The sequence below is a fragment of the Rhipicephalus sanguineus genome, chromosome 2 (genome assembly GCF_013339695.2).
Source record: "Rhipicephalus sanguineus isolate Rsan-2018 chromosome 2, BIME_Rsan_1.4, whole genome shotgun sequence".
Taxonomy (NCBI): domain Eukaryota; kingdom Metazoa; phylum Arthropoda; class Arachnida; order Ixodida; family Ixodidae; genus Rhipicephalus; species Rhipicephalus sanguineus.
The window spans coordinates 78,335,725-78,479,903 of record NC_051177.1 but is presented as its reverse complement, the minus strand read 5'-3'; the positions used below and the strand labels follow the sequence as shown (position 1 = coordinate 78,479,903).

Sequence of the window (144,179 nt, the reverse complement as noted above, 5' to 3'; positions counted from 1 at the left end):
CGATTCTGAAGTCTGATCCGGTTGCTTCTATAGGTTGTTGATAGGCGTTAGCTAGGTTTGTCACGACACGGATGTCAAAGCTCCCGGGCACGTCGTGGGCGCAGATCTACGGGCACGTCGTGGTCACGTCGTGGCTTCCATCGCTTCAGGCTCTTCTCGCAGCCGCCGTTGTCTTTCCCGTTCCCTAGTATGGCAGCCTCGCACTAGTCGTGCCAAGTCTATGTTTTTATCCCTTTATTCCTATTATTAGATGCGAAGTATCTCAAGGCGGAGCTCAATCCGGTGGTGGTGTGCGGTGTGACCACCCTTACTGCGCATGCGCATATCCTCTGCACACACCTCCTCTCCCCTTCCCCCTCTCCACTCACCATCTCCCCTTCTCCTCTTCTCTACCCCTCTCCCATACCCACTCCACTTCCCCTCTCCCCTACACCTTTCCACTCTTCCTCTGAAACGCGGGCTAGACATGCCGAAATCCTCTCCTGCGCAACGCCGCGATGAGCTCGAGCGCATGAGCGTCCCCTCCCCTTCTCTCTCCTTTCCTACGCTGCCCCCCTCTCGCCCGCCTGTCGACCGCGTTCCCCGCTCGCCCTGTGAGAATTAACGGCCAGGCTAGATGGAAGATGCGACGCGCGTAGCGTCCCTCTTCGCGTTCCACGACGCGAGGTCGGTAGCATGCCCAACGAACGCCAACGGAACGCGATCGTGCAAGTGCTTCGCATCGCCTCATGGTCCCCTTTAGCGGGAGATGGTGTAATTTTTTTTCTCTCTGTTTATCTCTCTCTTTCTATATTTTTCTTTCTCTCTCTCTCTTTTAGTGAACCAGTGGTGAGTAGTGGAATTTCCTCCTCCTCACCATCACATCTCTCTTCCTCACACTTCTCTTTTTCACCCCCTTGCTACACTACACAAGGTTATGCTATGCTCTTCTAGCGTGCCCGGATAGCCGATTTGTTAGGACGCTCGCCTTCTTATTGAGGGCACGAGGGTTCGAATCCCATCTCGTGAAGAATATTCTTTTCAGAAAGAAGCTTTCTTTCTCTTTCTTTCATTTCTTTCTTTCTTTCTTTCTTTCTTTCTTTCTTTCTTTCTTTCTTTCTTTCTTTCTTTCTTTCTCTACTCTTTCTGAAGGTTATTACAGGCCACGCCGTAGCGGTGAGTAATGGGATCTACCCAAATTCTGTGGCACATACCCGTTCATGATGATGAGAATTTTCTGATAGGCCGCACAATACGGCTAGCTTAAACAGTTTCGCCGTTAAAACGCAAAGTTTCTATAATGTATACATTCCTCCCCTTTGTCATGTTTTCTTGCAGAGTACTGACAATAACGTTCACTTTGCTTCGCAACCAGCTAAACAATCATCGTACGAACTTAGACTTGCTGCTCATAAAATATAAGTTATCGGTCCCTTACCCTGTACTGCAAATTTCTAGAGACATCGTTTCTTTGAAAATATGCTGAAGCATGCTACAGTAGAACAGCGCGACTACATAGGGGCATCGTTTCCATTTTCTCGATGACTACCTCCGCAGCCAATAAACCAATATGGACTAATCCCCACAGAAAAGAACCTGCCGATGATTTCACTATAAAGTGTCCATAGTTAACTGCGCAAAATAAACACGGACAAAATGCACGCAGGACTAGCGTTGCATCTTCTCCGTGTGTGTGTTTTTTTTGCGTTGTTTTTGACTATATATGAATACTTACGAACTAGCTCGCATTCACACGCTTTTAAGTATAAACCATTCTCAACGTGTTATGCATGCTTCCTGTGAGTCTTCGTGTCTATCCCACTTAGAGACATGTCATGCAACGTTCCCCAGAAAACCCGTTAGTACGGAGTTTGAGAATAAGTCGCGAAATATAAAACAATTACATTCAAGTTTACTTTATCAGCAGGCAATAAAAACTCCCAGAATACCAACATTACGCCTTAATATGTTTACGGACCGTTGTACATACTGCCAAAGCTACCAAAGTGAACTTGGATTATCCTGTATTTTTTTCTCGCGATTAACTCTAGCAATTCTGCCCCTGATAACGTTCCACGAATAAAAACATATTTGTTTCCAAGGTATTCTTGTTCAAATATTTTTAGACGGGCCAAATTATTGCACATCTCTCTGAACGTTATCTATAGGCGGGTGAATTACAATTCACCCGTCCTGCAAATAAGATGCATTGTCGGCTAGCACGCTCATAATTATGTCGTTATCAAAACACGAAGTTTCAGTGTTGATTGTCGAAGTGTTGAATTTTCGTTTGCATTCTAATTCAGAAGTTAATCAAGTGCAGTGCGGTCATGTACCCAAAACGAGTAGTTACAACTAACTATCGGTTCTTAGATCCGTAGCTCAGCGACATTATTATTTCAGCTATTAGCGCCACAAGCACCAATCACCCTATTAAGTCGCATCACCCTATTAAGTCGGAATCACCTATATTAAGTCGGAATCACCAATCACCCTATATTAAGCATCACCCTATTAAGTCGGAAGTTAGCTACATTTCTAATATATGTGCTTTTTATGTTACATTTTCAGCCGCGCGCACTATTTTTGCGTATAAACACGCTCTTTTAGCGTGAAATAAAGCCTCTCGCGAGTGAGCGCCCGTGTCGTGCGATTATTCTTCGTTCGTCGAACTTCTTTTATTCTGCGTTTCAGCATCTGTGAATAAAAGTTCATTACCAACTATACCTGGCGACAACTTTCTGTGGTAGCACAGCTAAAGCTACGTGGGCGGAGCTTCTGCAGATGTGCTACTACGCCAAGTAGTCCGTTCGCGGGCGATTTCGGTTTTGGTTTCGCGAGCGCATAAAACATGTGCGTTTCCACACGAGTATTCATGGCTCATGATGTTATTTGGAAATTTATGCAGATAGTTTATTCACAGATGTAGTCGAAATCTACCACATGACTTGATATACTTAAGCATGCAGCACAAATACCTGGAATCGTTGCTGAGCTCTTCTGCAAATCAAATTATATAACGCTAATGTGCTAGCGGTTCAAGTCCACGTGCAAAGCGAGCACCATTTAGTGTTGTTTACATTTCTTTTTTGGGAAAGCGATAGAATATTTTGCATTGCGAAGGAACGCAGGAATCAGCTTTATTAAAGCGGTCGGTTTTACTTTTCAAAGAAAAAAGAAAGCCACGGCCCAGCAGTAACTGCGCAATCGGAAATCTTACGCAAAGGTAACAAGCCATTTTCTGAATTTCGGTGCACACAGGGTCAACATCGTCATTTTCCTACATTTGGAGACGCTGTAACTTTCTGGAGACGCTCACGGCATTTTGTCAGGGGACGCGAAGGCATCGAAAGGAAGCAGATATCTTGGCCACGACCAGTCAGGAGCGGGCGCCTCACGTGTGTGATTATACAAACGGGTGAAACGCGTTCCTTACTCCCGTGGTCAAGAATGTATTTTTTTGCAAATTGGAAATCACGCTGTCAGTCGCATAATAGACATGAACGCGCCTGTTGCCGAGGCAAAGCTGTGCATGGGTGATTTTGTCACCGTAAATCGCTCTAATTCAAAACGCCAAAACACCTCCCGCCGTAGACACCGACGGGCACGGTGTTAGACGCAATCTTCGGTGCGACTGTATCAGTTATAGTAGGCAACCGAAATACCGACCATGTATGCAACGCATTTTATGAAATGGGCCACTTATTTTACGTACTGTTTCCAATCGCAGTTTTGCTTTCAAGCGGCTCTTCTTGCTGAAGACTTGAAGGTCACCGTCGTCACTGTCAATGAAGCTATCGCGATGAGAGACCTTGCACACTTCTTTCTCGGTGATAGTATGGGCAAATCAACAAAATAATTCACAACGCACCGCTGTCTTCGTTTGTTTCTGGTCGATGAACACAGATCACCTAACGAACACGCGCCTATGCTCACTTGCAAGCTTCGATGTGCACCTGTTGCAGCCGAGCGACGCCATCGTTGTTGAGTGGGGACGGAAAACGTGAAACGAACATCAGAAAACCTGAAAACTCGAAAGAGCGAAAATTGCTAATCCTTTACTGGATTATCATTCTTACTTCCAACGCAAGCAATCTTGAACGTAATACCTATTTGTTTTCTTTTATGCTACGTATTCTACAAAACCTAGCGTTCGCGGACTAGATACAGAAGCGGAGTAAAAAAGTGCGTGGTTCGGTTGCGTAGCCTTTGCTGTGCTGCCACAGAAAGTTGTCGCCAGGTATAGTCCACCTATTTGTCCTGCTCTATTCTATTAGTCTATTGAAGTTTGGTTAAATAAAGTTCCTACGACCTCTTTCTTACCCCTAGAACTCGTAACGCCTCTTCACATTTAAACTGCATGCAATCGATATTGCCGTCTTACTACCGCTTACAGTTGCATACATCAAGTTACCTTTTTTATTGCTCGTTTTTTTTGTTCAATGGGCAGCTACACAGAGGCCTAATTAGTTTCCTTTGTTGTCAACAGAGTGGCCTATGTTCAGGTCTATTAGGTCACTGTCCCAACGAAGACTATAGACCGAAACTGCATGCAGCAAACACAGTTAGTGATAAGAGAGCGTTCATGCGTCTCTACAAGAAACTAATCGTCCTCTCCACGCGCCGACTCATTGATCGGAACCTCAAATGGTCAGCATAGACTCTGAAAGCATGGAAAACGCGAAACACGCGGTAAAATACCAATAATGAACGTATCGATCACTGTGTACTGTAGACCAAGACATATGATAGTCCTTGTTTGCAAACACGGCAAGAATAATTACGGTTTCAAAATAATGGTTTCGCACACAGAACGCTCGATGAAGAGGTGTGTACACGACGAGTGGAATTAATCCTGTAATGACTCTCTTTTTTCGTGCCTTGTGTCTTTTTCCTCGTAGGTAGGCACAACACTCCGCGGTCCAACCACATTTAGAAAGCGCTGCTAAGTCCCTCGTCGTTTTCAAGTGTTACTCGCGTGTTCTAGGAATCTACGTTTGAGATGCACGTGTTAATGACACATCACGCACTCCATCAAAGGGACAGACACCTGTTGTATTCCCTGTATAGTGGTAGCTATTGGCCTGTTCTTTTTCTCATATTTAGCAGCTCTAGAAATTAGAAAAAAATCAGTTAATGCGGGTTTTTAGAAAAGAACTGCCGCCTACCAACGGAGCAAATTATTTCTCAGACTGGTGTGCTTGTATAAAGCCTCAGCGTAAATCTGCCTCGTTACCTATTACCTGTGTTCTTGATTGCTTTTCGTTATGTTAACCCATTTCAAGTTAATCCAGCTACCAATCTCGTTTATAATAAGTATCCCGCGTGCTGTGCAAACACATGGTGCACGAGCAGGAGTGAAAGCCTCATTTCTTTTGGGAAAATTGCATTACTATCGATAATGAGCGGCAACCATACTGTTCCTTTATTTACTCACTTAAGTGTCTCAACACCAGGGTCTCCTGTCGTTCAGCCTGAATGTTTACACTGGAACGCCGGTTACCCGGCGTCGCGGAGATTTTTCGAAATGTTGCTATAGGATAGCCCAAACGCGTATTCGCTCTTGTTTGTCCTAACTCTCGCCGATAATGAGAATACTGTAATTAACTCGTCGCCAGAACTGCGTGGGAACGTTGGGATCCTCTACCCACGCTCACTGACGGTTTTCCCGTGAAGAATTGCCACACTATAAGTTTGATTACTGCTAGCACACAAAACAGAAAAGCCCCAACTGTCTTGTCTGCTGAAACTACCGCATATGCACGATTCTAAGGCGCACTTTCTTTTTTTCGCTAAATGTAGCCCTCAAATATGGGTGCGCGTTACAATTCGGGATGAAAAGAACAATCGGTACAAGTTATTTCTTTCAATTTCCACGATGCAAAATGACCTGCACGTTACACTCGCGGGAGCGCTAGAATTCTACAAATACGCTTTATCTCGTTAAACACAATGGTTAGAATGAGTTCTGTTTTTTTTTTCTTCTTTTGAGTAAACATGCGAGAATAGACGACCCGCTCTGACATACAAGTGCAGCTCGAACACTGATTGCAGTTTAATCTGATGCCGAACAAAATGCGAGACAACGGTTTGGCTGCGCCAGTCAACTTTGTATTGTGCGAAAGCACATTCGACTGCAACTATCTAATGAATTCCATGACGAGAGCTTAGGTATAATATCGTTATATCCAGTGTTAGAATATGCAGACATATCAAGACATGTATTTCAAGTAGTTCAACAATGCACGTTGTTGGGCTAGTCGGTCGTACATAATTGGCCAAGCGACTTGCGCAGAATAAACATGGACGAGAAGAGGTTCTGGGGCCGTCCTTATTTTTTCATCACGTCCATGTTTGTTTCGTGCAGCATCTTGCTTAACACAAACGCTCAGTGAACTGATGAGATGGACACTGACTCTAGCTGCTGTATGCTAATGCTCCTTACTTCAGGTATCTCAGCACAGAAATAAGCGTTACACGATAGATGATACGAAGAGCTCCCAATCTACAAGTGGGTCAGATAAGCGCAGTGTCGGAGATAAAATTTCTTATTTCCTGCATTAGGGATGTCCATGCATATTTATTTTGAATAAATATGCATGTCGCTAGGCGGTGTTTGCGAGAAAACACAGAACGTACTTCACACGGGACGGTAAATGTGCGCTGAACGGTAACGCAACCTGATTTAACCAAGACTGTTAAGTTTCTTTAATGCCCGTACCTCACGACAGCAAAACAACAGATTAATCGACGAAAACACACAAACGCTAGACGCATTTGCAGTGAATTTGCATCTTTCGCCGTTTAACCTTTTGAGCTGTGCTTCCTATGTCACCGGAACGTATAGTCTCAGAGAGTGGCAATTACCGGCTGCTTTCTCAAGCCTATGCTTGCCGCAGGGTATGCACCTGTTCCCGCTCAAACGGAACGGGCTCTTCCATTTACTACTATCCGGGAAAAAGTTTTCCCCGGCAGCTCATTTTGAATGTGTTCTGTACTGGCTGTACACTATTCAATGTGGAACAGAAAGTACATAGTCAGCAGCGCATCACAAAGTGTACGCGAACTTCCGTTTTCAATTTGCAAACAAACCAATCAGGTGGCAGAACTATCTCGAGTGCCCAAGCGAATTTAACTAGTTCGAAGAGTAGTAGCAGCTATGTTCACGTTGACATGTGTTTGCCACAGCACTCGCACTAACGGCACAAATACTTTGAAGAAATGTACTGCGCACAGAAATGCAAAAATGCGGCAGAAAACGTATGTGTTGCATTCCTGCGTTGTATTTGCGTGTGAACAAATAAAGAAGAATGCTCTTCTCCATCCCTCTTCTTTTCTTTTCTTTATCTGGTTTACTTTCTGTGAAGTCAGCACCATATAATCCCGTTAGCACTAAGCTACCGACCATTGCTTAAAGTTGTTCTAAATTCACATCAGCAGGACATACCTCTTCCTTCGATTCTAATTCAACATAGAACATCCTTATCTCACCGGAGATACATACAGTCATAGTGTGAAGATAGCGGCATTTAAATAAAATGCAGCAAAGAATGGCATGTTGTTAAATTTTAGAAATTTCTCGGGACAGTGTGCTAGAAGCACTTAGTAAGTGTAGCAATGTTTTTCTATATGCGAAAACATAACATATCTTAGCTAAAATGTAGGCTAATGTTGACTAACTTGTTGCCAATAATGGTTAGTGTCGACTAAATTTTGGATAACGTCGCTGACGTTGCCTAGTATTGTCTAAATCATGGTAAGCGTTGGCTAATACCGGTTAGTTTTGGCTATCTGCTTCTATAAGGGCATCGGTGTCTTCATTCATTCTCAGTACAATGCTGTTCCAGCATATACACAGACAACATACTGAGTTTGTTTTGTCTGAAATTGTTTTAGTTTGACTTGCATTTTTTAAATTCTTAAGTGCATAAAGCTTTTCGCAGAGGAGGCTCGAATTTAGGCGGTATAAAAACAACAGACGCGGTGCCTTTTTAAAGAAGCTGCAAAACTTGCCGAAAGATGCACAAACTCTACAGCATACAAGATAGTTTTAAAAGCACAACAAGATTATAAAGGAGCAGTTATTGTGAGTGCATGAAATTATGGTACATCACAGTTATCGGATTTCCGTCACTCGAAAGTTCTCACTTTGTGTCGCTTACGTAATACACACTAAAACAAGCACTCGGAACGCAGTCTCCCGGTTCATTGCTCACATGTCGCGGGGCTCAGAATACTTCTTAAATTTTGAACTTCAAGATGAGAGGACTCGTAGCGCGACAAAAATCCGGTGCAATTTCGATCACGCGGTTTTAAGACTTCACTGAGAGCATGCGAACATGTGGCTCCGGCAACGCTCTCTCAAGCCACATTGTCGAGAGGCCACCAGGTCGCTGCAAAGTGGGTCGAAGCGCTGTAAGATTAAGTTACATGCACCACTGGTAAAAAGCAACGGAGGCGTTAAACCTCTTCCGATCGCCTCCCACAGGAACTGCTCCTCGGCGCTTCGTGTAGAAGCCTTTAGTTCATCGCCAACTTCCTTCGCAGAAAAAAAAATGCGTTGCGCGCAAGTCCGAAAACACGCGAGGGCCAGAATGAAGTTTTAATGCAGAGGATGGTATAGCTGAGAAGATTGATAGGCAGAAGAACACACTCCGTTGCTGAGAGTTTGCCGTTCACGCTTCAGCACCCTTTTCAAGCTTGGCATTAGCCGCCGTCGTAGCGCTTCTCCAGAAGTTTGCGACCTGCGTTAGACTGCGCCTGGCGTGTCTGCGAGGGTGTGAAAAAAAGAAAGAAGGCGGGGGGGGGGGGGGGGGGGGCAAGGCAAAAGTAACTTCTTGTAGAGAGCCATTCATGCGTGCCTAACGTGACCAGCACATTCACCACCTCCGCCGCCTCTTTAACCCGTCTCCGTTTTTCACCCATTCAAGTAAATTTAAAACTTGTATCACCTAGCTTCTTAGTTTCCGCTCTTTCTCACTCTCTTTCTTTCACATATGTACTATACATGCACGCGAGCACGCATGGATATGCACCCTGTGTAGAGTTTACTGGTGTCGGGCAAAGCTGAGCTTTCATCGGTCGTCAGGCATACATATATACGGCCTTACCGTATCAGCCGGCGAGTAACACAACAGAATTTTTACGATGCGCTCATTGTCCTTTCTTTTTGTGGTCACAAAGACAAAGAGGATAAAATTATAAATAACTTGACTCCTGTAGATAGAGCTCTTTTAGATAAATTGCAGTTTTTTTTTGTGGAAAAGTATTTTGGCATCTATTTATTTATTCTCTGGCTATACATGCAAGGCCACATATATTAAAGAAGGAAATGGCTATGAATAATCAACGAAGAATAAGGAAATGTGTGGTGGGCTTAAGGAGGAGAAGGAGAAAAAAAGAGGGAAAGGCAGGAATATTAACCAGACGTGCGTCCAGTTTGCTATCCTACGCTGGGGGAAGGGAATTAAGGGAGAGAAGGAAGGGAGATAGAAAGAAGGGAGCATATAAAAAAGAAACAATACACGCGAGCTTAAAGAACACAGCTGCGTTCCATAGTACTGGACTCGGGATCTCAGGCATATACGTTCCACTGTAGAGAGTCGTGTAAGGTTTAAGTTCCTACAAGACATCTAGGTGCCGATACAATGTTATCCAAATACTTATTGGTGTATACCACAGGGTGACCTGAGGGAGGCCTGATACACCTCAGGCTCAAGTAATACCTAAGGGTAATAACCGGCTCAGGTAATACCTCAGGGCGACTCTCAGGGGGAGACAGAAAATTAGGTGGGTATATCGTTCTCATAAAGAAAACGTGAAAAATAGAAGAAAAATGACGTTGTGGCAGTTGTTACTGCATTCAAGTTATGATTCATACACCGGCGAATAAATGAAGTGAAGATAGCGCCGATGACTACATTAAAATTTCAACAGAAACTGCAACACAAGCTCAATAAGAAACTGACCGAAATACGTATTAGCCATAATTACATCTGACTAAAACGTGCAGGTAATTTGTATCCGAATTTTAACCATGCGTGATGTTTAAAATTATGTCTACGTCAAAATTTTGTCTACGAAATTATGTCGCAGCGTCACGCAACATACGGCGGTGACGCTGAGTTGGGCCACCATTACAAACGCAGGTGGAGCCGCAAGCACCGTGACGCGTTACAGTCGGTTTAGGCTTGCTGTTCGCATGTGAGTCTATGCTCATGGTGCAAACTGTATACTATTTTACTATCTAAGTTTCCACTAAGCAAGTACACTAAACACTTCAAGTACACTAAACTACACCACCTCACCCCCCCCCTCCCTTCCTCGGCTGTAGTCAATTTCTTCAGTGTAGTTCCAATGTTCTTAGGGATACCTTAATATTCAGAATAATGTAACCCTAAGAGACAGAAAGAGAGCAGAGTGGGTCAGGGAACAAACGGGGGTTAAGGACATCATAGTTGAAATCAAGAAGAAGAAATGGATATGGGCCGGGCACGTAGCACGTCGGCAGGATAACCGGTGGTCATTAAGGGTAACTGACTGGATTCCAAGAGATGGCAAACGAGTGAGGGGGAGACAGAAAATTAGGTGGGTAGATGAGATTAAGAAGTTTGCAGGTATAACGTGGCAGCAGAAAGCACAGGACCGGGTTGATTGGCGGAACATGGGAGAGGCCTTTGCCCTGCAGTGGGCGTAGACAGGCTGATGATGAATCTTCAGAATGTTCGTCACTCAACTCCTTCTTCTCCTCTTCGTGTCAAATAAATGTTGGGTAGAAAATGACGCCTCTAATGTCAATCATTACTGACTTGTTATACAATCTACAGTGCACTCTTCGTGTGTACATCACTTTGGGTGTTTCTCGTGCGTCGTGAACAGTGCCTGTTCAGTTGCTGCTTCATGGATTTTTAAAAGAAGGGGGACCCAAGGATCCCAGAAGGCCGTTGAGTGACGGCTCTTGTATATATACTTTCTCTCTGACTATCACTTCGTTTAGTGAAGAACCCCTTAGTTAATGATATAAGGAATTTCTTTAGTTACTAATCGTCAGTATGGCCTCAGCACAGCAAATTTTACTTGTTCGTCTTCGAAACTTCCCTTACCCAACATTTCCATTTTATCAGAGCAGCTATCGCGATTTATCACTATACTCCTACCCATTTCACTTTGCCGTACTTGAACCTTGTGAATTTTGCCCGCCAAATAATATTCTTGTTGAAAATTAATTTCCTTCCTTGCCATGCCTCGTTTGCTAAGTGCCTCATTACCATACTTGCAAACATACTTTCTGCTCGTGAACATAGCTACGTAGCGCTGGTGATATTTTGTCTCTACTTAACATTAGCAATTCGCTTAGAAATCACTCAGGACAAACTTTAGTCAGTGATATATTGCGTTTGGTATTCTATTTTACCACTGCTACTGCTTTTACTTTCCTTTTCCTTTTTTTTTTCAAGCAGAGGAATTGGAAAGCGACGTGTTTGCATAATCGGTATTATACTCATGGTAGTAGCGCATCATAGCCAAGATACCAACACAGTCCCTTGTCTGTTTACCCCGACAACAAAGCCAAATCTCTATCATTCGGTGTTTATATAATATGAATAGCAATATCTTATTTTGTTTTTCTTGCTCCGCCTCAGTGCAATCACTACATGAAAATCTGAGCGCACGCAGGCTGATTTTGCAATTTTAGTAGGAATGACCATCTTCTTTCGTCGTATTGTTATACAAATAATTTCCGAACTTTAGATGCATGCAGGAGCTTACATGTAAAGAGATGCTTCGCAAATATTCAGCATTCGATAAATGTTTCATTTTCTTTCGATGTGTCTGGACGCGGGACAGACATATTATACCCCTCAATTCGTGGGAATGCGGGCGCTGGTCTCATTCGAGCGTTTGCTTGTCTCGTATATTTAACGTACTTGCTGTATTCTTCCTTTTATTTATAAATGAAGTCCCGCTATGTGTCTCATAACTAATCGCCCAGTGTGCCTTGAAGCATAGTGTTTCTTGTCGTGGTTAGTATAACGATAACCACAGCCGGCAGAATGCAGGTACCGCCTAAAATTGCGAGATGCGCGCGCAGAACCGGCCGTGGCGCAGACAACACGAGACAAAACAGGAGCGGAAATGACAACACAAAGAGCAACTAGTCACCAACAAGGCGCAAAGTGGTTAGAAAAATGGCAGATACAATAACTGTAATCACACGTTGAGGTTACGTGCAGTGCCTACCTGCGAGATAGTGACGTACCGTACGCCCTCTCGAAAGCCAGCGTTTCAGGGATACCTATTATTAAGGCGGAGCTTCTTTAACGAACCTTTCCGCGTTTTACTGAATATGTCTGTCGCTGCTGCTCCCTTGCCGAATAGCTCAAAATGTGCTGTGGGACGGCGGCGCCACGTATATAGGAACGATGACTCATTCTACTCGCGCACAGCGAGGAGAGATAGAGAGGAAAGGGGGAGATGCACATGCGCAAGCAAAACGCTGCATGTGCGCTGTGCCAAATAGATCACGCGTAAACAGCGCAGTAGACGAGACTAAAGGCCTGACCCCACGTACGCGTTGCAGCGCGTCAGCGCTTGGCGTGTAGATTCGGTGCCACGCCCTCTTCCTATGAAGAGAGGGGGCGCGCAGCTTCGTGTTGTTGCACGCCCTCTCTCTTCATAGGGAGAGCGCGCGGCGCCGGGTCTAGACGCCACGCGCTGACACGCTGCAACGCGTACGTCGGGTCAGGCCTTAAGAGGAAAGACTGCGCAAGATGAGCCCTGTTCCAGGATTAGCAATATCTGAGTTAACGTACACAAAACAGCCTGTCGAACGACTAATTACCATTATAAAAAAAATAAGAATTGGGCCAATTAGTTAGTATTCACGTTTAAATAGCAGAGAACACAAGAAGAGAAGTACAGACTGCATAGAACAAGGAGTAGCCGACGTTATACAATAGCGCTAACATCTCCTAAACACCACAGAATAAAAAAAATGCTTGTCTTATGCAGTGCCTTTTTGTTTTGTCTGTGTGAGGTAGAACTCTATAAGTCTGCGACATTTCTCCTTAAAGGCGTATGCACACAAGCCTGCACCAATGGGCACTCACTCCAGACTGACGTCATGTGCTGGACGGCCGTTGTGCCCGCCTTCGGAGAAAATTGACGAGTGCATGAGCGGGACTATTTCTTCAGTCGCGGAGGCGATCGGCTGCCCCGCGAATCCCAACAAACTGAACCATATTTTCCTTTTGCTACAGTGAATAGATCACAAAGAACAGAAAGCACGACTTTGGCGCTCAATCGACGATCGAACCTCACTCTTGCACGTCGGCCCACGAACATAGCAGCCCAGTGTTCCGATCATTAGGCCACCACTGCACGCATTTCTCGCGGATACTTGTATCGTATCAACGTCTTTCCTTAACGCATTGCACATGGCGACGAAGGGTGGCGAGCAGCTCTATCAGAGCGATTGCGTGAACCTCGTTGGTGATAGCTTAGCTGTATTTAGATTCCAATAAAGCACGTTGAGCCTGCTGCTCTCTTTTTTTTTTGTCTGACATTACACATGATTGCAATATGAGACCTGCAGATCCGCTTGTACGCTGCTCATCACGCAAGCACTCTGGGGCGCTTTTAGTGCAACGTTACATCATTATTCCCGACATTTCGGCGTCTTTCTCGCAAACTTGAATTTTCTTTTACAAATTATAATTGCTTCTGCTCATCGCGCGCTTGAATATATCTTGTGTCAGAAATAATTTAATGGTGTTTAATCCAATCTCCTAATGTTCATTGGAGTAACTCAATCAGCGCGTATGAATTTCGGACGCATGTTTGCTTACGCACACTCTTCGCAAGAACATAAAAAAGGTGATTTGATACCATGAGTTAGCCAGCAAGAGCGGTTTTAATTATGTGCCCGGAAATTTGCTTTAAGCCTTGTTTATTTCTCGGCCCATATAAAGAAATATGCTTGTTAGAGACCAAGGGCTCGTATCGCGGCGCGCATGGCGTGTACCTGTTTGTCACAAACACAAAAGTTCGTTAAGGAAAAGATGGCTCCTGCTTTAATCGTCACTTACGCAGAACGAAACCTAGCTGCCAGTGACTAGCTCTTAAAGCGCAATCCCTTAAGATCAAAACTTATACGTCACATTCTCCTTTGTTCATTCATTACGCTGGCTATGTTTTCTCTGTAAAGCGTGCACAGCCGCATATGTACCGTTAGGACGGGAAAGACGACTTTACAAAAGTGCCAAAGACGGTGAGGAAGTTCAACGATTCTGAGATCGCTTTCGGGGACGGTGTCACTTTGAGCGACATGAATCTCGCGTGTCTAATGAGCGAATCGTCTACTTGGTCACCTTTTCTCGACCGGCCAATCAGCGCGCACTGAAAGCAATACTACGCCGACACCACTGCAACATGATCGTCTGAAGATGCTACTCTTGTAAATATTGAAATCTCCAAATTGATCTACATTTATTTTTGAGCTACTCAGAGCATTCCACAATAGCTTTCGTACGGCCAAGACTAAACTGCATGTCAACGCCGTTTTCCGCTGACGGATGCTGGCCAATCATACGCACCGTAAATATAAATACACCACCACGTCTGTGAGAGACTCGAGTTTCTTTTTAGATGCTATGACCAATGATTATAATATAAAAGTTGTCTTGCGTAAATTTTGTTTTACTTGAGAAACACTTACAATCTCTTTTTTTCTTAAAGCAGTAAATCGTAATATTTATTTTAAATGCGAGGATTTCTTAGCGAACCTTTGGCACTTTGAGCGTTTCTATCTATCTATCTATCTATCTATCTATCTATCTATCTATCTATCTATCTATCTATCTATCTATCTATCTATCTATCTATCTATCTATCTATCTATCTATCTATCTATCTATCTATCTATCTATCTATCTATCTATCTATCTATCTATCTATCTATCTATCTATCTATCTATCTATCTATCTATCCGCCTACGTCTGGGTGCTCTCATCATCTCCTTTACTTGGTGTAGACCAAAATTGGCATAGAAGGGTACGAGTACTCGACGAATATGACTGTCTGGTCATAACATGAATAACGTCAAAATACTGTCGCGTTCGTCGTCAAACCCTTTCCTCCAGACAGGTACTCTCCAGACTGAAATATTCTCGTGCTGGCTGCGAAGTGTAATGCTCACTACCTTAGCCCGCTGAGCATGCTGTGATCGAGCCCGTCCAAACGTGCTAACCACTAAATCCATATCGCGGATGGGAGATAAATTGTTTCTTGTATACATCTTCCCTCAAAAATGTTCGTTCGCTGCCATTGTCCAAAACACCGCGGACGTAACAGCAATGAGTAGGAATCGTCAGCCAGGCACGGAACGTCTGGAGGAGAACCTCTGTGGCAAGTCGATGCTGGGTACTGTTCGTTGCAACGTGCATGGCGACGTTCGGCGCCTTTCTCGATCCTGCATAAGCTGAGCTCTTGGAGTTGCACATAGTGGAAGCATGACGACGCTTGCATGTTATACACTGGATCCTGCGACGACAGTCCCGCACAAGATGTCCCTTCATGGTGCATTTAAAGCATATACCTTCCTTCCTGAGCATACTGCGCTTGTCTTCGAGGCTAACATCACTGGTGCATCTCTCAGTCTTATGGTCCTTAGCAGAACAAAAGAAGCATGGTTCTGTTAAGACTTCTGCCTTATTGTGAAGAACCCTTGCCGCAGGAATCGATGCCATATTTAAGCTTGAGATTTGTTTAGGGCGTGGTTCGTTTAGCCTTGGTGTCCTAGTCTGAGCACACTTCTCTCTACACTCGATTTCTACCTGAAGAAATTTCAGCAGGCGCTCTAACTCCTGTTCAGCTGAGTCCGCACCGCTTCGTGTGGCTACCGAGGAGGAATTGGACTCGATGCTTTCGCTCTTGTAATAGTCTACTACCATATCTTGGGGTATAGCTTTCTGGAGTATTTCGCATAGCATTGAAGCGTAAGATGAAGCGCTCACCCCAAGGTTGGCGAGTCCTCTTCAGTTGAGCTGAATGTCGTCGAATAATTTCCGTAAAGCTGTAACGTTGTTCGATGATGTCACCGACCCAAGCATGCGTAGGTTTTGCAAGAGTTTCTGCTCGATCAACTTGGGGTTGCCGTAGCGCTGCTTCAATATTCCAAGGGCGTCGTTGTAACTTGATTCCGTCACTTGGATTCTGGCGACAGCTTTAGCAGCAGCTCCGTCAAGTAGAGAAACCAGGTAATGGAAGCGATCCGTGTCAGACAGCCTCGGGTTCTCGTGGACAGAATGCAGAAACATGTCCCAAAACGGCTGCCATTGGGTGATCGTTCCGTCGAAACGCAGAAGTTCTAACTTCGGCAACCTGGCTCCAAATTCACGTTGTGAGTGTGTCGTGATCGTTGAGGGTTCAGTCGGTCGGTTCCCGTCAGCTGCGGTCGGTGGCTCCGTTGTCGGAAGCGAAGAGGAAGTCTTGAGCATGTCATTATTGTGCTCGAGCAATGCCAACGCGCAGACAGCAGCTTCGTCGTATTCCATGACGCAATCATAATCTTCTATTACTTGCTCGTCGGTCATGACTGCTTCCAATTCGGCGTTGAGCACGTTTAACTCCGACCTCGTCGCCTTCTACCGGCTTTGCAGGACACGAAGCGCAGAAAGTTCAATCTGTCCGGATTGAAGGATCTCTTTCACCTCGTTCACGATCTTCGTGCTTTGCGCTCGGCGAGCGGCCCGCTTGTTCTTGACCCGCTCCATGACGGCTCGATGCAGAGGTCTCTCCCAAAGGAAGTCGCACGTTGCAAAGGCACTGGCTGGCCTGGCTTCCCGGGTTTCGGCACCAAAAGATACGATGTGGGAAAAGACACTTCTGTCGGGTTTATTGACGCAGAGCGCTGAACCGTCCCAACATGGTGATAACAGATTGGTCACAAGCCACCGTCAACGTTCTTCCAGTCGCGCGCAACTTCTTTCCCCTCTTCCTCTACAGGCGCCGCGTGAGCATGATTTCCAACATGGCACGCACCCGTTTACCACGGGCCGTGATGTACGGGTATGCGCTACAGGTGATTGACAGTTTATATCTACCAAAGAACGGCGACAACAGACATTGGTAAAAACCGACACCTGCAGCGCCGACCCGACGAATGCAAATAATAAAATGCGGCAGATCCCACGCACTGTAGGAATCGATGTAATGCGAAGCAGCCGCCGGAGAGCTGCTACATCGCCTTGTTTGTCTTTGAGACGAGTGAAGTCATTCATGCCATGGCATCTAGTTCACTATATATCGCACGTTTGACATGCATGCATGCATACACAATCCGGTATATGCCATGCTATTGAAACGTAGATTCTGGAATATACAATGCATAACCTGTCATTTATGCTCATGACGCACTATTGGCATACCATACCAGTTTTGGTATATATCCAGTTAACAAAACGGCCGGATGCACACTATGGCAGTGTCATGTAAATCATGTCGTACATGACATGCATGTCATGATATTCATGTCACCACCTCTCATTTATGTTGGCCATACTGTCCCGTCGCGACATACAAATTTTGGTGTATATCAAGGGGCGAAATGGCCCCCGAGGGCACCATGAGCGTATCATGTAAATCATGTCGTACATGACTTGCATTCATGATTTTCAAGTTTCCACCTCTCATTCACGTTCATCATGCAGTCGCGTTGCGCAATACCAATTTTGGTGTATATCAAGCGGGCGAAATGGCCCCCGAGGGCACCATGAGCGTATCATGTAAATCATGTCGTACATGATTTGCATTCATGATTTTCAAGTTTCCACCTCTCATTCACGTTCATCATGCAGTCGCGTTGCGCAATACCAATTTTGGTGTATATCAAGCGGGCGAAATGGCCCCCGAGGGCACCATGAGCGTATCATGTAAATCATGTCGTACATGACTTGCATGCCACGATGTTCACGTTACCACCTCTGATTAACGTTCATCATACAGTCTCATCACGCAATAGCAGTTTTGTGGTATATCAGGCGAGCGAAATGGCCGCGAGAGCACCATGAGCGTGGCATGTAAATCATGTCGCACATGACTTGCATGTGATGATTTTCACGTTACCACCTCTGATTTACGTTCATCATACAGTCTCGTCACGCAATACCAATTTTTGTGCATATCAAGCGAGCGAAATGGCCGCCAGGGCACTATGAGCGTGGTATGTAAATCATGTCGCATATGACCTGCATGTCATGATTTTCTTGTTACAATGTATCAGTTATGTTCGCCATACAGAAATGTGTCATCATACCAGTTTTGGTAGGTATCCATTCATTTAAACGGTCACGAGCGCCCCGAGACCATGTAATGTAAATCATGCTGTACATGGCAGGGTTGTCATGATTTGCACATTAGGACCTGTCAGTTGTGTGCGTCATACACTATTGTCACGCCATACCAATTTTGGTATATATAAAATTAACGAAATGGCCGCAAGAGCCCCAAGGCCGTGTCAAGTAAATCATGCTGCTCATGACATGCATATCATGATATTCATGTTGTGACCTGTCATTTATGTTCGTAATACGGTCATGTTATGTCATACCAATTTTGGTATACATCCCATTAACGAAACGGCCAGGAGAGCTCAAAGTCGTCGGCGGCTTGATAGATAGATAGACAGATAGATAGATACGCTCAAAGTCGCAGAAGTTCGCTAAGAAATGCTTCGCATTTAAAAAGAGAGTTTTAGTTTAGCGCGCGCAAACCTGTACGTACGCAACGGCCTGCGCGCTGCGTACGTTGGAGTTGAGGCTGTCTCCTACATTTTTAGTTTACCGTACGCAACAACCGAAACGTGGACTGCATCTAGGCGTCAGCACCTTCGTTTCGGCGTGTTTTTCTGCGTCATCTAGTGGCTAAGAAATAAACTACAATAGCCGATCATAGTTGACACAAGTCAAAGCACGAGACAAGGCAAGATTTTACGATGGCGCAAATGTTGTTGAGGTGATCTGTGGTGAACGGTGACGGTTGGTACGCCTTCTACGAGGCGAGCAGCAGCGAGGGAGGAAAAATGCCTTCCAGCATCCTTTCGAATCAGCGCCTTTGGCCACTCTTTCATGGGAAGAAATAGACGATTTGATGCTCACAAACCGAGAGCGGTGGCTTTTGAAGGGCGACTGCAGTCTCGACGACATCGAATATCTCCTGCATCTTTGCAGCGATTACTGTCCACTGCACTGGGTCCGCGAACGAATTCAAGCTACTCACGTAGGCAAGGAGCTCCAAATCAAGGGCAATTCCGAAATGGGCGCGGGATTTATTCGCTGCCATGACCGCCGTGCCGCGCGTGCTGCTGTCTGACGCAGCCATTTTGCTTGTCTCGACCGGTCGAGATCTCGCGAGAGAAGCGCCCGTAAGGTACGCAACGGCCGTAGCAGGCGCAACGTAAGCGCCGAGATCTAGCGTGCGCATCTCTTGCGCGCGCAAACGCACGCATCTCTCTTAGGTTCGGCGCATGCGCAGTCTTGCTCTCTCTCACCCGTTGCGTGCGCAAGGCCGTTGCGCGCGCTAAACTACAACTCTAGAGCCCCAAGACCGTGTCAAGTAAACCATGCTGCTCATGACATGCATATCTTGATTTTCATATTGTGACCTGTCATTTATGTTCGTAATACGGTCATGTTATGTCATACCAATTTTGGTATACATCCCATTAACGAAACGGCCAAGAGAGCTCAAAGTCGTCGGCGGCTAGATAGATAGATAGACAGATAGATAGATGCGCTCAAAGTCGCAGAAGTTCGCTAAGAAATGCTTCGCATTTAAAAATCAGGATCAAAGCAGGAATCCATCCCAAGCCTTCAGCGTGGCAGTCAGGTATTCTACCACAGAGCCACGCCAGGTTTGGAAAATGCTTTGGAAAGATGCCCTATGCATGCGTAATGACGGTGCAACGTTCATTGTGGTTGTGGTGCTGGCTATCTAATTTTATAACAAAGCAATAAGTGCTACATACGTACTCCTACGACGGAGGCGTCATGTCAGTTTAACGTCTGTGGTTCCAGTGTTGGCTCCGCTTTTATAGCGGTATCATAAACATTACATTTGTATTCCTATGATTCAGCAAGGTATATTCAAGCATCGCCCGACCCCGGATGAATACGCTAACGAAAATTACGTATAATATTCAGATCATCACGTCATAAAGTGCATTTAGGGAGATATCGGAGATCTCTGTTCGTTCCGCGTTCGTTCTGGCGGTGTTACGTCACAAAAGTGGGCGGTCCGCAGCTCTCTGCCGCCGAGAGGAAGAGGACAGCCAATCGTTAAGCGGTGAGCGGCGAGCTTTCCGTAAATAGACGCGCATCGTTTGTCCTCAGCAAGGGAACCGTATATTTCAAAACGAAGTGTTTCTCGCCTTCTAATAAATACAGTTGTTATACGAAAAGATATTGTTTTTCTTTTCAAGCTCAAAGAGTTTCTGAAACAGCAATGGGTTTGAGCGCTTATATTTATTGGTGTTAGTTTTTCTAACGTGCTCGCTATGTGAAGTCGCGCACGCGAAAAAAAAAAAGAGCAAAGTAGCGGTTGGCGCAGTTTTTCAAGATGTCGTCCCACCGGAATGTCTGGCTTGGCTCCCGGGTGTCGAATCGTCAAAAGGAGCTTCTGCTGGCTTTTATAAAAGAGCACCCACAGATACCTACACCGTCGTGCCCACTGGGGCCGTCGTTCACGAGTGAGGACCGGGACGACACGTGGCGGTAGCTGGTAGCGCTTTTGAACTAAGAAGTCCCTGCGCGTAAGCCCGTTCATTTTGTTAGCACTGTTCGTTTCGTGAACAGAAAGCTACGCCGCACTCGCTCATGTCTTCAAACGCATCTCGCACCTCCAACAGCAAGAGAAGCACACGTCGCAAGCGCCATTTTCTCAAAATCAGCTGTTGCGGCAGCCGCAACCGCTGCATCATGCCGTGCGAAGCCGTTTGTTCGCTCGAGAGAACGCGTGCGAACGGTCTCGCGCTCCGTTCGTTTTGTAGCAGACGACATGCTCGTTATGATGCGGTATGACGTCACCAAAAAATAAAAAAATCAAGCAAAAAGAAAAATGGCCACGCCCCTCAGAGACGTGGTTTTTTCCGGCTTCGGCCAATCGCGTACGCCGCCAGAATGGGTAGAGAACGAACGGCGCAGAACAGAGATCTCTGATCACCCCGCTCATTATGCCGCGATATGGCGTCACCAAAAATGAAAAGATCAAGAGAAAAAAAAGAAATGGCGACACCCCCCGGCCTTGAGTGGCATCTCCCGCTTCAGCCAATCAGCGCGCTTGTTCTTCTACAGGAGAACGAACAAGCGGAACGAACAGATCTCCGATCGCCCCCCAAGTTTTGATAATACTAACGTATGTGCTCTAACTTGAGTAGTGACGTTACGTCAGACCATAGGTTACCCTTTAAACGCCAGTGTTGTCGACGTGCCTGGTAAGCATACGATGTGCACACAACTACTACACTGACAAAAACACGCCGATCCACTTCGTAACGCTTTACTCAAAGTAAAAAAGTGCATAGAACTCGATGACTGCTTCGCATGAAACCGATTGCCACAAGGTGTGGGATGTGCCGAATTTTTTTGTCCTCCACGTCGTACATTTGGTTCGTTATGGTAACAGACAGCTATGAGTTCAGAAAAAAAGAAGCTTTGAAATGTTTGTAGTGTAATAATACCCTCAGTCCAAGGTTATGCTTGGTTGCTTTTGCTAGTGCCGATTCTATGAACACGACAAGAAACTGTGAGATTTCCGTGCTGATGCACAGAGCTGCGTTCGAGTGCATTTGTAAGGCAGCAAACAGATCCCTTGTGCGTTTTTTTTTTCTTGTGAAGTTGCGGAACACTGAAGACCTCGGAAGTTCTATGAATGACCTTATAAATATTTACCGCCCATATCACCTCATTCTAGAATGAGTTGCATAATCAAACTAACCGCCACCATTGGGACCACTGCTGCTTCCGTTAAGCAGATACTTAGTATATAATCATTTCGTGCCAACGCTACTTCGGTGCGTGCATAGAAGAATTAAGAATTGTAGTCTGAATTGGCACATTATGTTTGTTCATTTCCCGCATCAAATACGAACATCAAAGCCGTTTTCTGACGAAGAAGTCAGGCGATAAATAAAAGGTTCCCCTTGCATTGTGGTCCCGAGAACAAGAGTTCGACCACGACCCCCTTATAAGCTTCTTTTGCTCCATGAATGTGTTCCGCTGCGTCAGATGAAAAGGACTGCCGTGGAGCACCCTTTTGTCGAGCGCCACTAAATGGGCCCGCTTCTCTGCTCTCTACTTCTCCATTCGCGACACAGCAGCTCATTGTTGCGTTCGTGGCAGTCAATAGAGCGTAGTCCTTGGCAGTCGACAAGGCGCGACCCCTCAGTTGAGATGCTTTTTTTTCTATCTTTACTTTTGGTGAGGGCGGGACTCGCTTTTTTTCCCTTATCTCCGACATTCGCCTTCTGTATGTTACTTCTGACCGATATGGCGCGAGCAATCAGTCAAGCTATTCACTCGTAGGCGAGAATACGGTAGCGTGCCCACATTGTAAGCGCCTCAGTTCCTACTGAAACGTGCCGCGCCATTCCGGTTTTCGTTGTGCTTTTCTGTATAATTCTTATATATAAATGCTTTCTGTCTGTTAACCTAGAGGAATCGCGTAAAGAGTATATGATTGTTGGATTGCTACGCACACGCGCTTTATGTCTGTCTCTTCTTTGTACTCGTGTGCCGTTTTGTCGCCCTTCTGTCCATCATAATAAGCGATTAAATTATAGCCAAACTTTTTTTTCTTTTTTTATATTTGTCGAGCTCCTTCACGCCGCTCATTGTAATTTCATCTTTCTTTACGCTTGCACTGCCACAAGCGACCGGGAAAGAGAAAAGTAACGGAAAGTCAACGAGGTTAACCGTACGAAATCTCCAGACGACTACCCCGTACTTTGAAGGAGTAGAGGAGCATGAAACAATAAATGATGAGAAGAGTCTTTTAGTACAATACAATGTAATCCTGACGTAGTGCAAGTGCCACAAAACAACACTGTGAGCGAACAATCGCAATGGGTAGTTCAGTCCGGCATCTCTCAGGAAGCGCAGTATGTTCTAGTAGCGACTCGCGTTGAAGTCTGTGTAGGCCAGTGTGGTAGAATTCCCACAGAATGCAAACGAGAGAACCTAAAATACATTTGAGCGAGTACATTACTGTCATTATTAGATTTCTGGCTATCTTTACTTCGACCTACTGATGTCGAATAACACTTGTTCTCCTCATCCTTGTTGTACTTGCAGTATCAACCTCCAGTCCCCACCTAAGTGGTGGCCGTGGTCCAGCCGTCGTCGTGGAACCCCCCACAGTGGTGGAGTTTTCGAACGAGATGGGCGCCGTGCTTGCCTGCTCGGCCCAGGGACAGCCGCATCCCAGCATTCGGTGGGAGAAAGAGGACGGAAGCCCAGCAACATCGGTAAAGAAAAGGCTCGCAAGCGTCGTCCCCAAGCTTCGTTTTCGCTCGCGATCTGTCACCTGCTCACGCGCCTGTTCCCCGTGAATCTGCCGTTCGTGTACGCGCAGGGACAGCAGCGTCGCTGCTTCGCAAGCTTGTATCATGGCTTCAGAGAATGCCGCGCGAGAATAACAGGCTCGGTGGACAAACCGCACGCTGACCCATTACAGAAATAAAATTTGGTGGACGCTTAAGCTTCGCCTTTAAGAGTTGAACGCGATAGCGATATCCTGCCCCTAGTGCGCACTTCGAACATTACGAGTGTTTAAGAGAATGCGCGTACTAAGGTGTGTGCCTTCTGTAATGGGTAGCATGCTTTAAACCAGGAGCAATTATGCGCGAGAAACTTTTTCGAAGTTGCGATGCACCCACTACGTCGTCCTAAGGGAATACGCGCAGTAATGTGTGTGCCTTTTGTAATGGGTGGCTGTCTTTAAACCACCAAGTCGTTATGATATTGACATGGTGTGACGCCCGATGGCAATGTACGCTTGTACCACGCAATATTACTGCGAGATTGCATCTGGTACTGTGACACCTGTATACAGGACGCGTATTTTTGGGAAGCATGAAAGTTACTTTCACTGCAGCTCCAAGCAGAGGCGTGGCTGTGTAGTAGAACTCCTGCTTGCAACGCAGACGGCCTGGGTTCAATTCTCACTCGGACTTAACATTTTTATTATTTGTTTTATTTGCAGCTTTTTCGATTTTTTCGGTCACGGACAAGATGATGATTTTTCGCTCACAACCAACGGCGCCGGCGGAATTTCTGCGATACGAGCTCTTCAACGCTATCGTGTTAAAAACCGAAATTATGCCACAGAAGCCACATCTTTTCTGTGCGCACATAGAGCTATTTCACTCTGACAAAATATCTCCCTGAGGCTCATTAGAAAAGAGAGAGTGATGTATCTTTAAAAAAAGAAACAGAGATTGGTAGGAACAAATATTCGGTTAGCTACCCTACACCAGGAAGTTGGGGGAAGAAATTAGAAATATGACAAAGCTCCTTGAAATCATATGTAACCTTACAGGTAATGCTGTTGGACATGAGCGCTGACTTGCAACAGTCATTGGAAACGAATTCGCCCAATGCATGGTCGTGCTTGAACTGTCTCATTTCATTATGCGTGTGTGTGCGGGGGCGTGACTGAGAACTCAATCGTTAGCAGGTACACAGAAAAGAGAGCGAGAAGATTTTTTACTGGCGGACGTATTTCGCCTGCGCGTGTACAGCTGCTGGCGCGGTACTCTTCATGGGAAAGAGGAAGCCAATCATGAAGATTGGCGGAGTTAGCAAATGAAATAAAACTACAATGAACCATAATAACTATAATGATGTAATGATGTTTGCAAGTTTAACGTTAAATTCCCAGAAATACAAGCTGTGCCTACAAAAGTTTACGCCGAAGTGTTCACATTATATGAAAAATAAACGCCAGCGCTTTACTTGGGTTTCTTCTTTGTTCAGTGGTTGTTTTTTGACAAAAGCACTGTCGCGACAGGGTGACGTAATCCGTGTTCTAAAATTATTCATTAGTCATTCTTCTGTTTACTGCGAAGTGTTGTATTCTCTTTTTCCCCGTTTTGTTTCAATGGAGTAGACTCACTCCAAAGGTAATCTTGTATGCCTTTTTCTTTTATCTCTTTTTTTAACAAGAAAGTGTTTTATGCCGGGGTCCACCAAGTACATCCGTTACGGATAGGACGTTGATAAAACGGACGCCAATGGGTGAGAAAGAAAAAAGCAAGAAAAACATCCGCTGCTGAGAATCGAACCCACGGCGTTACGACCGCGACGGTAAGCGCCCGACGCTAAACCAACCGAGCTACCTTGGCAGCTCCTGGACACTTCACGAACGCGCCTTGCAACTTTCACACATTCTCTCTCGCACAGTGCTCTCTGATGGCAGTGTAGGTAGGCGGGACGGAGCGGGGCGGTGCCGCCGTCTGTTACAGGTGAAAAATTACACCATCTCCCGCTAAAGGGAACGATGTGTGGATGCGAAGCAGCGGGGAGATGGTTGGCTTGAGCGGGAGATGGTGCAATTTTTTTTTTCATGCTTTCTCGAGCATGTGGCTTCCTCTGGCGTAGAATCGGCACTGTCTTCCAGACTCCATCCAGCTTCCGCTGCGTGGAACTGCCGGCGTCCGAGGTATTCGACTGCCGCACAGTCGCAAGATCATGTGCGTCTGCCTCTCTGCACTCCATGCCATTGGTGTCGTCGTGGGATTCTTCAGCGAGGGAAGGAGAGCACGAGCGTCTAGAGCCACAGAAGCAGAGGCGACCATCGGCCGCTCGTGCCACGTCAAGACGCCGGAGGCGTCGCTGCTGCCTACTCGTCGCAGGAGAGAATGAGGCGTGCGAGAGGGGGAGTTGAGAGGGGGAAGGAGAGTGGAGAGGAGGCGTGTGAAGAGTGTTTGCGCATGTGCAGTAAGGGTGATCAAGCTGCACACCACCACCGGATTGAACTCCGCCATAAGATACTTCGCATCTAAAGAAGTAATGCGTCACGATCGACACTTACTAGCGCTTACTCCGAGATTGCGCGCGATATCGGAGGTCATGGTTAGAGCGTCCCGATACGAGCGAGGGACACTGGCCGCGCTGACGTCGCCGAGGCACCCTCGACGCAGTTACGTTCTTTGCCTTTCGCTTTGTGTTAGCGCACGCCGGCTCATCGGAGTGGTACAGCTTCCACGTGCACCAACGGGATTTCTCCGCCGCCTGCTGATTCGACTGCGAGAGCACCAACTAACAAAACTGCTGCAATACGCGTTGCAGAAAGGACACGATTTCGACGGGCGAATGTCGTGCCTTCGTGGAGCGAGACAGATGCTATCGGGACGCACGCGTTTGCGGCTCAAGCTACGAACCTCTACGAACTAGGCGTCAACATGGGTGCATCCACGCCAAACGGTGCTATAGCTGCCAAACACGAATAGACATTGTACGAGCTCTCATACATCACTACACAATAAGCACTACTTCTGTGAAGACACGTTTCACTTTCGTCTTATACCGATGTTTATGACGGAGGGATCAGCCATGTTTTTCTAGCTGTTATCACTTATTTTTCGCTCGTGTAATTGCCTGACTTGCATTTTCATATAACAGTTTCTCATAGGTACGTTTTTTAAACGGGCCCCGTACTAACCAATGGCTATGGGACCGAACACTTTGTGCGTAGAAGAACTGATAGCTGGGCCAGTTGGAGATAATACTTGAACATGTTTAACACAGCGCAACGACGACGAGGACACAAGAGAAGAGGAGACAAACCACAGCGCTGACTCGCAACTGAATATTTTATTAGAAGACAAGAACGAAAAAAGGGGGGCACTTCAACCCTACACCCATGTGACACACAAAACCAATGAAACGGCAAGTCAGCTGACATCCTGAAAAATAAAGAGCCTCACGCAGACCACGTGTACTCTCCAGCACCAGAGAATTTAAGATATCGTGCTATCTAGAAACCTAACCTCGCTATCATGTAGGGCAATAGAAGGCACACTAATGCACTGTTCTCCCCTTTTTCTGATATTATAAGCTTCAATTATTTCTCGTGTAGTTTGATCTCGGTGTGTCGATAGCACTTCAGCCTCATGAAAGATGGGTGCGCAATGGCACTGCGCAACATGCTGGGACACATGTGAGTATACATTCCCTTGCAACGAACGCCTGTGTTCCATCAATCTAACGTTAATGCATCTACTCGTTTGGCCTATGTATACACGACCACATGAAAACGGCAAAAGATACACGATACCCTTCCTACACTGTACAAAAGGAGTCACGTGTTTGACCCCACAGCCATCTTTAACGACTCCTGACACGCGGTTCTTAAGTTGTCGTTCAACAATCCCACAAACCTTATTCAACTTATTAGGCGACGAAAAAACTACACTTACTCCAAAACGGCTGGCCACATTCTTCAAGTTGTGGGATAGTTTGTGTATGTACGGAATTACTGCTGAAGATTTCTTTTGCTCTGGACCTAAATTAGCTGTGATATTGTCTACGGTTTTCTTAACTCGCTTGGTCAATTTGTGAACAGTTTGCCGGATGATAGTGTCCGGAAAACCGGCGTCTGTTAGCCTCGTCACCTGTTCCGAGAAGCTGGCGCCCATCTGGTGAAAACAAGACCTAAACAGTTCAGAGCGCAAACGTGAAAAAGCAATACCATTCTTAATAACTTTCGAATGGCCTGAATTAAAATTTAGGAGCGGTTTTGCTGAACGAGGGCTATACTTCCAACACACATGGTCACTGTGTACTTCTAATTGGATGTCTAAAAACTGTAGGCGGTTGTTTTGAGGTAACTCATGGGTGAAATCCAAGCCAAGACCACATTTTTGGAAAACATGGATGACGTCAGGTACTATTTGTTCAAAATTGGATGCCTGAACAAAGACAAGAAAATCGTCAACATATCTAATTATTTTGAACGCTAGGCCGTTGAGACACTCCTGAACAGAACTATCTACCCTTCCTAGAAAAATGTTACTTAACACAGGAGCAACTTGTGAGCCTATGCACACACCAGAACGTTGTAAGTAAAGGCTACGTCCCCATTCAACAAATGTTGAATTCAAGTAGAAAGAAAGAATCTCCAGAAAACTGTTAACAGAAATACCTGCAGTGTTACAGAAACTCGCTTCGTCATTACCTTCCGTTATACATAGTCTGACACTTTTCATCAGCTCATCATGCGGGATATTATAATACAGGTCACAAACATCAATACTAAAAACATTACAGGAGCCAGGGTTGGATCTATCCAAAAATTCCACAAGTTCATCAGAATTACGTACTGCGAAGGGATCATTAATTTGTAGCGCCTGTAAATTCTTTTTCAGGTAGGCCGATACACTACTTTGCCACGTATCTCTTTCCGTAATAATTGCTCGGAACGGAATCCCTGGTTTGTGCGTCTTTGCAGCAAAAAATAAATCTAAATGCAACGCCTTCGCTTTCTTCACCGATGCAACTGTAAGTTCCAGATTATGTTTCTGAAGAATAGCAATAGCCCTTTCCTTCACTTTGGAAGCCTTCTTGTCCGTTTGTTTAAAATTCTTATTTACAGCTGCCCATGCTTTTTCCTGGAAGATATCCCCTGGAGCATCCCAGTGTCCTCGCATGCCTGACGGCCATCAGCGTTTGCAACGCAAGGACCTTCTCGTGGTACTCCAGGCACTCTGTTTGCCCAAAAGAACTTCAAGCGCTGTGTGGATTCTTGGAACCGTCGACCGGCCACCAAAGGAAATTTTGCAAGTTTCTCCGAGCAGAGTGCTATAGCCAGAGCCGGTACTTCAAAGACTGCCTACGTCTGGCGTGTTCTACTGGACAGGATAAGAGAAGACATCGTAGCGTCTACTTGGAGTGGTGTAAGACTACGGACCAACTTACGGAATGGGTCTGGAACACAACCCGACCTACGCTACCTACGGTCAAGAAAACCCGGCCGGCGCAAGCGGGTGTTATGCTTCTCGGCGAGGGTTCCCTCCCTGAGAGACACAGGCGGACTCTTGGTCTTGGCCCGAAGTTCGCATGTGAACCTTGCTTGACACCTCCGGAAAAGGTTGCCCTGGCAAGATCTGTCACGCGACGTGGAGCCGAAGAGGTACGCCCCCGGTTCATCGCCGAATGCATGGATGTATTAGGCAGGACTGCCGCTAACAGTGTATTGAAAAACCCAGTTAAACCATTAGTCAATTATACTGTGAATAAGGGTCTTCATATTTTAACTTCTGATAAGGAAGGTTTCTTTGTTGCTGCTCCTGGGGATATCTTCCAGGAAAAAGCATGGGCAGCTGTAAATAAGAATTTTAAACAAACGGACAAAAAGGCTTCCAAAGTGAAGGAAAGGGCTATTGCTATTCTTCAGAAACATAATCTGGAACTTACAGTTGCATCGGTGAAGAAAGCGAAGGCGTTGCATTTAGATTTATTTTTTGCTGCAAAGACGCACAAACCAGGGATTCCGTTCCGAGCAATTATTACGGAAAAAGATACGTGGCAAATTAGTGTATCGGCCTACCTGAAAAAGAATTTACAGGCGCTACAAATTAATGATCCCTTCGCAGTACGTAATTCTGATGAACTTGTGGAATTTTTGGATAGATCCAACCCTGGCTCCTGTAATGTTTTTAGTATTGATGTTTGTGACCTGTATTATAATATCCCGCATGATGAGCTGATGAAAAGTGTCAGACTATGTATAACGGAAGGTAATGACGAAGCGAGTTTCTGTAACACTGCAGGTATTTCTGTTAACAGTTTTCTGGAGATTCTTTCTTTCTACTTGAATTCAACATTTGTTGAATGGGGACGTAGCCTTTACTTACAACGTTCTGGTGTGTGCATAGGCTCACAAGTTGCTCCTGTGTTAAGTAACATTTTTCTAGGAAGGGTAGATAGTTCTGTTCAGGAGTGTCTCAACGGCCTAGCGTTCAAAATAATTAGATATGTTGACGATTTTCTTGTCTTTGTTCAGGCATCCAATTTTGAACAAATAGTACCTGACGTCATTCATGTTTTCCAAAAATGTGGTCTTGGCTTGGATTTCACCCATGAGTTACCTCAAAACAACCGCCTACAGTTTTTAGACATCCAATTAGAAGTACACAGTGACCATGTGTGTTGGAAGTATAGCCCTCGTTCAGCAAAACCGCTCCTAAATTTTAATTCAGGCCATTCGAAAGTTATTAACAATGGTATTGCTTTTTCATGTTTGCGCTCTGCACTGTTTAGGTCTTGTTTTCACCAGATGGGCGCCAGCTTCTCGGAACAGGTGACGAGGCTAACAGACGCCGGTTTTCCGGACACTATCATCCGGCAAACTGTTCACGAATTGACCAAGCGAGTTAAGAAAACCGTAGACAATATCACAGCTAATTTAGGTCCAGAGCAAAAGAAATCTTCAGCAGTAATTCCGTACATACACAAACTATCCCACAACTTGAAGAATGTGGCCAGCCGTTTTGGAGTAAGTGTAGTTTTTTCGTCGCCTAATAAGTTGAATAAGGTTTGTGGGATTGTTGAACGACAACTTAAGAACCGCGTGTCAGGAGTCGTTAAAGATGGCTGTGGGGTCAAACACGTGACTCCTTTTGTACAGTGTAGGAAGGGTATCGTGTATCTTTTGCCGTTTTCATGTGGTCGTGTATACATAGGCCAAACGAGTAGATGCATTAACGTTAGATTGATGGAACACAGGCGTTCGTTGCAAGGGAATGTATACTCACATGTGTCCCAGCATGTTGCGCAGTGCCATTGCGCACCCATCTTTCATGAGGCTGAAGTGCTATCGACACACCGAGATCAAACTACACGAGAAATAATTGAAGCTTATAATATCAGAAAAAGGGGAGAACAGTGCATTAGTGTGCCTTCTATTGCCCTACATGATAGCGAGGTTAGGTTTCTAGATAGCACGATATCTTAAATTCTCTGGTGCTGGAGAGTACACGTGGTCTGCGTGAGGCTCTTTATTGTTCAGGATGTCAGCTGACTTGCCGTTTCATTGGTTTTGTGTGTCACATGGGTGTAGGGTTGAAGTGCCCCCCTTTTTTCGTTCTTGTCTTCTAATAAAATATTCAGTTGCGAGTCAGCGCTGTGGTTTGTCTCCTCTTCTCTTGTGTCCTCGTCGTCGTTGCGCTGTGTTAAACATGTTCACTTTGTGCGTAACATGTAATATGAAATGTATCTAATAATAAAGAATTGTGAATTCCGTAGCGATCACGTGAAAACTAAGAAGGCCTTAGTGAGAACGTGTATGGTTAATGCGGTGACATCGACAATCCGACAACGGTGGCGCTTTCTCACGCAGGTTCCCGGTCTACGAGAGATCCGGTCGGACGGCTCCCTCGCGCTTCCGGCGTTCGGGGCGTCACAGTTCCGGCCGGAAGTGCACCTGACCACCTACCGGTGTGTTGCGTCGAACACGTTAGGTCTGGTCAAGAGCCGACTCACGCACGTTCGAGGAGGTGAGTGTGTGCGACAACCAGCAGGAGGTCAGTCAGTGTGCATGAGAGCAAATATGGACGAAGACCTTCCACGATTACCCAGGTCCAAGACAGGGGCCGGGAGATGTATTGTAGAGCGAGGCGTGCTAAATATTCTTGGTGGCTCGTATTATAGAAAACAAATGAAGAAAACAAGTTGCAATGTCCTTTTTTTTCTGTATTTCTCGAGTTCTTTTTAGAGCTGCTAGTATTGAGTGACCCTCATAATTCTTTTCCGAGAACTTCCGGTCGAGCAGTTACTTTCGGTTTTCCGAATATTCAGAAAAAGTCTCCTAAACAGTAAAATGTGTACGAAATCGATGCTTCTGGTTCAAGTAAATTGTTATATTAGATATATATGATATCGTAGCATAACTTTAGTTAAATTAAGAGCCAAGTAACTGTCAGGATAATTAATGAAAATAATCAATTTAATTCATTGAAACACCGTGAGAAGCTGGTATTGTTGCAGCATCTGACGGAGCAGATATTAACCGTGCGCTTCTTTTTGACTTGGTCTCTGAGATCTGGTTCGGAAGCGCGCGGAACACAATAATAACCCAAGGACTACACCAGGCTACACGTACTCCGACGTATCAGTGCCACTCGTAGACACCTAAGTCAACGATCAGGGTCATCTCCACATTTTTGCTCATTTTCTTAATTCCTTCAGTTATTAGGGGCGAAGCTCCTTAAGGCGGCACCCGTTCGTCCCTCGTAGTAGTAGTAGTAGTCGTAGTCCGTAACAAGTCTTACGCTTTGACCTCCAAGGTGGTGCCGGTTGGAGATTTTTCCTGTGCGTTGTTGAACAATAAAAAATTCGCAGCGTGCGCGTTAACTAAAAGCCGAATTCTTCTGTCTCTCGTTCCCCATTAGCAGCCATTGGCATGTTCCAGTAGGAAACGTTAGTAGAAGTAGAAGTGTAAGTGTTAGCTAAAAGCCGACTTCTTCTGTATCTCATTCCCATTAGCAGCCATTGTTTACCTCCAAGGTAGTGCCTGGTGAGATTTCTCCTGTGCGTGATTAAACAATAAAAATTTTGTTCAAAACGCCGTTGATTTATGAAATAAACCAACGAAAGACGCCAGATGTTTTGTAAAAGCAGAACGAAAGAACGCCAGATGTTTCTAAAGCAAAACGAAAAGACGCCAGCTGCTTAACGAAAGACGCCAGATTTTTCTAAAGCAATGGTTTTCTAAACAATGAAAATTCACAGCGTACATGTAAAATAAAGTGAGCTGCAAGTCGTCATAACTCATCGAACCTTTAGTATAAACGCGCCCGATCTCACGTCGGTGATGATGTACTGGGCAGAATTCACGGAAGATTCACGGTTTACCGATGAACCTCCGCAGCTTCGCCCACTCATCATCATTCACTCCGTGGATATGCTGTGATTTTTTTTTTTGCTTCCAGTGAGTTCTGGCTCCATTAATAGTATGAAGTGAACAATAGGAGCAAGACTTTCACGTTCACGGAATGAAACTCTCGCACAGTCGTCGTTGTTGCGAGTGTTCTTCCATGTGTTTCAATATAGTCTGCCACCTGCGGATGATTACGCTGCTAGGAGAATATAATGCGGAGATGCACAGTGTTATTGACCCCCAAAATTTGCTTCGTCACGTCAGCCCATAAAAATTGAACTAAAAAAAGAATTCTGGGCCTTAGCCACTATGCTACAGGTGCGATGATCTGATAAAAATCAACTACGCACGACATCGTCGAAACCGGTCCGAATAAAAAACAGGAGCAGTGACGAAGATGCTGAAGGGCGCACCTAAAATTTTGGAAAGTAGCACAATACGAGCACTTGACAGTTTCCTACCGTGTACCTTTTTTTTTTTCACTCTCCGGTTACGTCACGAATCATATGCATGAACTTCAAGGCAGGTGATCGGGAAACTGTCATATTATATTCAAACGGACGAGGGTTAGAAAAAAACTGAATTAAAAAAATCATAATAAACGAAGGTTTTAATTTTGTTCAGTCTGCTGAGCCTATGTTTTCTGATTGGTAAAGTGTACGAATAACCAAACGTAGTGACATGTACAACGACATTTAGGGATTACAAGTGCATTGCTGTACCACGATATTTGACTGAGATATTAGTGGTGTACATAGCGAGAAAATTTTGAAAATGCCCAGCAGTTAAAGTGACTAACACCTTTTGTAGAACTCCTAGTGCAAAATTCATGTTCATAAAAACATCGCCTGTGTCTCATTCGGTTCACATAAAATGCTTCCGGCATTTTGCCTAGACCAGCGCACCACCAATTCGCATCTGCACGCTTTATCACAGCGGTAGCCGAAACAGCACTTTTGCTGAGCTCATGGCTCTTACTGTCGTTATAGCACAACACATGGTAAAAAAAAAGATCTGACACAGTTGACGTCTTATTACAATTCCTCCAAGGACCAAGCGCAGCAAAGTGCTACATCTAGATCGACTAGAAATATGCAGTTATACGATCGCAGTTGAAAGGAGGCTCGACCGAGGAAAGATTTGCCGGTTATTGCGCTGACTGCACATCCGCTTTGCGGCGGATAAGCACTCTTCGTGAATGCAACAGCGTCCATAAACGATGACGTATATACGACGATGAACCAATGAAGACGAAGATTGCGCGGAGGCGAGAAAAACGACCCGCAACTCCACAAACGACGCGACTCAGCCGAGGGATATCAAGTGACTATTCAAGGACGTAAATCAGAGTGCCGGCGCCAGCATTTTCGGAAATACCCGATGCGCGGTGACATTTACTGATGATAGTAGCACGACTATATCCATTCGCTAAGCGACGAGCATCCCTCAGGCTGGCGCGTTTTTGCTAACTGGATAACCTATATCATGTTTGCTGTTGGACGTGATAAGTGTGATTGCATGCATTTGAGCACTCGGCTATTCTCGCTCAATGAATGCTCACTATGAGGCGCCAGAGTGTGATCGGTGTGCAATAGACGATCCGAAAGGCAATATTAATGGCTTTGAACTTGAATAAAAGCATAAACAAGATTAGGAGCCCCATGTAAGTAGATATTGAGCATAAAGGGACACTAAAGGCAAATAACAATTTATGTCAGAGTGAAAACTCAATATATGCCAACGTCTAAAACGGCAATATTATCAAGAGCAGTGTCCTACTTACTGAGAAATTAAGCTAAATGTATCACACGATGAGCGCCGCGAGCGGGACATTTTGGAAATGATCTCAATGACGTGAGAGAGTCCGACTACAATTAATCACTCGTAATCAAACTAGCTGCAATAAAAAAAGAACCTTCCGGGCATCAAAAGACGTAATAAAATGCTACTTGTTCGTTCCTGTTTGATTCCTGGAAAAAGAACCTCTTTGCTGTTGCCATGGGGAACGGCGCGCGTGGTTCAAAGGTACTGTTTTCGCCGAACTGCGCTTCGCCCGGCGCCCTGCTTCGCTCACGCGGTCGCGTCTCAGTGGTAGTTTCGGTATCGCGTACTGCCGCGTATGTTGTGCGCGCTCGTGAAAGTCGCTCTGACAGACAGTTCGACAAAATGCCGCATGCATGTGATGTTGCCGGATGCCTGAATGGTGCACGCTAGAGTTACTACATATGCTACCTTTAGGTAGCAGAGTTGCGCATCCGTCTTTCAAAAACACCGCTAGCAACCATGCGTTGCGGAGAAGCTGAAGCTGGGGCCAAGTTTTGTATTTGTCGATCGCGCCGCTGCAGCGAACTGGATCGTCACTAGTCATTCACAGTAAAGTTAATCAGCTGTCTTCGACACGCCAAACTTGCCGATCGGTGACCCGGTAGGCATGTCGCCTGCAAAAACGGAGCGCGTCTTCGCCGCATAGCTGTGGTTGCTAGCCAGACCTATGCGCAACTCTGATACCTAAAGGTAGCATATACAGTAACACTAGTGCACGCCGCCGCGCAGTAAAGGCGGGGGGCACGGCAACAGTGAAGTGAGTAAGACCGCTTTCAGGCGGGTGACTTGAAGTGCGCTAACGCGATGCGGACCACTAAAACGTGATTTTATTTCAAAATAAGCACTTCCTTGGCACAAAAGTAGCACTACGAGGTTTCTGGACCGCTATTTCGACAATCAACGTCGACTTAATATTGGCCTTTAGTGTCCCTTTAAGGCAAAGCGTAGACAAACGTTCCGTTTAGTGTACTCTTTGCTTAATACTATGAGCATAAAATAAATTGAGCCAACGTTTTCATCTGCACAAAGTTATTTCCACAGTCCTAGCCATCATATCATGTCAATTATAGCAACAAAAAAAGAAATCTCTCACCTACAGAAACCGCCGCAAATCAACACCGCAAATCAATTCTTCTTCGTAAATTTCAATGAGTGGCTTATAAAATCAACAAATACAGTCGTGCTGTCGTACTTCGGTGACCTCGGGGACCTCACCCAGAGCTTCGGGTTATCACGAGTAGGCTGTCGGCATCTGTAGTGACTTGGTAACTTCAACCGAAGAGGCGATTCCAAGTAATGGCTGCAATCAGTACAGTACCGCAACGAATGTCAGTATAACAGATAGCGGCATCTATAGTCACTATTAGCGCAACACAAATACAAAAGAAAGACGACAGGACGCAGCGCTGGCGCTGTGTCTTTCGTGCGTCGTTGTGTTGCGCTATTAGTTACCGTGGACAAGCACCAACTAGCCCGTCAACGCATTGTATTAATCGCTGAGGTAAACAGACAACCATCAGCGCTGACATCCAAGATGCTCGTTTATATGTCATGCGGTGGTAAGTAATGGTTAACGACCAGGTCGCTCGGTCGTTTTTTAGACCTTAGTTCGCTCTTCTTCTTCTATAATTGCCTTCGCAAGAGACTCTATCTGTCTGTAGAAAGAGTAACGGCAGAGAAAAAGAAAGCGAGGTGACACACCCAAATCTTACTCATTTTCTTCGTGCAGGTGCGCGAGTTCTCTTCGCAAGAAAAGGAATATTCGAAAGGTCTGAAGCCGGGGATAACGATAGCGCAAGCGAGCTGTCGGCGAGCCGTGCGTTCATTCTGCGTTGCGCATTTTGAAGGATTGATACGGAAGCGATCAAGCTCGCGCCGACGAACCTGAACGAATTTCAGATGGAGCAAACAAAGCGAAAACTTAATTTACGTGCCTTTCGTATTGCCTGGAGAAAAAAATGAGCCCCGTGGGAAAAACTTCATTCAGCTGGGGCTAAACTACAAGCCATCACTTTCAATTCAATCTCAGTGCGCACTGCACCGGCTAGCGGGACCTAACCTTTCTATTTATTTATTTGTTTATTAGAAATTTCACATCGTGTCATTTTGAGCACAATCTCGGTACTGATCATCGATAGCGCCACGGCTGGATGAGCAGAGGCACGCACGCAAGTTTTTCGGCGTTTAAACGAATGCTTGTTTTTTTTTTTTTCTTTATCGCAATCGCTTGAGGCATCCGTTCGGATTTCAGTACGTCATCGCAGCTGCAGCGTATAGATACATTTGCACTCCTCGCTCCGACGTTTTTCACGAAGATCCGCGAACAGCTGGCGCGAATCTCACGGTCGCCAGAGCTCTGCGAGTTGTTGGGATGCCGGCGCGATCCACGTGTCATTGAAACAGAGGCCCGAGAAGATTTGTGGCATGTGCAGAGAGGGGCAAGGATTTAGTTGTGTCTGTACCGTGATCATTTGTCTCCGTACGTTCTCACGAGAGAAAGTTCGCGAAAGGCCTGATGTGTTGCTTCTGTCTTTGTACGTTTGCTGTATTCCGGCATTTAATCACTTGTGTGAAGGTTTATGTTTCTAGATATCTCGTCTGTATTGTTTTTTGTTGTACAGTTCCCGCCGGCATGTTCCTGCGACCTAAATCGTTGGAGTTACTTACCTTTTCTCAATTTCATTCTCTGTAATTCAGATTCCGCACTAACAGTGGTAATTTCTCTTCAACTTGCAATGTGAAAGATCGCATGCACCTATCTTGCTGCGTTTCTATGTTTCCTTGGGTCTCGTTTCCCCCTGTTCAATGGAGCGCTCCTTTCTTTTTTCTCTCTTAAAACTGGCGTGTTTCTAAGAATTTTCCTGTCGCCTTCTTTTTTTGTTTTTATGCTGGGTTGTACGTGCTCGCCACCGCGGTGATGAATGAAGCCATGCGACCTTTGAAGGAGTAGCAGTATTGCGGTACTATGTTAAGCTGTCGGAATTTCGCAACTCTTCGCAAATTTGGCACGTCCTTGAGCATGCTTGTGAGAATACATAATCGCACTCATTTCGATGCACTTTAAAGTTCTAATAGATTCACTTGATATTCAAACGAATTTTCTCGCTTAGCATGACGTGAAAAGTAAGCACCAGGAGTCGTTCCATCTCTACACAAAGATAAAAGGTATGTTTTATAGAAACAGTGTAAGCGAAAAGAAAAAGAAATGTTCGCTATATTTCCAAACTATGTGATAGGCAGTCTCAAATGCCTACGGCTCCGTGGGCATTACATTGCGCAAAGTTGCATAAATCATAATAACATCTCGGGCTTCATGTGTCAGAACTACTACATGATCATGAGATGCGCCACAGTGGAGGGCTACGGAAATTTCGCCCACGTGGGGTTCCATACTGTGCAACCAAATATATGTACATTGGTCTCTAGCATTTCGTCACCATCGCAATGGGACCGTCGCAGCCGGATTCGAACCCGCGCCATTCAGGTCAGTAGCCGAGCACCGTAACCACTGTACCGCCGTAGCAGCTGGTTGCAAGCAGGCGATAACAAATATTACGCATGCAAGAACGTTTCAATTTTCGCGTCTTTTTTTCTTCGGATGTCTCCATAGAGACATCCGAAACACCCTATTTGACCGCTTCCTGCATTATTATACTTTACAAAAACAAATTTGTGTGCTGTATTTTGGTTTTCTGTACAGTGCCAAATTTGAGCCTGAACTCCACTAATCATTGTAACAAAAGACCATCACTGCTTCGAACACGAAATTGCAAGCTGTTCAAGAAGCTACGGACTGTCCAGCAATGAGCTCTTCGAACAGAGCATGGGGGAAAGCTCCCGCCCAATCCTACTCTGCCTGTCGTTGTTGCGTTAATCCCTATCATCAAAGAGCGGCACACGGAAAATCGCTTTGCGGATCCTTCTAACGGTGCGCTATAATCGCTAGCTGTCCCAGGAATGAAAGTATACCGGCGGGTGTTCGTCGATGCGCGCACGAGTACAAGCGAGCGGCGCAAATCGCAACGAACAAACGGCTCGATGAGCTTTTTGTGAGAACCCGCGCTGGTGTAGGCCTCCTCTCCGCCAGCCTCGACACGTCTAACGGCTGTCAGAATAGCTGTCCGTGGCAGGGAACGGGCGAGATGCACCTTCGAATAATGTGTCCCCCTTTCAGTCGTACAACGGACGAATATACACGGGAGACCCACTGCAGCGACACAGTCGTTGTAGATCTCCCTTGGGTATTTAGCGCAACGTCAGCGGTTCAGTACGCGCCTGCAGATGAGGAATCCGTCATAACGCCAGAAATTAAAGTTTCTGCGAGTAAACATACCTTGATACAGCAGCTGGGAACAAGTTATGCCTCGTCGACAATGTATGTAGTTGCTGGTGATAATTCGCATGGAGGAAAGGGGCACGGGTGTATTGTACATACACATAGTTATACCTTTCGTAATGAGTTCTCGAAGAATTAACACGTTATGTTGGTGTGTTTTAATAATGAGCATGGTGTTCCTGTGCTCGTATTGTTCATGTTGGAATTCAGTCTGTAAACTGAGTAGTTGAACACTTTGAGTGTTTAAGGTCTTTGCACTGTTTTATAAATTGGCCCCGAGGCTCTTCAGCACCTTCAACTACAAGACAATACCATATCCTCAATATTCTACTGTGTACTTCTCGCACAGGCGAGTTTAGGTTTAGTTGTCTTTTTTTTTGTTGTTGCCGTACCATACAGGCCTGCCATTTTTTTTTCACTGGATATGTAGGAAAAATCGAACAATGAATTTTTAACTGTCATTAAAGTATTGTAAGAGTGTGTACATTTAATGTTATTTCTACCTCACCCCTGCTACAGTAAAGTATTTGGCTGAAGTATGTATGTAAAAATAAATAAATAAATAAATAAATAAATAAATAAATAAATAAATAAATAAATAAATAAATAAATAAATAAATTACACTCGCCCTGACCTTTTCAAGCACAAGAACAACAAAGATTCTACGAAGAGAAAAACTATAAAGCTTCTTGCTAGCGGAGAACTTCTTCTTGGTCTAGTTGGTATTGCTTACTGTATGACAATCTGCCGCTAGCGAAAGCAACACACAAGAAAGACACGAACACGACAACATGGGCGGAAAGCATGGGCAGCCGCCCATGTTGTCGTGCAGCCGCCCATGTTGTCGTGTTCGTGTCTTTCTTGTGTGTGTTGTTTTCACTAGCGGCAGACTGTCATACTTCTTGCCAGCCGAGGCCAACGGATGGTACAGAACACAGCCTGAACCTATTCGGCGTTACAGGCAGAGGGTAGAAGTTTATCTCGCGAGCTGTTTACATTTGCGAAGCATTGCGCGCTGATATTTAACGCTTACAGTAACATGAGCAGAAGTGTAAGCATCATGCTTGTCCTTCGACTACGTGTTCTAGAGGACGAGTTTAAAACTTTCACAGTGCTCATGACTTGCGGTGGTCCGGTAAATGAGATCAAACGAAAGTATTCAGCGACTCATGTAAAAAGCTTCGGTTTTAAATTTGATGATATACATTCTCAAACTCTGCAGCTCAAGATAGCATGGAATCAAAGAAAACGTGCGTAAAACTAAGCGGAGTATTGAATTAGATCAATAAATCCACTCACAAATGATGGTACAAAACGCCAAGGTATCCGCACCTAACAAAAACAAGACAAAATGGTTAAGTCTTGGTCCTACGTCTACTCGTCTAAAATGTATTTTGAATGGATGGATGAATAAACTTTATTTCGGTCCCTCGGAACGCGCCCTAGCACGTTGCGGGCCGCTCCCACGTCGGAACAGAAATGTGTAGTTCAATATACTGGCGCTCGACAGGGAATAAGACAAGTAACAATAGAATCACTTTCGGACCGGCATTTCGGGAATTGCCTCTATCTGGAAGCCTTAGTAAATGTAGCGCGTCATCGCTGCGGTGATTGCTGCAAACATGGTTCGCCGTTAGGAAAAAAATTTGCAGCTCTTCCTCGCGAGGCAGGCCTCAAACATGGCTTTGTCAGTGAGTTTTCTCGAAGCCTGTCACCGACGCCTAAGCGGGAGTGACAGATTATCGGTGGCAGCCCGAAATTTCCTGGCTGTTTTCTCTCTACTAAAATCAGGCAGGCAAGCGGAGCGGGGCACGGAAAAATAATCTGTCAACGTTGGCAGGAATTAGAGAGGACCGCGAAGAGTGTCGTCAACTCAGTTTGTTTGGTCATATTTGTATCTTTTACGTCTTATAAAGGCAATAACAAGAAACAGTGCATGAGGCTTATGATTACAGCTGAATGCCAGGCTAGTGGCTGCGCTATTATGCTGTTTCGTTTTTTGTAATTGTTGCGGAGAGGAACGCTAGTGGGTCAAAATCTCCAAAGTTTGGCTCGGGAGCACCACTCGAGCTCAGAGTGCCCTGTTCTGATGGTTGGCCCTGGCGCTGTTAAGCAACAGACATCGTTATATAAGATAAAATAAGACAGCACTCGGTGATATGGGATTGACCGTAAAAAAACTCAACATCCATCGTATACCTTAGTGTTTCTTTTTAAATGCGCATAGCATTTTACAGCGAAGCAGTATATGACTATGGGGCATTCCGTCTGATAGCGGGCAAGAACGTGTACGCCACAGACATTGACCAGACCCCACTATACTCCCCACTGGCCCACTAAAAATTACGGAGTCGTCCGCGGGCACAAACGTATGCACCACAGAAATTGGCTAAACACCATTACCTACTTACCACTGGTCCACTAAAAAATGAACACTGTGCGAGATATGCTAAGCGCATGTCGCGCCACACAAGACGACGCGTGTCACGAAGCGGAGAATGCGGCAAAAAGACGCATGCTGCTCAAATTGCAAAAAAAAAGAAAGGTAAAGTAGCAGACACTAAATTCAAAAGGAACGTTCTGGACCGACATTTCAGATCTGGTTGTAGGGTGTTTGACGGCTACGGTTAGAAATCACCATGCGTAAAGAAATTCTGCTATGGTTCGCAAAACTCCACTTAGACTCACGAATTTATGATATCATCATTGATAGTGACGCCTGGCAAAAATTTTTCAGGTGTTGAACTTTCCAAGCGAAAAAAAGAGACGTCAAATTCTGTGTGCATGGGCAGTTGCGAATTGCCCAAGTCGACTTTTAACATTTTCAAGATACACCTCCGCGTAATACAAGTTGTTTAACTAAAGGTTTTCAGTCACGGCTCACCAGGAGCGCATCACCAGTGCCGACTTCTGCAATCGCCCAGGATTAGCCCCACAAAAATACGTTGCCATGAGTGCTGAGAGAGTCCACATTAGGCACGTGCCGGGGACCATTACATATTATGTTACCTCATTACCTCCAAAGAGGCAGCAGTCACCATTTTGTAACACGATCTCTGCTTATTTCGCCAGGCTATCACCAAGCTACACTCCAACAAACAAGCCATCGATTCCTCCCTGGCCTTTAGTTCGGCCCAGGATACTTCAAGAGAAGATACCTCAGGGAAAAAAAAGCATTTTAACAACCACATCTTGCTCTCAAACGGCTAACCGTAGTTATTCTTCATGAAAGGCTCAATGACCATGCCCGTAGTTATACAGATGACTCAGCTGTGTGCAATAGCTCCACCGGCGCCATTGTTTTTCAGGAGAAAAGCACCACACTCGGTCTCCAGAAATGTCATCCAACAATATTGATGGTTGCAAGACCTCCATTTATTTATTCGCGCTTCGCTCTGTTTCGTCATTCAGGAACAACGTCAAAGATACAAGAAATTTACCTTGTTCGACAATTTAAAAGTGGCGCTGCAGTTTTTTCGCTAGCACTGCGTCGCGGACGACACAAATAATTGGGGTTCGAAATCGGAGACCTCATTCGTAATTTGATCGAGAAAAATGTCCGCATAACATTCCAATGGATTCCGAGTCACCATGATATCATCGGTAAACAGCATATCGACAACGCTGCTCGGGCTATTGAAGATGTAGCCCACCAGATTCGGCACTGCTGCCATGGTAACGGGCAGCTGAGGAACTTCTTATGCTGCATCCACAGCTAGTTACAGAGGTTTAGTGCGCTAGCGCTCACACATATACTGCGCCGTCGTGCCATTCCACACTTTTCAAACTCCTTTGAAAGCCCCGCTGTATGCACCATACAGCTTTCCAGACAGGAATTGTTGGAGCTATCCTACATCAGTCTATAAGGCGTCAGCGAACGCTCGCCTGATACAAGCTTTGTATCAATAACACGAGGTGGAAGGTCGGCGAAAATGGTAAGATGAACCATGCGGAAGTGCATGGTTTGGGTTGATGAATTAATGCTTCTGAACATCGCAAACACCGTTTTTTTACAGGTGTCATGAATAAAATTACTATACATATGTCATAGCTACCGGCAGATAAACCATTGCCCTTAGGAGTATGTGACTAGCTCAAGTGTTTTTTCTTTCACGTTTCTTCTTCTTTGATTGTCTGCCTCGGTGGTACAATGGTTATGGTGCTCGGCTGCTGATGCGTTGGTCACGGGTTTGATCCCGGCCATGGTGGCGGAATTCATAAATTGGCGTAATGCTAGATGCTCGTGTACTGTAGGATGTCAGCGCACGTCTAAGAACACCACGTGGTCGAAATTCCCAGAGCCTTCCACTACGGCGAGCTTCATAATCATATAGCAGTTCGAGCACGTTAAACCCCACGAATTACTATTTCTTCGTTTGCCCATCGTTCAAGGCTCTTTTCTTTTTGAATACTGCTTCTTTACGGTATTGTTAAGAATAGAAACTTGACTTTCGAAATCCCCACGCAGACAGGAGGACAGTTTTTTTATTTGTTTGATCCGCAAGCAGTGATTTTCTGTAAATAGCGCGCTTTATATCGTTAGATTGCGCGATGAAGGCCTAAGAGAAAATTTCTCTGAAAAAAAAAGGAAACGTGTAATGAAAGTAGACAGTTTAGTAATAAGGGATCAAGGCGGACCGTCAGCTGTCGCTTCTATGCGTGCCAGAAGCTCATACATGGGGACATTCTGGTGCTTCGTTTTCCTTTTCGTTTTTTTTTTAACTTGCCACAACGGATGCTGCATTCTTGTCAAGCGGAGTTAAGTCATAAAGTCTGATATGCTGCTCGATGGCTACTTTTTTCTGTTGTGATACTTTCACATTTTGTAATTTGTTCTAAGGGCATGTCCGTCGATACTTGAAGCATGACAGAACGTAATTAATTTAACAGCGTTAATACCGCGTTATACGCTTCTGGAACAGAGTCCGTTAGCCGGCTGTCAATGATTCGACGATTTTACATCGGCCTCCATTGTGGAAGCAAACCGATACACCTCCTTTTTTTCTCTTTTTTTTTCTCCAAACATCCGTTCCTTCAACGACACTTCATTTCCTGTAGTTCGCATCTGCATGCTAGAAAAGTTTCCGATGACGTTTTCCGCACGTCCGCCTAGCGAGACAGTTTGCATACGTCCATCATGGCCGGCTTTTCCGGCACATCGACGCGAGTAGCCAGGTTTTGAACGATTGCGGAAACGCGGACCGCAACGCAGTTAGGCGATTTGCATGCGGTCCCGCAGTGCCACGTCGTCTACGCAACGAAAAATAATAATGCGCGAAGCGCTCAGGCCGCAAAGCGTTTCCTTGTCTTCCTCCTGACATTCGCTTCTGCGGGAATGTCGACTCGCCGATGCCGCTTTAATGGCCTAAACACTGCAGGCTGCTCGCACATTCCGCACGCAGTACGGTTTCTGCAGCATGCACGGCCGCGTTTCCTGTCTGTATAGCGTTCGCCGAGTTTGCGGCGTTGCGTACTACTACTACTACAAGCGGCTAAACGAGGATGTGAGTGGTGGACGCCGGTGTGGGAGACGGTTGCGCGGCCATGCGGGTTCTGTAGGGAAATTGAATTGCGCCTGGACTACCCACGCCGTGCGTTCTGCGCCACGGAAGAATGCTTCATTATCAATGCAGGCGACGCGTTCACTTACCGGCATGCCAGTTCCTGAGGGGCCCCACGCGGCACGGAATGATTTGCTTCCCGCTGCTGTGTTCCTACTTTGATGGTGAGATTAGTCGCCCTACGGGAGCGTACTCCCACTGCGAAGTCGTCGTCCAACGGGGATGCTTTTCTCGCGCGTAGGTAAGTTAAATCGAGCTTAGGGAACGTGTTCACGGGATACGTTTGTAATATGTTGTGTCAGCAATATGATAAGCTACAAAGGCAGGTACGTAACCACAGTAAAAATGTGTTAGTATGGGATTTTATTCCATGATGGTAGTCTCCCTGCGCTTCGCTATGAAATGAATACTCACGCCGGCTTAACATAGTTTACCAATTCCAAGCTCACCTTTCATATGCAATAAGTTCATTATTTTTAAAATAAAAAAGTAAGCTCGATCTGTCTGTATTCACGTCTTTTTCTTGCACATCCTTAACGAATTAAAAAAAAACCTGTCAGTTTAGCCACAAGGACAGATTGACACAATATCATGTTACTATTTTTTCGTGCAACCGCCACGTATGCCTTGTAACGGACCATCGGCCCAGTCAAGCTGTTATTAAACAGCTTTTAGCCAATGGTATCCCCCAGAATGTATGTATTTCTGGAAATAAAGAAAGATATATATCATAAATATTAAAAAAACAGGCGCCACAACGACAACAATAAAATTATTCTTCTATCGACGGTGGCGTAGCTAAAGTGGCTATACGTTTCACAACAAAACCACCCAGCGTTCACATTATCGTCCGCAAAACATACACTGTAGGGAGAAAATTAAGGCATCCCGCTTAATTTATATATTTAATCACTGCAGAGATATAAGCACATCTAAGTTATATATAAATGATCGAGTGATCTCACGTTACCCTACACCTAGCTCACTGCGTCCTACATGAAATTTTGTGAATAGTACTGTATTAAATTACTGAGTTATATTGGACCGGGTAATGGCGTTATTAGTGCTACAGAATGACGGTGGGGTACAAGGAGTGGGTATCTATATTAAGCAAAAGAAACTTCTGCCTGAAGTTAGCTTGGCCTTCTTCCCTGGTTGTGATACGAATGCTTGCCTACTTAAAATACGAAAGGAAATGTTGCTTGCAACAGAGGGAGAGAGAGAAAGAACTGCACCCTTGCCAGTTACACTTGCGATTCCTTTCATTGAAAAGCAGGATAAAATAGCACTTTTCCTTTGCAACGTGGTATGTGCAATACTTCGAATGAGTGAAAATAAGTTACATATCTACACCCGCGGCGCCACATGTCATCGGTAGTATATAGAAAACGACGACGGGCATTTCCTGTTTCCGGTCGGCTTCCTTTTTTTTACGACAAGCGGTGAAAAATGATAGTGGAGAAACACGACGCGTTTTCCGTCGTCCCTTTTAGAGCCCTTTTTCGCTACGCATCCACATATTCGATTACACGCCAAGGAGCACCAGGGACTTTGCTTTTTTTTCTTATACGTTCACACGACATCCCGAAAGCTTCTACACGCGGCGCTTACGAATCATGCCCATTCACGCAACGCTACGAGATTCCGAGAAAGAAGCACTATTTCGGCGACCGACGCTGTAATGCCGCCACAAACGACGCGGATGACAGAAAAAGAAATTGGGTGATGGAAATGAGAGTGGGGCAAAAGAATGAATGCGCCGCGTCTTGGTAGAGCGCCGTGATGGAGAGCGCCCGGCCTATCGCTTGCATACATCGGCGATTACGGCACCGACCATCCGTGGGCGGCCGCTGTCGCCGTATTTCGACGGAATTTCTTTTTCTTTTTTCGTTTGTCATGGTAAGTGTTTCCTTACAGCAATCGTGCTATTCTTACTACTGCTCGAACTTGTCGGGACAAATATCTTTCCCGTCCAGCGTAATACGTAGCATCGCCAGGCGCGCCGAGTTTTGTTCATCGCTGGCAGCACTGTCGCGCAGTGTCCTTCCTACCCGGGTGCAATCGCTTGAAGGACGAACGTAATTGCTGCCGCAACAAAATAACGCCAACTTAAGCGCGATTTCTAAACACGAAGACCAGTAGTACACCCAGAATCCAGCGAAGCAAAGTTGCAAACGAGAAGATCAATCGGTGCCGCATCGGCTCGATCGCTTTCTATCAAGTTTCGTTTCAACGCAAGCATGGCTGCTGTGTGTCAGGCGATGGGGATGGGCCCTCATGCTTGCAGATCTGGAACTACGCAACTAAGCAAATCTGGAACTACGCAACGGGAAACTTAAGCCCGCCTCTACAATGACGGAAGGGGGACCAATGCAGCAACAACAACGCGGTGCCACGGTGACTACCGTGCTCTTCCCTGGCCCGTTACCTCAACGCGACCCACCAATCTTCAGCGGTGCAGAAGAGCAAGGTGTGGAAGACTGGCTCGCTGAATACGAACGAGTGAGCGTGATAAACCGCTGGGACCCGACGCAGGAAAGCTCAACTACCTGTCATTTTACTTGAGCGGTGTCGCCAGCGTGTGACATCGAAACCACCAACGTGACCTCTCGACATGGGCTGCCTTCAAAACTCACGTGACGGAGGTATTCGGGCGACCCGCCGTTCGCAAGCTTCGAGCTGAGCAACGTTTGCGTGCTCGTGCGCAGCAGAGCGGTGAGAATTTCACGAGTTACATAGAAGACGTTCTTGACCTATGTAACCGCGTTGATGTAGCGATGACCGATGCCGATAAGATTAGGCATATCTTGAAAGGAATCGAAGACGATGCTTTTCAGATGCTGCTGGCGATGAACCCATCAACAGTCTCTGACCTAGTCAGCCTTTGCCAAAGCTTCGATGAACTGCGCAAACAACGTGCAGCCACCCGCCAATCTCTACCACCCGCGACTTCAATGTCCGGCTTGGCTGTTGCTCCCGATGACACGTCCCTGCTGCAACAGATTAAGGATTTCGTTCGAGAAGAAGTCGCTCGTCAGCTTTCGCTGATGCCGTTTATTCACGGCCAGTCGAGTTCTCCATTGGCACCCGCTCTCCAGGAAGGAAGGAAGGAAGGAAGGAAGGAAGAAACAAGCGGAAAGACAGGGAGGTTAGCCAGTTCTTAGACCGGCTGGCTACCCTGTGCTGGGGGAAGGGGTAAGGGGGATAAAAGATGATAGAAGAGAGATGTTACAAAAAAAAAAGGAGAGCAAGAAAAGGAAAAAGAAAAAGAGAGGGGCAAAAAGGAAACGAGAATATGGCACTACTTAGAGTCTGTCTCTAATACCAGTTGTCCGCAAGAAGCGCAATAATGCTTTTAAAGCCTTATGTGCTGACGATGGACTCGGCCAGGGTTCCAAAACCCAGAACATTATCAGGGATCAGGTAGCCGATCAAGTTCCACCTTCTCTCCTTCAGGCTCCAACTGCTGCTCCTCCGACGTACGCTGAAGTCGCTTCGAGGCCTGTGCTACAAAGTTACGGCCCACGTCGCCCACATATGCGCCCGCCAGTATCTCCACCCGCCCGACCAGCAGTACAGTACGCACGAGCTGAAGATCCTTGGCGCACAGAAGACAACCGTCCTATCTGTATTCATTGTAGTCTCCCTGGGCATGTGGCACGTTACTGTCGCTTTCGTGTACCGAACGTCTCCAACAATATGCGTCCACCATGGGTCACGTATGCGCCACGTCAGCCCCGCCGTAGTTATTCCGACGACCAGGAATCTGCTCCTGTCGCTGAGGCACCATTCTCCTTTCGCCGTTCGCCTTGGCCTCACCGCCGTTCCCTTTCACCCGTGCAACGACGGCGGAGCCCTCTACGCCAGGAAAACTAACTAGCGCAGTTCAGAAGGCAAGAACTGCGGTGCCAGCGAAATGTCTAAGGCCTCAAATTTCCCCGAAGAACGTTATTGATGTCGCCATAGAAGGAATACGGACGCTAGCCCTCGTCGACACTGGAGTTGCTCTTTCAGAAATTGATGCCCGCATTTGCCGCCGAATCGGAAAAGTGACGACACCACTTTCCGGACTATCTCTTCGTACCGGCAACGCACAGCACGCCGAGCCATCCGGCGCCTGCACAGCCCGTGTCGTCATTCAGAATGTCGTCTATGTCATCGAATTCATCGTGTTGTCATCATGTTCTCACGACGTGATATTAGGCTGGGATTTTCTCTCTACGCATCATGCGATCATCAATTGCGCCCGCGCCGAAATCGAGTTGTTTCCGTTTTCACCAGATATTATCAATGACCACACAGACTCTTGTTGTAAAATCGCAGTTTCCGAAGACACCGTTATACCGGCCTGGTATGCTGCTCTTGTCAGCATCTCTTGTACTTCTATCAATGACGGCACCTTGCTTTTCGCACCCTCTGACTTTCTACTTCGCCGCCGATCACTACCACTACCGTTTGCCGTCCTTCAGTTCAATTCTGGCACCTCTGTGATGTACGTGTCAAACCCAACGGCCACACCAGTCACCCTGCGCCACCGTGAAAGCCTAGGGAGAGCCGAACCACTGCCATCTTCTTCAATTTTCGACATCATGGAAGACTCCGCTGACCTGGCCGCCCTTGAGACCTCGCCTTCTCAGTCACTGCCGCGGTCTTTCACACCAACTATTGCAAGCGACCTTACGACGACTCAGCGCGACCAGCTTCTTCGCTTGCTCGAAGGTTTCTCATCCTCGTTTGACTCCCACGCAACGTAGCTTGGCCGCACGACGGTTGTGTCGCATACCATCGATACTGGAAGCCATGCGCCCATTCGACAGCGTCCTTACCGATTATCGGTGAGCGAAAGGCACGTTATCGATGAGCAGGTGAAAGACATGCTCCAACGTGGTGTCATACAACCTTCCAACAGTCCCTGGGCCTCGCCAGTCATCCTGGTTCGGAAAAAAGACGGTACCATACGATTTTGCGTCGATTATCGACGGCTCAACAAAATTACCCGAAAGGATGTGTATCCGTTACCCCGTATTGATGACGCCCTGGACTGTTTGCAGGGTGCGGAGTTCTTTTCTTCCTTGGATCTCCGCTCTGGCTACTGGCAAGTGCCAATGGCTGACGCTGACTGTTCGAAAACGGTGTTCGTAACACCAGACGAATTGTACGAATTCACTGTAATGCCGTTCGGTCTCTGCAACGCGCCCGCGACCTTTGAATGCATGATGGACGCCATCCTGCGCGGCCTGAAGTGGCGCACTTGGCTCTGCTATCTTGATGACATTGTCGTCTTGTCCCCAGATTTTTCTACTCATCTGCACCATTTACATCAAGTTTTGACCTGTCTCCAGAATGCCGGCCTCCAACTTAACTTGAAAAAGTGCCAGTTTGCGGCTCAAAAACTGACTATATTAGGCCACGTTGTCTCCAAAGAAGGCATTCTCCCCGATCCTCCTAAACTCCGGGCCGTATCCGATTTCCCAAAGCCGACTACCCTGAAAGCACTACGCAGCTTTATTGGCCTATGCTCATATTTTCGACGCTTCGTTCGCAATTTCGCTAATGTCATCGCACCCCTGAATGTACTTCTCTACGGCGACAATGAACTGTCTACCTGGTCGGAAGCCTGTGATCACGCGTTAGCGACTCTTCGCCAGCTGCTTACATCTCCGCCAATCTTGCGCCACTTCGGTCCCAGCGCACGAACAGAAATTCACACTGATGCCAGTGGTGTTGGCCTTGGTGCTGTGCTCGCACAACGTAAGGACGCCAACACCGAATACGTGGTCGCCTATGCCAGTCGTGCGCTCACGAAACTCGAGACCAATTACTCCGTCACAGAAAAAGAGTGCTTGGCTATCATATGGGCTCTTCAGAAGTTTCGCCCCTATCTTTACGGTCGTCCTTTTCACGTCGTAACGAACCACAACGCTCTTTGCTGGTTGTCGAACCTGAAGGACCCGTCAGGCCGCCTCGCTCGTTGGGCTCTCCGAATCCAGGACTACGACATCTGCGTCGTCTATCGCTCTGGCCGCCGACACTCTGATGCTGACGCCCTTTCTCGTTTTCCCCTCATCTCAGACGACAGCACTTCTACTCGCGATGAAGATATGTCGCCGCTTGACATCCTGGACATGGCCTCAGAACAACGAAACGACCCATGGATCGCCACCGTTTTGAACTTTTTGGTAAGCCCTCCGACAGCGTCGGCACCTCGCGCACTGCGACGCCAGGCACAGCATTTCGCTATCCTCGACGGACTTTTATACCGCCGCAACTACCACAACGACGGCCACACATGGTTACTAGTCGTACCCCGTAATCTTTGTCAAGAATTGTGCTCCGCTTTCCACAATGACCCCCAGTGTGGTCACGGTGGAGTGTATAAGACGTACATGTGGCTCAGTCGATGATATTATTGGCGGGGCATGTACAACTTCGTCTGCAAGTACGTCCGCTCTTGTATCCCCTGACAACGACGCAAACCAGTCTCGCACCTCTCCACAGCACCTCTCCAGCCACTCCCATGCCCACTCCTCCCGTTTGACCGCGTGGGCATTGATTTATACGGGCCCCTTCCATGCACTGGTGCTGGAAACCGATGGATTGTCGTTGCCATAGATCATTTGACAAGGTATGCAGAAACCGCCGTCTTGCCTTCTTCAACAGCAAAAGACGTTGCCTCGTTTATTCTACACAACTTCATTCTTCGCCATGGCGCACCTCCTGAACTCCTGAGTGATCGGCGACGTGTATTCCTCTCGGACGTGCTGCTATCCCTCCTATCTGAATGCCAAATTATTCACCGCACTACTAGCGCTTATCACCCACAGACCAATGGCTTAACTGAATGATTTAACAGGGCCCTTGGTGACATATTGTTTATGTACGTTGCCTCAGACCACTGCAATTGGGATGTTGTACTTCCGTTTGTCACATACGCGTACAACACCGCCTGCCAAGCCACTACCGGATTCTCACCATTCTTTTTCCTTTATGGCCGCGAGCCCTCCAGCACGATTGATACAATTCTCCCGTATCACCCAGACCCTGCCGACTGTCAATCTGTGTCTGAACTCGCCCAGCACGCTGAGAGATGCCGACAACTTCCCCGATCTTTCACCTGTGATGAACAGTGTCGCCAAAAACTGCGCCATGACTCCAAGCCACCTCCGGACCCTTTTCCTATCGACTCCCTCGTGTGGCTTTGGGTGCCCCCAGTTGCTGCTGCCGGCCTTTCATCTAAGCTCCTTCCTAAGTACCACGGACCCTACCGCGTGGTTGCGCAAACCTCCCATGTCAATTATGTGGTCGAACCCGTTACGCCATCTTCCGATCTCTGTCGTCGCGGGCGAGAGACAGTCCACATTGACCGCCTCAAGGCATATTATGATCCTCTGACCTCTATCTAGGTCACCAGGATGGCTACCTCTCCATACCGGGGGTGATTGTGAGGAAGAAGATCGGCAAGCATGAGGGCCCATCGCCATCGGCTGATAAACACCGACAATTCGCTCTCTGGCTACGCCCTGCGCACTGCTGCTACGATCGTCGCTCTCGTGGAATCCTCAATAACCCCCCCCCCCCCCCCCCCAGTAACACTGCTAAGGTTTGCCGATTCAGTAAGGCGGTTGCATTTGGTGCATGGTTGGGAAACTTTTCACCGAATATGCGATACAAAGCACTCGCTGAAGGCAGGAAGATTAAACGTGAACGGGTGGACGCAAACTATAAACTGTTTGTCCTATCGTGATGCGCCTCCTGAGGCTGCTCTAAAAAAAAGAAGGGGCAACACGCGAAGGGGCGAAAGTACGAACAGGAAAAACAATGTAACAAAATGGAACAATAAAACTGCGTATCGAGAAGGCTGCGCTTAACAATGTTGTGCAGCATTCCTCAACGCACACGCTTGCACAAAGGGCCCGCAATGTGTCTTTCAAAAACTTCAGTTTCAATTTTTTTCTAACGATAAAGTTGGGGTGCTTACGCATGCGCCGAATAGACTTGATAGCATGCTGTAGGCCTCCACTATCTCTCCCTTTAGGTATTTTGGCGACCAAAACAAAACATTGGTCTGCTCCAGGGAGGTTTTAAAAGCGTTCTTTTTAAACCTCCTAGGTCGGCTCAAATAGAGCCGGACATTTGCACTGCGTGGTCAAATTCGCGGGCCCGCGCGCAGCGTAGCTGTGTCGCCGCTGCATTATGCTTCGTTAACAAGAACTTGTTGTTGGCCGAGTTGGTTAGTACATAACATCTTGATTTTGCGCTAAGCATTCCCACGTTAAACCTTCGACTGCCATCAAGACTTCGCCGAGGTGACGCTACCGTTCTATGTAGATTATGGCTGGGCGTCGCGTTTACCCATGCGTATGCATTCCGCATAGGGATTGCCGACACCACCGCCTGTGAACACTGCGGTGACGAAGAAACGACTCGAAATGTTCTGTGTGACTGTTCGGAGTATAGCACACAGAGACAATCTCTTTGCCAGGCTTTCAATAAGTTCGACGACCAGCCTCTATCAGAAGAAAGACTACTACGCCATCGTCCGGACATAATGTCACAGAAGAAGGCTTTACAAGCACTACTAGCCTCCTTGCGATCCACTGGCCTGTCAGAGCGCCTCTGAGCGGAATGCTCTCATTTGTGTGTGTAATTGTGATTGTTTTCTTTCCTCGTTATTTATTTTCTCTCTCTCGCTTTCAACCCCCTATTCCCCAAGCCCAGTGCAGGGTAGCATAACGGATACAAACTTCTGGTTAACCTCCCTGCCTTCTTCTGCTCTTTCTCTCTCTCTCTTGCGCTAAGAAAGACGAATACATGAGAGAAGGCAGGACAGGTCTTCTCTCATGTGTTCGTCTTCCTTAGCGCAAATTCAAGACGCTATGTTTCCTAATTATCGGCTGAAGTACGAACTTGCTGTTTTAACAAATTCCAGCCATCGCTGACAGTTCTGAGAATGGTCGACTGAAGAAACTGTTCGTAAAATGGTTCTAGTTCCGAGTTAATGGCCGAAAAGTCCGCCTTATTGTGTCTGATACGCTTTTTGAATGATTGTCTATTGTGCATAGGTACTGATAGGCGGAATCTAACGACTTTATGATCGCTCAGTTCGAATGGAAGTGAAACCGCCTAAATCAGTGCACGGTTTGAGACAGAAAAAAGGTCATGTATGTTAGAACCTCGAGTGGGCAAGGGAACAGTGTGAGTCAAATTGAGAAGATTGGTAATTAGGAGAAAATATTTGGAAGTTCTTCAGGCCGCTGATAATTTAATACAGTCAATGTCAGGAAAGTTAAAATCTCTGCATAATAGGCAATTGGCACTAAGGAACCGTTGAAGTGAGACCGAGAAGCAGGAATTTTGAGCAACAATGCTGTTCTGTGAAACAATATAATGCGAACAATTTTATGACTGCAGTTGATCGCAACGTGACGCGACATTAGATTGAATCGAATAAGTCTACCACCGTTCCGGCGCCCCTACACTGTAGTCCTATCGCAACTATAATTAATGTATGGGTTTATTAAGTTGAAAAAGTCATTAACTAGACGAGTAACAAGAGGACGGTTGCACAGGACATGCACAGGTCACCGCATGTCCTGTGCACTCCTTTTCTTGTTCCTCGTCCAGTTAAGCGGGGTCTAAACGGAATGAACTTAACCTACTCGCCCAACTTACTGTCTCCACAATTAAATTGAAGGTGTCATGCAGTAGCTCGAAGGTTTCGACGTCTGATGCTAAAGGGGCCCTGCAACACTTTTTGAGCAGGGTCAAAAAGCGCTGCCAATCGGTAGTCGAGGCTCCCGAGAACACGCGAGCCAAATATTATAGCGAAGCGAGCGGCCTGGAATTTACAATAAATTCTAAAAGTCAGCTGAAAATCGCTCCCTCTTCTCTCGACAAATGATGTATTAGTCCGCAAAATATGACGCGATTGTCGGCAGTTCCACCATTGGCTGATGTTATAATCACGATAACACCCTCATTATTACCTTCGTTGTTGATTTTGAGTTCAATAAGTAGATAATATGTATGTTTATATTGTGTTATGCCGTTAAAACACCAAACAAACATTAATATTAGCACTTCCGGTCTCACCGACAGCTCGTCTGCTCGTAGTTGCGTGGTTGCGTTTTCTTCACCATGCGCAGTGCCGAAATCGTGAATATTTCTGTGCTTTTGACCAACGCCGGTTGCCGTTGAGAGTGGCAGCCGTTCGAGTATTGCCTCGTCAGCTGGAAACGGCATCATCGGCACGTTCTCACGGCCGACCGAGGCAGCGGTGCAGCATTTCTACGATAACAATGCTGGCGCCGGCTAGTTTAGGATACCTGTGTTCGCTGTAAGACGAGAGTCCCGTTCGCTGTCTCTTCAGTATGTCATCGAGCCGTACCTCGGCGTATCCTCCCCGTAGTGTCACGTTCCCGAGAAACCGCGACACAGCAACCAAGGAGACTCGCATTTTCACGGTAGCTGCAGACAGCCGGGGGATGGGTCCGCGCCGGCCCGATGCCCCACGATCCTTTCTTCTAGTCTTTAGTTCTTTGTTGTCAGCCCGCACTCGCTGTGCGCCCGCATTCGAAGAGCAAACAGCATCGAAGTACCGCCACTGGGAGAAGGGTGCACGCAGCTTTGCCGTGTTGAATACGATTCAAGCGCGAGCAGCGCGACGAGGCAGTGTATCGGAGTGTGGGTCGAAACCCATCTCAGCTGTCATTTGTTCCAAACGCGCACGCAGGTTTGCGTCTATGGTTGGCAGAGCGATGAAAACACTACGGCAGTTCGAGGTGCACACCCAACATTACCAAACTGACTCGCAGTTTTCAAGCACGCGCGATACACGGTGCGATGAGCTTCGCTCGACGACGGCCACGCAAGCCGACCGGAAGTGGCGCCACAGACCACGTGGTTACGCCGAGACACCAGAGAGAAAAAAATGAAAAAAAAAAATGCCGCCGGCGCTGACGTAACTCTTCGGCGCCTCCTCGCGAATCCTCGCACCTCCGACCTCCCTCCCTTCACGCCCCGCGCAGCTTTCCGCGCGCTCGCGGCGTTGAGTTGAGGGAGAAAGCTGCGGAACGTAATCTCTATAATTTGGTAACACCGCTTAGACTTCAGGGATTCGAAAAATTTTTGCAGCATATGACTCGTGAAGAGTCATACGTCAATAATGAGACTACTCCAATATAACTAAGAAAGGTGTTGCAGGGCCCCTTTAACCACGATTCAGTAAAGACTACAATGTCGTTCTTGCTACCATGTAAAATTGCTTCCATGACGTCAATTTTTGGGTAAAGAAAAAAAAACTACGAACGTTAGAAAGCAAAACGAACACATAGTGATAATGGGACGCAGTTTTTATGCTAAGAGACTGGCCGTGCAAACACGGAACAACGACACTTGTCTCTTGTGTTCGTGTTTGCACGTCCAGTCTTTTAATATGAATATGTACGTCCCCGCGGTGGATCAGGGGCTACAGTGCTCGGCTGCTGACCCCAAGGTCGAGGGTTCGATCCCTGCCGTGGCGGTCGCATTCAGGTGCAGGCGAAAAGGTAGAAGCCCGTGTACGTGCGATGTTAGTGCACGTTAAAGAACACCAGATGGTCGAAATTACCGGAGCCCTCCACTACGGCGTGCCTCATAATGATATGGTGGTTTTAGCATGTAAAACTCCAGCTGTTGTTAGCACCGAAATGTGTACCAACCAGCTCAGCTTCCTGTGATTCTAAATATGTCATAGTAGGCGCGGAGAATGCATCGTAAGTGTGAAGGAAAGGAGGGCCTGTGGAGGGACGCGGTGATAGCTATCAATCAAGTTCGGTAAAAATAACATGTTCCCCAGCTCGTAATGGTACACCTTTTTCCTGGTATGCGCACGCGCGACGAATAATCTTCGCATACGGCAAAGAAATGTGTTGTGAAGTTTTCCGCTGCAAAAGAAAAGCGTAGAGTTGTCTTAAAAATACATCCGATATGCTCACGCCGCAATTAAAAAAATTGGTGCAGCACCCTCTGTGTTCCCCATTCTTTAAAATATATTCAGTTCGTTACTCCCGCTGCGCGCTTTATTCCTATGCAGGTTTATTAAAGCACCAAAATCTTTGTCCTACACCGAGAATGCCCGCTAGCAGAGTAATAATCTTTCACGACATCCACATGATTACGACGACTTCAAAATTATTTAACCCTTTTTTTAACTAATGCCGCTTTCTAAGCTAAGTGGTTACCACGAACAAAAACTAAAAAAAGAACCTGATCTCCAACGCTTGCACAGGTCTGCTCTTGTAGAGTGTGCATTCTATGATGCGAAACATTTCACTCTATCTAGTTGGTACAGTAAAGTCAATTTCATCACCGAATACCTTTGACTAACTGATCTTGACTGTGGCTCTACCGGTGAGTTCTAGCTAAACGTACCACGACTTTTCGTCTCAACTCTCGCGTGTTCACAGAATATAAAATCGCTGAGGAGTTCCGGTTCAACATATGCTCTCAGTTCTTTTTGCACACCCGCTCCATACATTCTCGCTTCCATGTTTTTTTTTTCTTTCTGTTCGGAAACAGTGGTGCTGGAGAAGTTCGAGGCCAGCGTCTACGACGCTTACGTTGTTCGTGGAAACTCGGCTGTGCTCCGTTGCCACCTGCCGCCGGTCGTCAAGGATTACGTCACGGTGACGTCCTGGGTACTGGATGATGGCGTCACTATCGGCACACTCGCCGAATCTGGTAAGTGAACGGTCTGCAAACTTTTACAAGTCACAATATTCAACGTGGCAAAAAAAAAATGGTACATTTGCTATTAAAACGTTAACTAAGCCTCGCTTAACGCATGTGGAACGTTCCTTTCTTTGGGTAGGATAGTTTCTGAGGACAATTGTTAAGTCGTCAACGAGAGTTGCGCAACACACGTGAGCGTGTCCTCCGGGTATCTTGTAGTCTCGTGAAAAAGGAGGTCGAGCTCCAATCGATCGCTCGCAGAGTGCATTAGAAACAAGGGGCGCAGGACACATGTTCTACTCCTGAATGAGGGTCATCGATCAACCCTCCTTCTCCCTCCTTTCCACTCCCTCTTATCTTCGCGACGTTTGTGTTCAGTCGATAACGACCAAGACCCTCCACGTGCGTGCCGCAGCGAGTTCACCATCGTACTCACGTGCTGCCCTTACCAAATCACCTCGAGTAGCGCCCTTTCAAAGCTGAATCGACACTGTAATTTCGAGGCTGTTGTTTCCTTTACGTGAAGTAGCCTATTACTACTTAATCAAAGCGTTTCTAAATACGTTTATAGCTACGGGTACTTGTGAGATATGTGCCTCGGCGCATGCCAGTAAATTTAATACGACCACGGTCAGTTTAGGACTGATCACTTTGTTTCGGTGGCTTCTCCTTCGTGTCACATTGGATTAAGTTTTTGCTTATCCTCGCAAGTCCTAGTAAGCGTCGTCATTACGCAGTAGATTAGTTCAAACATGTCATCGCACACACGGGTAATCAAATATGCAAGGCGTTCTACTTTAGACCTTGCGGGTTGTGTTTCTTTTTTTAAGTATGTTAAGTTGCGATTTGTGTGATTGTCTGATCACTGTATAAATCGAACATTCTACATACCAAATGAACTACCTAGGCTGGCCGTCAGTCATGCAACAAGCTCGTACTTCCCATAAAAGTGACAGGGTAAAAGAAAAGATCGATCCCCTTTCTCCCTCAATTGCTTTACTTGATAGACTTAGGGTGGCGAGTGTACGATGTTGAAAACGTCGGATCAAGCTCAAAAATACATTAGAATACAGACAACATAAAGAGCAAGGGCTCGAAGAACCTTTTAACTAATCATATCACACCCTCACGTCAGAAACTTGGCGTGTTCAATACGCTGCATCCTTGCATCAGCTCGATGGGGCCAAACGCATGTGAGGGCTGGTTTTCTGGTGATTACTATACATTTGACCTTGGGGCATATGTGCGCAGTCAACTGCTACAGAACCTCAGATGTAGTCACAGGCCACCCGGCGAGTTCACGTAGGGACGCCTTTAGTCACGGGTAGTTTAAGCCGGCCCCTCAATTTCAGTGAGCTTGTGCAATGCAAGCGAAGGAGCTTCTCAATTCCTGCAGCTCGGTTTGGTTCAACTGTCACTACAAACAGTTAATTAATTGAAAGTAGGATGATACACATTTTCGTGTCAATCCTACACAGTATTGCTTTCGTTTATTGTCACAACGCAGTCTCTAGAGTTCGACGTGTTTTGTTCTATTTTCCTTTATCTCCGTTACCGACCACCTCGGAGTTCGCAAAGTGTCACTTTAGGGTCTTCTTTCTTTCTAACTTACTTGCCGAGACGAGAAGTAAAATGCCGCACTTCCTGCCGATCTCCAGAACCAAGTCGGCTAAAAGAGTTGTCTCGACGCGAGCACTCTCGGATCACCTACCTTTTTTGTGTGTACTTTGTGCGTCCCACTCGCCGAAGAAAATCGGCCGTTCAACCTCGACTGGCGAGCACTTTCGCTCCTTCGGCGTCTCCTGGGCTAAACAACATTAGTGAATCGGCGAAGCGGTTGACTTCGTCGAGCCCGCACTCGTAGACGAACTGCGTTGTCTTCCGGGTCTGGAACTTGCGAGTGAGCGCGCTGTGGGACGCCGCTATTTCCTCTCATGTCGATCCCTTTGCTTCCGCTATCATTCTTTCTTTATTTCTTAATCTTCATTTCCCTTACTGCTAGGTTCACTTTTGAACTGCGCTGATTAAATTTTCCTCTGAACGAGCCCTAACACCGGTATCTGTGAGAAGGCACACTTGCCTAAGATTTAGTGAAGTTTTGAAGATTTCAACACGTGAGCTAATTCGCTAGTGATGACACGCAACCGGGGACACACTACTAAGAGAATGTGTGTGTGGGGGGGGGGGGGGGGGGTCGAATGTGTGTATACGGGCGTGCGGGCGTGCGTGCGAGCGCCCGGTAAATAAATTCATTGCTTCGCTTGTAGGGAAATATGAGGGACATGTATCATGCTGGGTAAAATTTTGTTCACTCTAAGGAGTAGAAATCACAGTTACAAAGGAACATTAGGAATCACTTTTCCCGTCGTGACTACCATCCCAAAAGCTGTTGGTGGGGAGATCACTGGGGATTTTGAAAAGAAGCTAGCCCTGTTTGCTTCTTTTTCGTCCGTCGTTTCCCGTGCGCGCTGCACTTTACGCGTGATTGTGAAAAGTTATGGAATAAGAAATATTTCAAAAGTTACAAAAGTTAAAGTGCGTCAAAAAATATTCAGGTCTTATTCTTCAAACTGTAATGCTCGTAGAAACCATCGTCACACGCAACTGGCAGAATCATGTCACGACAGTCCTTGAAGTGTCATTAATGAAAGATGCACGGTATACACTGCGCGTTTTGGAGGATAAGTTCTGCGTGAGCGAAGGATATGTTCATGTAATATTTCTAGTCGCACTGCCTCAACGCCTTCATCTCCAGACTGATGGCTCCACTATAATATTAACGAAAGATTTTCCCGGTGTTATTTTACAAAAGAACAGGAGATAACGTTCGTGTATCTCATTAAATCTGCACATTGCATTGCAGCTTTAATATCACAAGTTATATTTATTTGCAAAGTATCATTATGCTGTGAAGCCGCTGCCAAGAGAAAGAAGGCCGCGGCCTTATTAAGTTGCTTCTTACAGCTTTTGCTGCTCTTCCACTGTCTGTACCTCCTCAACGCAGAAGCAAATAATGTTAATTTGTTTCGGCAGATAGGCACCGTCACTTATAAAGTATTATTATACAGTATATGCTTATAAAATATGTAATGTTATGTAGCTGCAATGACTACATTTCCGACTGCTCATCCGCCCAACTCCTGTTACAGGTGTCCACAACCGCTACCTGATGCTCACAACGGGCGAGCTTCTCGTACGGGATGTGGATGGAAGCACCGAGGCCCACCACTCCTACCGATGCCAAGTGCACAACAAGCTCACAGGCGAAAGCCACCTCAGTACTAGCGCTGGCAAGATAGTTGTCACTGGTGAGTGTGTGTTTTTTGGTGGTGGTGTCTTCGTCGTCAGTCACTGCAGTAAAGGCAATACTGACTACTAAATGGCTAATTATCGACGCACCAAAGCGACAAGAAGTGCTACCTGTAGCGAAGCCTTTGAACATAGTAATGTGTTGCTCTCTCCAGCGCCTTCTAGTGGGTCGTCCTCTTTGGCTTCTGAAAGGACGCCGCTCGCGCAGAGAGTTCGTGCCTTGCCGTGACTGCCGCCACTACGCATTGTCGTTGAGTGCCGTCTATTAAACACCTTAAGATACCATACAACAGATTTTACAAAATTTCAGTAACAAGTCCTAATGCGCAGCGGAACAAAACGCCCGGAGAGCTTTCATTGAATGGGAATGTGTGAACTAACAGCTCGCTAAACTGCGCCCGGGGTAGTGTTGCTTTGTCGCATATCTCGCGCATGCAGTTACCGCCTCTTCAGAACAGTCTCTGTCTGCCTCAAACACTGTGTGCCGCCCGCACTCAACCTGTCGTTACGACACTGTTGTTACGACACTGCCACATAACGCCATCAAAAAGCTCTAGCAAAAGTTCGCGCTTGCCTCTCTCTTATATACAAGACGTGTACATCGAACAATGTCACTCGCTTGATGAATCCTTAGTAGAGTTTGAACCAATTTCTTTCACTTCTATAGCTGAAGCTTTTGCTGCCACACTTCTCTTGTAATGTTTTATCATCTACGGCGGCGTGTGGAGCCATGTCTAACGCGAACATCGAATGTGTAAGGTTTTTCCCGACTGCAAAACTCAGGCTTCTATCGCTGGTCCTCCGGGCAACGAGTCCGAGTTTTTGATGCTCCCGCGAAGGCTTCGTTTCCCGGAGCGTTTCCAGTTCTAGTTGTAATGCATCGTTTCCTTTCCAATCTAAGAGACGTCTCCTCCTAGTCCTGCTCTGGACATCTTGTTTGTGCTAACGTACGACAAGAGACGAAAACGGCAGCAACGTGAATCTGACAGACCAGTTGCCCGTTTCAAAATGAGGGTCCAACGAGAGGTCTCCTGGTTGCCAGAAAATGGCGCCGACACAGGAAAAAAAAAAGAGGGACCTTATGCCACCAGCAAATAAATAAATAAAAACCAGCAATTGTGTCAACGAAAAGCGTTACCAGTACTGCCCATTTTTCTGTAATATACTAATACTTTCGTTGCCCCTGAGCACGTACCCTTTATCAAAAGTTTTGTTTCGAAGCCGCAGAACTTTGTGTCTTGTTTCGTTGTGCGCGTAAAGACATACGTCCGGCTTTCTTACGTCTAGATTGAGTGTCTGTCTGGTTGTTTGTTTCCATTTGATAACCTCTCCTGTTTTTCTGCGCTAGACCCCTTCAAATCGACGTGTTGTCTATACGATTGCTGTTTTCCTGCATGTCCCCAACGCTTTCTGTTGCATTTATTTATTGTACGTTTGTCCTCGACGCTCTGTCTGCGGAAACATTTGCGGTGGAACTGTGCGAGGCGCTCAGTAGTGTTATGTTAAGTTGAAGTATGTTCCTAACTCTGCACGCGGGCTGCGTCGCTCACATTTCTGAACATTCCACTTTACTTGACGGTCGTTTTATGACATCCGATTCTATTGGTTGTTGTCGTGTGTTCGATGCATTGCAAATGATCGAAAAAAATATATTACGTATTCCAATGCACAGTAAACGGGTCCTCATGTCAAGCTCTTGTAAAAGAGATGACCGATTGTGCAGTTGTGCTTGGAAGATCTATCGGGTAATAAATTATATGGATGGACACTGGAGCAGCGCCTCTCTACCTTTCAAGGCAGCTGTTGCTGCTTTGACAAAGGCAAGTCTGCTTCTCGAAACGTAGGCTCCCTTGTTCCAGAACGTCTCATTTCTTTATTTAAGGCATTAAAAAGACAAACCCATATTTTCATCATAAAGATCACAAAAACCTCTTACGCTCTCGTGAGAAAGAATTTCATGCAAACAAGATGATAGACTAGAGCACCGCACGGGCCGGATTTTACGGCCCGGGCCCGGCCCGGGCCCGCTTTATGAAGCCCGAGCCCAGCCCGGACCCATGGTTCCAAGCGCGGGCCCGGCCCGGGCCCGGGCGTACATGACCGAACCCAGCCCGAGCCCGGCCCGTGGTTCCAAGCCCGGGCCCGGCCCGGGACCACGCGTACTTGACCGTACCCACCCCGAGCCCGGCCCGGGCCCGTCGTTCCAAGCCCGAGCCCAGCCCGTGCCCGGGCGTTCATTAGTAAACTAATCCAGGGCGCGCTTGTTCAAGACCAGACCCGACCCGGGCCCGCTAGAGGGTATTAGTTGTCGATGATGATTATTAATGATGCCGTGCGCTTTGTAGCGGGCGATCGGACGGAAAATCCGGTGTGTACATGCATCGAAATGTTGCTTTGCCTGCGGTGGTAGCTCAGCGGTTAATCTGTTTCGCTGTTAAGTCCTAGGACGCGGGTGCGATTCCCGCGGCCACGGCGGCCGCAATTTGATGGAGGCGAAATGCAAGAACACCCGTCTATATACTTATCTTTAGGTGCACATTAGAGAACTCAAGGTGGTCGAAATTAATCCGGTGCCACTACGGCGTGCCGCGTAATCATATCGTGGTTTTAGCACGTAATACCAAGGAATATAAATTAAAGGTACCGTATTATGTGTCAACCTAGAATAAATGACCGAAATCTTTATTCCTCCCATGGGAACAACCGTGATCTGGCCCAGTGTTAGTGCTGTTAATATATATATATATATATATATATATATATATATATATATATATATATATATATATATATATATATATATATATATATATATATATATATATATATATATATATATATATATATATATATATATATATATATACGTGATCTGGCGTGTTTATAAGGAAACCCACCACGATGTACTTGTTACTTTGACAAAGTCTGGTTCAGCAGACGAAACGTTAGTGAAAATATACAGTGCCAATCTATATCTATACTGGTGAAAAAAAATAGCGCTTCAACTGTATTTCTATTTTTATTGCTAAACTTTACTAAAAGCCAGCTCTTTGCACGTGTCACTTCAGCTTGGCACAGTATACCTTAGACCATGCAATGCATAACGTTCGCGTGTACTCGAAGGCCCGACTTACCGAGTCCGGCCCGGCCCGGCCCGCAGCCTCAAGCCCGGGCCCGTGCAGTGCTCTATGATAGACTATTAGAGATGACGGCGGGCTGTTGGTACGAGCGACAATCTTTGTACATTGTTCAGTGGAAGCACTGAGAAATTTATCTGTGAGCTCGCGTGTAGCATACTTGAGAGTGGAATAAAAAGGCGAGAAAAATATAGCTCAGTTATTGACTTGAATTTCAATTGATCTCCTGATATACAGACCGGTCAGCCTTTGAATAACTGCGAATATCTATTATAGCTCAAATTGCATAATCAGGATAATCATTATGTAAACGGCACTTATAACGTTTTTTTTTTTTTATTTTATCTTCGAAACCATTCCACTCTGCAGAGACGCTTTACTCTGAAGTAATAAATAGATAAATATATAAATAAATAAATAAGTACATAACCTTGCTGTTGTTTACGTTTCCGCTGGTATTTGTACCGTTAGGCCTTGTCGATACAAGGCGAACATTTACCACACATCCTTAGACTACGATTGAGGCAATCAGTAGCCATGAGAACAAAGTGAACTTTCGTTTTAAAGAAGCCCACTCAAATTTTTTGTATCCTTGTTAAAATCTTGCACTGATGTCGCCGCATCAAACCTGGATCCACGCAAGGCTCCGAATTGTGGCTGGTAGCTCTTGTCAGAATAACCAGCATTCGTCTTGATTTTTTTTAGATAGTGAATGTGCAACTGCGTAATATCACCTTTTTAGCATTAAAGAGATGAAAGATCCTTGACCAGGCGGCGTCGCTGGAGACAACGTGTATACAAGTGGCCTTTCGTTCTTCAAGGCAGGCTCTAGCAACAACCCCTGCTCAAAGATCTCACATCTACTCAAGCCGCCACCTCCTCCTGAGCATCTGCCCCGTTTCTATTTAGCATTAAATAATTTATTTCGTCCTTACATCAATCTGTATCACTTCATAATTTTTCATTTCGACTGCGGGAACAAACAACACGTGGTCCCTCATCTGATCTGCTTGAAGGACGCATAGCGTTACTTCCGAACACACTTGATAAACTTTCGGGCATAGATAGAAAACAAGACCAGTGGCATTTCTCGAACGAGTTGGAAGTATATAGGACAGAATGAATGCATTTAGCGAGACAGAGACAGCGCCGCATGAACTTTGAAGTAATGCCTGAGATGAGAACGACACACATTGTCATCTCAAGGATGAAGGAGGAGGAGAGAGAGAGAGATAAACATTTTAATGAAGCTCGAGGAATAGTACACGCGGGCCTTCGGTTAACCTCAGCTGTGTGAGTGAGCCGCGACAACGGAGCACAGGCGACATTCTTTCGCACCGCAGATCACGAAACCCTCGAGAGACGGCGCAGGCATTTGCCCTATGAAAATGACGCGCTTGCGAGGATTGTGCAGTCGTTTAATTAATGAGCGTTTTAAATAGGCACGGCAGGGCACACTTTTAAGGACGCGTTACGCCGACTCGGCCGTAGAAATTATGAAGAGCTTTTTTTCGGGTACGTTTTTGTAGCATCACGGCCACGTGCGTCTCAGAACAATGGCGTCGGGAGTGCGAAGAGGACACGCTAAGCTCCAATGGCGAAACATCAGCCGGGAACAATAGCGCGCTCTTCACTGCGGAACTTTGTATGAAGAACGCTCAGCCTGTCTCTATTTGAATTGGAGTAGGTTTGAAGCCCCATGCGGAGAAAAACGTCTCATCATTGTCTGGATGGCCGGAGAAGTGCGCAAGTTTGCTTTGGTCGTTCTCGAAGCGGGGGCTGGGCTATTCTATTCCAGAGTTTAATGTTGACTTTCACTGTGTTATCGTCACTCTGACGGGTGTATCACGTCCGTGCGACTTATGTCACTCGCCACCTGAATGTAAATTTAGCCTCATCAATAAGGGGTGGTATTGAAGGTACTGACTCAGGCAGAGAACGAGAGAGAGAGAGAAGCGCAGCGTTGTGAATTCTGTCCGGCGCATATACCTTCCAAAGCTTAAGAGCAATTCTAAGGGATGGGAAACAAGCGAAAGAAAGCAGAACGGAACGCGTGCCTGCTTTCCGTTCCCGACATTGGTTCCTTTGCGGAGGAATTGAGGTTCATTTAGATTCCACGCATGAACCATCCTGATCACCTGTGTTAGCAACGTCGCTTCTGTGAGCGTGTACTTGCTCGCGTAGGCACGTGCGGCTAGAACATTAGGTTGCCGTGCTCTGTAGGTTGGAATAGCAGCAGTAATTCTTAAAGGGGTCATGAACCACCCTTCGCGCTTGGTGAGAAAACACACCCTGCGGATAGCAGACACTGCTACGAACAGCTCAGCCAAATCTTGCAGTCGTGCGCGGATAAGAGAGTTTAGAAACGGAGCGCGAAGTTGCCATTTTCTCAGGCGCCCTCTTTTCATACGAAGGCATCTGCTCACTCTCTTTGGAAATGCCGACGCCTGCTGTTTGACGTCGAACAGCAGATAGCGTGCTATTGGCCAATAGCCGACATAAATCAAGAGCGGAGTTTAGATCAGATGCGCTTCTTGCCACGGGGTGCCGCGACGTGGCGGCGCCAGCTACATAGTCCGCTAACATTAAACAGTAGCCCCACTAGAGCGATACGAACTACAGCGGGAGAGAACGATCGCGTTTCATCACGCGCACTGACGTAACTTCTTTTCCCCGTGCCATCCCTCCCTGCGTAGCCTCCAGCGCGGTCGTCGGGACGAGAAAAGAGAGAAAGCGCTTGAAGCGCCCTACAAATCCCTGTAACTCCGCTCATTCTTGGAGTATTCGATACATTTTTGCGGCAATCTATTCGTGAAGCAATAAGCTCCGATGCTGAGATCATGCGATGAATACTCGGAAAAGTGTTCAGGAAAGCGACTAAATATTCGAGTGATCGACGGTTGAAGTTCATCAACGAGTGTCTGTTTCCTGTTGGAACATTCCTGTGTAACTGTGACACCTTCCTTCCCTTCATTTCTCTCTTCCCAGAGCCCCACAGCCAGCTTCCTTCCCGCATGGCTGAATACCGCAGCGAGCTTGAAGTGGAACAGGGGGAGCGTGTCGTACTGCCCTGTTTGGCGCAAGGACACCCGCCTCCCAGACATCACTGGTTCCGTGTCGTCGGTGGCGTTGTGAGGGAGAGCACTATCTTACACGGCTCATCGCCGGGCGGCGTCGAAGGCGTCATACCGGTGAAGGCTTCCGACAGGGTGTCCCTGCTGCCGGGTGGCACGCTGCTGTTGCGCGCCGCTCGCATCCTCGACAGCGGGAAGTACTTGTGTGTGGCGAACAACTCGGCTGGCGAAGACAGAGCTTACACCGACCTGTTGGTCACGGGTAAGGAGTCTATTTACTATGCCCAGTTTTGCCACCTACTGCTAGACTTTCGCGACTTGTTTTTGTGCGTGTTTTTGGCACGGCGATGCTCCTCTCCCGCCAGATCACGTTGTTCTCGTGCATTACAAACTAATCTTCGTTTCTTTGAGTATATTAGCGTTAACAATTTTAGCGTAGCCGACTAAAAAGTCGCCGTTAAGAAGAGATGACCAACTTTCACCGATGAGTCAATGTCACCCAAAAGTACCATTTTTCATGTAGGGGCGTATTCTAATTGATATAAACTGGCTTTTAGAAGAACTGACATTTGGGCAAGTTTAATTGGTTGTGCATTTTGATATGGGCAGCGCGAAAGCGGATGCTAGATACAAATACTAATACACTTCTCTCTTGTGTCCTTGTTTTCGCGCTGCACATTTCAAAGTGGAATTTAGAAGCAATATTTATCTCTGCATTAAAAAGACTAACAGTGTCCAAGCTAAATGCGGGGGGAGAACTTGTAATGATGAGGTATGCATAAAAATATCGTATAAAACTATATAATCAAGGCGAAATGTACACTACAACATTATCACTTTTGGGGGAAAAAGTATTGTATAATGCTTTTGCGAAGCCTAACGTAATAACTCGCGTAATACCAGAACTAGCTAACGTTAAATAAGCGTTGGCTATTATCGGATAATTTTGGCTATACGTTTTCATAACAATGTAATACAGTGACAGATGTGTAAAATCATGCCTCTTCGACACTACATTACGGAAATTCACCATATTCCCTTATTGTATATTTTTATTCGTTTGTTCTCTATCCCAGTGCCATTGTCCGCACACATCGACCCGCCCGTGCAAGTGGTGGACGTAGGCAGGAGCGCGAACATGAGTTGCCGCGTGGTCGGGCACCCCGTACACGGCGTGCTGTGGACGCACAATGGCCATCCCGTGTCGGGTTCGACCGCGTCTTACGGTGGAAGACAGAGCGGCAAGCTGGCGTCTAGTGGGTCATCGTCGAGGATAACAATGCTGTCTCGAGACTTGATCCACATATCGGTCGTAGAGCGTCAGGACCACGGCATGTACCAGTGCCTCGTCTACAACGACAGGGACTCGGCGCAGGGATCGGCGCAACTCGTCATTGGAGGTACTGAATTCTTTACATATTTCTGTTAAGTGGCGTATTTCATAGCTCTAGCAGCTAGCGACATTATTGGTACATTCGAATGGTCGTTTTTGAGCGCTCCAGAGCGCTCTGGCGACGCGCGTCACCTTCGGCTGGTCGAAATCGAGCGCTCTGAGTACGTTCGTCTGGTTCTTTCAGAGCACCCCGCTCCGACTCGGAGCGCTCTGAGGCGCTCTCACTTTGACCGCGCAGCGAGACCGGTAACTGATCACGCGACTCCCGAGCCTCGCTTGTCTGCAACAGAACACGCGGTAACGCGTTCCTTCTTCCGGCCTCCGATTGCTTTGGCGAGCGGCTGTACGTTCGGCAAAAACAGGAATAATCAGGCTCGGATGAAGAGCGGGCTCCGCGTTGTTGCAATCTGAGTCAGAGTGCGGCGGCACCCAGCCTAAGGTATACCATACGTTTTTCACAGAGTACACCGAGATTCGCCTCCAGCCAAACGTGAGTTGGGTGTTGGCTCAAATGTTACAAAACCCCAATAAAAAAACCAAAAACTGATATAAAGATAAGGCAGTGGTTCAACTTAAGAGTCATATAGGGTATATACAATATCGGAGCATAATTTTTTAGTTAAGATAATGTCCAAATAAGTGTGAAGATAACCAAAATTAATTGAGTGAGTTCACTGAAACAGCCGGCTGTATTCTTGTGAACAGCTGATATCGCTGCGGCACCACTGGAACAAATCTCAACCACGCGCTTCTTTCAGCGCGGCCTCCGTGATCAGCTTCGGCAGTGCGCCGTCACGCTGCCGGAGTACATTGCCGAGGCCACGAAGAAAGAAGCACAGCTCAACTGGGCGTGTGGGCCTAAACAGAGTTCCTTGAAATAGCAGTGGGTATGTGCCATAAAGATCGCCCATATCCACTACAGAACGGTCTCCTTTTGCTCTAAAAATCTATCCAAGTGGACTAAATAATTACCAAACGCTAGGGACTAGCGCCATAAAGACACTCATATGGAACATTAAGGTCGCCCAGAGTTTTTTTTTGTCAAAGAGATCGATCTTACTCTTAGTAACTCTACTAAGCAAAAATAAAATAGCTATCAGATTTTTATACCTCTAACGGCGAGACCTCTGTGAAGCAGGTGCCGTATACCAGTAACGATGCTATATGATTTTATTCCTTACATACTGGCCACCGCCGTTGACAAACCAATCCTCCTAATATAAGGCGGAACGCCAATGGGGCCGCGGTCTAAGCGTGCAAACAACAAAACCGAGAATAGACTCGTTACATTATTCATGGTATATCATACTGCACCGCTTGACCAGGCTTGCACGCGGCAATTTTGTCGATGCATCTCCATAGCAACGAAAATGGCACGAATGGTTCTCTTGTTATCTCATTGAGATAACACACAAACCATGTTGCTTGAGGCTCTTCATTTTTATTCAAGAAACTGACGTGGAAAAGTTAGGGCTGTGAAACCATAGCAACCTGAACAAATTTTTTTAAGCCGACTGGACTGCCTCGGTAATGAGGTTGACAAGAAACTAGATTGGTTTGGCACAGTACTTATAAAAAGAACTTTAAAAAACGAGCTATAAAAGTTCGACGGCCAGGTTGTTCACAATAAGTTTAAATATTACGGCGTCTTCGGTCGCGGAACCTCAGATAAGCTTGGCATTAATATAGCGCGCTTTGACGATATCTTGAACTTAGCTGCCGAGCTGTAAGACTCGTCACGACTGAAGTACATCATCCCGACGTGTTGGCTGTCTGAAATCCAAATGGATGTTGAAAAGCATTCGTGAACTACCTATATTTTGGTTCACGATTGATGGAAAATAATTATTTAAATGCAGCGTGCATATTTCAAGCATGGGCTAGCTTATCTGACGCAATGACATTGTTGCAACCCGTGATACTTTGAAAATTTGTGCAATGCCAATTTAGTGCCTCTTCAATTGTTCAATGAACTGACGTCGAACTTTGTTGTACAGCAAACCATAAAAGTGGCGAGAAGACACTGGAAACTCGATTAGTGCTAAGTAGAGCACTACACGGACCTGATTTTTCGGTTCAGGGCTTTGCTTGCAGCAGCCGCTCTGCAGGCCAGGTCAATCAGACTCAGCTGATTTTTGAGGTTCTCGCTGGCCAGCGGCTCTTCCCATCGCTAAAGGGTTCACACGCATAGCACGACAACCATTATTCCGGGCGTGGCCTCCGCGATTCTGTCTTTGAACTGCGTGCACTCGATTGCTTTGACACAACTGGACGTATCCGAGCTTCACGAAACTAATCCTTAGAATAACAGAGACCTGAGCTAGTTGGTAAGAATTCATTCTAAAAAATTGGCCGCGTATCTGCGTGCTTCGCTGCAAATGTCGTCTAAAGACGATAGAAGAGGCGCTGTGTGAGATATGGACGCCATCTGGCAATACGTCGGCAAACATGAGTGCTGTGTTGCGGGCTGGTAGTCCCGGCGCAGCGGCAGGCGAAGACCGGCGGTGACCAACGCGACCGGTGGGGACGCCGGCCAGCCCGAACACGCTGTTTGGCGCGATGCGCCGAAGCAGAAGAAACGTCCGCACTCAACAACTACTCTCCACACACTCTTTTCTTTACACGTCGCCTGTAACACAGGAATGCCAGAGCGGCGCCCCATGGCATTCGTACAGTGCAATACAGAACCCAAACCGAACACACAACAATGAGCTCGTGCAAAGACAAGTTTCAGCGCAGTCGCATTTTCAGCGCACCTTAAGAAACTAGGGTTGTAACATTGTAGGGCGAGTAGGGCCAGAAGGACCGTCACGACGAAAACCTGCCTCCTTAGTCGTATTCGCCTGGAACGTTGGTGTGGCTTCGCGTTCCCTCCTCCGCTCCTGGAATTTCCACAAAGCTACTGCCTAAGTACGAAGGCCCCTACCGCGTCTGGCGCTGAGCCGTGCCCCCGCGACGGGAGGCAGAAAATAGCGCCCCCTTTTCATTTCTTTCACGAATCACTCTCTCTCTCTCTCTACCGCGTCTTACGTCAAGCATCCCCAGTTAACTATATGATTGAGCCTGTTCAAACATCTACGGACCGCCGTCGTCGCGGCCGCGAGACTGTTCACGTCGATCGACTGAAGCCGCATTATGACCGACCAGTTGTACCTGTTCCTTAGGTCGCCAGGATGGCTCCTTTTCCGCGGGGGAGTGATTTGTAACATGGTAGGGCGCAGACAAGAACGCCTGCGAAAGAAGAAGACGAAGACGGTTGTTGGCGCTCGCGCTTGCTCGGCTTGGACCGCTGATCGCTTCAGCTGTGGCAATCTTTTAATAAACGCGTTACTGTCTCAACGTTAAATGCATACCATCAAGGTCTTTAAAGTTGCGTATCTATGTATTTTCTATTAAAGGAACACACCACCTAATACTTACCTAATGATGTTATGCCTCAGATATGCGTAATATTTACTCTTTGATCGACAACGTTCACAAGTATGAAGAGCCGTACCAGTTCAAGATGGGTGGTCGGTAAGCAAGTGGTTCAACTTTGACCGGTTGGCTGAATCGGGTGACGTGCCGACAAACAGAAAGACAGAAAGACAGACCAAAATTTCTGCGTTTAAGTTCCCCAAGAAAGACTATCGTCTTTAAAAGAAAGGGCTTGCAAACACGGACACAAGAAAGAAGCATTAACCAGAGAAGAAGCATGCATTGACCAGAGATTAGTGGAATATAAGAAATCGCTAACCTGAGGCTCACCTTCTAATCTATCTTTAAGTTGCCGAGAGTGTAAGTGCACGCCAAAATTCGATGAATGCGCAGTGTTGTACCGGCATAGAAATGAAGAAACGAGCCTGATCATTGAGGCATGGCATATCGAGAATAGCGGCAGCGCATGCTTGAGCAACCGTCGATTAACTTGCATAAAGGTGAAATCAAATGTATTAACAGTTATCTTCCACGTAGACCCCCACGCGTGCCAGATTGATAGGTTCGCCTATCGCATGGGCATGCGCAGATAAGTTTTCGTGCCTTCTTTCTTTTCCGCTGTCGTGCGTCTCTTCAGTTGTTAGTCGGCGTTTGTGGTGTCCTGACTTCTTTCTTGTGTCCATGTTTGCACGCCCCGTATTTTTAGAATTAAACTAAACCCGCACGCTCTTTGGCTGCGCTTGTGCGTCCGTTTTGAGCGAGCCTAGCATTTGATCAAAACATGCAGCTCCTGCCACTAGTCCTCAGTCACAGCCGTAATATGTTCATTGGCACAGCCCAATATGTGTAGTTTTCAGTTGGTAAAACGTATTTGTTCATACTGTGACGATGGAACGCGCTTATTAACACGATGAGCAATGCAGAGGTGTAGCTCAGCGAAGAAGAACAAACCGCGCCGTTCGCGAGCCGGTGCAGCTTCGTTCTCCTCTTGTCGAATCTTCGCTAGCGCATTTCAATACAAAATCCTTCACTTGGCATTTTGCAGTCATAACGTAGTTCAGCGCAAAAACCAGGCAACAGACGAGTAAGAGGACAAGGACACAGCGCATTCTTCCAACTAAAGTTTATTGGATTGGAACGCATGTATATATACACGCAGGGAAAGCAAGAAAAGATAAAAGAAAGAAAACAGGAAGTAAAAACCGAAAGGTGAAAAGAAGAAAAGTGCCGATAAGTCACACACGTGTGCCAACACCGCCCCCCTTCCCATGACTCGCCAAAAACAAAAGCTCTTTGTCAGAAAGATGCAAGGAAGGCATGCTTACGCATGCGTCCCCAGACCGTTCAATTTCCTCAGCTTCCATAATTTCCCTCACCCTTTGGTCCCGACTGCGTGCAAGGACCGCATTGTTTTCAAAGAGGGGCCTACACTCACAATCCCGCACGTGGATGCCGAGATGCCCCGATACTGTCGTTTGGACGCTGTAGTAGTGCTCACGGAGCCTCTCGTTCAGGCAACGTCCCGTCTGACCCACGTACTTTCTACCACACGTCAGAGGGATGGCGTACACAACGCCTTGAACGCATGGAACGAACTTTCGCTTATGGTCTGTGATGCAGCCTCTTTTTTCTTTCACCTGTTTCGTCTGTTGCCTGGTTTTTGCGCTGAACTACGTTATGACTGACTCGTTCCAACTCGCCCAACAAGCAAAGTGGCATTTTGCATGAATGACTTCGCTCTAATTACATTATTAGCCTTATAATTCAGTGAGTTCTCTAGCAGGACGTAATCAGCAGTCTTTGCAGGATGTGCTTTTTTTGTTTTGTTTTTTCTTCAGATTCATACTACCTTTCATTGAATTTCTTTATGGGTATACTAAAGGGAAATATTCAATGAGTTTGAAGTGGATTCGGCAATCATTTGTAGCCGCGTTTGCAGACGGTCACTTGAAACACGTTTATTGCTCAGAAAAGTAAAACAAAGCGGCCGTCGTAAGTTTAAGAGCAGTTGACAAAAAAAAAAGAAAGAAAAGGAGTACAAGGGGCAAGACGAACAGGTGCCATTTGTAAACTTATTTTACTGGCAGATACTGAAACCGAAATTGGTTTTGGCACCGGTTCCACCCTTCCTGTCCATATCTTATCACTATTCTTAATTTCTCACTATTCTATCACTATTCTATCACTATTCTTAACTAGCTTAATTTCCAACCAACGAATCCAGTAGCACTAAAAGTTTTCATCTCAAACAGCGCTCCTGAACTCCTGAATGTAACTAACTGGTCTTGAAGGTGTTTTTTTGTGCTCGCGCCGTTCCTCAAATCGTAAAGTTACGGGAGGACACTTTTACTAAACAACTTACGATATTTTTATCGTTTTCGCTTTTCTTTTTGCTCAAGGACAAATAAGTAGTAATTATCAAGAAAGAAAGAAAGAAAGAACATTACAAACACTGTCCAAAATGCATACCACGATGGGGGCCGACGAAAGTTAGAGGTGTACGATCCCAATGCGTTTTTCTGTTCGCTTACACTGTGCTTTCTGCACTAGTAGCCAACCAGAATACTAACTCGGTTAATCTCCCTTCAATCTCTTGTTCTATTTCTTGGTATCTGTCTCTTGTGGCTGAAGCAAGCTGAAGCTGTACTGCAACAGAATCAATCAAGCCACCCTTAGTAATTGTCCCTCTTTGTTCTCTGTTTAATTACTACCTCTTTAATGATTTTCCTGGCGATCAAACAAGCTAGTAACAAAAAAAGCCGGCAGATCCCACGCATTGTGGGAATCGATGTAATGCGAAGCAGCCAGCAAAGAGCATACATCGTCTTATATGTCATTGAGGAAAATGCGTGTCATGGTTTTCATGTTAACTCCTATTATTTATGTTCGTCACACAGTAACGTCGCGCAATACCAACTTCGGGGTCGATCAAGCTACAGAAACGGTCGCCAGCGCCCCATGAGCGTGGCACGCAAGTCATGCTGTACATGACATACGTGTCATGACTTTCACGTTAACTCGTGTTATTTATTTTCCTCACACGGTCACGTCGCAAGATACCAATTTTGGTGTATATCAAGCTAGCAAAACGGCCGCCAGCACCCCATGATCGTGGCACGTAAGTCATGCTGTACATGACATGCGTGTCATTATTTTCATGTTAACTCGTGTTATTATGTTCGTCACACAGTCACGTCGCGCAATACCAATTTCGGGGCAGAGCAAGCTAGCGAAATGGCCGCCAGCGCTCCATGAGCGTGGCACGTAAGTCATGCTGTACATGACATGCGTGTCATGATTTTCATGTTAACTCGTGTTATTTATGTTCGTTACACAGTCACGTCACAAGATACCAATTTTGGTGTATATAAATCTATCGAAACCGCCGCCAGCGCCCCATGAGCGTAGCAGGTAAGTCATGCTGTACATGACATGCGTGTCATGATTTTCATGTTAACTCGTGTTATATGTGTTCGTTACACAGTCACGTCACGCAATACCAATTTCGGGGTAGGTCAAGCTAGCGAAACCGCCGCCAGCGCCCCATGAGCGTGGCACGTCAGTCATGCTGTACATGACATGCATGTCATGATTTTCATGTTAACTCGTGTTTTTATGTTCGAAACACAGTCACGTCGCGCAATACCAATTTCGGGGTAGATCAAGCTAGCGAAAGTGCCGCCAGCGCTCCATGAGCGTGGCACGTAAGTCATGCTGTACATGACATGCGTGTCATGATTTTCATGTTAACTCGAGTTTTTATGTTCGTCACACAGTCACGTCACAAGATACCAATTTTGGTGTATATAAATCTATCGAAACCGCCGCCAGCGCCCCATGAGCGTAGCAGGTAAGTCATGCTGTACATGACATGCGTGTCATGATTTTCATGTTAACTCGTGTTATATGTGTTCGTTACACAGTCACGTCACGCAATACCAATTTCGGGGTAGGTCAAGCTAGCGAAACCGCCGCCAGCGCCCCATGAGCGTGGCACGTCAGTCATGCTGTACATGACATGCATGTCATGATTTTCATGTTAACTCGTGTTTTTATGTTCGTCACACAGTCACGTCGCGCAATACCAATTTCGGGGTAGATCAAGCTAGCGAAAGTGCCGCCAGCGCTCCATGAGCGTGGCACGTAAGTCATGCTGTACATGACATGCGTGTCATGATTTTCATGTTAACTCGAGTTTTTATGTTCGTCACACAGTCACGTCACAAGATACCAATTTTGGTGTATATCAAGCTAGCGAAACTGCCGCCAGCGCTCCATGAGCGTGGCACGTCAGTCATGCTGTACATGACATGCGTGTCATGATTTTCATGTTAACTCGAGTTTTTGTGTTCGTCATACAGTCACGTCGCGCAATACCAATTTCGGGGTAGATCAAGCTAGCGAAACTGTCGCCAGCGCCCCATGAGCGTGCCACGCAAGTCATGCTGTACATGACATGCGTGTCATGATTTTCATGTTATCTCGTGTTATTTATGTTCGTTACACGTTCACGTCGCAAGATACCAATTTTGGTGTATATAAAACCAAGCGACCAGGAGAGCACAAAGTCGTAGGCGGCTAGATAGATAGATAGATAGATAGATAGATAGATAGATAGATAGATAGATAGATAGATAGATAGATAGATAGATAGATAGATAGATAGATAGATAGATAGATAGATAGATAGATAGATAGATAGATAGATAGATAGATAGATAGATAGATAGATAGATACGCTCAAAGTCGCAGAAGTTCGCTAAGAAATGCTTCGCATTTAAAACAGCTGTTTAATCTTAGCTCTGTCTAAACAGTCTCTGATATCAAGTGGGCTTTCAGCCTTTGCAATTTCTATTTTTTAGTTCTCCCACGTGCCTTCAATATCTTTTCTTTTCTTTATTGCTTTTTGTCTGGCGACGTCCGTCATTACACGAAATGGCTATGCACTTAAGCTCGCCCTTGTTAACTTCTTTGAAGCATGTGTCTCGGAACGATGTTATTTTTGGTTTCACGGTGCATTAAATAAGGCAGCCTTGAGCTTTTCCCCAAACTACGTTAGCTCATATTACTGGAACGTTTCGAAAAACAACTTCCATAAGCGGGTCACTTCTCCGGCTAATTATTCTTAGCTTTTCGCTCGAAATTTCTCGTCGCAAACTTTTTTGCGAAGCAGCTGCGTCTCCCAGCCCACGTGTGCACGGCTTGCAGCCCACGTGGGCCATACGTAGAATGCGCAAGCTATGTGGTTCGGCGTTTAAATGTCAGCGTCTGTTATCTATCTATCTATATCTATCTATCTATCTATCTATCTATCTATCTATCTATCTATCTATCTATCTATCTATCTATCTATCTATCTATCTGTCTGTCTGTCTGTCTGTCTGTCTGTCTGTCTGTCTGTCTGTCCTGGTACGAGGTCCTTCGTCCTGGTATGAGATCGGATCCTCATTCCGCACCAGGGCGAACTTTTCGTCAGGTGGGAAGCTTTATACCTGGGGAATCCGCATTAGTCAGGACCGGGTTGATTGGCGGAACATGGGAGAGGCCTTTGCCCTGCAGTGGGCGTAGACAGGCTGATGATGATGATGATGACTGTCTCCAAATTGAGAGGATGAAGAAAGGAGCGTGAAGTTTCCGTGCTCCAAACCAACGCCTCCTTTAGAGGCGTTGTCCAAACATGCGCTCTAGATGTTACTAGAGAGTATATTTTTGCTGCGCCATCTCCAAGCTAATCAGTCATGCCTCCAACGCGCTTCCGCATACGTCAAAGACAACTTCAGTGTCAGTCATTTTCGCCTTCTACGACACGCTCTCTTAGAAGGATTCAATGCGTGCAGTCCTCTCATATAAAGATAGTGTTTGTCCTTAGTATACGTAGTCAGCATCAGACGCCCTCCTGGCGCAATCTTCGCGGCATAGCACACACGCCTGCGCGACATTGTCCCCGCTGCGTAAGAGTTCGCTGGAATATACAAACTGATTGCTACGTGTTGCAACACAGCTTACGCAACAGTTCTAATGAAGGGCGATCGAGGGGAGGCATTAAGCTACAACTGACTTGCCACCGTGTCATCATGGGGCGCAAAACAGTCTATTACAGCAATTCGGAAAAGCGTCATGCGCATATTCGCTTCCGGCAAATCATTTGCTTAATGGGACTCGCTCCAGCTTGCGATAAATATCTTGTTTGCGATGCTGCCCTCGGTGCAGCTGCGGTTCAGTGGCAACTTGTTCACTTTCCTCATTCGTTCTTTTTTCGATATTTTAAGTCTAGATACATAACTTACCGTCAAAACACCACTCGGAAATTTTTTTTTTACTCGTGATACCTTGCACTTATATGCATCTCACTTTTCCCAGTTTCCTTTTAGAACGTGCGTGCTACACCCACGCCGCCGGCTCAAAGAGGCGTCTCGAATAACTTATATATATATATATATATATATATATATATATATATATATATATATATATATATATATATATATATATATATATATATATATATATATATCGCGCCCCTCTGTCCGTAAACACACGTCGCTGACACTGGAAGCCTAACGCTCGTGCGTAGCTTTTATCAGACGCAAATTCTTTTCTATAAACGCTGGCTGCTTCGGCAGTCACCGTTTTTTAAGCGCTGTTATTTCAATGCCCAAGCTTTCTTCGACATCTGTGACATCCAATATTTTGTGCGTGATTCTCCATTTAAAGCACCTCTCTCAACAAAGAGCGCGGCTTGTTTCTCTACGTCGTGTCTGGCGCTTTTCCTTAGTCCTGCACCTAATCACTGCAAAACATGAAAGAGCCCACGAAAAGACGTGCGAGTGGTGTTTCTCTCGAACAAGGTACCGGGGCTGTCTACATTAGCGCGTGTTAGCCCAGAACACCGAGGTCCTGGTCACGCTTAATTAATTTAGTAGCAGCTTGTACACGAGCGTGTCCGCGCGGTCTTCTCACTCGTAGTTTCTTTCTTTCGCCATATATCTCTCTGCTTCGGGGCTCTCCATGTGGTGTCACTTAAAGCTGCCACGCTGCCCCCTGAGAATTCGACACAGCCTGACTCCTGTTATAGGCTTTACAAAAGGTGCTTCATTGCTCCCGTGATACGCCGAATGCGGTGTTGGTTCTGGAGAGCCTTGTCAAGCATTACAAAACAAAGGCTCTTCTTGCACAAAAAACGGAAGAAGAAGTTGCTACCGTCGACGTGGACAGTGGTGTTGTAAAGAGAGTTAATTAACGTCATAACGTCAGCATGAATTACTTCGCGACGCGATAGCAAAGGAGCGACATACTAATGAAAAATGCAAACAACCGCAGTGCAACCTAAAGAAGTCATTCGAGAGCCTCCGCGAGTGTTACGACAAGCTATGACAGCTAGATAAACGACGACGAATGCATATATACATAAACGACGAATACATATACAAAACAGGCCGCCCAGCATGCATATAATAGACACGTGATGTTTCTTTTTGTCGTTATTTTAAGAGCCAAATCCAAAAACCAAAACTGGGCTCAATTTCAAGGGAGCGTAAGGACCGCCTGGGTATCTTTCAATTTTAAAACAGTTATAATCAAAATGCGGCAATTCCTGATTGTAACGTGAACTCAAAAAGGCAGTTTCGAATAAAAAATGAGCCAAATCCTGCACCTGTTGAGCCAGATCCAATAAACCAGCGCTACGTCCACAATTGCGGCCGAAACAACCAACATGACCACATCTAATATGTTTCGTTTGTGTCCTAGTCGCTTTGCTACCATGCTTTCGTTTCACGATGAGTTTTTTCTTGGACGAGTTGGTACTTACTCAACGACATGATGTTGTAAGGCAAAACTCGAATATAAAGAGTAACAGACCAACTTTTCTACTTTTTTTCTGCCTCTTAGTGTTTCTTTTCGAGTTTTGTTTCACAGTATCACCTCCTTCTTTCGCTCCAAGACGGTATGTTTCAAATAGAAGGCAACTGAAATGTAGATATTGGGCATCGATCTATTCCTTGAAGAAGAAAAAGCGATGCGAAACGGCACGGCATAAAACTAGCTAAGAAGAAGAAGAAGCTGAGCTGAAGCATTTTTGAGGGCCTTCAAACGAGAAAACGCAGCCGACAGTCCAGAATGGTGCGCGTTTTGCCTGGAAGGACCACTCGCTCTAAAGCTCCAGTCATTGACTTTACGCCCATGCAACAAAGGACGGCACCAGCTGAAGCACAAGGATGTCGTTAATCTTGACGCAAAATATTGTCATATCGTTAATTCGCTGCGATTTAGCTTTTTTACTAGCTAATTGAAGCCCAAATGAAATGTCACAATCTAAAAGAGCCAAACCCCGGCTTTATATTTGCAATCGACGCAAAATAAAGCTTAGTTGCGTGTTCGCCTCTTTCCTGTCATCTTCTTTCTTACCATTTTCGTACGCGGCGCTACACCCAAACCTCCAAACCCAAGTTTTTGTCCTGAAAACCGACGATAGTGGGCTATGTAGAATTTAGGCGCAATATGGATTTGAGTGAATTTCGTGACATGAACGAAGTGGCAAATAGATGTTGGAGTAGCCCCGACCATATTGTCAGTAGCAAAAAACTGCGTTTTTCTTAGTTTCAGTAGAAGTGCAATTGGCTCTTTTAGAAAATAAAAACGCCACACATATGCACAAGAAAGTTATGCTTTAAGGGCAATTCTATATCGCTGTAAAACGAAGGAAGTGTCAGGTTATAGCAATAATTAAAAAAAAGGATCTGAAAACCGTCTGAGATGTCATTAAAGATAATTAAAGACAGCACTCAATATCTACAACGCATAACGCATTTTTACGGACAGATCTCTCTTTTCTTGTTCCCATCATGGTTCAGTTGTTTTGCCCGCTGATGCCAATTTAAAAGCATGCCGAAACATGCGACAACATTAACCCCATCCAAAAATTAAAGTTCAGTAAGTTATTACCCAAGCAGTGTTTGTGGCTCATCGGGAAGCAGTTGAGCGTGCGAATACGGACGCAGAAGAAGAGAACGAGAGGCTACGTTCACGATGAGTCCCTTCCAGCTAGCTCAATTTTCGTTCATAATAGCGTCTATTATTTCTTTTTTATTTTAAGTTGTCACAAAATTTCAGGCGACAACCAGCGCTTTTATAGTGAATTATTTAACTAAAGTGGAAAGCGTAGCGTTATTTTGCATAAAATGCAAGCGAGAAAGAGAGCTGTAAGCAGCATCCTTTGAATTCGTTGTCTGCTTTATACGTGTATGCCGTCGTTATCTTGGCATGCTAGTAATGTATAAACTGCAGAAAACTGCAATGCAGATTGAGGCACTTGCGCGATGATTTCATCCTCCTCGTCTCATTCATTCCGAATGACGCCCCTTACTGTCTTTCCTGCACCCAATGCCGTCTTTGGCACTTCGCTTAAATCAATACTCTTTTGATGCTACTGATATACGTCATACCCTACTTTATCTATAAGCAATATCCTCAGCCCATTCAAATGCCACGCATTGCTTTCTATGATGGCAATATCCGGCCCGATTTGCAACCGCTGCTTGTCCTCTGCCTTTGTCTGCTCAAACTCTCGCATTTTGCTTTGAAATTCGTGTATTACGTTAAATATACCCGAGGATATCTCGACGCCAAGCTCCATGATCTCGAGAATAAAGGGCAACCCCCACGCGTTTCTATTGCCACAACCTTCATTAAAGTAATTGCCATCGTTTCCTTTCATTGAATGCAGCAATCGACTAATCAAAGGATGGTCACCAGTCGCGTGCTGTTCGCCCCGGGAGTTTAACAATGGGCTTCGAGTTTCATTTCCTTATCTAGGACGCTTTCTGTAATTGCTAATTTGGTCCTTTTTCTTTATTAAATGTGAAAAGATAAATATTGGGTTGGTTCGTACTTCGAAGGCTGTACTCTCCCTTTTCATCTTTTTTTTCTACAACGCTGCTATAAAGAGCGCGCGAGATAAGAGTCTTAATGAGAGCTGCGTCGTGTGCTCTTCTTTAGCAGTTATAATATGGGAGCTCGCAGATTTGCTAAGGCATTGTGTCCGGCTATGAAATAGTAACTGGCTGGCCATCTCAATGGGCACATTGTGTGTAGTGTTTGCGACATTTTGTAAGCTTCCAGCGTGTAAAAGGCGCTCTTTCATGAGCGAAAGATTGTTTTGACGACATTGGCTCATTTCTGCCGAACAAAAGCCTTTCAACAAGGTCCGCAGTTGGCTCATTCGGCACGTGCTTGAACGTTTAGAGCCAGTGCATACAGTCGAGAAGACGACAACACGTAGCTGAACAAGAATATAATTTTTATTATGGTAAATAACACCTTAGGTGGCCCTCCCTCTTCATGCGTCGAAAAGAATCCCTTTACCTACAATGAATTCCTACCAACTAGCATAGTCTTCTGCGGTTCTAATCATGACAAAATTAAGATAAACGGTCACAGTTTCACTTCAAGGGCGAAGAAATGAAAGCGATAGTAACAAATTGGAATGTTATACGAAACAAGGCTAGCAACTAACTCTTTTGGATCCGACCTCGCGTAACTCTACAAAACGTTGTGTAAGGGAGTACGGCCGCTCCAGGGAGAGAAGCGGTTTTCGCGCAGTCTTTTCGCGCTTAGAGCGCAGCACATAGACGGTATACGAGCCGATTCCCGATGACTGCCGAGATAGCGGGCCAGCGCTCGCGACCGCGCCCTTTTGATCAAAGTTAGCAGTTGCTTCACGAGCGACGTGGCCTCTCCCAGATTTTCATTCTCCAACGGCGCTCCTTCATGCTCCTTCCCCCGACGAAAGCCGCGCGGTGCGTTTCCTTTGCTTGAGGAGCCATCGACAGCAGTCCTCGCACGTGGGCCGATCTTATCGCATGCGACCTTCGTGTGACGTAGACGGCCCGCTGGTTTTATTTTTCTTTCGTCATAAAATCGCGTTCGTCGCCAGCACTCGCGCGCTTTTACTTGCGCGTATTAAGACTCGCGGGGCGATGTTATAGATTTTGATTTTATGCGGAACATGACGGCGACGGCAAAAAAGCCGCCGAGAGTGTTGATATAATTGATATCGCAATAAAAAAAACACGATCATACTGGGGCCGCCTCGCTGAAAAATATAAAAGCGCCACCAAAATTTCCCTGTGCTCCTTTGTCCCTGCTCGGTCGAGTACCTTGGAGCAGTTAAACAGCGGAGAAAATCAGCCCTGTCTGACATTCCTCGGCTAATGTATGCACGGTTGGTTGTTAAAAGGAAGCCGTCGCCTTCTCCGGTACGATCAGCCAGTGGGGCTTACGTGTATACCTCGCCGTATGACAATGGGATACAAGGCGTCAGCTGTGTCGAGCCAGAAGCATATTTAAGAGCGCGGTTGATATTGCACGTGCCTCTTCGTTCTCACCGGCTCCTGCTTGGATAATTTTTTTTAGTGGCAACATGATGATTTTCGAGCATACGCATAAGGACTGCCGTAGGACTGCCAGAGGTTCTTTTTGTTTGTTTGTTTTTTGATAATAAACTGCGTGTTATATGGTCTCGTCGTCTTCCTGCTCGTGTACGCTGTATTTTTCGCTTTCGTGAGCGTTTCAATTTTGATGAAGACATCGCACCTCAAGCGGGAGTCTGACAAGTCATCTCTAATAAGTAACACATTTCAAGCAGGCGTCTACGTACCCTTGGGCAAAGAATCGAACATCTTCATAGGCGAACAAATTCAACTATGATCAATCACGGGCTGTGATGATATGAGCTCTTTAAACCAGTTGATTTTTAGTCCTACCCGGCTGCTTCTTCGCGCCTCAAGAATATTCTTGGCAGTTTCCTAAGACATCGATATACTTTAGTGAAATTGATGTTAGCGCACCCCGAAACTCAAAATAATATTCAGCGGTATTTCGACGTTTACCAGTGCATTTTCACTTGATACTTAACACATGTAGGCGACACATAGGCGCAAACCTCTATAAGGGCATTCATTCAATGTCTAAAATGTTGTGCATGTGATCGTGTATACGTATATTTAGACAAGTATTTCTATATAATGGCAGAGGATCGCAAACTACAGGACAGTGAAATACACGGGACACAACGCTGCCTGTTTCATAAGCAAAGTGAGCTATTGGGCTAGTTGGTTTTGCATGATTATAAAAACTGCGCTACAGTTACTGCGAAATACGCAGTTAGGGGGGAGACATGAAACGAAGTGGACACTACTTATGAAGCCGTTTCACAACTTACTTATGAAGCTTTTACACTACTTATCAAGCCGTTTCACTGTACCGTAGATTACGCTGTTCTGCCATAGTGTTTATGAACCGACAAGCCAAAGACCCTTCTCTATATAAGTTACGGGAGTATGCAAGTAATGCAGGCAGCTGAGTAACCCTTCCTTTTTTCCATTTCCTGTTATCTCTGCAGAGGACGCACCCGTGTTCGAGCATGTGTTTGCTGAGCGTCAGCTGCGGCCGGGCGGCAGCGTGTCGCTAAGGTGCTCAGCATCTGGCACACCCCTGCCACAGATCACGTGGTCTCTGGACGGAACACCTGTGCCAGAACATTATCATGTCCGAATAGGAGATTACGTCAGCGGCGAGCGGTGAGTTGAACCACTTACTTCCAAACTTTGCAAAAGATAAGCCTTTGTTCGGACGTTTCTCATTAACAGTTGGCTCTGGAAGCCATCCTGAACCTTACATAAGATACTGCTCGCGTTCCAACAAAGGCAGCTATACTAAACTAAATTTTCGTTATAAATACGAGGTAATTAGCAATAGTGTCTAAATGTGACAGTACTGCATTTCAAAGACATGGGTGGTCCTCTGAGAGTGCTTTTGGGAAGCGCATGCCCTCTGTGACGTAGCTACATATGCCAGCCCACACGACGATACTTCATTTATACGGTATTATCAAAAGTAGCTCATGAAGATGCTTAAGCTGCAGCTTTCACTAACTGTGAAGGGCACAAGCCGCAGTGCCATGCCTTGTAGGATCTTGAAAATTAATGCGTTATCACGTATAATGAACATTGGCTGTAGAACTGTGAACGTTGTTTAGGTGTACTTGAAGGTGTTGTGCTTCTCTGTACTTTGTGTTGGCAGGCTCGTGCACAGCTACGTAAACCTTACCGGAGTCCGAGTGGAGGACGGTGGCCTCTACAGTTGTGTGGCCCGCAACGGGGTCGGCCGCGTCTCGCACACAGCCAGACTGAACGTGCTGGGAAGACCTCTGGTGCGACCAATGGCCAACGTCACGGCTCTAGCAGGACGCACCATGCGGCTACACTGCGCAGTGGCCGGACACCCAATACAGAGCATCGTGTGGCAGAAAGGCCAGTGTTCACTTCACTGTGAATACCTCCTAGGTTCTACAATATTACGGCAATTGATGGGAGTCATATCATACGTTACTCATACTGTAAGCGTACATCTCGTAGCGACCACCTTGCACGTTAGCTGTCACCACAGCCCCAGGAAGTGCCGCATTGAGTATACTTCGTAGATTTTGGCTGGTACGGAGCGTAGGACTTAAACTAAGAAAAATATGTTCTTTTAGCCATCTTCTAGCCTTGCAATACTTGTACCATAGCTGCGACAAACTGTGGGCATTCAGCACCTAGGGCGGAAGTCCTTGTTTCTAAGCGAGTATGGCCAATCCACTTATTAGCGTCTGCTGTCGTGCTAGTTCGTACACAACTAAAGTTGAATTAACTCGCGCAAATACTTACACAGAGACAAAGAACACAGGACTCGAGCTCTCGGAACAATAAAATTTAGTTACGAGTGTGCTTGTCCGCGTCCTGTATTCTTCGTCCCTGTCTTATGATTTGCGTCAGTCGACTCAACTTCAGCCAAGCCGCTATACTATGCTTGTTCCGTCTGTTCTGCCTGTTATGTGGTATTTTCCTCCACCCCACCCTACGCCGGCACACTCTACCCCCCCGCCCCCTAAAAAAAAGTACATGGGTGATCGCGTCTTTGTTACAGCCTTTAATGCTTCGCTTCCACATATTCCATGTCCTGCAAAATAAATCTAGAACTACCTCGAATTATGTACCTTAAAGGGGTACTGACACAAAATTTCGCGGCCAAGATAGCCGGCTGGATCGATTCCCGTGTACGTGCGTGTACCATCTGCAAAAGATCGACAGCGAATAAAGCTTGGAAGGTATTTTATATGAATTTTGAAGTTCGCGAGCGCGATCCAGCATTATAGGCCGCACCTAGTGCATTGACACCCTCGGAGGTGACCCGAGGTGACCCCCCTACTTCCCCTACGTAACCGTTGCAGCCGGTACAAGTTATGATGACGTCGTAGCCGCCATTTCTGTTTTGACACTCTTCTTGACGAATCGCTCCTCGCCAGCGGGTCAAACCTGAAGTGATTCTCCACGTCGAAAATTCCTTCGATCCCCGCTGCAAGAAAATCGTCGCCATCAGACGACGATGAGCCCGACGACGACAGAACACGCGGAAATGCGTCACTGTTCTGTGTGCTCACGTGACCGAGCGTTTCACTCGCTAGGTGGTGATAGTTTCACACGGCGGCTTGTCGTTTTTGGAGCTCTGTCAAACCGAAACTGAGGCTCTGTCGGTAATGAGGAGCTTGTAATTATTTATCTGTCGCGCGCTGCAGCAAACGATGTGCCGTGTTATGACTAACAGGCCCCCATCAACACATTGCAGCAAAAAAACGCGGGGCGAAAATTTTTGTGTCAGGACTCCTTTAATACCAAGACACTTTGTAAAATAGGTTAACGCACGTAGCGATTTTAGCGTATTGTATCATTCACTTAGCCCGCGAAACAATGCTTGATACTCGGCTGCCAAGCAATGCCCTCATCAATCTTGAATTGTTTCAAAATGTATGCAGCATTACTCTGTGTAAATTTCTCATTCATGTGTATGAACTTGATGGCGCTTAGTGAACATTTCGTGAGCTTGAGAACGCTGCATAAAGTGTGCTTCAATTTGATACGTCGATATTAACAAGTTTACTACCCCGTATTAATGGAAGACATGTGTATAGGCTGTTTCCCACTTAGGAGAAAACTCGGAGCTCATTGAAACGTGCTACGAGTTTTCCCCTAAGTGAGAGACAGCCTGTACATATATGTGCCTACAAGCGCATTCATACGCAACCAGACTTCTGCCATTAATTATTGCACAACATACTATTACTACAGTCTTTGGGAGGAAAAGGAAAGTATTCTCAAGTTGACTACATCCGTATAAGCCTCTCCGAGTCAGCCTTCGACGGGATTGCCTCGACTTTGTATGTCACGAGCAGAGTTCCAATATCCGTGCCGACACTAATAGAAAACCGGAGATTTGAATTTCGTCACAGCCATTGCGTCAACGTCAACTTCATTCGACTCGATTTCTCGGCACGTCAAGAGGCATTACGATAAGCCTTCTTTCACTTTCATTACTACACTTTTTCGACGCTTTAAAATTTTCTTCCCCTTCACGACAAGACGTCGCGCCTATTTCTTCAACGGTCGTTCTATATGTCGTTCCACAAACAAAAAAAAGAAAAAGAGCCTTGTTTTCTGCTACATCCTTTCAATTTTCTGTTCTCTTCGTCGATTTCTGACCAGCGTAGTATAATCGCCCTGATCGCGCCAATCTAACTTCCTCAGAAGGGCACCGGCGCAACGGGAGCTAGACGGCAGCCGGGGCAGCGTGATTGAAGGCCCTTTTTTCCCCTCGAACGGCTTCTTTCTAACGAGCTAATCGTTTTCCTTCGAAATAGCTTCAATCGCGCCGGTCCCTTTTTCTTTTTTCAATCGAAATATGCTGCTGTTGCTGACCAAGCGTGTCAGGCACATGGCCTGACCGATGTTTGCCACGTTTCTGCTTGACCCTGGACTTCCTACATTACTTTTATTTTGCCATCGTCGTCTTATTTATGTCTAATGAGGCGAGTAGAACGCGTTATCTTCTTTAGTTTCCGGCATCAAATCCTTGCCCCATTGGTATCAAGTAATGTTCCGGCCGTGCAGCACGAAGTTTGAAAAGATATAAGACTGCGAAGCAATAAGTGCGCGCGTTTCGGACAGAAAAGCTGGGCTTTACGAATCGAATGAGTAGTCAAGTGAAAGATGAAGCTTTGACGGCCTTGTCATTAGTCCTATTGACTGGCTAAAAGCTAAAACTGTGTAGATGAAACACGCACTAGATAGTGTTAAAACTCGATCTAACGAAACCCAATTTACGAAGTTCCCGATCTTACGAAGAAAGTTCCATTCCCCGGCAACTACCCATAGGGTTCGCAGCTCTCACCAAGACAAATTAACGAAACTAACTTTGCATCAAACCAGATTTAACAAAGTTTTTCCTGAAATAACTGAAAGAGCGGCGATTTCTTTCCAATTCTGAGACAGATGGGTTTTTCTTCGAGCGTGTGCACTAACGCTATCGCATTAAAACATCTAGGCACCTTAACCCCAGCCCTAGCTATATTTTGACGGGGCTGCACGCCGCACCGATGCAACCACCAACGGATTCAAAGGTTGGTAGCGCTCTTACATCTACAGGATGGCGCTATGGGAAGCGATGGTTTATTGTCACTGTAGAGGCTTCCGCGGAGGTTGCTTTCGTCATTTCATGGTTTATGCCACAATCGGCAATGATCGTCTCCTCGCAACTGTCTTGCGCGGCCTACTCGCACGCTCACTGCATTCGTTCTCCCAGTATTTGCATATGATATGGAAGCCTGTGATAGCTTCACGTCACCGTTTACCTGGCCTACGTTGCCCGGACACGAGAGCCTCCATGTCCAGGCCGCCCTCACATACTTTTCGCACGCGCAGGAGTGGTAATACAACAAATACAGCGGGCTGATGTAACAGAATACGGCCGCTCCAGGGAGCGAAGCTGTTTTCGTGTGTCTGTTTTCTCAACGCGAAGTACGCTTCTAGAGCACAGCACGCACAGGAATATACGAGCCGTCTATTGATATATGTCGAGATAGCGCGCGCGACCGCGCCCTTATGATCAAAGTTCCCAGTTGCTGCTCCAGTGACCATAGGATGAATGCACCCCGCGAAAGTTTCGATTTATCGCCTTGATCTTCCCTAGGAGCAGCACTGAAACGTCGGTATACTGACGTCACGGATAACATGCTTCGTTATATTGAGCTTCAATATACACGGTGTTCTTCAGGCATGGAGTTGTTGAAAGTGAAATACTCTGTTATATCGGGAATTTCGTCGTATTGAAAATCGTTAAAACGAGGTTTAAGTGTATTATCAACATGCTCAATGCTGGGCCCTTTCATGTTTTTTTAATGCGTTTTATGTTCGTATCAAAATATGTAGAGGCGCAGGAACGCCCGTTTAAACTTAGAAAACACGAAGCCACCAATACACTAAAGAGAGCCAGCAGCAATACGCATTCATTTCCGCAAAGAACGCGCTCATTCTTAGCACCTGTTTTGTCATTGGGGATGTTAACTTTTCTGAAAACAGACTAATTTCACAAGGTACGAGCGTGATGAGCCAGGTATGCGAAGGTCTAACCGCTAACCGTACTGCTAACCTCCGTGCCGCTCAACAGAAAATCCCACTGTTCTTCCTACTCACGTTAACTAAATTACATGTTTCGCAATAAAGATTTAACTCATCGCGTAATGCCCGACTACAGCATATGTTTTACTTCGCTTACGCACGCACGTGGCACCGCCATTTTCCAGGATAACTTCGCGCGCCAGGCTCTGTGAGCGACGGAATTTCAGCGGCTATTCCGCCGCAGATTCTAAGCATTCACGGTCTCGCCATTAATGACGTGACCGGTTGAGTCTTGGAAACAGCTTATGGCTCCTTTCCGCCTTGATCGTGCGAGTCATTAGCGCCCGACGGGAGCCGCCTTCGTTTGCGTTGCGTCGACGATATATCGCCGACGCTTTCGCTGTATGATGACTTTTATTGACTAATGAGGGGACTCGCTCGCGCTCTGCTCGTTTCGAGTCGCTTAGCTTTGATTAGAGGAGGGCAACGTAGACGGTCATACACTGCCCCTGCTGCTCTTTTGCTCGCGGATGTCAATTAGGCGCTCAACAAATGCGCCTGGTTAGCGCCGCACAAATGGGAGCCAGACTGCATGGCAGATTTCGCACCTTAATTGTGCTCCGCGCAATCTCCCTATTGGTTTTTGACTTGTTTTGCTTTTTCTTAGAATCATATTTGTCTTATTCGCCCGCTCTATTCTAATAGAAAGTCATAAAGTGGGAGTGTACGGTAGCATACATCCTCTGCTGTCGGCTTCCCAAAATCTATAGAAATACAGCGCACATTCCTTTTTTTCTGTTTTTGAATCCCAAAACCTGGTACAGTACAAAAGTGGGACCCTAGTTTTTTTTAGTAGAGGCTGGTGTAAAGATAAAAAATCCTCGATTTTTTTTTTCTTTTGTCTGCTTGGGAAACTTGTGTTAATAGTCGCATCTCCAATATCTTATGTTCAACGCCTTTTGCGTGCAGTTCTCACAAGAGCAGTGATCGAGGATCTATTGAGACGACGTATAAAACAAACTCTCTCGTATAAAACAAGCTATCTGAGCTGCATTACAGATTCTTAAAACCCAGACAGATTTCAGAATGAAATTCAGCTAAGATGACCGGCGTAGTTCCCAAATATCAATTCTGAACGTTTGGCAAATCTGCCTCACTCATAGGAACTTTCAAAGCAACTTTTCCGCTCAAACACGTTTCTATAACAAAAAAAAAAAACACTACAGACGCGCACATATAGAAAAAGAAAAAAAGCTCTGCTGGCTCCAAATGGACTTATTCTCCTCCTCGTCCTCGCCCTCCTGTGCGAAAACAGCTTCTAGTTTGTTTGCCTGCACCCATCCGTACAATTCTGGCCTGTAGCCTTGAAGTTCTCATGGAAGTAAGCAGCGCGAAAAGCAAGACGACGCACACAGGGAGGAATGACAAGAACAAGCGCTGGCTTTCAACTAAGCCTCTTTAATCAGAAGTAAAACATATATACATCACCCCGCCTAACGGTCCATGCGCAAAGAAAATTTTCAGACCCTTATTTTCCTATCTCTCGCTCAAAAACAAAAATTTTCTTCGCGCATGCACTGTTATAGGCAGGGTAATGTATATACGTTTTACTTCTGATTAAAGAAGCTTAGTTGAAAGTCAGCGCTTGTTCTTGTCATTCCTCCCTGTGTGCGTCGTCTTCCTTTTGGCGCTGTCTACTTCAACGGATCCATACCAACTGGCCCAGCTGACTACACCTATTGGAGTCTCCACGTGACTAACCGCTGAAATGTCGCAGGTAAAGTTCGGTTGGTTTAGGGGTTTAACGTTTCACGGGACGTCAAACCCCATAAACCTACGGTGAGGTAAAGTAGAAAGGTGGGCGAGTTGGAAACTACGCATACTCTAAACGCCACCCGCGAAAACGACGGATGGGCACAAAAAAAAGAAGGGCACAGGACGGTGTCTCTCATAGCAGTGTCTTTCACAGGCTGTCTCTCATAATCTCCTAAATATCTACGGTGGCTCTCATAGCCTATATTGCTCTGTTGCGATAGAAGCTATGAGAGACACCGTAGCGGAGGGCTTCGGATAATTTCGACCAGCTGCGGTGCTTTACCGTGCACAGACACCGCACAATGCACAGGCCTCTAACATACATACATACATACATACATACATAATACATACATACATACGTACGTACATACATACAAACGTACATACATACATACATACATACATACATACATACAAACGTACATACATACATACATACATACATACATGCATACATACATACATACATACATACATACATACATACATACGTGTGTGTGTGGTGTGTGTGTGTGTCTGTGTAGGGAATAATAATAATAATATCTGGGGTTTAACGTCCCAAAACCACGATATGATTATGAGAGACGCCGTAGTGGAGGGCTCCGGAAATTTCGACCTCCTGGGGTTCTTTAACGTGCACCTAAATCTAAGCACACGAGCCTCAAACATTTTCGCCTCCATCGAAAATGCAGCCGCCGCGGCCGGGATTCGATCCCGCGACCTTCGGGTCAGCAGTCGAGCGCCATAACCACTAGACCACCGTGGCGGGGCCTGTGTAGGGAAGACTGAAGCCTAATGGCAAGGCACCTAACAATTTCCGCACAGGCTGTCCGCAGCGCTAAGTAATTGTTCATCGTTCCCCACTCTGTATGTTCATCACTCTTTCTTGTCGGAAGCGCGTAAGACGTATGGAACGAAACGAATATTCTAACAAACGGGGCTAGCTTTCGCAGTTTCCTTATATATACCGCCTATAGAGCATGAATTATTCAATGAAGGGGCGCTCAGTTCGCTTTGCACTCCCGAAAGTTTATTATACCTAGTTTAAATCCCTTTAACAAAAAGTGGATCTCGAAAGTTTATTAAGTCCGCGAGAAAGGACATTTTTCACGTCGCCACGCCGGAAACTGCGAATTAGTTGCTCTGGTCGGAACTGTGCGCGTCGCCTTGAATTCGAAACAAGCTGCGGCTCCTTTTTATTTTCCTTCTTTCAGATCCTGCACAAAGCTTTTAGTTTACTCGCAAACGTCGAGCAAGCGGCGGCGTGCAGAATTATATGCACGCAAAGTATCTAAATGCCCACGTGGCGCCATGAGCACGAAACAGCGATAAGCGCATAGGGCGTATATCTCATTCAGTAAATCTTCCCTTTCGTGCTCTAGGCCTTCGACGAAAGCTAAAGACGCATTCGCACCCCCTATCATAGCAGATGTTCTGGCAGCACGCTTGCAAACATTCATCCGAACCCGCAGAAAAGCTTTTATTCCCCAACTTTACGGCACAATCGCACGGAAGGTTATAGTGATTTGGCATATTATTAGCCAAGGAGGTAGGGCAAGCAGTACTTACAAACATAAAGTTTTGTGATTACAGCCCCAAGTTCCTCATAGGCACTTATTGAAGTCACCATTACGTTTGTCTAGATCAATATAGTACGTGGCATAAGTACAACATATTCTTTAGAAGTGTGTTGTGTTACCATGATTTCCCGATTTATCCTCACTGTTTACTTTCGGCTCAATAACTGCATGTTTTTTTTTTTTTTGTTAGTTGTACTGCCATTAATATATTCCCCCGAATGTTATGCTTTGTCACACTTGTAATTTTTATGATCTGTGATCTTTTCTTTTTCTTTTGTCTTTCGTATGCTCCTACGATTACGGCTCCTGTATACGGTGCGCACTCACGAAAGCGACGAAGGCGCTCGCACATATAATTTCACCGTTCAAGTGACCTGTTAAACGGCTCTTGACATTTGATCCCTTGTTCTTATTTAGGTCTGTGCATTTGTATGTGCTCTCTTCTTATGCGCGTGCTTCTTTTTTCTTTTTTTGACATCATCAGGTTTCCCTTTGCCCTTTTGCAGTGCATGGTGGAGAGAGGGATAAAGGTTAAGTGAAAGGCAGGGAGCTGAACCAGAAGATAAATATCCTGTTTGCTAGTCTCCACTGGGAAAGGGTAAGGGGAGACAGAAAGGTAAGAAAAGATTGAGTGAAAGGGTTTAAAAAAAATCCCCGCCCAAGCACATCGTACAGACGGTTAACCAGCGGATCTTAAACGAGCGGCCCCGTTGTTAAGCAGTGGGTTAATCTCGACGGTGTATTGAAGCGTTTCTCAATTATTGGTGACGTGTTTGTGGTTCTTAATGAGACTACACACACGTTTGGCTTGGGTGTTTATTTCACATGCCGCACACTGTGCCTCGCATGATCACCGTCATGGAGTGTATGCAGCGGTTCATTGTGTTTAGTAATGCGTTCATTTTGTCGAACCACAGGCGGCCGCAGCCGGAGCCGAAGTGCCGCTCGAGAAACTCCAGCCGAAAGCGGGCGTTGGGCCAGGCGAACGCGTCCCTCCATTGCCACGTTGACGCTGCTCTGCCCGCACCTCCGCTTCCTCTGCTCGCCGTTGTCGCTTGCGTTCGATCTCTCGAGCTAAGCTGGGCGCCGTGGTTATCAGCATCGGCCCGCAATTGGCGCTTGCATTCCGCTTAGCGATTTAGCGCGGCTTGGCAGGCATCCCCGGCAGGCATTTGCTGCTTGCGCTTGGCCACCCGGGTCTGTACGTGTGCCCGGACTGCAGCATCGGCCCAGCGAACACGATTTCTCTCACGGTTCTGCTGTCGGCGCTGTTCTTCGAAAGTTGTCTGCTATTCGAGAGTTCGTACGATCCCTGGCCTACTCATGTTGAAGTTATTCACAAACTTTGGTTAAGTTGAGTGTTCCTCAAGAACACCAACAGCGCTTTTGTGTTGCGCATCGCACAACCGCTTTCTTGCCACGGACCGAGATGGTGCCGCAGTTGCAAGCTCGGGCCGCGTTGCAAATGAAGTTCTGCCTTCAGACTCTGTCGTTCGGCTTATGTGACTGTACGTAGGCTGCTTGTATGTATATGTCATTCATCGTAAATACTATAGTCATCACCCGACACCCGGAGTAGCAAGCCAGGCGACAAACCAGGCTAACCTCTCCGGGATTTTCATTAGATACTGTTGTCTCTCATGTTGAAGTTGTAAGTTGAAACGGCTGCGCGTGAGTTCGGTGACACGGCTGCGACGGAACGAACGACGTCACTGACGGCCCAGCCAATGGCGCGCGTGCGTGTGCATGACGGAGAGAACAACGTCACTGACGGCGCAGCCGATGGAGAAGTTTTTGGCCAGATCGGACAAATATCCGGATTTTCGTTTTTCCTAGCCATGTACAGCTTCCATGTAAAAAATCATATAAAGAAAATATGCTAAACATGTAGTTAGCCGTCCTATACCTTTCACTCTCTCTACCCCCCCCCCCCCCCCCCAATCGCTATTTCTTTTCATCCCATCTCCAGTCCTTATGCTTCTGTTTCATCCTTCCTGAGCAGTACACGCAGGCTTTGTGTACTTCCCGCCGTCAGTTGCCAGTCGGCATATTCCCTTCTTTCCCTCTCTGTAAGGTGCGTAGTATATTTCCGTTTCAAACAATAATGGTGGTTACTCCTAATTTCTCGTTCTCGTCGTGCAGATGGCCGCTCGCTGCCGCAAAACCACCGCCAGCGCAGCTTCCCCAATGGCAGTCTGGTTGTAGCCGATGTGCAGCGCAGCGCGGACGACGGATGGTACTCGTGCGTTGCCAGGGACCCCCAGGGGAACACGGCGAAAGGACAGCTCGCCGTACACGTCATGAGTGAGTACACACTACTGCTCTTGACACCTGACAGCGTTCACTTGGATTTGGCCAACGTCGCAACGTTGGACCTTTAAGGGGGTATGCGTACCCCCTTCCATGGTAGGGCAGATCGACCAAAAAAGCAAGTTTTTGATTTCATTACTAAAGAATAATACACACTCTGAGGAGCAAAACTGTGCATTGGCGAGCGTGTAGGAGTACTCCAAGCCATTTAAAAATGACGCCAAAGACCGCAACCCCTAATGGTTGCGCGGGCTCTCTCCCTTTTCCATCGTTGTTCCTGCGTGTACGCATTTTTTTTATAATAATTGTGGATATATCGGTTGAATATATTAACTTGCTACCATTTTCATACTTCTTCATTCCAAATTTTCCTACCAAAGTGCTTTTGCAGCGTGCGTAGTCATTCTTGCACGTTGTGCGCACGTTCCCTCCGTGTTTTTAAACATAAAAGCGTGTTTTTCTTACGAACAGCTTTTCTGAAAATTTTTCAAGCTTGATGTACCTTTTCTGGTAAACTGTCTGACCGATCGCGCGGAAATTTTCTCAGATTATACCTGAATCTCTTCCAAAAAGTCTCAACCTAAAACTTTCAAGACTGTTAGACTGTTTAGGTTATGGTTAAGAAAAAAGAAAGATTATTTAGAAAGTCTTTCCCACGGCGCGTGACAAGTGAGGACAATATTTTTTTTCTTGTGAGATAAATGTGTGGGCCCGTTTTTACACGTATAGGATTTAATACCAATATCACGCGAAATAAGCGTGCCAAATTTCACGGTCATACTGTTTTCGTTTCTGAGAAAAGGTACATTTAATTCTGTACACCACTCTAAATTTTAGTGCTCAACCAGAAACAAGTAAGAAAAGCTACATGATCAAACCTTTACATACTGAAGGCAACAAGCTCTCTTATTGAGCACGCAAAATTTCTCAACGAAATATGGAACAGTTCCTGAGATATAAATCTGAAACCAAGACAACCCGTTTACCCTACCACACCCCCTTAAGTTGGCGCGTACGATATTACCACAAGGACCAGACGCGGCAGCACTTGGCAGCTATCGGCAGCGTAGCCAGAATTAATTTTTGCGCGGGAGTGGCGTTCAACGAACCTTTATGCATGGCCGTTGCTTGTTTTTGTATGTTTGCGTGTATATATAGACATGGAGACCTGAAAAATTCCGGCGCCGGGGTTGAGGGGGGGGGGGGGGCTGACCCCCTGGCTACGCCATGAAGAGCTATTGTTTCGTTACCTTAATCAAAACCTTATCTATACAAGAAAACGGACGCATTGTAGAACGCGTGAAAGATATCTGTTGAATGACTGGCATCTGTACGCTGAGTAGTGAGAGTCAAGGTTCTTTTTACTACAATGCAAACTCGGCCACCACAGCCTTGGGAACCAGGCGTGATAGCAATACAATGGCGTAAACAAATCGAGCTTGAGCTTAAAGATAAACTACACCTTTACCTTGACACACTGAATTATGCGCTATAGGTTTCAAAACAGGAGAAAGTGCCTCAGATCAGGCTGGCCGACGTTTCGATAGGGGACCTATCTTTGACAAAGATAGGTCCCCTATCGAAACGTCGGCCAGCCTGATCTGAGGCACTTTCTCCTGTTTTCAAACCTATAACGTGTATCCATCTGTCGGCTCCCTTCTTGATCTTGAAATATGCGCGTGGCACTTTTCATCCTGACGTGTCCGCACATTCTGTTACAACTACCATTTTAATATGGTTCCTTCAGTCGAATAGGCATCTGTGCCAAGTTCTCGGCGGGCAGAGAGACAACAACGGAGATGTGTCTACAAAAAGATGTGACGATTTCGAGTACCACGCTGTGTACCAGATCTTACGTGTGTGTACTTACAAGTATAAACTGTATACCTTCTCATTTCCTGCCCGATCCAATAAGTATCTCTTAAAAGAGGACTGGTACTTAGGGCCGACTCCGAGTTTGAAAGAAAATTACTTAAGCAATTTATTCAAAGTCGGTTGCAATCGAGACAAAACTACCTGTTATACCGGCAAGAAGGGCCTCGATTTCTTAATAGGCATCATGATTTGGCATGTTGCAAAAAAATATGGCTGATCCCTCCGTCATAGGAATCGGTATAACACGAAAGTGAAACGTGTCTTCGCAGAAGTAGTGCTTATTGTGCAGTGATATATGAGAGCTTGTACAATGTCTATTCGTGTTTGGCAGCTACAGCACCGTTTTGACGTGGATGCACCCATGTTGACAGAATGTCTCTATCGCTACGACTAACGCCCATGATCATGATTAAACCGTTGTGGTAGCTGACGTTGTGAACATATATTTGGTCACAAGCGAATCGTGAATCCCGCGTAAGGATGATATCAACAAGCTCATAATCAACACTGGTACCCGGTATGCACTTCTTCAAAGCGTCGTTAGTTAAGGAGAGAAACGGCACGGTGTGCGCTTTCTAGCAATGGGTGACCGACGCCTGCGCGCATGCATACACTACCACACACTACGCTTCAGCAGCACGGGAGGTAGATGTTCGTAGCCTGAGCCGCAAACGCGTGCGTCCCGCTGTGCTCTGTCTCGCAGGCGCTAGTCTCGCTCCACCAAGGCACGACATTCGCCCGTCGAAATCACGTCATTTCTGCAACGCGTATTGCAGCAGTTTTGTTAGTCGGTGCTCTCGCAATCGAAGCAGTCGGCGGCGGAGAAATCCCGTTGGTGCATGTGGAAGCTGCACTACTCCGATGAGCCGACGCACGCTAATACGAAGCGAAAGGCAAAGAAAGAACGTAACCAACGTAACTGCGTCAAGAGTGCCTCGGCGACGCCAGCGCGGCTAGTGTACCTCGCTGGTATCGAGACGCTGTAACCAGGAAGCGCTAGTAAGTGTCGATCGTGAAGTATTACTTCTTTTCACCTCTCACAGACGGCGGCACCGGCCCGCTCCGCGCCGCCTACCTACACCGCCAACAGAGAGCACCGTGCGAAAGAGAATGTGTGAAAGATCTAAGGCGTGTTGGCGCCGTGTGCAGCCCTGCCGTGTTAGCTTAGTCGGTAGGGCGTCGGGCGCTTGCCGTCGCGGCCTCAAGATCGTGAGTTCGATTCCCAGCGGGGGATCTTTTTCTTGGTTTTTTTCTTTCTAGCCCGTTCGCGTCCATTTTATCAACGTCATATCCGTGACGGATGTACTTGGTGGACCCCGGCATAAAACACTTTTGTGTTAAAAAATGTGAAACACGAAACTTGAGTAAACTTAACTCTTCAGAAAGAATAGATATCGCTGTTCTGTAAACTGGATCTATTAAGGAGGAGGAGGAGGAGGAGAAGAAAAACGGAAAGACAGGGAGGTTAGCCAGTTCTCAGACCGGCTGCCTACCCTGTGCTGGGGAAAGGGGAAGGGGGAGTGAAAGATGATAGAAAAGAGATGTTACAAAAAGAAGAGAAAAAAAGAACAATAGTACGATAAACGACACTGCTTAAAGTCTGTCTATGAGATTAATTTTGCGCAAAAAGCGCAATAACGCTTTCAAAGCTTTCCGTGCCGAGGATGGTTTCGGCCAGTGTCCTAAGATCTTTTCCTCTGACAGTGGACGATTGTCAAGTCTATTTAACGTTTTGGACAGTTCTTCTCTTTGTGCACTGAAGCGAGGCAAGAGGCAAATACCAAGAGAAGCTTTCGTGGACATTTATAGGTTTTGCCGTGGCAGGGCTATAGGGTAGACGCCCCGAGCGCAAATCAGAAGGAACGCACGTGTCTCCCATCTAGTCCGGTCGTGGTTCTGCTCAGATCATTGTGTGTGTGTGTGTGTGTGTGTGTGTGTGTGTGTGTGTGTGTGTGTGTGTGTGTGTGTGTGTGTGTGTGTGTGCGTGTGCGTGTGCGTGTGCGTGTGTGTGTGTGTGTGTGTGTGTGTGCGTGCGTGCGTGTGTGTGTGTGTGTGTGTGTGTGTGTGTGTGTGTGTGTGTGTGTGTGTGTGTGTGTGTGTGTGTGTGTGTGTGCGCCACAGAGAGAGAGTGGGAACTGCGGATCATTTCAGACGTGCGACATGAGAACGGAATCATAATGTGTTGGTTACTCCCTCGATCATCTGCCAACGTGTCCTTCGAGTTCATTCTCTCCCCTCGTATCCGAGCAATAAAGGCAAAATCGACCAACGTTCGCTCAAGCACATCGTAGGGTGCTAAGGGGAAGTCGATAAAAATGGAAGAGAAAGAAAGAACATCGGAGCTCAAGCGACGTCCGCGTCGAAGCGCGAGCCATTTGTCATCTCGGCACTTCCACACGTCGTTACACGCCACAGCGTCCAGTAATGGTCAGACTCACGGTCGAATGAGCGTCTCCTTTCCGGAGGCTAAGCCGCTTTCGCGAGTCCCGCGCGGGAAAATGACCTGGCGCTCGAACTCGTATCCCTGTACTAGCGAAAGCACTGCGTTGTTGAGCTTTCATCGTGCGAGTCAACAAAGCGCGTCAAATGGCTACATAGTTTCTCTATCCACTCGTGGAGAAATAAGCGTAAACGTTGTTCATGCAGACCAGGCGTCGGAATAATTGTTGCATTGGGTTCGTTCTTCGGTAATCGAAAACAGCGTGAACTGCTTTGTGTTATGATAATTTCTTGCACGCAGCAGCTTACGACGATCATTAGGTGGTCGTTGTACTCTGTCCGCTTGAACACTTAAAGTTAAACCGCGAGTAGGTTTTCCGACGCTTAAGCTTGCGCTTAAGCAACTCCTTATGTGCAGACGGTACCAAACAGCTCTTGCGCATCGAAGCGCGGTGAGTGCGCGGATACCTGGTTCCGCTCGCGCTGGCTAGGCGTCTCCATTCTCCTAGAGACGCAATCATTTTGAGTAACGTTTGCTCATTTGCACGCGCATACGCTCGTATGCTTCAGCCTGGTCGCGCTACGTAGTGAGAACTGACTTCGTTCTGTACCAGCTGCACCGCAGGATGGTAGCCGAATTCAGGTCTTGGGTTTTGAAGCACAATCAATAGCTGCATACTATGCATCTCTACCAAAGTGCTTAGGAAGTAGCAATGTTAGATATGAGAGTTGGGCTAGTTGGTGCAAATTACTGTCTTGAGGCATACCTACGTAGCGCAAAAAGGGCGAAGGACAAGGCAAAAAAAGAAAGACAGGATACTGCGTCCTTTCTGTTTCTCTTGCCTTGTCCTTCGTCCTTTTTTGCGCTAAGTAGACATGTCTCAAGTCAGCGCTTAGAAAGTGTTTATCCTCTCCAGTGAGGAGTGAGCGTGCGCTAACGCGTGACTTGTATGTACAGTCGCCGTCAAAAGATTAGAGAGCACTATAGGTCTGAGAAAACTTCAAACTTGCAGGCAATTTGTGACTGTTTCCTCTAGAGACTGCATAGTAGATGTTGTTGGCGTGTTTTAGAACATGCCGGAAATCTAAATTCAAGGCTACCTGCCGAAGCAGCAGGAATACTCAGCTTTTCTTGTGTCTCGTGGTCTCTAGAATACTGGCGTTGACTGTACATGCGAACTAGCATTTCTACAAGGCGCTGTAACACGTGCGCCTGCGCCTGTAGGTCACTTTTTGTGTAATATGGATTTAGTTTTTATAACAATATGTGCCGCACTTGTACCGAATGCGAGACAAAATGCAGGCAATGGTCAGTTGCCAACCATAGTTGTTTATATATTTTTTCTCAACGTGGCGATTCCGTCCGAGTTCGCTCACTGCGAATATTTACAGCTTGTCGTTTGACATAAAGCCCTCCTTTTGTGCAAGTATAGACTTCTCGTGCACTTGCAGCGCCACCGGTCGTAAATCCGTTCAGCTTCGCCGATGACCTGATCGAGGGGAAGCGTGCCGGTGCCGCCTGCATTGTCTCGGACGGTGACCTGCCCATCACCATTCAGTGGCTGAAGGACGGAGTCCCCGTCGAGCACCAGAGGGAATTGGGAGCGTCCGTTGCCGATGCGAACGACTACACCTCGTTCCTCTCGTTCACGGGAGTGCGGCAGCTGCATTCGGGCAACTACACTTGCGTCGCTTCAAACCCTGCCGCCTCGGCAAACTACACCGCTCCCATGGTCGTTCAAGGTGAGTGCGGAACTGCACGTGCCAGGCAGCACTTTACATTTATTTTACCTTGCATTTATTTGCGTCGTAACTTAACAACTGTCTCTCGGATTTCTATCAAAGCAGCGCAGTGAAGTTGTACTTTTGTGCATCATGGCACGAGGTTTTTTACACATGTAGATGTGAGCCAGATATCCTACAGAAGAAGTACTTGCAGCGTAGCGGACCAAAAAGAAAATGCAGTGATGGCTCTTCCCGCTATTTTACTTTTTTTTTCATAGAAAGCTGTAGTCGCTGTTTCTGTGTAAATTGTGTAAGCCAACCCCTAGCTTGAATACCTTGCCGTGAAATTATGAAAAGACATCACGACAGCCAGTAACGGAAGTTGTTAGAGTTATAAGAAGCAATGTCAGGCTGATGACGGCTACGCCATTTCCCAATCTTGAAGGCAGTGCGATTTACATGGCGTTTCGTGAAATAGGCGCTGCGATTCGTGTCAGCCGCGCAATTTGTACACGGCGCCGCAGATAGAAAAACAGTAAAAGGGGAGGGTTTGGGGGGGGGGGGGGTGTATTGACGTCGTTATTTAGGCTTTGTATATATATATAACCTTACTGCATATTTCTCCCGATTTATCGTTGTGCGCAGTCTACGTTTTGTGCGTGCATGCGGCGAAAATTCATGCGTTCCGCCACATTATGTGTGTGCTTCGTGTCTTTTTCACCAGCGTGAATAGTTATTGCCGTGAAACATTCTGTAAACATGAGGGAACCAGCAGGAAACGACAATGTGCGCTTTGCTTGGCGCGGGCGATGGCTCCTTCTCGCTTGCGCGTGCTCAGACTAACGCGAGCAAGATCGAGGGATCTAACGCGGCAGCGACGGAGGCGGCCGCATTTCGATGACGGCCGAATCCCATAATTATGATGTGAACTTATATTTTTGTGCACGTTAAAGAACACCAGACTGTAAAAAATTAGTTCACAGTCCTTCGCTACACGACGGGCCTCGTAAGTTTATCTTACTTTTCGTGCGTTCGTACGAAAACTACGACCGTATACGTAAAATGTTTGAGTTCAACATCTCTCCCTGACTCCCTCTGTCCAGACAGAAGTGATGCATGGCAACGCCACCTACATGGGCACTACTCTTTGAGAGTGAGGGTGCAAGATATAGAACACACAAGGGAATTCTGAAGCTACGGAGGAGTTAAAAAGCTGCTTGCTTGTGAAGTTGGGCATCATATTGCGTCCTAGTGATTTCAATCAGACTGGTACATAGATACACGTAAATTAACGCTGAAAGGCAGCTCTCCTCTGGAGTAGCGCTATTTCATGAGTTGTTCTGTCGTTCTTTTATTTATTATTATCATTTCTTTTTGCGCACAAACTTATAAGGTGCAAGAAATTCCATCAATTCAACTAAAAATCGGTTGATATTGCACAATCGTTGAGCCCTGCGCCAACCTGCTAATGACTCGAAACAGTGTTTTCTTCACAGTAAAGACTGGTCCCGGTCGCAAAAAAGAACGGACCGCTGGCTATATTAGAACGAAATGCGCGGGCCGTTTACTAATTTATGCTTCGACGAGGTCACGAAACGCTCACGCAAACTGCATCACACATTCGTTCGCGCCCCTCATACTGAACAGCTACAGACTTCGCTCTTTTTTTTTCTTTTTTTTGTCGCTATGTTTAATGTTTGCTGGCGCCTCTGTTTTCTCGCGCTAGGCTGCCTAATTCAACATGCAGAAACTTCGGGCAGCCCGCTTCATTCTGTTCATCCGGGAGCGAATAATGAAAGCTGGCATCCCACGATGGCCTCCTAGCGTGAGACACCGCTTATTTTTCACAGCAGCCGTAAAGTTAGCCTCCCTCTCTCGCTCCTGTTATTCCTAATGCCCAGTCCGTGCCCGTCGACGCAGCATCCGAAAGCGAGCCTCTGTTTCGTGGCACCCTACAACTTTAATTCCGCGCAGCGTTTTCTAATGCAAGAGAGCACGACTTTTTATACATAAATGCAGCGTTATATATGGAAGGTGTGGACGGCGCATCCACCGTTGTTCGTTAATGCCAACTCTTGAAAATGCTCGCGTGCGCATTCTCTGGTGCGGGACTGTTTTTAACGGGATGTAAAAATATTACCAAGCCTTTTCCTTTCTCTCAGATAAATAGTCATCGGTTCGCTGTCGTGTTACTTAATGTTAATGTCCTAGACATCTACAGAGTGTTGTCCATGAAACAAAACTGAATCAACAAGTGGGGAGCAAATCAGTACAGTTTAGGATGCTAGTTAAAATAGTTCTACGGCCCATAACCTCATTACCTATCGCAACATAGTAAAGTCTATGCAAACTGCTGTAGGCTGTTAGCAACTTCCTCAATGCCTCTGTAGAGCACATAATGTTTTCTTAATCTCTGAATATTTTTCTAAACAAAACAAAGATGTCGGAGACCCTACGGACAGTCTATTTCTCTCCCATAGCTTAGCGCATATAACACTACAAATTGTTCACATTATCCTTCCAAATACAATTCAGGGTTACCCTAATTGTAGCTCAATTGTACGGAATCGAGAGCTTTTTCTTTTCTTACTTTTTTTTTTCTCTTTCTTGTTTACCCGGGCCTCAAGGCACTAATCACTGAAGATGTGTGTCCACGTTGCGGTGTTATGTACACGCGATTAAAAGTTCTTTTTTTTTACTGCATTTCATTTCATGCCTCGGTAAAGCAACGTCGTAACCACAAAGTGACAGAAGTCGCGGGTTCGATCCCGGCCGCTGCGGTCGCACTTCAGTAAAGGCAAAATGCTAAAAGAACACCAGATGGTCCAAATCTTCGGAGCCCTTCACTACGACGTGCCTCGTAACCATATCGCGGTTTTGACTCGTCAAACGTCATGAATTATTATTATTATTATTATTATTATTAGTAGTAGTAGTAGTAGTAGTAGTATTAGTAGTAGTAGTAGTAGTAGTAGTAGCAGTAGTAGTAGTAGTAGTAACGTAAGAGTGGAAAAGAATAGCAAGCATATATATATATATATATATATATATATATTATATATATATATATATATATATATATATATATATATATATATATATATATATATATATCGTTTTTGAAGTTTACATATACTATCCGACCATACAACATATCGCGGCAACGTGAAAGGTGCCTCCGTGTTGTGAACACGTGCCATAGGAATCGAACCTCTTCTACACATCTAGGTATAGCTCTTCCGTAGAACAGCTTGTTGAACTAGCTGGAAACTAATATTGCTAAGTAATTATAGCCCACTTCGGCACACTGGCGCGCACGCGCGCGTCCACACACACACACACACACACACACACACACACACACACACACACACACACACACACACACACACACTCATTCAAAATTGAGCGGGGGGTTTGCTATTGAACGTTTGCTAGTGTGGGTGTGCGCGTATACGAGTGTCCCAATGTATCATTCTCATTACTTTGCCCAGATTAGCGTTTTTCTGAAAACTCGCAACGCTAGTCATTACACACTATGAAATCAAGTTTCTTTTCCGTTCTGCATGTCGAGACGGTAAACATGCACCGCTTATGAGGATTCCATGTGCAAACTACGCTACAATATATGTAAAACGCGTGAGCTGTAATTTACGGATTGGAGCATTCTTGCCACATTTTTTTAGTGTCTGGCTGCAAGTAGACATAGTTTGGTATACTGACGTCAGGATGAATACATACCTGCCAAGTCTCCCGGATTACCCGGGAGACTCCCGGAATTTGAACGTTTCTCCCGGTTGTACGGGTCATAGGAAAATCTCCCAGAAATCCAGTTTTGCCCCGCGCGTCCAGTGCTTTGTCTGGGCACATGAGCAAAGTTGTCTGGCCACATCCTAAATGTGTTATTGGTTATATCAGCCGTTAATATTTCGTAGATGATGCGTTTCTGTAGACACAATATCTTGCCCGACGAAATAACTGGTAAGCAAGCGACGACAGGCCTCGCAGGCGGAGCGACGTTGTTGCATGTGCCCTTCGCGCGACGGTGACGGCCAGGTCGTTTTATCTCTGCTTCAACCGCGTTCGTGCCTAGCGCTAGCGCGCTTTTACTCGCACGTGAAACAGACGATGCGTAAGCGGTGTTATCGGTTTGCACTCGGTACAGATCAGCGGCGCCCGCAAAATCCCGCTGACAGTGTCCATATAATTGCTATCGCAGTACCCCCCCCCCCCCGGTCGGAATACCTTTTACCCCCCCTCCTCCCGCGCTCGACATATCTTATACCCCCCCCCCCCCCCCCGTTGAGTAGATCTCCCGGATTCTGTTTCTCCAAACTTGGCCGGTATGTGAATATATTAGCTTTTAGTTTATATAGCTTCGTGTTTGACATTTTATGCGCATCTGAATCGTGCTGTAGTGAACAGTCGCTACACGGCCGGTGTAAGTAGTTTCGCGTCTGTTCGCCATCTTGGCAGGGCGTTTAGTTTCGGAAGTAGCAGACAGAGTAAACAAACGCTTGACGTATTCCTAACCTAACTTAACTCGCCGCATGTTCGGTTCCTAACCTAACTCTTGAGGAGCAGTTTCTTAGTGCGAACAACGCGGCGCACTGCACGCAACTGCGGCGCAAACTCTGGATCCAAGTGACGCGGTCTTGTCCGCTTCCCGCCTAGTGCACAGTCGCGCGAGCGTGGAAGGCCTCAGGAATTATGCAGCGGCTAGCCGGCCAAACGGTCGACTCCAAAGTCGGGCTGCGCAGTAAAGCTTATGCCGGTTGTTTGCGAACCTAGAGCCCGAGCCTTCGAATCCTTTCTAGGCCGACTCGCGACGTTAGTGTTGCTGGTCATTTTATGCTCATCCCGGTGCGACGGGCGCGCAAGCGGAATTTCTGCGTGAGGGAGCAGCCCACGGGCAAAGCCTGCTGGACTGAAGACTTCGTATTCCAAGTACGAGATATGTGCGGCTGCCTCGAAAAGTTTGTGAGATGTGCATTCTAATGCGATCGTTCTGAAGTCTTTTTGATTTTCTTTCCAGTCTCTTAATGTCCCACACGTGCCGTCTTTTCTTTTTTGTGTACGAACAACTTGCGACCTTCTTTCAGTTTCTTTTTCCTTTTCCTCGTCATTTGTATGCGAAAGCTAGCCTTGTTAGCAACCTGTCCGCTTCCGGATTTTTCTTTTATATGGATTCCTCGAACTTTTCCGCGATGCTCAGCAGTATTAAAACTCTTGATTAGAAGCTGCCGCTAGCGTCAGCCAATCAGCAGCCACCTTGGGCGGCTGCACATCTTTGTGCTTCTTCGAAGCCAGAACGTCATCTATTGTGCCGCAATATTAGGCGGAGATATTTCTTTGCTTTGGTTTAATATTGAATATTCAACCAACAGCGACTGAAAAATTAGCCATTGCTCTGACGCTTGGTCGGTCGAAAGAACCAAGTAAGGTTTTATTATCATAACATGCGCATGAAGGCTATGCGTGTACAGCCGAAAGCATTGTTTTCTGCAACGCTCACGAAAGTATAATCCGCGTTCTCTTCTCTTAGTTCCACCTACGTGGCGACAGGAGCCGGTGGACAAGGCAGCCATCATGGGACAGGTAGTGATATTCGACTGCCAAGCGGATGGATTCCCTGTGCCTGTGATCCGGTGGAAGAAAGAATACCGTGAGTATTCCTTTTCCCGCTGCGTGGTAGCCAACGGGGTACAGTCTAGACATCTTCTTAAGCAACTCTTATTAGAATGTTGTAGATCGGTTTCCGAAACGTCCGGTTAGACAGTTTCTAACTTTCTATCTATTAATTATTCGCATTTTTGTCTACCACAGATGCCCGCGAAATACAAAAACAGCATATCCACGGAGTGAATGATGATGAGTGGGCGAAGCTGCGGAGGTTCATCGGTAAACCGTGAATCTTCCGTGAATTCTGCCCAGTACATCATCACCGACGTGAGATCGGGCGCGTTTATACTAAAGGTTCGATGAGTTATGACGACTTGCAGCTCACTTTAATTTTACATGTACGCTGTGAATTTTCATTTTTTAGAAAACCATTGCTTTAGAAAACATCTGGCGTCTTTCGTTAAGCAGCTGGCGTCTTTTCCTTTTGCTTTAGAAACATCTGGCGTTCTTCCGTTTTGCTTTTACAAAACATCTGGCGTCTTTCGTTGGTTTATTTCATCAATCAACGGCGTTTTGAACAAAATTTTTATTGTTTAATCACGCACAGGAGAAATCTCATCAGGCACTACCTTGGAGGTAAAGAATGGCTGCTAATGGGAATGAGAGACAGAAGAAGTCGGCTTTTAGCTACCGCTGCGAATTTTTTATTGTTCAACAACGCACAGGAAAAATCTCCCACCGGCACCACCTTGGAGGTCAAAGCGTAAGACTGGTTACGCACTACGACTACGACTACGACTACGAGGGACGAACGGGTGCCGCCTTAAGGAGCTTCGCCCCTAAAAAATTACCACATGACATGTTCGCTGGCCTGTCTAATAGGACTTTTTGCTAACCGACCTACACCTTTCTAACCGGATTTAATTAATTTATTTATTCATTTGCGACATAGACTTGCCCTTAAGGCATAACATTTGTTTGTATATTTGTATTAAGTGTGCGCCGTTAGGCCGTTGTTCTGTATGAAGTGAAGAAGTGTTTTGTGGAATGTGTTGTCATGTATCCATCGGTCATAACTGTTTTCTTGCCCAGCTTTGCTGCTTTAGAAGTTGGGTATTTATTCTTGCCTAATTAAACAGTTAAGCAGAATGCAACAGTAGTGTGACCTACTCCATGCAGTATTCAGCAATATGCATTTGGTCGCGTCGTCGTAAAGTACGTCGGTATATATGCTCTGGGTAAGGTTATCTGGGGCAACCTGTATAAGTACAGTGCGCTAGCCGATTGCCGCCCTTGGGAAAGACATGTGCGGTTCATAGGAACTACGCTCAGGGCTCAGCCCATTGCGTCTTACGCGCGTCCTTTAATCGTCTATGTGGTTTTGTCCCCGTCCTTGTGCCGACTATTGGCCTCGTTTTCAACCAGGTGCCGAGGGTGGCCGCGACTTCTCGGTCATCATCAGCAACGCCAACGTGCAGATCCTGGAAAACGGTTCGCTCAGCATCCGCGAGGCCGATCGATCAGACGCCGGCCACTACATGTGCCAAGCTTTGAACGGCGTCGGACCTGGAATCTCCACCGTGGTCAAGCTGGACATACACGGTGCGTGTTAATGATGTCAGCGTATCAGCCATGTATAATGTCAGGCTAAATTTACCAGAAATGACACTGCGGTTGTTAAAGGGCCCCTAAGCAACATCTCAATGTGCAAAGAACGAGTGTCTTACCCCTCGTATTCTTAAGCAAGCCTCGACTCAAATTTTGTTCTTCACTTGACCGAGTTGAGCACAGCGCCGCTGCTCGACCGAAAATGACGCCGCGCTTCTCAAAAATCGCTGCAGATTATCGCTGATACGCAGTGACTTGTTCTACCTAGAGACGGCGATCCCATCGACTTTCTCAAGTCAAGGTGGAGCGTTGAGTGAAGGGACGTTCTAGAATACGGTGGTTAGTCTCTTCTGGCGTTTCCTGCTTATTCGGCACAATTCACGGCGCGAGCAGTTTGTTCACGTGACGTGATCAAAAAATAAGCTCTCTAATGGTCCATATACAAGGGATATCAGTTGTGAATTGTCTCCTACCCTGCTTTTTCATACACTGTCACACCAGTTCTGTCTCGTATCGCATGACAATCGTGTGGGATCAAATGATTTCACTACGTTTTGCGCGTTTTCGACTGCGCAAGCGGAGATAGCGTGTAGCAGAAAAGCGCGAAATCCTAATAGGCTGAACGCGTAGTGCTGACATTGCGCACGTGTTTTATGAAGAAATAAGTGCCGAGGAGGACATAAAGCGCGGGGGAGAAGCCGTCTGTCCACGAAGTGCGCCTGTCAGAAGGGTAATACTCAAGGTGAGAAAAAAAAGAACACACACACACACACTCTCGTCTTTGAAGTCGAAGTAGTTTAGGGGCTCTTTAAGCTACCGGCGTAATGATACCCGGTACATGGACGCACTGTCTACTTGCTTGCGGCTTTAGATGTTCCAGCGGTATCAGTTAGTACTCTATATTTGCTTTTTCTTCGACTACTTTTTTTTAAGCAATCATACATTTCCAAGAGCAAAACGTAAGAAGACTATAGGCGCAAGAATAATTACCGCGAAATATTTCGTCCGCAGCGCAATCTTTTGTTGAAGGTTATAGATTTAACCAACAATATTTCCGAGTAACATTAGCTAAGCATCTATGAGCCAACCTTACATTACCACTTGACTCTTCATCATTGACCATATTTCGGTTGCGTGACTGTGCTCCGTCATGACCTTAATACATCGTCTCATGTGAATATGTTAGTTCATGTTACTTATTTTTATACTGACAATATGCCCGTTCACTATCTATAGAAATTACTGTCCTCTGAAGGTAAATAAATCCCCTTGATAATCAGCAGACACAAAGATATTCTAAGCCGGAACGACGACGTTCGGGCATATGTATCCATCTACTAACTCTCGTTATCACACTTTCTATCGTTATCATGTTTTCGTTATCATACTTACTGCCATTGCGCACGCTGGCGCAATTATTCGTAGTAATTTTTTAAAGAAATCCTTCCAAACTAATTTGAAACGTCGACGAACCCGGCCTTGAAGGAACCGTGCACGAAAGGAGGACATTACACGAACACACTCACTGGGTGTCCGTGAAATTTTCACCTCTTTTGTACGCGTCCGTCAACGCTGGGTTCGTCGGTCTTCCAAGCTATGTACCACCAGGCCCAGCATCAGACTCTTATAGCAGAAAAAAAACTAGTAGGAAATCTTGCACAAGGGTACAGAACTATTGGCTGGGCGCATATGCGGGTTGTGTACGCCACATGCGGGTTGTGTAGCCGCAGCCGCTAACTCAAAACACGTAATTCCGCAGGTATTCGCCGGACGCTATGGATACGACGACGGAAAAGCGGCGCGTGGCGTCCACATCGCTAACGTGTCGACTAATGCGGAAACCTAAATTGAGCATGTTCCCGATGTAATTACCGCCAGAAGCGGGCGCGTGAGGGCATTTAATTTCGCGCGTACTGAACGTACAATCCCATTCGAATTGTGGTACTTTAAAACGTGTCGTTGAAAAATTAGACTCGGAGAGCTAACGAAATGGTGCTTCAGCGCATCTGAACTCGCTGATACGTTAAACACCTTTTGTTTTTAATCAAGTTTTCTCCCTGTTTTTTGTTCACGTTTCCTTGCTATGTGTTTCATTTTCGTCCAACAGTATTAGTTTCTTAAATAACACTGTTCGCCGAGTGCACAAACTAAAAAACAAAAACAAAAAGAAACCAGGAAGACTTGCGTTTTCGTTCCAGGAAAACAGTTTTTATTTAGCCAAGTTTGACAACTACACCAAGTTGACGCGCTACACCGTAATGTGCCCAGGTTCAAATTGACACACCGACAAAAAGAAAAAAAAAAGTTACGTTGGAAAGCGCGACGTCATTAAACACGTGCTTATATATTTCTTAACATGCCTTGTCAGGAGGAAAAAATGTATACGTAATGTAACTATATGGTGTTTTACGTGCCAAAACCACGACACAATAATCCTGTATTGCTGTAATTTCAAAGTTTGTAACAAGTTTGATTATGGTAGCGGAAAGAAGCTCTCGTTATCCACATGTACTCTGATGCCCTCTTTTATCCCTTTGCTCTTCCTGCCAAGGGTCAATGAGCCGCTTCTACGGTAAGCAATCCGGCCGTCAAAACGGTACTGTCAATGCAATGTGTAAAATCAAAGTGCCGTCGCCGGAGCGCAATGTTAAGCCTAAAGCACGTCAGAAAAAACGTTTCACGCTTTTGGTATGGAAAGCGAGGTTGCTGTAAAAATAAAGTCAGAGAATGGAGGCGGAAGGATATACGATTATGGTGGTGGGTGCTGCGCTCTCACATATCCACGCAGACTGCGGTTAGCCAGAGTGACGACAGCCGTTCAACGAAGGCGTGAGTGAGGAGAAGGCAAGAAACCTCATTGCTTGAAACGCCTGCCAGTAGAGTACCATTTCACCTAGCGAAAGCGCTTTCTCGCAGAAAGCCGCTGAGAATAGAAGCTCGGAATTTATTGCCAAAGAGAAAAAAAAATGAAAGGACATGCTGTCGCGCTTTTTATATCAGAATTTTTGCTCTGCAAAAAAAGATAAGTTCTGCTACCCTGTATTTCTGTGTTTCATCTTTATAAAGGCCAAGAGAAGCGAGCAATGAAAGAGCAATAGTTCTTTTTTTCTACACTTTCAGCACTGTAAAATGTAAAACTGTAATACCTTAGAAATGGGCGATTCTCTCCTGAACTTCACCTTTCTTTTATTTTTATGTGCGGACAGCGATGTCACGGTCATCACAGCGTTGAGATTTGCATACTTAATACGGTTGCGTGGAGCTTAAAGAATATACAGGTCACAATTTTTCGGTTAGATTTCATTCTTAGGTTAACCGTAAGTGCATCAAGCTGCGACAGAAGCTGCGACGGTTTGAGACTTCGCACTGAACTACATTTGGGAATTCGAAAAGAGCGCAGGCGCAAGCGCCTGCAAGTTGAAGTTGCTTTGCATACTGTAAAACAAAATTAATCTGTGATATACTAGAAATACACAGAAGGTTTCTCATCCCAAAAGGCGTCCATTAAGGGCGTTGCAAACGTACGCTTTTCTCCACCCCTCCAAACATATTCACGGGTATAGATAGGCGTACGCACGGAGTTGCCGGGGGCAGGAGGTTATTGTCAAAAACCAGCCTCCACTGCCCAGTTCATTTCTGTCTCCTGCAGTTGTACGTCAAAATACAGTGCTTCTATCCAGCTTCAGGTGCAGAAATATATATATATATATATATATATATATATATATATATATATATATATATATATATATATATATATATGTGTATATATATATATATATATGTATATATATATATATATATATATATATATATATATATATATATATATAATATATATATATATTATATATATATATATATATATATATATATACCGCCTTCGCTACCACGTACACGTCCTGTTCATTATTCTCATCGAATATTTTCGATTCGTACTGTGTTTCATATTCTCTACCACATCATCACAGCTTTTCATTTGTCCTAACATTTTTCTGTTGTGCCTTTCCTTACCGGAGTTACTGAAGCAATGTAAGTGTTATACGTATTTTTAATGGCGCTATTCTCCGGCTTACCAGTGGCCGCCCACTTCGAGCGCAAGTTTCAGGCGTTGACAGCTCGCCGAGGAGACAGCGTCGTGCTGACTTGCAGAGCAGTCGGGGAGCAGCCGATCACGGTGACCTGGACAAAGGATAGGCACGGGTTCAATCCAGCCTTGGAACCCAGGTCAGCATCTTGGCTTGAGCTGATGTTCACTTTTTTCAAACGAGTGTGCGGTATATACTCTCGAAGAATTAGTTGTTTCATGTTTTGTTTGTTTTGAATTGGCGCACTTTTAAGTAATTGAACGCCTCCTGTGTAGTAGTGTCGCACTTTTAGAAAGTTTTTTCTCATCAGATTAGCACGAACGAAATCTCTAGTTGTCAACTTACGGCATCGCTTAACGGTGGTCTGTAAAATCAAACATGCCTTGTAGAATTTTGTCGGACGTTCACTAAATCTATAGAGATAGTCGCACTGGTTACGCTGTCCACTGCATCGTTCGCTCTCATTATTAGAAAAATAATATTCGTGGATTATTCTCAACATCTAAGTTTCGTAGGTATTTGACATATTACGGCAACAGTAGGTCTTGATTCTTGCATGATGTAACAGTCAAACATAACGTCTTCTCAAACTGCACAGAAGTCCCAACTAAGGTGAACCATAAATTTTGCTGTAGCATGGCCTAACGCACTAAATCACTCACAACTGAGAAGATTCTCTCTATTTCTGGCAGGAAAATATCGGTGGTTTCATTAATCACTTTTGTTATCCTGATATTAAACGTTGTACGTTCTGTAGGCAGCATTGCAATTCTCAGTGCGAACTGTTCGACGAAGGCGATCAAATGAGTGAAATCACTATAATAACATTATTCAATTTGCTTTATGTTCTGCTGTAATCATCGGAAAATCTTGGAACAGGTCATGAGGTCTTGGAGCTGCACTTTGCTTCGATCGACAATTCGCGACTTGAACTGCTAGTGTGACTGAGTATTGGCACGGGAGTGGTTACGCACTCATTCAGATTGAGCCGTAAGTCCATAGTGTGAAGGCGACCTTGCGCCCTTTGCTGTGTGAGGAAGCAAATATTCCTTCTTCAGATACGCGGTAGAGGAGAAGCCCAGCGTCGAAGGATTCGAGTACGTCATCCGCATTCCGAGCGTGGACCGCAGGGATTCGTCGCTGTTCAGCTGCTACGCTGAAAACGCCTACGGAAGGGACGACACGAACTTCCAGGTCGTCGTCCAAGGTTAGTTTTGCGATTTGTGGAACAGGCAATAGAACAAGTTTGTTAGGCTTCATCTATTCTTAAGATGGAGTCTTGCGATGCAGATCTTTTATGTGGAGCAGTTCGGGTTGGTTATATGCTCTGATAAAAATATCCTACAGTGACCCACATCAAAATGTCGTACCCCTTTTGCAAGCACTAAGGTCTCCGAACGGACGTAAATCAAGAAGAGTGCTTTAGCCCGGCTTTATCATTCCGCAGTTGCCAATGCTGAACGCACCCCACTACGCATGCGCGTATAGTTGATCGGATTCTAGGTACTTGTCTAGGTATGGGCAAATTATTATTAATAATTACTATTATTTATTATTAATAGTTATATTGTTATAATATTAATATCATAATATTTGTGTGGTTTTACGCATCGAAACCAGAATATCATTATGAGTCGCGCCATAGCGGAGGGCTCCCGAAATTTAGACCATCTGGTATTCTTTAACGTGCGCTGACATCACACAGCACGCCGACCTCTAGCATTTCGCGTCCATTGAAATGCGACCGACGCGGCTGGGATCGAACCTGCGACATTAGAGTCAGCAGCCGAGTGCTTGGAGCTGCAACGGAACACGTTTATTGAGAGGCCGTATACAAGACAGCACTGAAGGAAGGTCAATATTTGTCTCTCCTGAAGCCGAGACAATATAAATATCGGTGTCATGGTGGACCCTCCAAGAACGGTCGTTCTGAAATTCAATTTCGTTTATAAATAAACTGATACTGATCGTATACCAAAACAGCTTCGTTTTCGCCCGTCATACCCGGTCTGTATCGAAAAAGGCACTGGTCATGAATAATCACTTTATTCTCAATTGGCTCGTTGCGAAGTCGACAGAGGTTTTGTCGTCTCTTTTACGCAGAGCCTCCCGACAAACCGAGAGGCCTGGAAGCGACGCAGACGACGAGTCGTTCAGTGACGCTGTCCTGGTCTCCCGCTTACTCCGGAAACAGCCCCGTGCTGAAGTACCTGCTGGAACACAAGCTGCAGGAAGGTATGCGGAAGACAGACTTACGAAGGCGTCGGCTCGAACGCTTTCTACCCTCTGTTACACGTGCGAATCCCAGTGAATGAGAGGGCGAGAAGGTGCAACCCTTGCACTCTGTATTCACTGTACTATAGTAAAATAAACGTGCTTACTAAGAAGAAGAGTGGATGTACGCTTAGTAGGGCGGGACACGATGCTTGCAGAAGCAGTTCGTGAATATCGAAAGCACGGCACCAAATTAACGAACGCCTCTGGATTATAAAGATGATTAGCGCAAGACTGAGTACGAACCAATCATATAGGCGTGCGCGCGGGCAGTGGGAATCGGGTTGTATGGGGGGGCTTTGTGGTACAGCTTTGGGTATGTTAAGGGGCAGCGTTGTGGTACATCAAGAAACACGTGTAAATGCAAGCGCGCAATTTCTATTGCAGAACAATTACTACGGGCTGAACGTGGCTTTATCGGGAAGTTAAGTGAAGGCTATTACGGGAAGTAGAAGGCGGAAGTGAACCAAGGGACCAGAAGTGAGAACGGGAGGTGGATTAAAAGAACGGAAATTTAAGCCGAAAGTGAATTAAGGTACATCTTGCGCGGATGCCGTGTTGTTTACTGACGTCATTTCCGTGACAGAAATTACGCGAGCAATATGACCAGCGTCATGCGGTTAATAAAATTTTGTACAATCGCTTACGCGTTCCAGGTTTCTGGGAACAAGACTCCCACGTGTCTGTGATAGAGTCGACCGAGTTTTCGCACGTTATCAGTGGTCTTCGGCCAAAGACGAGCTACGAATTCCGACTTCGAGCGGAGAATTCTATTGGACTCAGTGAAAGCAGCGACACCCTCGTGGTTACAACAGACGAAGAAGGTAATGCACTATGGTATTTTGATTATTGTCTTTGCTGATTACCCTTAAGCACGAAGTGCTTTAGAACGTGTTTTACGTTGCCAGTTTGCGTGTTTTGTGGCACTCGTGATGTGCCAGTATCTCTACCGTCGCGCTCGACCTTTACATGCAGCTCCCACTGGTGCACCGCAGAACATCAGGGTCACACCAACCGGTTCCCGAAGCCTTCAGGTCTCCTGGAAGGTAAGCTTTGCTTTATTTTACGCCATCAGATAATGCACGAGTCACGGTACCTCATTACTGCCCCTGCCAATCAATTATGTGATACAAGTGAAACGAAGAGAAATGAAGAGCAATAATAGTGAACATAGACAAAAACCTACAGTGGAGTATGAAAAATCTTTGTACAGGGGCTGTCGCTAGAGCCAACGCTTCGGCAAGTGCTCTTGTCTTCTTCAAGCTTTGAAATTCTGTTCTAGGATTTTAAGCATGAAATGCTTTTAGCTAGCGCTGTCAGCGGCCTTCAAGTGACCTTGATCCAAATGCCAGCGTCGTGATCCGGGCACTTAGAACGAGACATTCCGGAACTCAACGAGAACATACGGGCATTCAGACGAGATCATCCGGGTATCGTGGCCAGACCGTAACGAGACATCCGGGTAATCAGCCCAAAAGTTTTAAAAAGCGCGGTCTTTTTTTTTCATCTCTTCAAGCCACGATCTTCCTCTGAATTTCTGCCTTTCAGTGCAACATGCCACAGACAACCCAAAATTATGTCAGCTTTTAATCGATAGTCATCTCTAACATTGTGTATGATGCTTTCTACTAGAGTCTTACTTCGTCCTACAGCCTCGACTTCTTGCACTTCTCTTCCAGCCGCCGCTGGACGAAGAGTCCAACGGACTAGTCCAGGGTTACTACGTCGGCTACCGCGTTCGTAACGCTAAGGACTCGTTCGCCTACAAGACACTGGAAAGCTCGGCCAATTCACTGGAGCAGCAGTGCGAGCTGACAGACCTGCGACGAAATACTCGCTACAGCGTCGTGGTGCAGGCTTTCAACGCGAAAGGTGCCGGACCAGCTTCGGAGGAAGTCTTCTCGCAAACACTCGAAATCGGTGAGATTTCCTGCTTTCTCTCTTAAAGTCCAGTTAAAGGCATATAAGGCTTAAAATGGAAAAACAGTATGTTAATTTCTTAGCCCTCTTAAACTCCATCTCTGCATATGTTGTTTACTTAGGCACCTTCTTATTTTTTTTCATAATTCATCTTAACAAATCACTGTGCAATCCATTTTGAATATAATTGCTTTCCACTGTAGGAACCAGGTATTAAAAAAGAGGAATTGAATGATATGACTCGCCATTGTCACTGTTCCTTATAACTTTAAAAGCAAAGGATATAAGCGTTTCCATGCCTGAATTACAGATTATCAAGCCGAATTTATTAACACGCACAGTGTACACCTAAAATGCACATTACTGTATAACATCCTAACAACCCGGGTTTTTCCGGTACATGTGATTTGTACACCTCCGACATCCCCCCCTTTCCCTCCACGCCTCTTTCGGTTGTTTCGTTGTTGCTTTTACTGGGCACACAGCCGTGCATCGGAAAGAAAAGACCAGGGCGTAGTCCCCTCTGTTTTTTTTTTTCTTTGAATATATGCTTCTTTACTTCACCTCTTTCAAGCGAATATTTGGACACCGCGTCTCAGAACGAAACACAGAGCCTAATTCTCGGTGGCAGAACACTACGGCCGTTCGACCACCGAGAAAGGTCGAGTCTCTTTAGGCCCCATATGTCCTAGGGCATAAAGCCTGTCATTTCCCAAATGATATGACTACAAGTGGAATTTTACGCAACTATGGCTTAATGCACGTCCACTAAATGGTTTCCTGCTCCCAGACCCACCGGCGGCCCCACGTCTGAGACTGGTATCTTCAACCTCGTCATCCGTTCACTTAAGCTGGGATATCGAAAAGGACCAGCCAATAAATGGTGAGACAATGGGCGCATTTTCTCCGTTCAGATGTTTTCGGGAGCGTAGCTCGATCAGACACATTAGCCTATGCTTACTGAATTATGCAATACTTAGCGCTATTTACGAGCAAGTACGGAAATGCGTACTGCTAAATGGGTCATAAGCGTTATTTACAAAAGATTCTGAATCTAAGCTTTCGGACAAAGTTATTTCTCGCTTCTCCAAACTCGCAGCACCGCTGGAATCAGAGGTTGCGCCAGGACCAAGAATATCCGCTTTAGTGACCTATATTTGCTGATTTCTTCATTACCATGGGCGAACTTATACCTGTCACGGAATTCTCAGGTCAAGAAATGGAGACTAATTAATAGAAATGCTAGAGCCGTCAAAATTCTAGAAATGTTTGTACTAAAACACGTAGCGAAATAAACTGTTGTTTCCTCGGATCATTTCACGACAACTTTCTGTTGACGTTTTGCAACGTAAATAACGAAACGGCGCATCTAGTTTTTCGACACCGTGGACATACTCGTACCCTTTAAAGTTCGGATCTTTTATTATAATGGCTAAAGCACCGCTAGTGGGGAAGCGTTCAACAGTATTCGGGGCAATAATTTTCGCTAGAGGGCCAACATTTCTACAAAGTGAGTTCTGACAAAATCCGTGGATGAATCAAACGAAGAGAAGTAGCGTTGCCGAGACGTGGGCCCACGGTAGATTACTTGTTGAACCCCTGCTTCTCAGTGCAAGCCTCAACTTTGCCGTAAACGAATGTCTCGTTTTGATTACTAGAGTCGAAACGCTCTATTAAGCGTTTTGTTGAACTGAATGCAGGCACATAGGGAATACATGAACTATTTTCCTGCCTAAAACCGATTCTGCACGTAGTCAGACTTCAACGGGTGTTATGAACGCCATGAGACGTCTCCATTCATCTTGTTTCCAGGGTTTGTTCTGTTCCACAAGGCAGAGCCGCCCATGACGTCGAAGTCGGAATCCGCTGAAGAGTCGGGCGAGTGGACGGAAGTCCAGACGGGCGCCGAACGTTCGGCGTACGCGTTTCGCGGCCTGCGCTGCGGTCGCAAGTACGCCTTTCATGCAGTCGCTTTCAACGCCGCCGGCAGGGGTCCCAGCAGCAACACAGTTCTGGCCAAGACCGATGGATCAAGTGCGTATGTTTTGCCTTTAATAGATATTGTGCGATGGTTATATTGAGGTGATGTCCCTTTCTGTTGCTTTGTCAGGGGAGGTCCCTGGTGAAACAGCGATGAGGCTTTTCTCACTCGATGAGAGCTCAATCAATCCTGCTATAGTGCTTTTCAGCTGAGAATGTGCTGTGTATGATTCGCGAGGCTTTCGTGTATGAAGGTTAATTACTGTTATGCGCGAAGACACGTGACGCGGCATGTCGTGATAGCGTAACGAAGACTTGTCGGTATTTGAATTGTTAATTATTATTACTCCAAATGAAGCTGCCACCTTTCTGTATTGCCCCTAAAGGGGGCGCAACCGCTAACTAAACCTCTGCTCCTTCTCCTCATCTATTGTAATGCGGGGGTTAAAGTCCGGTTAACGTGCCTAAGATCCAGTCCGGTGAATACATTCAAGATTACACGAACAGAGAGACAAATTGATTGATTGATTGATTGATTGATTGATTGATTGATTGATTGATTGATTGATTGATTGATTGATTGATTGATTGATTGATTGATTGATTGATTGATTGATTGATTGATTGATTGATTGATTGATTGATTGATTGATTGATCATCTCACCACACACGGGAATTCAGTGCCCTGTCACCTCTGTAATTAAGGGCATGAATAATGCGTAATAAGAGCTTGTATGAGTATGGTGCACGGCGTGCTTATTCGCAAAAGCTAGCCGAAAGCTCTCCGCAAGATCTCTGCCCAGAGGCGTAGTTCGACGCAGAAGCCAACACGGAAGGGTGGGGATAAAGATAAATAAAAAGTGAAAACCTAGTAAGCAGGAACATGAAAGAGCTAATATATATGGCATGGCTACATACGCACCACGCGACATCTTGCGTGCGAGATCGTTTACAAAACAAAATTTAAAAATGGTAATGTACTGCCTTCGCTGAGTAAACGTCCCTCTGAAAAAGTTCCCGTAAACACCCGTTCCTCGCACTAGCTTGCCTAGCCTGACTTTCATCTCTCTTCGCAACATCTGAAACAAACATACTTATGAGGACTAAGGTAAACACGACTCAACAAAATGTTTTTGCTAATTCCTGCGCATCGCGTAGGTGTTCTGAGTGCTATGTCTTAGCAGATATTAAGAAAAGGAACGCATGTTTACGATGAGGCTGTTTCAAACCATTAGGCGTGGTTTTATGCTCCGCCTACGCTCGAGAGCCACTCAGCCGCACATCGTTCTTAATTTCCAAAGATGAATTTGCCTCTGTGGCGCTTCAAAAGACGAAGCGATTTTTTTGCTTTCGTTAACGCATAGCTTTTAGAAAAACACTTTCCTTTGCCAAGAGCATCGCGTGAAAAATTCTCCTTCATGGCATGGCGAGATGTGCTCAAATTGGAGAGACGCGTTCTTGAAATGTCAGTTGGCGGACAACTTGAGAACTGTACAGGTGGTTCTAATCTTTAGTTCGTTTACTCAAAGTGCGGAATAGAAAACCTGCAGAGGCAGGCACTCTCTTAAAAACTCAGTGTCCTGCCGCATGTTTTTGAGGTTCCCGGCAAGCGGACGAGATAAACGCGTCAAGTAGACAACAGTTTGTTGCAGACAGCCCACACGCGGAGATGTTTTCACAGTTTGCGTCTCTTTCATTTTTTTTTTAATTTATTATTAAGTCAAAAGCGTCGGGTTCTTCTTCAAACGCGAAAAGTGACCGTCGACGTCGGCGTCGACACGAAAGATGCAGTCACATGATCATGCATGACTTATTATGAAGTCATCCGTGACATCATCGTATACGTCAGAGCTGGTCGAAATTTGTGACGTTATAATGAAAATCTTACTTTTAGATAGATAGATAGATAGATAGATAGATAGATAGATAGATAGATAGATAGATAGATAGATAGATAGATAGATAGATAGATAGATAGATAGATAGATAGATAGATAGATAGATAGATAGATAGATAGATAGATAGATAGATAGATAGATAGATAGATAGATAGATAGATAGATAGATAGATAGATAGATAGATAGATAGATAGATAGATAGATAGATAGATAGATAGATAGATAGATAGATAGATAGATAGATAGTAGATAATAGATAGATAGATAGATAGATAAGAAAGAAAAAAAGAAAGAAAGAAAGAAAGAAAGAAAGAAAGAAAGAAAGAAAGAAAGAAAGAAAGAAAGAAAGAAAGAAAGAAAGAAAGAAAGAAAGAAAGAAAGAAAGAAAGAAAGAAAGAAAGAAAGAAAGAAAGAAAGAAAGAAAGAAAGAAAGAAATACGGTGAAATAGCGAATGCTGCTGTCTACAGCACCACTAGCACCCGACGAACGTGACCTTCTGCTGTGCAACGTGACCTCGGTGACGCTGCAATTGGGCGCCTGGAAGAGTGGCGGATGTCCCATTTTCTCGTTCGCCGTGCTCTGCAAGCCTCAGTCGCAGAATGAGTGGTCTCCTGCCACGGCCACCCACCTGGTACCGGATCACCAGCAGCCGCCCGTGCTGGTCATCCCTGACCTACTTCCGGCTACCTGGTACGACCTCCTCGTCACGGCGCAGAATGACGCTGGTGCTACGGAGGCTGAATACATCTTTGCTACGCTTACGCTTTCCGGTGGTGAGTGCAAATTGTTTAGTTCAAGTAGTTAAAGCCGTTCTTATTAGGAATGCGATGCGCAGTTTCTGACTGAACAATGCTCTCCTTACGATGAACTCGCTTTACAAAGCTTTGTAACCCTACACATTTTATAATGCTCATCTTAGTGTAGCTTGTAAACACCAGACGCAACCAAACTCTACTAATGCCTGGAGTATTTGTTGGTGCACCATATTCCTGCAACACATGACTTAAATGCACCTTGTACATTTGTAGAGAACGAATATTACATTCATAGCCTCAGTATAGCCCTAACGCGGTAGAGTCTCTGTAATTCGATGATAAGAGCGATATGTGTCTGAAGCTATCTATCGCGGACAATGTCTTCCGTTGTGGCGGGGTTTGTGCGTTACGATGTCACGTACCTGTCGGTTCGTTGCAGGCACCGTGCCGCCGCCACAGTGGACGCAAGCGGTCGAGTCTCAGCGTCGCCACATCCACATCATCCTTCCCACCGTGTGTTCTCTGTTCGTGGTGATTCTTCTAGCTGCCGCCGTGTGCTACGTATTCTCTCGTCGACGCGTCACGACCGCGCAACGCCCGTATTCAGGTGCGAAAGAGAGGTGCTTCTGCTCGGACCTTCTCTCCCTCATTACGCTACTCGTTTTAGCTCCTGCAAAGCTGTTTGTTGGTTGCTTATTTGCGACAGGTATTCAACGGTTGCTCATGGTGATAATGATGACCTTATAATCACACAGAGCATCAGAAAAAAAGACGGGAGGGTTGGCAAGAGCTCACTCTCCGTTGCTTATTTATTTATTTATTTATTTATTTATTTATTTATTTATTTATTTATTTATTTATTTATTTATTTATTTATTTAATATGTCTCAATGCCCCTGTGAATAGGGTTTTACCTGATTGGTATTAGCGGCAGATATGGCGTTCCGTGTTGAAAGCTAGGTGAAAGGTTTGATTCTCGGCCGCTGCACTTGGCCACATACTGGTGGGCATGAAAAACAAGAACGTTAGCTTACTTCGATTTACGTTCGTGGTAAAGAACCTCAAATAGTGAAAGTTAACCCAGGTCCCTCCCTTACGGCGTGCCTCGTAATTCACTGCGCTGTTTTGACAACTTATACCGCACAATTCTCAATCCCTATAGCAAACGTGGACGAAGTGACGGAGACAACAAAGTCCGTGGACACAGTGCCAATGAGCGTCTGGGAAGGTGCCGACAGCAAGCAGGAGTCCGAGACCACGCAACACCGACGCGCCGTCGAACACGAGCAGCTCTACTACCCTTCGCCTTACGCCACGCGCGAAGGTCGACTGACGTCTTTATACGCGACCGGAGGTCTTCAGTCTGGCTGGGCCTCTGCGAGGAGCCTGAACAGCGCAACGGACGAAGCGATGGACGAACGTATGGTGCCGCAGCACACTTACGATGTGCCTTTTGCGCGGAGGCCGTCAAGCCCAGAGGGGAAGAAGCTGCATAAGCAGGTACGTCCATCTTTCTTTTTCTTTAATTAGTAGCGCATATAAGTAGTGGGGTATTTCAGTCACAGCTGCATAGTCGGCAGGATTTTACTCAACGTCCTCATCATGACGTAGATACGTTATACCAGCTCGTAACAACTTCTCTGGTACTTTAAACAGTCATTCCGTTGCTTTGTTATGTTTGCCCACTTAACAGACATTGCTGATGAATTCGGCAGGAACTTGCTTATCTGTCTCCTGCTCATAATGTGTATCTAGAAAAGCTCAACAAGTCTTAAGAAGAAATGAATGCGTTGTGTCTGTTACTAATTTCAAAGCGTAAACAGAACCGTGGCGCATGCATATAGGTATGTACTCCGCGATGCGTCCTGTTAAAGCATGTACAACCGACCCGGCTTGCATTGCGAGTTCGATGAGCAGAGAGCTTCGCATTTGCCTCACGAACAGCGAGTGGCTTCACGAACTGTAAGTACTAGCACCGAGGCTTTCTCCACAGTACTGTCTGAGAGTAAACCTGTAGATGTTCGTTATAACTAGCGTGGATACTTTAGGCTTGAACTACTCAAATGTACGCAACGTTGAGCGCCGTGAGTAGCTTGCCTCTACACAAATTTAACGACAAAAGTAAAAAAGCAAGCGCCGTGAGCCAGCGACAACCACGCATCGTCACCTACTCTGGCAAGCGTCAGCGTTTTCCACGACACGACTCTTGGTCAGACTGAAATGCGATCAGAAAGACGCCGCTGCTAATTTCTCTCATGCCGTAACCTGCATTTTCGCTAACAAACTTCTGCGCATTCCCTACACCTTGCTTCTCGCACGCGTTCTCAGTACGGCACCCAGTCGTGTTGCGAAGAAAAATCCGAGCGAGCCTAGGTGCCTACTCACCCAATCGATAAATCTAGTCAGCCCTCCACCTCGTTCAGAGAAGGTCCTCCCGCCATCTCGCTCAAGTGTACCGAACCCAAGGGTGCCGGGCGCGTTTGAATGACTTGAGAAGTTTTTGGTGCAACGAAATAGTGTTGCACTTCACCAGCCTCTTCTCCACGTTTTTTTTTTTTTTTTTGTAGCGGAAGGTAACGTTGTAAAGAATGGTTTATGTATGTACATTTTAAGCTCAAAGGGAGGATAAGGTAATGAGAATTTCGCAACCATCAACGAATTGCACATCATTTGGTAAGTATGCGCAGGTTTCCGAGAGTAATACCAGACATCTAAATATGCACGTGTGCCTGCAAAGTACCTTAGCACTGCGGTAAAACGCGCCGTCAAGACTTGTCGCACGAAAGCCGTGAATACGAATGCCTCGCACGTGACTTATACGTGTCGAAAACAGTGCACATCAATCGATAACGCTTCATAATTACGTCTGAGCTGCTACTTGAGGACAGTGCGCGTGATTAGAAGTCGTACGCAATCTTAGGGTCCGAACTACCTGTTTAATATAGGCAGATTAATCTATAACGTCGTGTGTTCTTTCTCATCAATGCATTTTAGCTTGTTAACTCAGTAGCCTAGTTGTTATTACTTTTCATTTGCTCGGATATTTATGGAACACACTCACGTATCTTTTGGCACGTTTCTCCGCTCTCCTTATATTTGTTTGCGCAGCCAGACGGGCAAGGTCACGTGCTAGGGTCCACGCAGTGCCTTCCGGAGAGCATATATTCCAAGCCTGGTAAGAGCCTGCACGTTCACTTCTCCAAGGGCCGATTAATAAAATATGGGACCTTATACTGGTCCCTGATCTCACGAAACTGTGCTTTTCTCAACGTTCTTATGCGATCATTCTACCTGCGCAAATAATCCGAACCTGTCTCGTAGGCAGCACACATACGCTATAGTAGTTGGGGTCTTTCTTTAGCGCATGTTTGTAATAATTGTGCTTCACAGGCAATGGTTCTTTGCATCTTTAAGCACACTCACATGTCACTTATTTATTTTAAATAAGGTATTTAAAATAAGGGGTTTCGCTCTTCTACATGATGGAGTAATCACTTCGGTTGAACAGTCAGGTTCACGAAGGCTCAGTTGTCTCATTCATGTATGTACTGACGTATGGAGAGAGATAAGGGAAAAGGAAGGTATAACATGGTATCATTAGCCAGTTTACTACCCTGCAAAGAGGTGGGGCAATAGGGAATGGAAAGAGGACACAGAGAGAGATTAAATGAAGACGAAAAAATGCGTGCATCTGCGTGCGTCGCAGATGCACGCAGCTGCACACACGTTCACACACACGTTCACACACACACACACACACACACCAATAAAAAAGGCGTTCCACTCAGATTAGGCGTTCCAATGTAGATATTAGCAGATAGCGTTACGCGCTACGGCTACAACGTGCGAGTATTAGTGAAGTAGGTGGTACTTTAAAGTTATACAGTTCACTGCGCAAATAAACGCACGGTACTTGAGGATACATCGATAGAAAGTTCCCTCCTCGTATGATACGTGTATTCGCGAAGTTAAGCATGGATACTGGTCCTATCGAGGAATAACTGCGGCATTTTGTCGCGATAGAATATGTTCGTGAAAAGCCTACTGAAATACCAGCACTGGCTATGTAAAATATCTCGCCTTTCGTGGTCTATGTGCGCGCTAGGTAAAACGATTTAAACAGTTATAAAGGTTACTTTTTCGTGACATGCGCCTGTTCTCGCTTGTACAGTTAATGCTCGTAAAATAAGGTGCTTTTTTTTTTCTTCCTCGCTCCCTGTTTCGCATAGGTCCGTTATACACGTCCCCCGAGAAGTACAAAGGCATTCGAAAGTCGCTCCAAGCACTGAGCATTATCGAGGGCTACCCGAACACCAATGTATCCTACGTTTACTCGAGGCCAAAGAAGAAACACTGGAGCACCCACGGTGATGAACTGTACGCCGAGCACAAGCTGCGCAAGCTGTCCAGGTGAGTTGCGAGTTCGAGCTCTGGCGTTTTATTTGCAATCCGACAAGGTTCAGAGCACCACCGAAAAAAATGTGACCCAGAAAAAAAACTAGAAACTGTAGCCATACGCATGAAAATACTAACTTCTAACGTGCTATCTTTCAACGAATACGGTGGGCTCCCGGCCTGTCAGCTTGAAAATATCAAAAGAGAAAACTGTCATCTACCTGTGTAGTTTGAAGCTACAATATAAATCCCTGTGGAGTAAGTGAAGTCGTTCAGGGGGGGGGGGGGAGGGGAGAGATAGACAGAGAAGCTATGTAGTTGAAGAAAAATGCAAGTGAGGCTGAATCTAAAACAACATTTTTTAACTCGCAAGAACTTTTTTCGAGCGAGCCATATTGACTATTTCTGTAACTTCACGCCACAATAAAAGCGGAGCACATTTGTTTTTGTTTTCTTTCGTGAATTTTACTCCACCTCGTGAACTTTCGCAGAGCTGACTCGTTGAGCCCTCTGAAACATCTCAGAAAAGCTCGGTTCACGAATGGAACTCATTTTTTGCGCTTAACTTCATCAAAACGTTGTGAGCAGGGTTGCCTAGGTTTGGCTACTTTGCCTTAATATGGGTACTTTTCTAGGCCGGTGGCCACACTTGGCTACTTTTCGGCTACTTTTCCTGCTCCCTCTATTTTGGTCAAATTATGAATATCCGGTAACGTCGCAGCCGCTGGAGTTAACGTCGCAGCCGACTGTGTGGTACCAAAACATAGTGGCCAAGGCGTCTGCGTTTGAAGTTGGCGCATGCAGTGCACAAAAGCAAAGTCTTTTGAATACGTGGCTGGAGCTAAGGGAGAGTTGTTGCGTGGGGCCTAAATTTGCACACCACCTATAGCTGAACGTGACTTTAAACCGAAATTGCAATTGGAAAACCGGAACCGAATTGGATCAAGACAATCGAAAGCGCTCCGTAATCCGCATCGAGGGCGCTCTGCGGTCAACGGTATTAGAAATCTGATGTCCCATGAACTGCTTGCTTGTGTCATTACTTGGGATTAGGTACGGAGTGCGACTCCATCCCTAATTAACTGCGCGAACTTCGTCATTAAGCATGAAATTGATTGTGAAAATGAACGCTGAAATTTAATCTTGAATTCCCGTAAATGTGGTTTTGAGCACATTCGTACCGTAGTCATTTTTATTGACGCCAAAAAGGCTGTTCCTTCCAGTTCTTTTCAGAAAACTCCCCAAAAGACACATGAAATGTAATTTTTGCAACAGCTCAAGACACTTCACTTTGATGACCGAAATGGTTGCTAAGTCAGCAATTTACGCTTGAATTTCAGCCATTACGATTTTGCAGCGTTCATACTGTCCTTATTTACATTTTTGGCAAATGTGTTTTGCTTTCAGCCGTTTAAATAAGGGCATCGCTGTTGTTTTCACGCACGCGTGGCTACTTTTGGCTACTTTAACTGCTCATGGCTCAAGTTGGCTACGTCTTGGTTAGTTTTTTTTTTTTCATTTCTTGGGTATTTTTTGTCTTTTCGACCTGACAACAATCTTTGTGAGGGGAGATTATGCTGATCCTAAAGAAGAGAAACTTTTCCTAACCTAAAATAGAACCTGAGTCTGCCATCGCAATGCAAAAGAAGCCTCTGCAGTCAAAGCTAAGTTGAGATTTAAAATACGGGCCGTATACGCGGAGATGAAGAGAAGACGCGAAGCCACAAAAGAAGAAGCGTTCGGAGTACTGCATATAAGGTAGCATCAATTGCCGCAGTTGTCACGTAGATGAAATTAACTGCTGCGCATAACTTCAGCCAACGTATAGCGTGAGAATCCTCTACAAAGGTGTCATAAAACTGAATTTGAACACAAGCGCTGCTAGCCTGCGGCTCTTTCTTTCGCCCTACCGCAGCTTTCAGCTGCGCGCTTTAGAACAAGCACCCTACATCGACGATAAACATCACTTTCATACCTCGGTTAACAGTAAGCTGTGGAGTGCTCTCGCCAGCGGTCAAGCGGTGCTGAACGTAAATTACTGTTAGTGGTGCACCCCAGACTAATTTATAGTAATTGTGAGTAGGGAATGATCGTCTACTGAAATGACTCCGCGTTCATGTTCATAAAGATTCTTTGTTGCGCTTTTTCTTTTTCTGGCCAGGTATGCAGACGGACTGAAGCAAGCTGAGCTGGACTTGCACAAAGGCAGTGCAGAGTTTTCTTCCATTGAGAATCACGAGACGTCCGAGGCCGAGTGTGACATGCACGCCAGGCGTTTCTCGTCGCAGAGATAAGACTGTGACGGTGATGTGAGTGGATCGTTTAAAAAGATATATTCCGTAATTAAGTTATTATTTCGTAAACAAGATATATTCCGTAAAGAAGTTAACCTGGGACCTGTGGAACCTCAAAAATTGCGCGCCTTGGTCACATTTTTATGAACACTACGCTATACTATATAAAAAAATGCGGACCACGCGGTTCACCAGATCATGCACTTTATTAGATATTGCGTAATAGAAAATATGTGCAATAGCAGTTGTCGAGTAAAAAATTTCACTTTAGGACTGCCTAATGAATATTAGTATCGTGCTGACACGAGCGATAAGATATAAATAAATGTAAATAAAAGCGAAGCGGTCGAGTTGTCTTAACCTGCTTCGAGACGTTTTATGCAGCAGCTGCTATTGTTCTCTCGTAACTTACGCATATTGCTAATCTTCCTTCCAGGGAAGTGCTCCAGTAGAACACGATACAGTGTATAATTAGGCACGTCGAGTGCGACCCAGTTTATTTCTCTTAGTGCTCTGGTTTAGTCATACGAATTAATGTTGAGATAATGATCGCAATACGAGCGTCGAAGAAAACAAAGGGGTCTCATTTCTTTCAGCCCAGTTCCACAATTCGTCACTGGCATATTAAAAAATCTGTTTTTATACTTTAAAAAGTTGAGGAGTACTATGTTTTCATTGTTATTTGTGGAGGGAAAAAATTTTGCCAGTTGCACTCCGTTAAAACCGTTGGACAGTGAAGCTGTAAGCGCGCGAGCGTGTGTGATTGGCTAGCGAGATCACGTGGTTTCGTCAATCTGCCGCAATCAGCTGTAAGCGCTTGCTTGCACCTGACTGTTCTTAAGCGAGACCACATGGCCTGCCGGCTCAGACAATGGCGTTTCAGCGAACGCCTCGCGTCTCGTGATTTCTGGCGAGATCACGCCGCTAGATTTGAAAAGCGCGCGCCTTACAACTCATCCTCACTCCCTCACCCTCTCTTTATCCGAGCTAGCGTACAACGGCGCTCCTTACGTTCTCCCCTGACGAGCGAGCCTCTCTCTGGCCACTCTCGGCGAGGCGCAGCCCTTTGCCCCTTTCCGCTGAGCCTCATTCTTGTCCCTCAGGTCATGTGACTAGCGAGCGCCAACGCCGCCAACGCCGGCACAGGGTTGACTATAATAACGGTGTCACACGGGCACTTTTGATCGCGATGACAGCAGATCCGGATTAGGCTCGATCCTGCTCAGGTGCTACTACACGGTCACTTTTAATCACGATCATGCCCGATCGGGATCAAGATGATTGCGATCTGCGCATCGCGATCTGTTTCCGAGATCGCGAGTTGGCTGACGTCTGCGGCTAATTCGATCACGATTAGACTGGACCATGCAGCAGCGACCAGCTCGTTGATCGCGATCAAGAAGTCCGATCCGGATCGGCCCTGATCGCAATCGAATGTGCCCGTGGGACAACAGTATAAGACGGCTTCGCTGCAAAATGTACCATTTCTTCATGGCGTGCTTTTAAAATATTGAGCGATAAGAATGAAGGAAACAGGGCGGACACGCCACCCGGCCGCAGAGGCCCCATTTTGATGCAATTGAAATGCAATAATGGTCTTGTATTTGGATTTAGGTCCACGTTAAAGAACCTCTGGTACTTCGCGCCGTTCCTGCACGTTTACGTTCACTATGCAGATATATAATTTTTAATATCAACGTATGTCGCAGGGCCCGTGCTTCTTCAGGAGCCCGAGCCATCCTCAGATGCCGTGCACGTGGTGGCCGCGAGCGTGTGGATGACTGTCAAGAAATTGTGGATTACATGTGTCCGTCGGGTGATCCAAACACCAATCCGTTCAGCGGGTGTCCCAAACAAGAATGAACAGCGTGCTCTCGAGAAGTCAAGTCCACAAGGGTGTTTCTGGTACGTGTAAAGTGCTTACTTACCGCAACAAATATTTAGCCTAATTTCAGGTTTTGAATGCAACTAGCGCTTTATGAGGAGCAATAAAAAGAACGGACACATTTACACACCATCTGCTTTCATAAAAAGTGTGATTCGTCATATCACCTACGTGAAATGCCAGTTTGCTTTGACGTCTTTTTATGGCATGTGATGTTACTTCTACTTCTTTTTTTTTTAAGGCAATGGGACATTGCCTAAGCTGTGCTGAATCTTTTATTTATTAAGACTAAACCTCTATTTACGCTCGTTAGCTTTCCTGCTGTTCTTTTCTTCTTTCTTTCTCCCTCTCTCTCTCTCTCTCTTGTTATTTCTATCCGTTTTACATATTTTTCTTCATATCATGCCTTGATGCCGCCAAGTGACATGCTTGTACGCAGGTGGAGCACAGAAAGCAGCTTGGGGCCTTCCACGCGAACTCTTGAACGCCCAAAAATCCGGCATTGTGCGTCTGGAGTGCACGAGATGTGGAGTACCAGCTCGGGGCATCGTCGTCAGAAGAAGCGTGCAGTGTTTGGGAATGGCATCCTTCATCCGTCACCGTGCATTTTTCCCATCCAGCTTAACACCCCCCCCCCCCAGTCCTCGCACCGTCATCGCAGAATGATTTCAGCAATGCGCTACCCAATACGCACTCCGCAGAAGACCGGCAGTTATTTGGAGCAGATATATGTGCACTTCATCGTCACGAAGTCAAAATTTGACGAGGCAGCCATAATTAGAATTGGCATTCCATCGTCATTTGACCCCTTACACATTGATCGCTTCCCGAGGAATGATTTCTACGACGAGCGATGGTGCGTGTGTGTCGGTGAAGTGTGCGCATGTTGCTGGGCCTCCAGCGTGTCAACGCATCGAGCCAAGCATCAACGCCGTCTGGAGTGTGGATACCTCTGAACCAGGGCTAACACGCTGGCCCGAACTATATGTCAAACCACAGCGCAAGATGAAGCTTGTGGATGCGCGAGAAACTCATTCTGACTTGTTAAGTATCGTGAGCAGCTTTTTGGGAGTACTATCGTGCAGAATTTGTATTTTTACAAATAAATTCGTTTCTATTTTGACAACCCTTCTGTAGCAGGTTTGCTTCGGCTGCTTGGAGGCTACCACTTTATTAATAATAATTGCTGAGGTTTTACGTGAGAAAATAACGATATGGTTATGAAGAACGCTGTAGTGAAGGGCTCCGGAAATTTAGACCACCTGGGGTTCTTTCACTTGCAACTAAATGTAAGTACACGGGCCTCTAGAATTTTCGCCTCCATCGAAAATGCGACCGTCACTGGCGGGATCGAACCCACGGCCTTCGGGTCATCAGAGGAGCACCGTAACCGTGGTGGCAAGCCTCCCGCTTTGCGCTGCTTAAACGCGAAAGGTGCGGGTTCCACTACTGACCATGGCGCCCGCTTTTCTCTGGGGACTAAATGCTGAAACACCCGTGTATATAAATGCAGTGCACGTTAAAGAAGCACGTGGATGCCAAGTCAATTCATAATCTACAATTAGGGCACGCTTCGTAATCCTATCGCTGTTTGCGCATGCGAGAGAGAGAGAGAGAGAGAAATAAACGTTTATTTGCGAAACAGTGTTCCGAGCGATTCTCGGTATCACCTTAAGGTAGGGGCTCCCTAGTACAGGAACCCTTGCGCATGCGAAACCCAAAAATTAAAAGAGGCTTTCAACATGGCTCATACTGGCTTTTTCATCCTAGGCAATCAGTATTGCTTGCTTAATAATAAACCACAGGACAAGAGAGAGAGATAAGATTCTTTAATGAAATGCCCGGAGAGGTTAGCCTGGTTTGTCGCCTGGCTTGCTACTCCAGGTGTCGGGTGATTATGGTATATACAATGATCACATATACACCATATACACACAAATAGTACATACAGTCACAAACACACATATATACATAAGAAGAGTCCTTCACAGGCTTTGGTTAAGCTGAGTGTTCCTCAAAAACGCCAACAGCGCTTTTGTGCTGCGCATCGCACAACTGTTGTCTTGCCACGGGCCGAGAAGGTGCCGCAGCTGCAAGCTCGTGCCGCGTTGCAAATGAAGTGCCTCCTTCAGAATCTGTCGTTCTGCGTCGTAATGGGAACAGTCGCAGAGTACGTGCTTTAGGTCTTCCCGAGTGTTACATGTGGTGCACATGGGTGAGTCCGACTGCCTGATCTTGTGCTTGAAGTATTTCGTGTAGGCAACGTCGAGTCTCAGCCGGTGAATGCAAGTTTCATCTTGTCTGGTTAATCCCTGCGGCACATGAAAGCTACACGTCGGGTCTATTCTGTGCAGCGGTCCATACTGGTTGTTCGCATCGCTCCATATTGTTCTCTGCAGATTACGCGCGAACGCAGACGCCAGAATCGCTGCGTCTTTTCTTGAAAAAGGAATTTCAATTTCCTCAGATGCTGTGTCATGCGCAGCTCTGGCAGCGGAGTCAGCTCGAACATTCCCTTCGATGCCGCAGTGAGCGGGCAGCCACTGCAGTACTACATCGTGGTGTAGTTCATGAGCATTATTGCCTAGGCGCCTGATGTCTAGGACTAGTTGGTCTTGCGTACGTGGAGATTTCAGGGACTGCAGTGCGGCTCGTGAGTCGGAGAATATCACCCAAGAGTCGGGTCTCTGATCTTTAATATATGCAAGCGCCCTCCGCAATGCAGCCAGCTCAGTGGCAGCGGCGGATGTACGGTGGCTGAGAGTGGCTGTGATGGTGACATTCGCCGACGGTATCCACACACCTATAGCAGATGATCCATCTGTGACAGACCCATCTGTATGAACGTGACGGCGGGTTCTATAGTTGGTGTTGATGTGTTCAAGAGCGAAGTACGTCAACGCTGGCCCAGGTGTGTTTCTCTTGCTCTTGAACCCCGGCACTGTCGTGACTATCGTCCAGGAAGGAAGCTGCCATGGAGGCCCCGACAATATCGACGGCTGTTCATACATTCGCACCTCAGAAATGCTGACTGAAGCAAGTGGATGATCTTGTACCCTTGCCGCAAAACGCAGACAGACTCGGAGGAACTCTTGCTTCATTAGCAGGGCAGCCGAAAGACGTTTGCTTTCTGTCAAGGTCCCGACTGTCGATGTATTTTTCGGTAAACCTAGGCACACCCTCAAGGCTTTGACTTGCATGCTCGTGAGCACCTGAATATTTGATTTGGTGAGGCCCTGTAGTGCAGGAAGACTGTACCGCAGGAGACCTTCACATAATGCTGTATACATTCGCAGCAGTGCACTCACGGAGCAGCCTTCAGCTTTACTTGACATCATGCGGAAGATGTTCGCGTATGATGCGAGCTTCTCTTTTAGTGATCGAATGTGAGGAGACCACGTCATGGATCTGTCGAAGATCACTCCCAAAAATTTGTGACTTGACACGTATGGGATGTGAGAGCCCGCAATCTTTAACTTGTAGTGCGACATATCCCGTTTGGTAAAGGCAATGGCGGCACACTTGTCGGGTGATATGGATAGCCCACGTGTTCGTAAAAAAGTCTCAATGGATTTAATGGCCTTCTGCAGTCTTCCGCGTAGTACTCGACGGTTGCGGCCACTGCTCCATATGCAGATGTCATCTGCATATAAGGATAACTCAACCGATGCAGGGACACATTTTTCCAGACCAATGAGCGAAACATTAAATAAAGTCGGGCTTAATACACCACCCTGAGGGACCCCACGAGGCACTGTATGAAAAGTGGTGTCGCCGTCTTTCGTAGTCATGTACACCGACCGGTCAGTGAGATAGTCAGAAATCCAGCTGTACATACAGCCACTGACTCCTGCAGACCTCAGAGTGTGTAAGATCGCCTCGTGTGTCACGTTATCAAATGCGCCCCTGATGTCAAGGAACACAGCAATGGTAATGTTATGTGCAAGTTTGTTAAGCCTAATGCAGTTGGCAAGACTGATGACGTTATCTATGCTATTGCGGCCCTTTCTGAAACCCGACATCTGTGGGGGATAGGCGTTAGCGCTCACCAGAACCCAATCCAGACGCATCAGCACCATCTTCTCCATAATCTTCCCCACACAGCTGAGAAGAGCTATCGGACGATAGGAGTTTATATCTGTTGGAGTCTTGCCAGGTTTGAGGACAGGGATGATTCGAGCCCGTTTCCAACTAGGTTCGAGTCGGCCCCTCTTCCAGCTGGCATTGAAGATAGCAAGAAGGTGCATCTTCGCCTTGTCACCCAGATGCGACAGCTCAGCATAGCTGATGGAGTCAGGTCCAGGAGATGATGTTTTGTTTACTGAAGCCAGGGCGCCGAGCAGTTCCTGGAACGAGAACGGCTCGTCTGTCACACTAGTGTCTACTGTCACAGCAGCAGAGACATTCTGTGCCAATCGTGGTTTGGTTGCGATCGCCGTTGCTGTAGTTATCTTGTAGCAAAAAGCCTCCGCCATGTCCAACTCACTGACGTTGCGGGATAGTGCAACAGAACTAAAAGGATGCAGTTGTGTCGGCGGGATCCTCAGGCTTCGCGCTATATTCCATATTCTAGACAGAGGTTTTCTGGGATCAAGCTTGGAGCAGAAAGTGCGCCACTGTCGCCTGTCCAGCTTGTCTAGATGACGTTGAATGCGTTTCTGCGTTCGCCTGGCTTCGCGAATGTCGTCTATAGATAGCGTTCTACGAGCACGCCTCTCAGATCTGCGGCGTATTGCTCGAAGTCTCTCGTACTCAATGTCAGCCGTTTTGCGATTCCCAGGCGGCTTGAGATGCTTAGTGCTACTGTGCTTTGTTTGACATATAGCATCCACAAATTCGTCGTAGGTCATCTCAGATGAGTATGAATCTTCGAGAGTCGCGCTGTACACTTCCCAGTCAGTGCAGCGAAAAATCTTGCCTTTTATATGCTGCAGAGGGCAGCCCAAAGAGATGTACGTTGGCACGTGGTCGCTGCCGTGACTTTCAATATCCGAAACAACGCCACCATATTTCAATGGAACGCCTGCAGCCTCCGCTGTCGTCTCTCGGACTTCAGGCAATTTGTACACAAGCACCGCTTCCCGGTAATCGCAATTTCGGAATCCCGAGTGCGCACCAGCATTCGCCTTTCTGGATACACTCTCATTTTTTCGTCGACTGGAGTGGATACCAATAGAGTCATGTTGGCGGTCCGCAATGATCTGACTTTTAAGGCTCATTACCTGCCAGTTGGCACGTCAAACGAATATGTGGCATTCTGGAAAAATGGCGCTAGCAACGCAACAACTCAGCTTGACCAACACAGGACAAGGTTGTCCACAATAGCTTATAAGATAAACCGATACAAACCTAAAACTTCGGGAAACATGCCTGTCATACCTTTTAAATAAACTAAGTGTATTTTCCATAAAGCGGAATGAACGAACAATCCAATCCGCTTGTTCTCAGTGAGTAGCTTCCTGTAAACTCAGCTACACGTTAACCACGATGTCAGAGAAATGGCTCAAAAATATTCACAATGTGTTGTGGTACAAACTTTCACAGAAAAATACATCTTAAGCGTACATAACCAGCGTCTGGGTCCGGGCTAGTTGGTAAATCGACGTATTACGAGCGGTAAGACGCACTAAGACACAGGCAACTAAAGCATAGAGCACACACAAGGTACACGTGTCTTCTTCGGGCCGCGGCGGCCGCGCATATTTTCCACCAGCGATCGCCCAGTTGCTTTGGCCTTGCCAGCCTTCCCGCCACCATGACCTTCTGAAATCTGAGATCTTGAGAACATTGTGTATTTAATTTGGTTTAGTTGTCTGGGCCTATACGTACTTTACTGTTCTTAACATATGTCAAATGACGTACAACAGAAGAACTCTCACAAGAAAATCTTTCAAAGGACTATAAGACGCAATTTCGATGAAGACTCGTTTCCGTAATGTTTTCAAATAAAAGCGTTATTGGATGGAATGAGCAGAAAAAATTCCACGTAGGAAGCCGAAGTTCACAATATCATCACTTATGGCGCCTTCATAACATACGCAATTCATCAAAGTCCTTCGTAACCCTAATTCTTCGACTCCGGCTGTCGTTTTGCCATCGGCGTCGATGTCGCCGTCATGCTCCGTATTAAGTCCAAATCGATAGCTTCGATCGAGTGTTCTACGCACGAGTAAAAGCATGCAAGCGCTGGGGACAAACGCGGCTGAAGCGGAGATGAAAGGAGCCGGCCACCTCCGTTGCACGAAGGGTGCACGCTAACATCGTCCCGTGCGCGAGGCCTGCAGTCGATGGCCCCTCAAGCAGCAAGAAAACGCCCTGGCCGTCTTTCGCGAGCCGAAGGAGCGTCGGTGGGTGGTAGAGGGGCTGCATCGCTAGAGCAACAACTGCGAACTTTGCTCATATCTCGAAAGGCATCAGGAGAGGGCTCGTAAACTTTCAGTGCTCTCAACGCTTCGCGTTTAGAGGTCCAAAGGAGGCGTTGAGACGACTGACAGTACGAAAACCGTTTCGGTCACTTGAGGAAATGTATTCCCTTAAACCAGTGTTTTGTTGAGTTACGCGAGATTGGATCCAAAAGAGTTAGCTTCTAGCCTTACTTCGTATAACAATCCAATTTGTTGCCATCGCATTCTTTGCTTCGTCCTTGTGACGAAACAGTGATTCTTTTTTTTACTGCACTCCGCACATCGGAGCTGTCTCAACTAACTGTCCGGGTGAGTTCTGAGATGCCTAAGCTGAATATCGAAATTCGAATTAGGTGGCGATGAATGTCACTCAACCAAACTAAGACATATCAAGAAGAAAGTTTACCTCGGGAAGTCAACACTTAAGGACCATTTGTGGCAAGGCAAATGGGCACGGAACCAGCCGCTTCACTACTGCCGTAACACTGGCAAAGGAGCTCATTAGTATGCTGTAGTCTTGCAGCTCGAGGGTTGAGAGTAAATTGTCAACTCATCACGCAAAATGAAGCATTGATTAAGCGAGCGATTTAGAAGAAAATACGCGTGGTATAAAGCGATCCGAGAGGACAGAAAGCAAGTCGAGACATTATGGGTAAATTTAAGGACCGTGCTTGCGTTATATATTTGGTCATCCATCTTTGAGAAAGACCGGTCTCCGGTCGAAACATAAGAATAAATGTTATGATTTTCACTGCAACTTTTTATTCATAGCTTTCACCGAATAGACAGGAACCTTCTTCTGAAATTAAAGATAAATACGAGGGTTATTCAAAAAGTAAGGGCCGCTTCGTCGCCGAAAAATAAATATTCGTTAGTAATAGTTTTTATTGGCTGGTTTAGTTTAGCACAAAACTACTTCACTTTTCTACATAGTCACCGTTAAATTCTAAGCACTTTTCATACCAGTGCACCAGTTTCTCTAGTCCCTCAGCATAGAAGTTCGCCGCCTGGGAATTCTTTGCTGTTTGAGTCCGTCGGTAACCATTTTTAGTACCCACATTGCACACACTCTGTGATATTCGAGCTTTTCAGTTACAATCGTGCAAATATTAGTGCGGCTGACAAAAGGAAATTCATCCGACAGGCGACTAACTGACAGTCGTCGATCAAATCGCAATTCCCGGTCCCCTTGTTGAACAGCTTCATTGGTCTGGATTCTGGCCCTTCCACTCCGCTCTTTGTCGTGCACATTTGTGCGGTCATTTGTGAAGTCTCGACACCATTTTATGACCTTTCCTTCATTCATGACTTCATATTCATAAACTAGGTAGAATTCCGCATAAATTTCAGAGGCTAATCGCCCTTTTGCAAGCAAATCGAATTACTGCTCGCACTTAGCAACAGGCGCCAGCAACAATTTTCGCAGACATTGTCATTTGCTTTTCCCGACAAGCAGACTACTACTGCGCCAAAACAATAACTTCAGTATCTTTGCGAACAATTAACTTATTGCGCTCCAAAAAGTAATCTTCACTCTAAGGTGTAAATATTTAAATATTAGCAAACGGCCTTACTTTTTGAATAGCTTTTTGAATATCTGTATATACATATACATATGGAAAAGAAGTGGAAATCTTAAAGGCTCGTATTTCTTTGTTATACACAATATATATGAGAACTAACAGACAATAATGCCAAGGGAAGTATAGGGGACGTTATTAGTAGTAAATGTCATGTAAATGTGAAGAAAGAAAAGTGGACGAAAAGATAGCTTGCCGTGGCCAGGGACCGAACCTGCGACCTTCGAATTACGCGTCCGATGCTCTACCAACTAGGCTACCGCGGCGGCCATCCCCCCGTCCACTTTATGGAATATATATGTGTATTGGAGCTGACTGACACTCCCACGTTTAAATACATATATATACCCCATAAAGTTGACGGGGGGATGGCCGCCACGGCAGCTCAGTTGGTAGAGCATCGGACGCTTAATTCGAAGGTCGCAGGTTCGGTCCCTACCCACAGCAAGCTATCTTTTCGTCCACTTTTCTTGCTTCACATTTACACTACATTTACTACTAATAACGTCCCCTATACTTTCCTTGGCATTATTGTCTGTTAGTTCTCATATATATATATATATATATATATATATATATATATATATATATATATATATATATATATATATATATATATATATATATATATATATATATATATATATATATATATATATATAAACACTTGAACTTCTGGTTACGGCAGCCGCCCCTGCGAGTCTGGGTCGTTACTAGTGCGAGACAACATCTGAGAACCAGGCTGGGTTTTGGACTGAGTGAAACGCTTTCGGCGCTCTACACGCTCCAAGAAAATTGAATACCAAGCGACAAAAAAAGAACCAATGGCATATAGCCTGAGGAGCGTGGACGTTCAAAGCAAAAAAGAATACGAAGCGAAGTTATAATCGGACCGTCGCAATTACAAGCTCACTTCCTCTTTCTCCACTTTTCTTATATCGCAGCGCCTGTAGCAGCCAAATCATTTTTTTTTTCTTTTAAAGCAAGAAAACTGAAACGTTCATCGATCGAATTTCTCATTTTCTTAAGGGCCCCTCCGCAGGGCTGTTCCAACACACGTCGGCATAATTACGAAAGACGACGCACTAATTGACGCAGTTAGTGCGCCGTTGACTTCCCTAATTAGTCCTCAGAACTGCCGACTTCCCTGCAAACGGCGTACTTCTTCGCCTCCTCTACGTTAATGGCAAAATAAAAAAAGCGAGGGGCCAGAGGGAGGTCACTAAATGGGAATCGCGCTTTCGACACGCGCGATATACGCGCGCATAAGAAAAAAATTCGCCTACATTGCGTGGGACTTCCGGGAGCTCAACTCATTTGGATGATTAGACGATGCCCCACGTGTTCTACATGCGAGCCCTGAGCGTTCTTAAAAGCAGGCAACAACAACGGGCATCACGCGCCCCAGTGATGCATTTTAAGCGTAAGCGGTACACGATAAAGTTAGTTGAGATTCTAAACACACTTCAGGACCTTCGGAAGAAGCTGACAAGTGCATTGAACGTGAAGGCTGCGAAATACGAGATATCAGCGGCAGAACAAAACGCGTGTATTGTTACACCAGCACTAGGGCCAAAAAAACGCACACACCCCCAAAGTGATATCTAGCGGATGGGAGACAAGCGCTGCTCACAACGTCGGCTTGAAATATGTGTGCAAGGATATAAGTGTGCGCAAGCGGATGCCAAGGAATCGTCGACACTGCACGTTGACCAAAAGCAATAAGCAGTGCGTGTGCGTGCGTGCGTGCGTGCGTGTGTGTGTGTGTGTGTGTGTGTGTGTGTGTGTGTGTGTGTGTGTGTGTGTGTGTGTGTGTGTGTGTGTGTGTGTGTGTGTGTGTGTGTGTGTGGCGCGCGTGTGTGTGTGTGTGTGTGTGTGTGTGCGCGCGCGCGCGCGCGCGCGCGTGTGTGTGTGTGTGTGTGTGTGTGTGTGTGTGTGTGTGTGTGTGTGTGTGTGTGTGTGTGTGTGTGTGTGTGTGTGTGTGTGTGTGTGTGTGTGTGTGTGTGTGTGTGTGTGTGTGTGTGTGTGTGTGTGTGTGTGTGTGTGTGTGTGTGTGTGTGACACAGGCACAGTCGTTAATGCGTCACAGTCGTCAATGCAGCTCATCCCTCGTACCAAGCGGGAGCGCGTTGCCGGCTGTTATCCGCCGCATCGCACAGTCGCTGCTCCAGTTGTTCGGCCCCAAAACAGGGGCCGGCGACTCTCGGACCCATGCTATAGTATCGGTTCCTACTCGTCTTCTCCGACGTCACTGCCGAACGAAAGGACCGCCGCATGTCCCATTCGTTCGTGTCCGGAATCCAACTACATCGGAAACGGTCGTCTCTCTTTACTTTTTGTCTGCATAGGCTAAGATCCTTCTCGGTCCGCATCATTTGCGCGAGGCTTTTTCATGGCTATACGATTGCCGATCATCGTCGGAGAGGTGTTCGTCCCAAAGAAGGGAACCCGTTTTTCCTCTTCGCTCGACACTTCGGTCGAAGCCGCCGTCGTTGTATCGCACACAGATACGTACGTGGCCAGCTGGCGGCCGCATTTCGGTGTTCGCCCGCGGCAATGAGCCGCCGTACAATGCTCGCCGGCGCGGCCGTCGCCGAGACGAAGAATAAGCGTTCGGGGAAGACGGGCCGAGAGGAGTAAGCTCCATCTGTTCGTGCTCACGCTGAGAGCTTACTCCGGGACTGGAAGCACATTTTCTTCTATCCTCGGATGTTTTTTTGATGGCATGCCAGCCGCTGACTGACTTCTGAGCGTGTGCGCGTCTCGTACTAACTCAATTCGAGCTGGAAGGCATAAACTCTGCACTTACTCCCACTTCTGCCTACAGTGCTCCCGCAGTAGACTTTAGATGGGGAGATGCGTATTATATCAAACACGTGTAACTGCAGCATGTTCTTTTTTATATTGGAGGCAATACAGTTTGATTGATTGATTGATTGATTGATTGATTGATTGATTGATTGATTGATTGATTGATTGATTGATTGATTGATTGATTGATTGATTGATTGATTGATTGATTGATTGATTGATTGATTGATTGATTGATTGAACGCTTTGTTCTCTTGATTGTTCGAAGACATCACCATCCAAAAAACAGAATGGTGGAGAAGTTGTGGACCTAATTTTTTAATCTTTTGTATACCCCTCTTATTTTTATGCGTGTAGTGCTCTCATTTTTTCCTTCTTAGTTCTTGCTTAGGTTATCTTCATACAAAGCACGCTCCAGTGCCGGAGCATTCCGTCATAAAGCATCAGCTATCGTCAAGTGGTTATTGGATGGCAATATTAAGAATATGTATTGCGAACGTGGGTCTCCAACACAGCAGTCAAATGATGAATATGCACAAGCTGTGTTTTTCGCAAAAGAAATCCTACATGAAATGAAGACAGACAAAGCAAAAAAAAAGAAAAAGCTTCAAGGCTTCCCGAAATATTTTGCGCAGATGAAAATAAAATGACTGCTAAAATGGTTTTGGGTTCTGTCCCTACCCCTGTCTATAGTTGTTTTTTCGTCCACATTAGTTCGTTTTACATTACGTGTTTAGTAATACAGTTTGATGAAGGATACGAATATCGCCCCCTATTTTTTTTTCCTTGAATACATTATCTGTTAGCTTCAGTGGGTTGTGTCTAGCAAAAAAAAATGAACCCTCGATCCATTCTCGTCCTCTGGTAAAACGACAAACCTCTCAAAAATGGTACAAGGTGCGTTTACATTAACGAAACAAGGATTAGTCATGAAGCATTTGTTCCACTCAGAGCGCGCTTAATAAGATTTTAAGTGCGCTGAAACAAACTAAAAATTACTTGGAACTGTTTCACTTGTTTACTAAATGAAGCATATAAAGCTGAACTATCGAACACGGTCGTCATGAAAGCTTGCAGGGCAATAAGATAGGCAACGCATTTACACGCGGTCTCTATGCTTAATGATATAATCAACTTGCCGATGTTGTTCGGTAACGTGTAGTTCTTAAAGAGATCACGTGCAATTATCTGGCGTCTATAGGCTCACAAGGGGTGAATACATTAATAGAGTTTCAAAAAATCAAAGAAGTGCTATATCCCGGGACTTCACTAATATTTTTGCTCGAACTAGTCAACCAAGGCGTTCTTGTTTATCGTGGAGCATTGGGCAAGCTAAAATACAAATTCTTAATGCTTTATCGCACGAGCAGCGGAAACGGGCAGTATGGAAGGACTGAGAAAGTTCATTCTGTCTGTCTTCTTCAGAAAAAAATAACTTTAGTTTAGGACAATGTCTTAAAACAAGTTATCTTATAACACTGCAGGCACATTTGTTAGCGCGCTAACACAAGCATATTTATCTATGGCTTATGGTAGCCTTCTCGAATGGTTATTAGTTTGTCACTTGAATACGTAATAGCCCATTACGTGGACTCTGCGGGTGCAATAGCTCACTTCTGCGAATCAACCTATTTTAGCCACCAAAGCCGCATCATTCGAGCTGAACAGCAGTACACCCACAAAAGGCAAAATTCTAGGAGACTCGCTAAGGCAGACATCAGCGTGAGTCGCCGCAAAGGCGTTGGTGCGTTTTCTTGGCGACGCTGCATTGAACAAGACGTTGTGACTGTGCATTGGCAATGATTTAGTGTGCGTTGGACGTTGTCGTAGTACACCTGTGGCGCCTTCACAGACTTCCTAGTGCCTTCATACTCTTATATTATTTTTCGTCCTTTCATGTTCCCTTTCCCCTTCGCGAGCGCAACAAATAGATATCACATCTTGTTGGCTTTCTCGTTATTTCTTTGTACATTTCTCTCTCTCTCTCTCTCTCTCCCTCTGTAGTGCCTGGAAGTTCGTTCCTCTGAACGAGACACACAAGCAGGTTCAGTGGTCGGGAAGACGGACTCTCAACGTCATGGAATAAACATGAGCCTTCTTCTCGACATCCCGACCACCTCGAGTGTTTCTACGTGTTGCTTTCTTTTATTATTTCTTCGTGGTCATCCTCGACGCTGTCAGCTCGTGCCGTGAGCATTCACTCCCCGAGCGTGACACCTGCCATTTCGCGTTGCGTCCTTTCGCGTGCAGTTTTATTTTCAGTTTGCTGGCGGCAAGTGCCGATCAAGTGACCGAAATCACCTCACTAAGTGTACGAGCGTGTGTTGTTTCGCTCAGCAAAAGTCGACGACGAACGGCTTCCAGCAACAGCTTTCCAGGAGTGAAATTCTCCGGACCCTGTTATCTACAAGTGCCTCAAAGCCTGCGACGTTGGACGAGCCGTTTTATCCTTACCCCTGCAGCACATCACACTTTTCTTTTTATACACGCATTTTTTGGCTGCGTGGAGTTGTTTCGTTCACTTATTTTACAACATTTATGTCTCCTCTTGAGGAATTCTCAGGCAGCAATCATTTGACAGCAGTTTGCTTATTTTGCTTTATTTTTTTTGTCTTTGTTATTTTGCGCCATGTAGCTGTGGTGGCCTTCAGCTGAGAGATTTCCTTCTCTGACTTTCTGAAGCGTTCTCGCGAAGCAAGTGCGGTGGAAGTACGTGCAGTTATAGGTGCAGTTTTGCAGATAGTGACCTGAGGAGATTGTGCAGAAGCCCCTGACAACGTTTCGTTAGAACATGACAGTATTGATCAAGGAATAAATCATAAAAGCAGTACACTTGGCCGAACGAAACGTTAGGTCGCACAGCCGAACGCATAACCACGTTTGACAGCGTTTCGGCTGCAAAGTAAAACTCAAAAATGTGCGTAAAGAACGGCAGCTGCTCAAAATGTAATTAAAGGCCTTGACTAGGGCGTTTTGCATAAGCTTCTGTGCTGTTTTCAAATGTTCAAAATTCACGTTTCTGTTTTTTCATTACCTGCAATCGCAGGACAATAGATGTCACGGTTTCTACAAAGCAAGTGGTCTGGTAACTTCGTGCGTTTCTTTTTTGTTCAAAATTGATTGCGTGTAGAAGCAAACAACGCACATATAGTAATTTTTCATTTTGAAGTACAAAGCAACTAATATGTTGCAAGTTTAAAGGCAAAGGCCATGGCACACTTAAACGCAGGACAATCCCTGGTGCTCTAAGTGCGTGAATCCGAGCGCCTTTTTGACGCTGTTTCATCTTAGATTATGTTTCACCGCCACGTTGCTCAAACAGAAGCATATATTCAGCAGCGCAACGTGAGTTCTGTGCAGCACTACCAACGCCGACGGCTCACTGAGGTTGACGCGGTCAGCGGCTTCTCTCGACGCCAAAGCTGAATTTGAAAGGTCAACAGCAGAGAAGTAAACGGGAGATAAAAACACGTGGAGAACGAGATGAAAAAAAGTGCAGTTCGCACCTTTTCCCTTTCCCTACAAAGCAGTCAACCAAAAAAGAGTCACAAAGAAAAGCGGCTGCCGTCCATGGGAAGAGAGAAGGGGAATCCTCCCACGAGGCTTTAATGCAATTCCGCCGAGAGCCGTCCGCATAAGACGGCCACCTGCGAACGACGCGAGCAGGTTAGGGCACCGCACACCGTGGAAAAAGGCCGGAATAAACAAAACTTCAAAAGATTGAGGCAAAAATGTGATTCGGCGAGAATAG

General features: G+C 46.0%; 1 protein-coding gene across 1 annotated transcript; it reads left to right on the top strand.

Moving 5' to 3' along the window:
- Window positions 1-23,303: 23,303 nt before the first annotated feature.
- Window positions 23,304-129,686, top strand: LOC119383228 (Down syndrome cell adhesion molecule-like protein Dscam2; the record flags this gene model as incomplete). Its single annotated transcript, XM_037651270.2, has 27 exons — window positions 23,304-23,498; window positions 31,373-31,529; window positions 57,192-57,353; window positions 60,494-60,652; window positions 66,779-67,126; window positions 67,941-68,264; window positions 84,075-84,252; window positions 84,755-84,984; window positions 94,704-94,865; window positions 100,638-100,928; window positions 106,456-106,575; window positions 107,958-108,134; window positions 112,220-112,367; window positions 113,287-113,435; window positions 114,332-114,463; window positions 115,159-115,326; window positions 115,478-115,548; window positions 116,182-116,422; window positions 117,213-117,305; window positions 118,235-118,456; window positions 120,772-121,077; window positions 121,499-121,666; window positions 122,222-122,559; window positions 124,168-124,234; window positions 125,289-125,469; window positions 127,616-127,763; window positions 129,458-129,686. Coding segments are annotated over 26 exons (4,920 nt in total), but the record flags the coding sequence as incomplete, so codon positions are not given.
- Window positions 129,687-144,179: the final 14,493 nt, after the last annotated feature.